The sequence below is a fragment of the Trachurus trachurus genome (assembly GCF_905171665.1).
Source record: "Trachurus trachurus genome assembly, chromosome: 7".
NCBI lineage: Eukaryota > Metazoa > Chordata > Actinopteri > Carangiformes > Carangidae > Trachurus > Trachurus trachurus.
Genome location: NC_139901.1, coordinates 761,324 through 905,502, shown reverse-complemented (window position 1 = coordinate 905,502; position 144,179 = coordinate 761,324). Strand labels below are relative to the sequence as shown.

The 144,179-nt window shown below is 43.7% G+C and overlaps 8 protein-coding genes across 9 annotated transcripts; 4 read left to right on the top strand and 4 right to left on the bottom strand.

Annotated features, from left to right (window-relative positions):
• Positions 1 to 8,653: 8,653 nt before the first annotated feature.
• On the bottom strand, positions 8,654 to 22,491 carry LOC310988891 (uncharacterized protein). The gene is made up of 13 exons (XM_083975695.1): positions 22,356 to 22,491; positions 20,329 to 20,434; positions 20,134 to 20,237; positions 19,762 to 20,040; positions 19,582 to 19,675; positions 19,339 to 19,406; positions 18,971 to 19,216; positions 18,844 to 18,879; positions 18,644 to 18,745; positions 18,500 to 18,562; positions 18,287 to 18,346; positions 17,970 to 18,156; positions 8,654 to 8,942 (listed from the first exon to the last, which is right to left on the bottom strand). The coding sequence occupies exons 2-13, from the start codon at positions 20,432 to 20,434 to the stop codon at positions 8,818 to 8,820; spliced, it is 1,470 nt and encodes a 489-aa protein (XP_083831821.1). The 5' UTR covers positions 22,356 to 22,491; the 3' UTR covers positions 8,654 to 8,817.
• A 28,357-nt stretch (positions 22,492 to 50,848) lies between these two features.
• On the bottom strand, positions 50,849 to 59,043 carry LOC310989123 (histone-lysine N-methyltransferase SUV39H1-like). Its single transcript, XM_083976033.1, has 6 exons — positions 59,014 to 59,043; positions 57,643 to 57,788; positions 55,881 to 56,540; positions 55,217 to 55,363; positions 54,827 to 54,956; positions 50,849 to 51,352 (listed from the first exon to the last, which is right to left on the bottom strand). The coding sequence occupies exons 1-6, from the start codon at positions 59,030 to 59,032 to the stop codon at positions 51,219 to 51,221; spliced, it is 1,236 nt and encodes a 411-aa protein (XP_083832159.1). The 5' UTR covers positions 59,033 to 59,043; the 3' UTR covers positions 50,849 to 51,218.
• A 1,968-nt stretch (positions 59,044 to 61,011) lies between these two features.
• On the bottom strand, positions 61,012 to 69,347 carry LOC310988599 (organic solute transporter subunit alpha; the record flags this gene model as incomplete). Its single annotated transcript, XM_083975258.1, has 7 exons — positions 61,012 to 61,607; positions 62,467 to 62,719; positions 63,818 to 63,929; positions 67,303 to 67,461; positions 67,561 to 67,634; positions 68,257 to 68,408; positions 69,275 to 69,347. The coding sequence occupies 7 exons, from the start codon at positions 69,345 to 69,347 to the stop codon at positions 61,177 to 61,179; spliced, it is 1,254 nt and encodes a 417-aa protein (XP_083831384.1). The 3' UTR covers positions 61,012 to 61,176.
• Positions 69,348 to 69,960: 613 nt separating this feature from the next.
• LOC310988212 (protein-serine O-palmitoleoyltransferase porcupine-like) lies at positions 69,961 to 89,559 on the bottom strand. Its single transcript, XM_083974727.1, has 13 exons — positions 89,331 to 89,559; positions 87,926 to 88,084; positions 87,604 to 87,796; positions 86,914 to 86,957; positions 86,599 to 86,780; positions 86,118 to 86,248; positions 82,419 to 82,544; positions 81,628 to 81,728; positions 78,967 to 79,043; positions 78,558 to 78,621; positions 77,099 to 77,184; positions 76,713 to 76,823; positions 69,961 to 70,519 (listed from the first exon to the last, which is right to left on the bottom strand). Exons 2-13 carry the CDS (start codon positions 88,059 to 88,061, stop codon positions 70,418 to 70,420), a joined length of 1,353 nt encoding a protein of 450 aa, XP_083830853.1. The 5' UTR covers positions 88,062 to 88,084; positions 89,331 to 89,559; the 3' UTR covers positions 69,961 to 70,417.
• Positions 89,560 to 91,137: 1,578 nt separating this feature from the next.
• On the top strand, positions 91,138 to 99,144 carry LOC310988817 (putative beta-lactamase-like 1; the record flags this gene model as incomplete). The annotated part of the gene is made up of 6 exons (XM_083975578.1): positions 91,138 to 91,268; positions 93,569 to 93,672; positions 93,764 to 93,921; positions 94,352 to 94,572; positions 97,534 to 97,639; positions 98,166 to 99,144. The coding sequence occupies exons 1-6, from the start codon at positions 91,163 to 91,165 to the stop codon at positions 99,142 to 99,144; spliced, it is 1,674 nt and encodes a 557-aa protein (XP_083831704.1). The 5' UTR covers positions 91,138 to 91,162.
• A 3,626-nt stretch (positions 99,145 to 102,770) lies between these two features.
• Positions 102,771 to 106,348, top strand: trappc6b (trafficking protein particle complex subunit 6B). 2 transcript variants are annotated; one of them, XM_083974998.1, is made up of 6 exons: positions 102,771 to 103,017; positions 103,109 to 103,176; positions 104,285 to 104,402; positions 105,172 to 105,226; positions 105,407 to 105,500; positions 105,929 to 106,348. In XM_083974998.1, exons 1-5 carry the CDS (start codon positions 102,937 to 102,939, stop codon positions 105,478 to 105,480), a joined length of 396 nt encoding a protein of 131 aa, XP_083831124.1. In that variant the 5' UTR covers positions 102,771 to 102,936; the 3' UTR covers positions 105,481 to 105,500; positions 105,929 to 106,348. The 2 variants fall into 2 exon arrangements, with proteins under 2 accessions (XP_083831124.1, XP_083831123.1); XM_083974997.1 differs by having other exon boundaries at positions 102,772 to 103,017; positions 105,172 to 105,255.
• A 13,393-nt stretch (positions 106,349 to 119,741) lies between these two features.
• foxp3b (forkhead box P3b) lies at positions 119,742 to 129,670 on the top strand (the record flags this gene model as incomplete). The annotated part of the gene is made up of 11 exons (XM_083975694.1): positions 119,742 to 119,754; positions 121,942 to 122,028; positions 122,267 to 122,441; positions 123,470 to 123,562; positions 124,935 to 125,022; positions 125,901 to 125,975; positions 126,090 to 126,243; positions 128,361 to 128,437; positions 128,736 to 128,837; positions 129,163 to 129,284; positions 129,450 to 129,670. The coding sequence occupies 11 exons, from the start codon at positions 119,742 to 119,744 to the stop codon at positions 129,505 to 129,507; spliced, it is 1,044 nt and encodes a 347-aa protein (XP_083831820.1). The 3' UTR covers positions 129,508 to 129,670.
• Positions 129,671 to 131,075: 1,405 nt separating this feature from the next.
• On the top strand, positions 131,076 to 141,237 carry plagx (pleiomorphic adenoma gene X). The gene is made up of 2 exons (XM_083976032.1): positions 131,076 to 131,199; positions 139,469 to 141,237. The coding sequence occupies exon 2, from the start codon at positions 139,889 to 139,891 to the stop codon at positions 141,179 to 141,181; it is 1,293 nt and encodes a 430-aa protein (XP_083832158.1). The 5' UTR covers positions 131,076 to 131,199; positions 139,469 to 139,888; the 3' UTR covers positions 141,182 to 141,237.
• Positions 141,238 to 144,179: the final 2,942 nt, after the last annotated feature.

Genomic DNA, 144,179 nt, shown 5'->3' with positions numbered 1-144,179 from the left:
TTATTAGGGCCCGAGCCTGTGACAACGTCCCAGGGAGGACCCTATTGTAATTCGACATGCACATTAGTCAACGTGCCAGCCGACGAGTAACAACAAGTAAGCAAGCAAGTAACCAAGTACTGCATAGACCTGGCGCAAAATATCCCAGATATTGTAATGTTTATTATTAGGGCCCGAGCCAGTGACAACGTCACAGGGAGGACCCTATTGTAATTCGACATGCACATTAGCCAACGTGCCAGCCGACGAGTAACAACAAGTAAGCAAGCAAGTAACCAAGTACTGCATAGACCTGGCGCAAAATATCCCAGATATTGTAATGTTTATTAGGGCCCGAGCCTGTGACAACGTCCCAGGGAGGACCCTATTGTAATTCGACATGCACATTAGTCAACGTGCCAGCCGACGAGTAACAACAAGTAAGCAAGCAAGTAACCAAGTACTGCATAGACCTGGCAGCGAAAACCCCAGATATTGTAGTGTTTCTTTTTATTATTATTATTATTATTATTATTATTATTATTCTTCCGACGATTCAATTGCCATTTTGACCCCTTTGCCAAGCCGAGAAACGAACGAAACTTTGTAGCCTCGTGGGGCTTCGCGAAAATTGACGTATGATGCCAGTGTCGCATTTGGGCGGGGCCAAATGGCTAAATAGCGCCCCCTACAATTTTCCCAAAAACCCATAGGGAAAAAAACGACGTTAACGAAAGCGGACCAAAATCGCCACACATGTTCATCAATGGAAGCTGAACGCAAAATCCTCCTATAGCGAAGCCCGAAACCCAACAGGAAGTCGGCCATTTTGCTTCAAAGTTTGTAAACGCAAAACGAACTCCTCCTAGGGGTTACGCCCGATCGGCTCCAAATTGGGAAGAGAACATCGTCAGACCTAGCTGAGCTTAACTTGTACTCCGCAGGTCTGTAGCTCAAAGGGGTTGGCCTCTGGCATGCCCCGAAGTTTGGCGACTGTTTCGGTGCTCGCCATGTAAATACGAACGGCTCTCATGCCCACATACTTGATCGTAGACGCTTCAAACTTGGTGAAAAAATCTATGGCGAGACCCTGAACGATCCGACATATTATTTGCCTACGTCGCTCATAGCGCCCCCCGGTGGTAACAGGAAACGTACAAAAATTCGTTAAAAATACGTAGTTGACCAAATCGACTTCGTTCCACTTCTAATACATGCAGACCCGGATGGTGAAGCTACATCATGAACGCTTTGACCCTACGAGCAACGGCGTCCGTGTGCCGCCGCGGCGAATGTGTATCTTCCCAATTTAAATTACGTTTGCCAATTACGCGCACATACTTCGTCGTAGCCACTTGAAATTCAAAGGACATGACGATGGCTCCTCCCTGAACGTTTTGATGTATCGACTTCCTGCCTGGCTCATAGCGCCCCCCGGTGGTAACAGGAAGTACGCAAAAATTCATCAAAAATCCATACTTCACCCGATCAACTTCATTCCACTTCTAATACATGCAGAAGCAGTTGCTGAAGCTACATTATGAACACTGTGAAGATACGACAAACGGCGTCCGTGTGCCGCCGCGGCGACTGACGATTTTTTATCGTACAATTACGTTTGCCTTTTTCGTGGCTTTAACGAAGTCGTGTCCTCACGAAATTTCATCCGCAGGTCAAGAATGGCGAGCTCTTTCAGCCGATAGAGTCGTTTCCCATGGGCGTGGCAAAATGCCTCTATAGCGCCCCCTTGAAGTTTTTCCGAAATTCTCCATAGACAAATTTCGCTTACTTTGCAGTACACATACGAAACTCGACACACACATGTATCATACCCAAACATACAAAAAATTGAATTGGAGCCACGACCTAAACCCAACAGGAAGTCGGCCATTTTGGTTAGCATTTCGTTGACGCAAAACGAACTCCTCCGAGGGAGTTCGCCCGATTCACTTCAAATTGGGTACAGAACATCTCCAGACCAAGCTGATTACGGCTTGTGCTCCGCAGGTCTGTAGGTCAAAGGGCGTGGCTGCTAGCGCACGGCCAAGTTGCCTAATTCAGCTAAAAAGGTTTAAATGCTATCGCGCCCACAGATTTGATCGCAGCGGCTTCAAACTTGGTGCACATGATGATGACGTGACCCTGAACGATCCGACATATTACTTTCATACGTCACTCATAGCGCCCCCCGGTGGTAACAGGAAATGACATATTTTGCATCGACATTGTCCGATTTGCTCAAAACTTCACATGTGTGATGAGGTAACGACCCCAAACGCAACGGCCCACATCCCGTTACTGCCCCCTGGTGGACGAACCGTAAACTTGCCGTAACTCCATCGTACATTGTCCGATTTGCTCGAAACTTCACATGTGTGATGAGGCAACGACCCCGAACGCAACGGCCCACATCCCGTTACTGCCCCCTGGTGGACGAACCGTAAACTTGCCGTAACTCCATCGTACATTGTCCGATTTGCTCGAAACTTCACGTGTTCGATGAGGGGACCGCCCTCGACGCAGCCGCCCACGTCCGGTGGCGCGCGGGGGTTTCGAAGAGTGATCCGGGGGAAGCGGGGACCGGGGGGTCGTGGGAGCGGGACGCCGAGTGGCGTGGAACGAGGGCCCGTCATAGCCGCTTGCGGCTTTAATTATTATTATTATTATTATTCCCCGCAAAGAATCGCAAAAACGACCCCTTTGCCATGCACGAAAACTCACCAAACTTTGTAGCCTCGTGGGGCTTCGCGAAAAATTTGATATTTTGGCAGCGTCGCATTTGGGCGGGGCCAAATGGCTAAATAGCGCCCCCTACAATTTTCCCAAAAACCCATAGGGAAAAAAATGACGTTAACGAAAGCGGACCAAAATCGCCACACATGTTCATCAATGCGAGATGAACACAAAATCCTCCTATAGCGAAGCCCGAAACCCAACAGGAAGTCGGCCATTTTGCTTCAAACTTTGTAAACGCAAAACGAACTCCTCCTAGGGATTACGCCCGATCGGCTCCAAATTGGGTTCAGAACATCGTCAGACCTAGCTGAGCTTAACTTGTACTCCGCAGGTCTGTAGCTCAAAGGGGTTGGCCTCTGGCGTACCCCGAAGTTTGGCGACTGTTTCGGTGCTCGCCATGTAAATACGAACGGCTCTCATGCCCACATACTTGATCGTAGACGCTTCAATCTTGGTGCAAAAATCTATGGAGAGACCCTGAACGATCCGACATATTATTTGCCTACGTCGCTCATAGCGCCCCCCGGTGGTAACGGGAAACGTACAAAAATTCGTTAAAAATACATAATTGACCAAATCGACTTCTTTCCACTTCTAATACATGCAGACCCGGATGGCGAAGCTACATCATGAACACTTTGACCCTACGAGCAACGGCGTCCGTGTGCCGCCGCGGCGAATGTGTATCTTCCCAATTTAAATTACGTTTGCCGTTCACGTGCACATACTTCGTCGTAGCCACTTGAAATTCAAAGGACATGACGATGGCTCCTCCCTGAACGTTTTGATATATCGACTTCCTGCCTGGCTCATAGCGCCCCCCGGTGGTAACAGGAAGTACGCAAAAATTCATTAAAAATCCATACTTCACCCGATCAACTTCATTCCACTTCTAATACATGCAGAACCAGTTTCTGAAGCTACACTATGAACGCTGTGAAGATACGACGAACGGCGTCCGTGTGCCGCCGCGGCGACTGACGATTTTTTTTCGTCCAATTACGTTTGCCTTTTTCGTGGCTTTAACGAAGTCGTGTCCTCACGAAATTTCATCCACAGGTCAAGAATGGCGAGCTCTTTCAGTGGATAGAGTCGTTTCCCATGGGCGTGGCTAAATGCCTCTATAGCGCCCCCTTGAAGTTTTTCCGAAATTCTCCATAGACAAATTTCGCTTACTTTGCCGTACACATACGAAACTCGACACACACCTGTATCATACCCAAACATACAAAAAATTGAATTGGAGCCACGCCCTAAACCCAACAGGAAGTCGGCCATTTTGGTTAGCATTTCTTTGACGCAAAACGAACTCCTCCAAGGGAGTTCGCCCGATTGACTTCAAATTGGGTAGAGAACATCTCCAGACCAAGCTGATTACGGCTTGTGCTCCGCAGGTCTGTAGGTCAAAGGGCGTGGCTGCTAGGGCACGGCCAAGTAGCCGAATTCAGCTAAGAAGGTTTAAATGCTATCACGCCCACAGATTTGATCGCAGCTGCTTCAAACTTGGTGCACATGATGAGGGCGTGACCCTGAACGATCCGACATATTACTTTCCTACGTCACTCATAGCGCCCCCCGGTGGTAACAGGAAGTGCGCTAAAATTCATTAAAAATACATAGTTGACCCCATCAACTTCATTCCACTTCTAAAACATGCCGAACAAGTTGGTGAAAGTATTTCATGAACGCTATGACACTACGGCTAATGGCCCCCTTGTGGAGGCGACAGGAATAGCGCTCCATCGTGAACTGCCACCTCCCACGGATTTTGCCCGATTGACTTCATATTCGCTACAGATCATCAGGAGACCAAGCTGGTCAAACACTATTAAAAGCTTTTCTCAACGTCAAACGTCGTGGCTGCTAGGGGGCGACAAAGTTGGTCAACTGCTCGTTTAGTCGCCATGCTATTACGTTTGCCTTCCACGCCCACATACTTGGTCGTAGACACTTCAAAATTTCAGTACATGATCAGAGGCCCGCCCTCTACGCCTCCATTTGATCGAACGCTAGCTCGCTCAAGACGCCCCCTTGTGGACACAGGAAATGTCGTGTTTTGCATCGACATTGTCCGATCAGCTCGAAACTTCACATGTGTGATGAGGTCACGACCCCAAACACAACGGCCCACATCCCGTTACCGCCCCCTGGTGGACGAACCGTAAACCTGCCGAAACTCCATCGTACGTTGTCCGATTTGCTCGAAACTTCACTTGTTCGACGATGGGACCGCCCTCGACGCAGCCGCCCACGTCCGGTTGCGCGCGGGGGTTTCGAAGAGCGGCCCGGGGGTAGCGGGGACGCCGAGTGGCGTGGAACGAGGGCCCGTCATAGCCGCTTGCGGCTTTAATTATTATTATTATTATTATTATTCTTATTCTTCTCCGCGTTTGAACGCGATTTCAACCCCTTTCCCAAGCCGAGAAACGGATGAAACTTTCGACGCAGGGGGGGAAGCCCGAAAATTGCGATTCAGTAGTGGTCTCGCATGTGGGCGTGGCCAAATGGCACCACAGCGCCCCCTAGACCGCGGATAGGGAATGAGGGTCCGCGACACCGATTTGTCCGAAACTTGGTAAACATATTCATCAACCCGAGATCTTCAAAAAATTTCATAAAATGACATACCCGAAAACCTACAGGAAGTCGGCCATTTTGCTTCAAAGTTGGTTTACGCAAAACGAACTCCTCCGAGGGGTTACACCCGATCGGCTCCAAATTGGGTCCAGAACATCGTCAGACCTAGCTGAGCTTAACTTGTACTCCGCAGGTCTGTAGCTCAAAGGGGTTGGCCTCTGGCGTGCCCCGAAGTTTGGCGACTGTTTCGGTGCTCGCCATGTAAATACGAAAGGCTCTCATGCCCACATACTTGATCGTAGACGCTTCAAACTTGGTACAAAAATCTATGGCGAGACCCTGAACGATCCGACATATTATTTGCCTACGTCGCTCATAGCGCCCCCCGGTGGTAACAGGAAACGTACAAAAATTCGTTAAAAATACGTAGTTGATCAAATCGACTTCGTTCCACTTCTAGTACATGCAGACCCGGATGGCGAAGCTACATCATGAACACTTTGACCCTACGAGCAACGGCGTCCGTGTGCCGCCGCGGCGAAAGTGTATCTTCCCAATTTAAATTACGTTTGCCTTTCACGCGCACATACTTCGTCGTAGCCACTTGAAATTCAAAGGACATGACGTTGGCTCCGCCCTGAACGTTTTGATGTATCGACTTCCTGCCTGGCTCATAGCGCCCCCTGGTGGTAACAGGAAGTACGCAAAAATTCATAAAAAATCCATACTTCACCCGATCAACTTCATTCCACTTCTAATACATGCAGAACCAGTTGCTGAAGCTACATTATGAACGCTGTGAAGATACGACGAACGGCGTCCATGTGCCGCCGCGGCGACTGACGATTTTTTAGCGTACAATTCCGTTTGCCTTTTTTGTGGCTTTAACGAAGTCGTGTCCTCACGAAATTTCATCCACAGGTCAAGAATGGCGAGCTCTTTCAGCGGATAGAGTCGTTTCCCATGGGCGTGGCTAAATGCCTCAATAGCGCCCCCTTGAGGTTTTTCCGAAATTCTCCATAGACAAATTTCGCTTACTTTGCCATACACATACGAAACTCGACACACACCTGTATCATACCAAAACATACGAAAAATTGAATTGGAGCCACGCCCTAAACCCAACAGGAAGTCGGCCATTTTGGTTAGCATTTCTTTGACGCAAAACGAACTCCTCCGAGGGAGTTCGCCCGATTCACTTCAAATTGGGTACAGAACATCTCCAGACCAAGCTGATTACGGCTTGTGCTCCGCAGGTGTGTAGGTCACAGGGCGTGGCTGCTAGCGCACGGCCAAGTTCCGCGATTCAGCTAAAAAGGTTTAAATGCTAACGCGCCCACAGATTTGATCGCAGCGGCTTCAAACTTGGTGCACATGATGATGACGTGACCCTGAACGATCCGACATATTACTTTCATACGTCACTCATAGCGCCCCCCGGTGGTAACAGGAAATGACATATTTTGCATCGACATTGTCCGATTTGCTCGAAACTTCACATGTGTGATGAGGTAACGACCCCGAACGCAACGGCACACATCCCGTTACTGCCCCCTGGTGGACGAATCGTAAACTTGCCGTAACTCCATCGTACATTGTCCGATTTGCTCGAAACTTCACGTGTTTGATGAGGCAACGACCCCGAACGCAACAGCCCACATCCCGTTACTGCCCCCTGGTGGACGAACCGTAAACTTGCCGTAACTCCATCGTACATTGTCCGATTTGCTCGAAACTTCACGTGTTTGATGAGGTAACGACCCTGAACGCAACGGCCCACATCCCATTACTGCGCCCTGGTGGACGAACCGTAAACTTGTTCTAACTCCATCGTACATTGTCCGATTTGCTCGGAACTTCACGTGTTTGATGAGGTAACGACCCTGAACACAACGGCCCACATCCCATTACTGCGCCCTGGTGGACGAACCGTAAACTTGTTGTAACTCCATCGTACATTGTCCGATTTGCTCGGAACTTCAAATGTGTGATGAGGTAACGACCCCAAACACAACGGCCCACATCCTGTTACTGCCCCCTTGTGGACGAACCGTAAACTTGCCGTAACTCCATCGTACGTTGTCTGATTTGCTCGAAACTTCACATGTGTAATGAGGTAACGACCCTGAACGCAACGGCCCACATGCCGTTACTGCCCCCTGGTGGACGAACAATCTATTGTCTTAACTCCTTCATGCATTCCCTGCTTTGGTCCAAACTTCATGCTACAAATAACATTACAGCTCTTTTTATTGGCTATTCCTATCATTTTTTCAGTGATATATTTCTTCTCAACAGACAAACATGCTGTAATCTTTGCCACGGTGTTTCACAAGATTTTATGGTGACTCCAGCTTTTGATCATCTATGATTTATGTGTAGTAATTCTTGGGACAGCATTTCAATTTTATTATAGTATTAGACCAGTCCATGCTTGCATTTGCTCCCTGTTACTCACACAGACTGGTCTGTCGCCTCCGCCTGCAGGCATAGCTGTTGAACATTTTAAGTGGATTTAGTGGATTTTCTTCCATAAAGGAGACATAAAAATATATTATAATTGATTTGATAATGGTTTATTTTAACCAGTTAGTCTTTACAAAAAATATGCTGATCTTCCTCTTTCCTCTCAAAAATAGAAGACCAACCACCCCTGACTCTTTGGACCAGCCTCCACTGTTTCATACATTGATTTGTTTGCATATTTGACAATTTCACTGTAACACTGGTGTTGTAGTGTGCAACTGGTGACTGTCAGTCCTTGCTAGGAAATATTAGTTGATTACACAACAATTTTTCGTATACCTCCAAGTGACAACTAAAGCATCTTATTGACTGCTTTTTTCATTACTCCCAGCAGGTTGTTCTCTTCTTTTCATTTGGCTTGGTTCTTCAAGTTTTCATGGTTTGCTGCAAACATTATGGATATTGTTTTACTAAATCTCATACTTATGTGTGGTGGTGTCTGTGTACACTACAGTTACTGTTGAATAATAGACTCATTAGAACCCAGTTGAGTAGATGCAGCTGTAGTTTATTATGTCAACAAAACATTAGTACATACAACACATGGCAAACTGAAAATAAAAACGCAAGAAGGTATTGTGTCTTTATAATTCAGTGTTTATTTTTGAACTATTAGACACTCAATTGTTCTAACTTTAACTAACAGTGGAGAGGAAAAACATCCTTTTAACAGGTAAAAACCTCCAGCATAACTAGTGTGTGAGAGAGAGAGAGAGAGAGAGAGAGAGAGAGAGAGAGAGAGAGAGAGAGAGAGAGAGAGAGAGAGAGAGAGAGAGAGAGAGAGAGAGACAGACAGACAGACAGACAGACAAAGCATATTTCATACAATCAACTATTATAATACATGTTCATATATTAGCATCACTATCAAAAATTCAAAACTACATTTTAATACATTCATAAACACTGTATTACACAGAATTACAGAACTCAAATACTACACATTACAATCATGATTCACAGTGTATTTACAGAGATTACATATAACAACTACAGAATTCAACACAACACAAACATATCCATATATACTACATTTGTACACCTAGAAAGAAAACACAATACAAAAGAGGGCTTGGCCTCTGCAGTCCATGTAGAAGATGCCTGAAGTAAATGGCTGGAACCACCTGGAACACAGAACATACAGAGGGCCAGCAAGGAAACACAAATTCATACACTGAACACAGATTAATACATGTTTAACATTTAATACATGTTCATATAATTCATAAGGCAATATATTTCAAAGGAGGTTAAATCGAAAGCAACTGGACTTAGTTATTTGTCTAGGAAAAAGACAAATAACTAAGTCCAGTTGCTTTCGATTTAACCTCCTTTGAAATACTATGACCTGGACAAATGAGAATATGCACCGGCCTAAGGCAATATATGTTTCTTACTTTAGCGTTATTATATTAAATTGATATATAATTACACATTTGAAATTACAATAACTAACAAATTCATATAAAATATATTACTATAGCTACATTACACATTTCATACTACATTACTCAACTAGGTCTTGCTGAAAGAACAGAGAATTCCTTCATGGTCACTAAAATAAATTGGCAACACTACTGCCTGTACATCATAAATTGATGTTTTGATGTACACATGGTCAATGAGTGTGCCTCTCTCTGTTGTCGGTTGTTTCACACGTTGCACAAAACCGTTCTCTGCCATAAAACGACAAACAGATGAAGATGGTGACACATCTTCAGATGAAGATGGGGAAATATTATCATTAAAGTCCCCTATAACGGCAATAGTTCTACTGAAGGAATCCAATTTCTTTAGCAACTTGCTGAGATTTGCTTTAAACAAAGGCATAGGATATAATGGCGGTCGATAAATCACAGCTATCACTATTTTCACATCATCACAGGCACAAACCAAACATTCCAGGTCCACGTCTGGTACCTGAAGTTCACACACTAAACTATTCCTACAGTACAGACCCACACCGCCATGTTGCTGCCCCTGGAAATCCACTCGCAGTGGATTACTGCTAGTGTACGACAGACTTCGGGGACGACTGTGGAAACCAAAACCATCTATCTGGACTGATTCTAGTAAAGAATGTGCAGACAGCCATGTTTCTGTCACAGCAATACAGTTAAGCTGCAAATGCTGAGTACATGATTCTAAATCTGCAACATGTCCAGATAAACCCTGCACATTCATCAAAAACACAGAGAAAGCATTTGACTCCATGTTAGGCCGGGCTATGTTGTCACTTAAAAACTTTGGCATGCTTCGAAGTGCATCCTTTATTTTGGCGTTGCAGAAAATGACCTTCTCTTTAAAATCTGTAATGATCAACCCATCGATAGTCCTAACACGACTCAAAGCTACATAAGCCTGTCCTGGAGCAAATATCCTCTCTAGAGAGACCACTGCCTTGTCGACAGTCAGTCCCTGTGTTTTGTGTGCAGTACACGCCCAGGCAAGTTTCAATGGAAATTGCCGGCGCATCCCACCTTTCCCAGTGGCTCTTTCCTCTTCAGGCTTGATGCCTGTTGAGCCAGCTACCACTGGTGGGGTATGTGCACTGTTCTTCCTCCTCTGGGCACCAACATTATCATCATCAAACTTGACAAAAACAACCTGAGGAAACCTACTGTCAGGCTGATGAACTATATCAGTGACTGTGCCACATACCCCATTCACAAGCCCATCATTGATATCCACATTTTTAATCAACATAACACGAGCACCTTCACCTAAGTTTAACACCTGATCCAAACATGTGTTGGATGCTCTGCTGTGATGACCGCTCATCAATTCCAACTTCCCGGTTTGTTTGCTGTTCTCAAAGTCCTGGGCATGTATCTCTTCCCACTCAGTACATACATGAACCAGCTGGGAATGATTGTGCAGGTCAACTTGGTTATTGGTTGCATATATATGCAAAGCTGAGCTCTCTTCACCTGTTACACGCTCTTTCAACATATCAACATCCTTGTCCTCCAATGGTGTCTCTTTAGGACGAGTTCTGAGCCTGTTCAACATATCTGCAAATGCTTTTTCCTTCTGCCTTACAACCGTTGTCAACTCCACAACCTTAAATAAACTGGACCAAAGGTTCACAGTCACATCATCATTATACAACGGTTTCCCTCTAACAGGAGGCAGCTGATAAAAGTCTCCAACAGCCAGCACACACACATTCCCAAACGGTGAAAAGTCACCTGTTTGTTTTATCTGCCTCAACCGTCCATGGATGTAAGCTAGAAGGTTGTGATCTACCATGGAAATCTCATCAATAATCACAATCTGCAGATCACCTAACTTAGCTCGCAATGAATTGAGCTTCTCTTCACCCAAAGGACTGTACGGCAAGCGCACATCCTTCCCAATGCTAAATGTGGTGTGTATCGTTGCTGCATTCAAATTGTATGCAGCAATGCCTGTTGGAGCACATAGTAACACACACGTGCTATCAGGATGACGGCTAACAGTAGACAAAAGTCTCCCTGCCTCATACTGAATAGCTCTGATTAAATGGCTCTTCCCTGTCCCAGCACCACCTGTAATAAACACATGAAGAGGCTCAGGCTTTTCCCCTCTGACCCTATCCAAGCACCACTGACGGACCTGATAAAATACAGACAACTGTGTCTCATTTAGTGATCGAATCAATGTCAAGCCCTCGCTTCTGCTCATGACATTCCTCTTCTCTAAATGAGAAACCTGTTGCCTGGTAACAGCTAAATCTGGAATGTTTTCAGGCGGGTCATCCCCTAGCTGTGGATTGTCCTGAAGTTCCTGCACGCACTCTAACCGTTCCAGCTCCGCCTCTGGACACAGCTCAGCCCAGGCATCCTCAAAAACACCCTGATCATCTAACTGTTTCTGAGCATTCTCTATCTTATCTGCTTCTATCTCAAACCTACGTCTATTTACATCAACAACTGACCTCACAGAATGCCTGGCCCCATCACTAAACCTGACATTACCATTCTCGTAAAAATCTTTAAAAGTTACATAGTTAGTGGGTTTAAGGTGGGAATCTGAACGATGTGGCAGGAACAACTGTAAGATGCTTTGGTGGAACAACTCTGGACTCTTGGTCTCAGAGAAGCGAGCATAGCGAACTACAGCTGGCTTTGTCCGAGTTCTCTTGGCTACAGAACCAAAATTCCCATTTAATTTAATTGCCCCTTTACATTTCTCATTTTTGGTGAGAACGCGATACTCAGACGCAAACAAAGCCAAACACATATCACTAAACACATCATCATTAGGCCTGTTCCTGTACCGATCATTTAAACTGGTCATCCACATGTCTTCGTCACTAAGATCAGATGATGACGCAGATGATGCCTTATGTTTTAACACACTTAAGGGCAAACTCATTCTAACTGTACTTTCCCCTGTGGGAATGAACATGACCTTTCTGGAGCACTCTTTAAGATGCATATTAGTAAGCCTGTAAACAGCCTCCTGGGCAGACACATCTCTATGGTGAAGGTAAACACTGCCTAAATTCTTAAGAGCATCTTTTGCACTACGATTACCTTCTTTAGAGGCCTCCCTATGTGCATTGCCCAACATTAATCCCATTTCCCGCTCCGCCTTGGAAATATAGGAAATAATGTATACTACACAAGCATACGCGTCTACTACATACTGGATATCTAAATTCGCGTTCCAACATTTTAACAAAGACTTGTTGTAGTGGTTAATCCACGTTTCATCAACCTGCCTTTTCAAAACCACCTGAGTGCGCCGTTCAAGCACTCTTACACATTCCTCAAACGCCTCCTGAGTAATATTCAAGGTCTGAAACAGCTGCTGCACACTATCAAAACTTCTGTTTTCATCTGACAAAGCCGTCTTAATGGATGTCAGAACCCTGTTGGCCCATTCTTTCTTTTTCTTTTTAAGTTCAGCTAAACGTGTAAGACATGGACACAGTCTACCAGGATGAGCTGGGTCTACAGGACAAGTGCACGGTGGCACTGTTTCATCGGGGCGCCGGCTAATAAATGTCCTAGTAGACACAGGCCTTGGGAAATTGAAACGACACACAGTGTTTTTCTTTTTACATGTCTTGGCATGTCGTTTCGAATGTCGCTGAACAGTAGTAACAATGTCCAGCAACTCCTCATCTGATGATGGGAGTTCACATGTTACATATTTGTCAATGAACTGAACTACCTCCTCATCAGTGTTTCTGTCTATCAGCGGAGCGTTCTCTATCCAGAATAGACAATGGACATGAGGAGAACCTCTCTGCTGAAACTCCACCCTGTAAAAGTAATCTATAATTTTACCAATCGGTTGAGATGGTGACATGAGCACGTTCCTGAGGAAACAATGCCATCTATAATCAAACATGCGAGCAGCTGTGACAGGATTGCGTCTCAACAAATCACACTTATCAGCCCACTCTAAATCTTCTACAGTGGCTGTTCGTCCTTCCTGCTTCAGAATAGTAGAGAGCAGATTGCCCCAACGCATATCTGCAGAACTAAATGAACAAAACCAGGTTGGAATGCCCAGCTGACGCACACAGGCCAGGAGGTCACGCTGGGCTCCCTGCCAGAAAGCTGGAGTGCCTCTAATAGGTCGAAGAAAACGATAACCATCATCATACTCCAGCATCTTCTTGAAATTCTCCTCATTATTCAGAATATCTGACACCTTATACGACCTCTCACCCCCTTTACTTTTACGTAATGCAATTGACACATTTGACACAACCTGTTCAACCTCTGACATATACTGAGCAAAAAATATGTATTCAAGATTATTTGCAAACCTACCATCTGCGTGTAAAATGCGATTATTAAAGTATCGTGACAAAGTCAACCGATACTGTCGATGCTCGTGGTAAGTGTTTCTGGCCGTTGGAAACAACACTGGGAAACACTTTGCTTCATTAGTAATATCAGAAAGCAGCTTCACAGGATTGTTGCCTTCTGCTGGTGCTACATTCAAAATATCATCAAAATATTGGTCAAGAACCTCCTGACCAATATCAACAGGCATGAGACAGGTGTCCTGAAACATGCCATGTGACTGTCTATCATGCAGAAGCTCCTCCTCCTCAGCTGCAGCAGCAGCAGCATTAGCATCAGGTCTGTCTACAGTCTGAGATGCTGCAGGAACGGTAGCATCAGCACTGTTTACAGTTTGTGATGCAGCAGGAACGTCACTATCACCACTGTTTACAGATTTTACTGCAGCAGGAACTTCAGCAGCATCACCACTGTTCACAGTTTGTGATGCAGCAGAAACTTGAGCAGCAGCATCACTGTTTACAGTTTCTGATGCAGAAGGAACTTCAGTTTCCTGTTCCTGACGAAACTCATTTAACCAGGCCTCATTAAACACAACATCTTTATAATAACTATTTGTCTGCTTTAAATATTGCAAGGCCTGTCTAATACGCAGAGTATCAACAAACTGATACTCATAGTGACCTTTATATGTCAACTTCCTCTTCAACTTTACTGCCAACAAAGACCCCTCCATATTGGAACGAGGCAACAGGTTACTGGTCTCTACAATGTTAGCAGGAACACAGGTCACTGGACCATGTACTCCATTTTGACCCCCTTTAGGCAAAGCTAACATCTTCATAAATGGAATATGAAGAGCAATTAAATGTTGCTCTAAACTATTCAAACATTCCAGCTCAGGAGGGACAGCCTGAACTGTTAAATTGTTACACCAACACTCAGCTGGCATCTCACCTCTGTTGATTTTATAGTGACAGCTGTAACAAATCCACAGTTTACCTCGCGCAGTGTCACACACCTGACAGGGTACCTCACAAAACTCATTACAATGATGCAAATAGTCCTCAGTTATGCATTTTGCTGCTATTGAGGCTACTGTCCCTGTTTTACTGTAATCATCCTTTTTACAAGTCAGAACCTGGTGTCTAAACAACAAGCGGAAACATACAGCACACGTAAACTCTGGGCCGTCACCTACATCCTCTAAAAACTGCTGCATAACAAAGTCAAACTGTCCCATGTTCTCTTTCTTAACCTGTCTTTTCGATCTAACACCTGCTGCAACACGCATTTTATGATCAGGATTTTCACGATACTTCCTGAGGCTTGCAGCCTTTACTTTGTCTTTGTGAATTTTATTTAGTCGATATGTAGTTCTACTCATTTTTCTTACTTTGCTTTTATGTACAAGATTATCCTTATATTTTTGAACACTTAATGATTTCACTCTTGATCTATGCACAAGATTATGTTGGTATTTCAAAACACTTAATGATTTCACTTTTGATCTATGCACAAGATTATGTTGGTATTTCAAAACACTTAATGATTTCACTTTTGATCTATGCACAAGATTATGTTGGTATTTCAAAACACTTAATGATTTCACTTTTGATCTATGCACAAGATTATGTTGGTATTTCAAAACACTTAATGATTTCACTCTTGATCTATGCTCAATGTTGTGTTTGTATTTTGAAATGCTGGATGCCTTCTTTTTTAATTTATGCACAATGTTTTCTTTGTATTTATGTAGAGACAACAACTTCATTTTTTCTCTGTGATCAATTTTTTCTTTATATTTCTTCACAATAAGAGCCCTCAACCTCATTTTATGGAAAGTACTGTATTTAGTCACACCCAAAAGCTTTTTACGTTCCTTAAACAACATGTTTTGTTGATACATTATTTTGCGCTGCATGCGATATTTCTTTTTGAAATAATTTGATGAAGTAGAGGTACCTGGATTAAAGACACCATCATCAGAAACCTCACTTTCAACTTTACTATGACATCTCAAGTTATAGCCAACAGAAACAGATGTGTTAACTTTACAGTAACCATAGCAACTCTGTGACTGAGGCTGCTGAGCACAGAGAACAGTTTCATAATGATTAGCATTAACATTATGTAAATACACAGCTTCATTTGACAACTTCCTATTTTGACAGGTATATTCAAGCCAGCGATCATTATAATAGGTGAAAACACTAACACCTAAATAATCAGCTGTGGCTTGAATCTCTAACTCAGTGGCCCAACTACCAACATAGCACATCCTTGACATCTTGATGTATTCTGATATTGAAGGATACTCGCTTCTCAGAAGACTCTGATATGCAACAGGATTGCTTTGTAACTGCTTCACAGCTGCATTTCTAAACTTCTTGTGATACTTCTGTGTACCACTAATGGCCTGGCTAATGGCCCTAAAGAAGCAGTTTCCATCACCCACAATCTTCTCTGTCATACAAGGAATTCCTAAAGAACCAACAGCAGAAGAGGTGGTATCTACTCTCTCTGATTCTATGTTAGTCTTCTTACACAAAGCAAAAGCAACATCCTTAGAAAGGGGACGGAATTCTAAGTTTTTACATGATACATCCCCAACAAACACAACATCTGAATTGACATCATTATCAAAACTCTTTGCTTTCTTGGAAGTGCCATGTCTCTGTGTGCATTTACGTTTTTCACGTTGGTTAGTGGCTGCACGGACCACTGGTGTGACAAGAGGGGTAACCTGTCCCTCTCCACATGTAACAGCTGTCTGTGTGCATTTACGTTTCTCGCGTTTGTTAGTGGCTGCACGGACCACTGGTGTCACAGTAACCTGATCCTCTACATATTCAACAGCTGCACCAGCACTCACTACTGGAATGACAGGCGCAGGACCAGGAGTGGTTACCTGTTCCTCTACACACTCAGCAGCACTCAAGGACACAGTTGAGGGTTTCACTTGAACACCACAGATCTCAAACTCCTTGGGAAATGTCTGACTACCTGCAAATTTGCTAAAGTGCTCAAACAGATGCTGTACACAACTAAAATAGACTACAACACTCTGTCCTTCACCATCAACCATCCCATACTCATCGCGAGCGTGGGAGTCAACCACAGCATACTCACCATCTTTACTACAAATGACAGCACATGTAGCCCCACCCATTGTAACCAAGCAGGGCTTGTCTTGGGTACACCTCTGACTGAGACCGTCAAACAGAGAGATGTGCTCAGGTGAAATACGCACACTTGGAGAGGAGGCCCCAAATCCATATACAGGTTTCACATCATACTCAAAATCAACAAAACCATACTGCTTAGGCAACTCTGTAACAGCAGGGAATCCAGATGGATGTGCGATCTGATTGCCTTCCCACATGGATGTGTACAGTTTATCACCTGCGAGCACTACCTCGTCCAGTGTGTCAGACTGCCACTCAAAGACGCTGTCTTTGGAGTGTCTCAATAAAGCAACCAAACCAATGGCCATACACTGACGACCGTGATATGCAAACTTACTCTGGTCGCCTTGATGGAAACTTCCACTAACAGAAGCGCGACCTTGGGACTGACTTGTAACAACTGGATCAATCGCTACTGAAACACTGCTGGTCTCTCCCTCAGACTGAGTGGGTACAACTGGTTCAATAACCACAGAAACATTGCTGCTCTCTCCCTCATCAACACACTGCTCCACAGAAATGCTCTGTCCCTCAACAACACACTCCTCCACACTGCCGCTCTCTCCCTCAGACTGAGTTGCCACAACTGGTTCAATAACCACAGAAACATTGCCGCTCCCTCCCTTATCACCACACTGCTCCACAGAGATGCTACTGACAGAAAAAAACTCTGTAAACAAAGACTGGCCCAGAGCAATGATGTGTTCCACCAGGTCATCAAAGGTGGTGTTGAAAATGACCCTAGATCTGCCTGGATAGGACCTCTTTCCCTCTTCGGAACGTGCCCCACAATCCACAACAACAAAGAAGTCCTTGTGCTGCATGACCAACACTGCTGCTGTGTTGAGCCCCAACACACACATGCCATCCCCTGACAACTGCTGCCTCAACTTCTCCTTCAACTCAATCACATCCCTGATGCTCCTATACTCTGGCTCCCCCAAATCCACGTTCCACTGATGACCACACACATCAAACTGCCTCCTCACCCCCCCCAGCCAAGTCCCCAAAGTTAACCCCTGTTTGCGAACAAAATCAAGATCATCGCCACGCCACGTACAAACCGGAGCGATGCTATGTTTAATTGCCGCGACAACACAGCATGACACGTAATCATGGACATCATATTCGTGTTTTGGAGAAAGATACTCTGTCCCTGATGCTGGAGACCCTCCCTTCATCAATGAACAACAAGGCACAGTGGGAATACTCTGACCTTTAGTAGCTTCTGGTGTGTCCCCTTCAGTTGCTCGCTGGGTTTCCCGGACCACCGTCGCATCCTGGGGAACAGGTTGGACAGGCTCAGGGCTGGGAGGGACAGCAGCAGGAAGGGCAGCGACACTGGGAGTAGGAGCGGTCCCTGGCACATCACAGGTCGACACAGGGTCGGGTGTCGCCTCCACCTGCAAAAGAAGAAACATGAAAACATTAATACCTGTGGAAGAGAGAGTCATGCTGGCTATAATAAAGATGGTGTTAAATTTGCCACAACAACAAACACAATTACAAAGACCATTCAATAACTCTACTTGCCTTCTGGTCCACGGCCTGGGCTTCAGGACGGACAGTCAACGTGGGAGTTGAGGTCACGACCTAGAAAGAATAAGAAAGGAAAGACATCCCATTAAATCTACATATTCAAGTAAATCTGATCCAGATTTTGCAGTTATACATCATTCACAATGACTTTCTGTCCATCACAATAATACATGAACACATCTCCTTCAGGATTTAAACACGACATACCTTCTTCCTAGCACGTCTGGGCTTCTTGGGGACAGGTCGAGTACGAGGTCCCACAGGCGGCGGCTAAAGTGACAGAAACATAGTGTCAAAACAGTGGACAAAAAGAATATCTGAACTATTAGAAGTTTCTTGTTCTATAAATACCTGCTCGCCCGTGGAAACAGCGTCCTCGGCCGAAGGACCAGCGTCGTCCGTGTCAGGCAACATCCCAGGCGGCAGCCAGAAAGGGTTCAGGGGAAGAAGACGCTGTATGAAAGACATAAAGATTTTTTGTCACACTTATCGTTTTGTTACGGAATAGAATGTCACTGTCAAGATCACAGTTAAATAAAATGACAACATACCACTCGAGGAACCCTCCTCTCCCGAGAGCAACAGTGCTACAACGACAAAACAGAAAAGACATTAGGATACAGAAAAACCTTCATTTCTCAGTTCATGACCATATGTAGACAAAGTTCGTCTTCTTACCTTCCTGCCTGGCACGGTCGTCCAGGCGTCCTCGTCCCTGGGAGGGGTGGGTGGAGGTGGGGCTGGGACCTCCTCCGGCGCGACCTCCCGACCGGTCCACGTGGGAATGGGCCTGGGCCTGGGGGACACCGGAAAAACGACGGGTGGCGGAGGTGGCGGAGGCGCGGGCCGCTCCAGGTGCTGCTTGGTGGCAGCCACCAGCGACTCCACGAGGATAGGCATCCCCGCGTTGTCACTGAGGTGCGTCTATGAAGAGGAACAAATAAAGATTACAATACAGTAATGTTGAACAAGATGACATTTACTGTCAATCATACTGTGTTGTCTAAATAAGCATTTCTGAGATTCAAAGTACAATTTTCACTTACACCATCGACAGCCCAGAGCTGCCGTTGCCTCGGTGGGAAGCGTTCCGCGTGGCAGTAGAACCGCAAACCTAAAGACAACAAAAACAAGGAAAACCCACGGATTACTGAAAAACTCAACGCACAGTCCACGGTCAACTTTCATAACACAAACAATAAAGGAGCATTGCCTCAATTATAGCTGAAATAGATACTTCTGATAAATCATAAGTGCCTAAACCCATGCATTGATATTTTCAAACATACGGTGCTGTCCTGCGATGCGCTGGAAGTTCTGTCTGTGGGACTCCTGGACAAACCCGTCCACAGACAGACGAGGGACATGGTCCACGACGAAAACCTACACAAAATGTCATAACGGTCAGTTACAAATCGATAGTCACAGTACATATAATTTCATGTTCAACAAATACATCAATGACCTACCTCTGCAGTCCGCCAGGCTTCCATGACAGCGCGCAGGTACCGGTCAAACGCTGCAGCTGCTCGGTCCGGGGTCTGGTTCAGGTTGTTGCTGGGGGCAAGAACACAAACAGCATCAGGGATGTGAGGACAAGTGTGGACAACATGATTTACCTCCATCCTGAGCAGGTCCGCGCACGCCCCCGGCACAGACAGGAAACCGAAGGTGTAGCCGTCCGCTTCCATTGGCACGAATCCATCCACGATGGGGCGTAGATGGGATGCCCCGACAAAAACAACAAGCTGGGAGAAAAGGAAAAAAACACGTCTTAAAGGATGTACACTCACAATGACACTTATTATCAGCATTCATCATGATTTCTGAATAGTACATACCTTCTTATCGGGGACTTTTGCAGGAATGGCCACCTTCAGCTGCTTCCCGGTGCGCGGAGAAAGGGGCCACTGCAGAGACTTCCGGCGCCAGCCAGTGCCGGGGACTGTTGATGAAAAAACGTACAACATTTCAGCTCATGCATACAGAAACATATACAGAGAATGGTTTAAGGAAATATATGGAAGAATACTTACTGGCACTGAAGGCGGGGAGGGCTGGCAGGAAAGTCGCATCCTGCCGCCGAGACTGCTGCCGGAACCTAGCAGCCTCGGCACGACGGTAGGCCTTGCCACGGGGCATCTAAAAGTATAAAGACCCAGTTATTACACATGTGTAGATTAAGACATGCATTTAGAAAGGATTTCACATTACCTCACACATAATAAAAATATTCTGATTTTTAACCAATAATTCACTGATGTTCCCTTTAAGCCCACCTGCTCCCATTAAACCCACTGGCTGTGTTTCAATGGAGAGTTTCTTCCTTTTGACTTTTGAACCATTTTCCTGCCTAAGTTTGACCTCACCTAATCAATCAGCTTCATAATTCAGATAATTAAATACCCAAATTTAAATATTAGTGATATTGCATGGGCCAATTCATTCATTTTATTAATTGTTTCTATTTAAGCTGTGGTTTTATGTTTAAAAAGTTATTTGTTTAGTTGTAAATACTGAAATTGATTCATTTATTATCCTTAAAATAGTATTGAACCAGGAAACTGTCTTTCTCTCAGTCATTGGGTCTTCAGAAATCTAGATAAAAACACTTTCAACCAGCTGGCTGGACCAGAAAATTTGGACAAATGTAAATGCCAATTGTATAATGTAGGATAGAGATACAGACAAAATGACAACAGATATTGAAAGCATAAGTACTGAAGAGTAATTTCCATTCTAATTTTTATTTTGTTCATGAATAGTTTTTTGGCTACATTGCAAAGAAGACATGTTGTAAGTTTAGCTTTTTCTGTGTTGACAACACATCAAATAGGCCGATCATGCCTATTTCAAATGCCATTTACAGGGCCAAGGAGAGGAGTGGAGACAAAATGAAAATAGCTATTGAGAGCTAAGAGATTACATATTTTAATAGAATAACTTTGGATTTTGAAGATTTTTAAATATATATATATATATGTAGAAAAATACTATGATTACACCACTTAGAATAAACAGAATTAAAAAACAGCTGTTCATTTAAGTTAATCCAAGCACAATGGAAAGAGGTCAGAGCCGACTTCAGCTGTGACGACACACAGTGCCAGACCTTAGAAAAAACCCCTCCTCCACTCGGCCCGTGGCATCCATTTTAAATGAGCTCAACAAAAGGTCAAAGTTGTGACTTCACTTTGACCTAAACTTTCCACAACAAACAATGTACCCCAATTAAAAGAAAACTATTACCTGTATATACAACACACACAAAGTGAGTTCAGGCTTCATACAGTCACACTAACACACATGGAAAATTCTAAACTCTATAAGCATAACAACAAACTAACTTCAGAGGCCAAAATGGCCACAAAATGACTGACTTAAAAGCAATCCTGAAATGCTGAAATGTTTGCTGGACAATACTGCTGTTAATTACAATAACAACAATAACTAATAAAACAATAACATGAATCACTTTAGATACATTCTATTACTGCACATGTACGGAATATTCCACAGTTTCACTCTTCAACAACAACAACAACAACAGCCACACGGCCTAGGTCACAATAGATCCAGGGAACCATAGCCAGACTAGCGTGCTACCAGCTCAAAGTTGACCACACAAAAACACATTGGCCTGGGCACTAGTACAATAACAATAAAGAGGATAAATATTCCACCGTTTCAATGCATAGCTCTCACCAAAACCTACTTCTCTGGTCCAGTCACAGAGCAATTACAGTTCTCAGCTTTCAGAAAAACACGAGCCTCTCTGCTAACTTCAACATGCTAACGGCTAACTACGCTACATGCTAATGCCCAGTTCGAAATGAACGTCTTACGTGCATTTCGAAATGATTTAATATTACCAGAAGCACACACACAACTCTAATCATGTTTATTGCTGGTCAAAGACAAACAGTTTCAACAACACACTACAGACTTGTTCATAAACAATAGCACTGCTGTAAGTTAACTCTACTGGTTGAGCAAGCCAACGGCTAACTATAGCTACAACATGATACTAAGATAATAAATCGAATACAAAACAAATACTTACGGTAATGACTGGTAGGTCACAAAGATGTACACAGAAGTCAACGCTGTGATGAGTGGGTTTGAAGATTTTCTCAGCAAAAAGCCGTGAAAAGACTGTTTCTCTCGTACTATTAAACTAGCGTGCTACCAGCTCAAAGTTGTATTAAAACAGACAGAGACACGGAGTTTGCATCGTAGTAGATAGGACTGGGCGTGAACTCACCGTAACCAATCACAGCGTGGTGGGAAGGCCCAGAAAGTCCGTCGAGCCCCGCCCCCGGTTACTGTTTTTATGTGTTTCAACCTGATGACAAAAAGCCATCATCGTTGCCGTGCTGTTCCGTGGCTTAATCGGTAGCGCGCTTGCCTTTCACGCAGTCAACCTGGGTTCGAATCCAAGTCAAAACCATAATATTTCTTTATTCATTTTATCATGATTATACACTGCTCCAAAAATAAACGTTAATACGTACGTAAATAGATGTTGTCAACTCTCTTTTTTTTTTTTTTTACAATCTATGTTCTCAACACACTACTATACATTTAATAACGAATTTAAACTGCAGTATTTCATTAATTGAGATGTAAGATGTGTTGTTTAAATGTTCCCTCTAACAACTCTTTTTTTCCTCTATATGGAAGAGAATCTGCTCTGTACAATTGCGCATGCATATGCTTTTATTTTGAAGGATGTTTTCCGGTGCCATGTCCAACCACCCTAGACCTTAGTAATAACTTTAGGGTTGTTTATAATACAGACACTAAATCTCAGATAACAGTTATCAGAGTTAGCGAGATGGAGTTCAATAATTGCTATAATATAAATATATAGGCCTATTCATTAGAGAATTTCATTTACATATATCCAAAATGTATTATTTACAAAACTTACATAATCCAAGGCACATCAAAATGTATTTTAGCAGCCATCTTTTCTATATAGTAGCATTAATGTCTATATTGATAAATAAAAATTACGTTTTAAAATGGTCATTGTAGACATTTTTTTAAAAAGTGGTTTTCTGAAATACTTTGAATATAGTGTGCTGTATCATGAATGAGTGTTGCACTACTAGAATAAATCTTGTGTTCCTAAACTCAGGATATTATGTCTTACTGTGTTTTTAATCTGCATGAAAGTGACCATGAATAAGACGAGTCATAAAGCCCCCGGTCACTGTTGTTATCTGTTTCAACCTGATGGCAAAAAGCCATCATCATTGCCGTGCTGTTCCGTGGCTTAATCGGTAGCGCGCTTGCCTTTCACGCAGTCAACCTGGGTTCGAATCCAAGTCAAAACCATAATATTTCTTTATTCATTTTATCATGATTATACACTGCTCCAAAAATAAACGTTAATACGTACGTAAATAAATGTTGTCAACTCTCTTTTTTTTTTTTACAATCTATGTTCTCCACACACTACTATACATTTAATAACGAATTTCAACTGCAGTATTTCATTAATTGAGATCTAAGATGTGTTGTTTAAATGTTCCCTTTATTTTATTGAGGAGTGTATATTTAATTTGCCACCTCTACTGATTTCTTCAGCTATATCTATTTCAAATCAAACAGTAGCCCAAGACATTTAATGTACGGAGGTGCTGACAGAATTTCACTGGATTTTCAACAACTCACACTGTGCCACGTGAAAATGAAGAACAGGTTCCAATGTTTCATAGCTCATTCAGTAGAGAACATGACTTTCACATGGAGATCCTCGGTTCAAGCCCAGGGGTTAGCATAAACATTTTTATCATCATTTTCTCATGATTATATGTTCTCAACTCTCTCTCCTTTTTTTTTTTACAGTCTATGTTCTCAACACACTACTATACATTTAATAACGAATTTAAACTGGAATATTGAGATCTAAAATGTGTTGTTTAAATGTTACCTTTATTTTATTGAGGAGTGTATATAAAACAGTAGTCCATGTGAATGTCTTTGGCCTGTCAATAATTTTCATTTTAATTTGCCACCTCTACTGATTTCCAAGGTGGTGACTTCACAGCGACCTAAGAGCCTGACATTAGTTTAGTTTAGTTTAGTTTGGTTTATTTCAGTCAATACATGTCATTAAAAGGAAAATAACAAACCAGAAAGAAAAAAGTAAATAAAGAAAAACATCATTCAGAATAAACATAAGTAAACGTAAAAAGAAAATTTGGACCGAAAAGGCATAGGCTGAAGAATAGCTTATTACGCCTATACTGTTACAACTCTGATTAATTAAAAAAAACAAAAAAAACATTTAAAATGTACAATTTGTTATTTATTAATAAAAGAAATAAGCAATCACAAAACAGTGAAAAGAGTGAAGCTGCTTGATTTGATTTCCCTTTCTCCTTCCTTTCCTTTCCCTTCCTTTCTCCTCTCCTTTCCCTTCTTCCTCCCCTACTTCCTTCCTCCTCAAAAGAAAAGGGGGAAAAAGAAGACAATCAAACATAAAGAAAACAGGACAAAAATAGCAGCAGCATAGCACGTGTCACCACTCATTACTCAAACTTATATGAATTGATCATCCTGTTTTCAAGTACTTTTTTGAATAAGATTATGGTATTACATGTTTTTAAGTCATTCTCCAATTTGTTCCATAAAGTAACAGCTGTTACCGTAATGCATTGTAATTTGTTGTTGGTTCTGGTTTTTAACTTTCTAAATATACATACCCCTTTGAGATTGTAATGGCTTTGTCTTAGATTAAAAATTTTCTGAATACAGTCAGGCAGCAAGTGGTTGTTAATTTTGTGAAGTTTTGAAATCCACCAGTTGTTTGAATTTGAGTTCATTACAATTAATAAATAATTGATTAGTGGCTATAGTCAACTTTGTTTATAAGTGGCATTGATTTTTGAGAGACATTGACACATTGAGAGTGAAGGTATGACTATCCCACCCAACTCCAGATTCAAGAAAGACAGAGTACACGATATTAATCTGCCACTACAACAAATTCAGTTCTGGATGAGGGACCATAGCATAATGGACCTGTAAAGACTGCTAAAACACCCTGGATGGCAACACCACCACAGGGGGAGAAGAGTCTGAGGCAGCGTGGAAGCGGGACGCCGAGTGGCGTGGAGCGAGGGCCCGTCATAGCCGCTTGCGGCTTTAATTAGGGCCCGAGCCAGTGACAACGTCACAGGGAGGACCCTATTGTAATTCGACATGCACATAAATCAACGTGCCAGCCGACGAGTAACAACAAGTAAGCAAGCAAGTAACCAAGTACTGCATAGACCTGGCAGCGAAAACACCAGATATTGTAATGTTTATTATTATTATTATTTTGGATCTCCGCGTTTGAACGCGATTTCGACCCCTTTGCCATGCTCGAAAACTCACCAAATTTTAAACGCAGAGGGGGAAGCCCGAAAATTGCGATTCAGTGGTGGTCTCGCATGTGGGCGTGGCCAAATGGCACCACAGCGCCCCCTAGACCGCGCATAGGGAATGAGGGTCTGCGACACCGATTTGTCCGAAACTTGGTAAACATATTCATCAACCCCAGATCTACAAAAAATCGCTTTACAGACATACCCGAAAACCAACAGGAAGTCGGCCATTTTGCTTCAAACTTTGTTTACGCAAAACGAACTCCTCCGAGGGGTTACGCCCGATCGGCTCCAAATTGGGTAGAGAACATCGTCAGACCTAGCTGAGCTTATCTTGTGCTCCGCAGGTCTGTAGCTCAAAGCGCTTGGCCTCTGGCATGCCTTGAAGTTTGGCGACTGTTTCGGTACTCGCCATATAAATACGAACGGCTCTCATGCCCACATACTTGATCGTAGACGCTTCAAACTTGGTGCAAAAATCTATGGAGAGACCCTGAACGATCCGACATATTATTTGCCTACGTCGCTCATAGCGCCCCCCGGTGGTAACAGGAAACGTACAAAAATTCGTTAAAAATACGTAGTTGACCAAATCGACTTCGTTCCACTTCTAGTACATGCAGACCCGGATGGTGAAGTTACATCATGAACGCTTTGACCCTACGAGCAACGGCGTCCGTGTGCCGCCGCGGCGAATGTGTATCTTCCCAATTTAAATTACGTTTGCCAAATACGCGCACATACTTCGTCGTAGCCACTTGAAATTCAAAGGACATGACGTTGGCTCCTTCCTGAACGTTTTGATGTATCGACTTCCTGCCTGGCTCATAGCGCCCCCCGGTGGTAACAGGAAGTACGCAAAAATTAATTAAAAATCCATACTTCACCCGATCAACTTCATTCCACTTCTAATACATGCAGAACCAGTTGGTGAAGCTACATTATGAACGCTGTGAAGATACGACGAACGGCGTCCGTGTGGCGCCGCGGCGACTGGCGATTTTTTATCGTACAATTACGTTTGTCTTTTTCGTGGCTTTAACGAAGTCGTGTCCTCACGAAATTTCATCCACAGGTCAAGAATGGCGAGCTCTTTCAGCGGATACAGTCGTTTCCCATGGGCGTGGCTAAATGCCTCAATAGCGCCCCCTTGAAGTTTTTCCGAAATTCTCCATAGACAAATTTCGCTTACTTTGTCGTACACATACGAAACACGACACACACCTGTATCATACCCAAACATACAAAAAATTGAATTGCAGCCACGCCCTAAACCCAACAGGAAGTCGGCCATTTTGGTTAGCATTTCTTTGACGCAAAACGAACTCGTCCGAGGGAGTTCGCCCGATTGACTTCAAATTGGGTAGAGAACATCTCCAGACCAAGCTGATTACGGCTTGTGCTCCGCAGGTGTGTAGCTCAAAGGGCGTGGCTGCTAGGGCACGGCCAAGTCCCACGAGTCAGCTAAAAAGGTTTAAATGCTAACACGCCCACAGATTTGATCGCAGCTACTTCAAACTTGGTGCACATGATGAGGGCGTGACCCTGAACGATCCGACATATTATTTTCCTACGTCACTCATAGCGCCCCCCGGTGGTAACAGGAAGTGCGCTAAAATTCATTAAAAATACATCGTTGACCCCATCAACTTCATTCCACTTCTAAAACATGCCGAACAAGTTGATGAAAGTATTTCATGAACGCTATGACGCTACGGCTAATGGCCCCCTTGTGGAGGCGACAGGAATAGCGCTCCATCGTGTACTGCCACCTCCCACGGATTTTGCCCGATTGACTTCATATTCGCTACAGATCATCAGGAGACCAAGCTGGTCAAACACTATTAAAAGCTTTTCTCTACGTCAAACGGCGTGGCTGCTAGGGGGCGACAAAGTTGGCCAACAGCTCGTTTAGTCGCCATGCTATTACGTTTGCCTTCCACGCCCACATACTTGATCGTAGTCACTTCAAAATTTCAGTACATGATCAGAGGCCCGCCCTCTACGCCTCCATTTGATCGTACGCTAGCTCGCTCAAGACGCCCCCTTGTGGACCCAGGAAATGTCGTGTTTTGCATCGACATTGTCCGATCAGCTCGAAACTTCACATGTGTGATGAGGTCACGACCCCGTACACAACGGCCCACATCCCGTTACCACCCCCTGGTGGACGAACCGTAAACCTGCCGTAACTCCATCGTACGTTGTCCGATTTGCTCGAAACTTCACGTGTTTGACGAGGGGACCGCCCTCGACGCTGCCGCCCACGTCCGGTTGCGCGCGGGGGTTTCGAAGAGCGGCCCGGGGGTAGCGGGGACGCCGAGTGGCGTGGGACGAGGGCCCGTCACAGCCGCTTGCGGCTTTAATTAGGGCCCGAGCCTGTGTCAACGACCCAGGGAGGTCCCTATTGTAATTCGACATGCACATTAGTCAACGTGCCAGCCGACGAGTAACAACAAGTAAGCAAGCAAGTAACCAAGTACTGCATAGACCTGGCAGCAAAAACCCCAGATATTGTAATGTTTATTATTATTATTATTATTCTCCCACTTCGGACGCCATTTCGACCCCTTTCCCAAGCCGAGAAACGGACGAGATTTTAGACGCACGTGGGACCTGTGGCAACTTAGCGTTGAGTGGTGGTTTCGCATGTGGGCGTGGCCAAATGGCAAAATAGCGCCCCCTACAAAGTTTTCAAAAACCCATAGGGAAAAAAATGACGTTAACGAAAGCGGACCAAAGTCGGCAGACATATTCATCAAGGCGAGATGAACAAAAAATCCTCTTATGGCGAAGCCCAAAACCCAACAGGAAGTCGGCCATTTTGCTTCAAAGTTGGTTTACGCAAAACGAACTCGTCCGAGGGGTTACGCCCGATCGGCTCCAAATTGGGTCCAGAACATCGTCAGACCTAGCTGAGCTTATCTTGTGCTCCGCAGGTCTGTAGCTCAAAGCGCTTGGCCTCTGGCGTGCCCCGAAGTTTGGCGACTGTTTCGGTGCTCGCCATGTCAATACGAAAGGCTCTCATGCCCACATACTTGATCGTAGACGCTTCAAACTTGGTGCAAAAATCTATGGCGAGACCCTGAACGATCCGACATATTATTTGCCTACGTCGCTCATAGCGCCCCCCGGTGGTAACAGGAAACGTACAAAAATTCGTTAAAAATACGTAGTTGACCAAATCGACTTTGTTCCACTTCTAGTACATGCAGACCCGGATGGTGAAGCTACATCATGAACGCTTTGACCCTACGAGCAACGGCGTCCGTGTGCCGCCGCGGCGAATGTGTATCTTCCCAATTTAAATTACGTTTGCCAAATACGCGCACATACTTCGTCGTAGCCTCTTGAAATTCAAAGGACATGACGTTGGCTCCTCCCTGAATGTTTTGATGTATCGACTTCCTGCCTGGCTCATAGCGCCCCCCGGTGGTAACAGGAAGTACGCAAAAATTCATTAAAAATCCATACTTCACCCCATCAACTTCATTCCACTTCTAATACATGCAGAACCAGTTGCTGAAGCTACATTATGAACGCTGTGAAGATACGACGAACGGCGTCCGTGTGCCGCCGCGGCGACTGGCGATTTTTTATCGTACAATTACGTTTGCCTTTTTCGTGGCTTTAACGAAGTCGTGTCCTCACGAAATTTCATCCACAGGTCAAGAATGGCGAGCTCTTTCAGCGGATAGAGTCGTTTCCCATGGGCGTGGCTAAATGCCTCAATAGCGCCCCCTTGAAGTTTTCCCGAAATTCTCCATAGACAAATTTCGCTTACTTTGTCGTACACATACGAAACTCGACACACACGTGTATCATACCCAAACATACAAAAAATTGAATTGGAGCCACGCCCTAAACCCAACAGGAAGTCGGCCATTTTGGTTAGCATTTTCTTGACGCAAAACGAACTCGTCCGAGGGAGTTCGCCCGATTGACTTCAAATTGGGTAGAGAACATCTCCAGACCAAGCTGATTACGGCTTGTGCTCCGCAGGTGTGTAGCTCAAAGGGCGTGGCTGCTAGGGCACGGCCAAGTCCCACGAGTCAGCTAAAAAGGTTTAAATGCTATCACGCCCACAGATTTGATCGCAGCTGCTTCAAACTTGGTGCACATGATGAGGGCGTGACCCTGAACGATCCGACATATTATTTTCCTACGTCACTCATAGCGCCCCCGGTGGTAACAGGAAGTGTGCTCAAATTCATTAAAAATACATCGTTGACCCCATCAACTTCATTCCACTTCTAAAACATGCCGAACAAGTTGGTGAAAGTATTTCATGAACGCTATGACGCTACGGCTAATGGCCCCCTTGTGGAGGCGACAGGAATAGCGCTCCATCGTGAACTGCCACCTCCCACGGATTTTGCCCGATTGACTTCATATTCGCTACAGATCATCAGGAGACCAAGCTGGTCAAACACTATTAAAAGCTTTTCTCTACGTCAAACGGCGTGGCTGCTAGGGGGCGACAAAGTTGGCCAACAGCTCGTTTAGTCGCCATGCTATTACGTTTGCCTTCCACGCCCACATACTTGGTCGTAGTCACTTCAAAATTTCAGTACATGATCAGAGGCCCGCCCTCTACGCCTCCATTTGATCGTACGCTAGCTCGCTCAAGACGCCCCTTGTGGACACAGGAAATGTCGTGTATTGCATCGACATTGTCCGATCAGCTCGAAACTTCACATGTGTGATGAGGTCACGACCCCAAACACAACGGCCCACATCCCGTTACCACCCCCTGGTGGACGAACCGTAAACCTGCCGTAACTCCATCGCACGTTGTCCGATTTGCTCAAAACTTCACGTGTTCGACGAGGGGACCGCCCTCGACGCAGCCGCCCACGTCCGGTTGAGCGCGGGGGTTTCGAAGAGCGGCCCGGGGGTAGCGGGGACGCCGAGTGGCGTGGAACGAGGGCCCGTCATAGCCGCTTGCGGCTTTAATTATTATTATTATTATTATTATTCCGCGACTTCGAACAGGATTTCGACCCCTTTCCCAAGCCGAGAAACGGATGAAATTTAACACGCAGGGGGGGAAGCCCAAAAATTGCCATTCTGTGGTGGTCTCACATGTGGGCGTGGCCAAATGGCACCATAGCGCCCCCTAGACCGCGCATAGGAAATGGCAGTCTGCGACACCGATTTGTCCGAAACTTGGTAAACCTATTCATCAACCCAAGATCTTCAAAAAATCTCATTACGGACATACCCGACAACCAACAGGAAGTTGGCCATTTTGCTTCAAAGTTGGTTTACGCAAAACGAACTCCTCCGAGGGGTTACGCCCGATCGGCTCCAAATTGGGTAGAGAACATCGTCAGACCTAGCTGAGCTTATCTTGTGCTCCGCAGGTCTGTAGCTCAAAGCGCTTGGCCTCTGGCGTGCCCCGAAGTTTGGCGACTGTTTCGGTGCTCGCCATGTAAATACGAACGGCTCTCATGCCCACATACTTGATCGTAGACGCTTCAAACTTGGTACTAAAATCTATAGCGAGACCCTGAACGATCCGACATATTATTTGCCTACGTCGCTCATAGCGCCCCCCGGTGGTAACGGGAAACGTACAAAAATTCGTTAAAAATACATAGTTGACCAAATCGACTTCGTTCCACTTCTAATACATGCAGACCCGGATGGTGAAGCTACATCATGAACACTTTGACCCTACGAGCAACGGCGTCTGTGTGCCGCCGCGGCGAATGTGTATCTTCCCAATTTAAATTACGTTTGCCGTTCACGCGCACATACTTCGTCGTAGCCACTCGAAATTCAAAGGACATGACGTTGGCTCCTCCCTGAACGTTTTGATATATCGACTTCCTGCCTGGCTCATAGCGCCCCCTGGTGGTAACAGGAAGTACGCAAAAATTCATTTAAAATCCATACTTCACCCGATCAACTTCATTCCACTTCTAATACATGCAGAACCAGTTGCTGAAGCTACATTATGAACGCTGTGAAGATACGACGAACGGCGTCCGTGTGCCGCCGCGGCGACTGACGATTTTTTATCGTACAATTACGTTTGCCTTTTTCGTGGCTTTAACGAAGTCGTGTCCTCACGAAATTTCATAAACAGGTCAAGAATGGCGAGCTCTTGTAGCAGATAGAGTCGTTTCCCATGGGCGTGGCTAAATGCCTCAATAGCGCCCCCTTGAAGTTTTTCCGAAATTCTCCATAGACAAATTTCGCTTACTTTGTCGTACACATACGAAACTCGACACACACGTGTATCATACCCAAACATACAAAAAATTGAATTGGAGCCACGCGCTAAACCCAACAGGAAGTCGGCCATTTTGGTTAGCATTTCTTTGACGCAAAACGAACTCGTCCGAGGGAGTTCGCCCGATTGGCTTCAAATTGGGTACAGAACATCTCCAGACCAAGCTGATTACGGCTTGTGCTCCGCAGGTGTGTAGCTCAAAGGGCGTGGCTGCTAGGGCACGGCCAAGTCCCACGAGTCAGCTAAAAAGGTTTAAATGCTATCACGCCCACAGATTTGATCGCAGCGGCTTCAAACTTGGTGCACATGATGAGGGCGTGACCCTGAACGATCCGACATATTATTTTCCTACGTCACTCATAGCGCCCCCCGGTGGTAACAGGAAGTGCGCTAAAATTCATTAAAAATACATCGTTGACCCCATCAACTTCATTCCACTTCTAAAACATGCCGAACAAGTTGGTGAAAGTATTTCATGAACGCTATGACGCTACGGCTAATGGCCCCCTTGTGGAGGCGACAGGAATAGCGCTCCATCGTGAACTGCCACCTCCCACGGATTTTGCCCGATTGACTTCATATTCGCTACAGATCATCAGGAGACCAAGCTGGTCAAACACTATTAAAAGCTTTTCTCTACGTCAAACGGCGTGGCTGCTAGGGGGCGACAAAGTTGGCCAACAGCTCGTTTAGTCGCCATGCTATTACGTTTGCCTTCCACGCCCACATACTTGATCGTAGTCACTTCAAAATTTCAGTACATGATCAGAGGCCCGCTCTCTACGCCTCCATTTGATCGTACGCTAGCTCGCTCAAGACGCCCCCTTGTGGACACAGGAAATGTCGTGTTTTGCATCGACATTGTCCGATCAGCTCGAAACTTCACATGTGTGATGAGGTCACGACCCCAAACACAACGGCCCACATCCCGTTACCGCCCCCTGGTAGACGAACCGTAAACCTGCTGTAACTCCATCGTACGTTGTCCGATTTGCTCGAAAATTCACGTGTTCGACGAGGGGACCGCCCTCGACGCAGCCGCCCACGTCCGGTTGCGCGCGGGGGTTTCGAAGAGCGGCCCGGGGGTAGCGGGGACGCCGAGTGGCGTGGAACGAGGGCCCGTCATAGCCGCTTGCGGCTTTAATTAGGGCCCGAGCCTGTGACAACGTCCCAGGGAGGACCCTATTGTAATTCGACATGCACATTAGTCAACGTGCCAGCCGACGAGTAACAACAAGTAAGCAAGCAAGTAATCAAGTACTCCACTGACCTGGCGCAAAATTCCCCGAAATGCAAATGTTTATTCTTATTATTATTATTATTATTATTCCCCGAGTTCGAACGCGATTTCGACCCCTTTCCCAAGCCGGGAAACGGAGGAAATTTAACACGCAGGGGGGGAAGCCCAAAAATTGCGATTCTGTGGTAGTCTCGCATGTGGGCGTGGCGAAATGGCACCACAGCGCCCCCTAGACCGCGCATAGGAAATGGCAGTCTGCGACACCGATTTGTCCGAAACTTGGTAAACATATTCATCAACCCAAGATCTTCAAAAAATCTCATTACGGACATACCCAACAACCAACAGGAAGTCGGCCATTTTGCTTCAAAGTTGGTTTACGCAAAACGAACTCCTCCGAGGGGTTATGCCCGATCGGCTCCAAATTGGGTAGAGAACATCGTCAGACCTAGCTGAGCTTATCTTGTACTCCGCAGGTCTGTAGCTCAAAGCGCTTGGCCTCTGGCGTGCCCCGAAGTTTGGCGACTGTTTCGGTGCTCGCCATGTAAATACGAAAGGCTCTCATGCCCACATACTTGATCGTAGACGCTTCAAACTTGGTGCAAAAATCTATGGCGAGACCCTGAACGATCCGACATATTATTTGCCTACGTCGCTCATAGCGCCCCCCGGTGGTAACAGGAAACGTACAAAAATTCGGTAAAAATACGTAGTTGACCAAATCGACTTCGTTCCACTTCTAATACATGCAGACCCGGATGGTGAAGCTACATCATCAACGCTTTGACCCTACGAGCAACAACGTCCGTGTGCCGCCGCGGCGAATGTGTATCTTCCCAATTTAAATTACGTTTGCCAATTACGCGCACATACTTCGTCGTAGCCACTTGAAATTCAAAGGACATGACGTTGGCTCCTCCCTGAACGTTTTGATGTATCGACTTCCTGCCTGGCTCATAGCGCCCCCCGGTGGTAACAGGAAGTACGCAAAAATTCATAAAAAATCCATACTTCACCCGATCAACTTCATTCCACTTCTAATACATGCAGAACCAGTTGCTAAAGCTACATTATGAACGCTGTGAAGATACGACGAACGGCGTCCGTGTGCCGCCGCGGCGACTGACGATTTTTTATCGTACAATTACGTTTGCCTTTTTCGTGGCTTTAACGAAGTCGTGGCCTCACGAAATTTCATCCACAGGTCAAGAATGGCGAACTCTTTCAGCGGATACAGTCGTTTCCCATGGGCGTGGCTAAATGCCTCAATAGCGCCCCCTTGAAGTTTTTCCGAAATTCTCCATAGACAAATTTCGCTTACTTTGTCGTACACATACAAAACTCGACACACACGTGTATCATACCCAAACATACAAAAAATTGAATTAGAGCCACGCCCTAAACCCAACAGGAAGTCGGCCATTTTGGTTAGCATTTCTTTGACGCAAAACGAACTCGTCCGAGGGAGTTCGCCCGATTGACTTCAAATTGGGTACAGAACATCTCCAGACCAAGCTGATTACGGCTTGTGCTCCGCAGGTGTGTAGCTCAAAGGGCGTGTCTGCTAGGGCACGGCCAAGTCCCACGAGTCAGCTAAAAAGGTTTAAATGCTAACACGCCCACAGATTTGATCGCAGCGGCTTCAAACTTGGTGCACATGATGAGGGCGTGACCCTGAACGATCCGACATATTATTTTCCTACGTCACTCATAGCGCCCCCCGGTGGTAACAGGAAGTGCGCTAAAATTCATTAAAAATACATCGTTGACCCCATCAACTTCATTCCACTTCTAAAACATGCCGAACAAGTTGGTGAAAGTATTTCATGAACGCTATGACGCTACGGCTAATGGCCCCCTTGTGGAGGCGACAGGAATAGCGCTCCATCGTGAACTGCCACCTCCCACGGATTTTGCCCGATTGACTTCATATTCGCTACAGATCATCAGGAGACCAAGCTGGTCAAACACTATTAAAAGCTTTTCTCTACATCAAACGGCGTGGCTGCTAGGGGGCGACAAATTTGGTCAACTGCTCGTTTAGTCGCCATGCTATTACGTTTGCCTTCCACGCCCACATACTTGATCGTAGTCACTTCAAAATTTCAGTACATGATCAGAGGCCCGCCCTCTACGCCTCCATTTGATCGTACGCTAGCTCGCTCAAGACGCCCCCTTGTGGACACAGGAAATGTCGTGTTTTGCATCAACATTGTCCGATCAGCTCGAAACTTCACATGTGTGGTGAGGTCACGACCCCGAACACAACGGCCCACATCCCGTTGCCGCCCCCTGGTGGACGAACCGTAAACCTGCCGTAACTCCATCGCACGTTATCCGATTTGCTCAAAACTTCACGTGTTCGACGAGGGGACCGCCCTCGACGCAGCCGCCCACGTCCGGTTGCGCGCGGGGGTTTCGAAGAGCGGCCCGGGGGTAGCGGGGACGCCGAGTGGCGTGGAACGAGGGCCCGTCATAGCCGCTTGCGGCTTTAATTAGGGCCCGAGCCTGTGACAACGTCCCAGGGAGGACCCTATTGTAATTCGACATGCACATTAGTCAACGTGCCAGCCGACGAGTAACAACAAGTAAGCAAGCAAGTAACCAAGTACTGCATAGACCTGGCAGCGAAAACCCCAGATATTGTAGTGTTTCTTTTTATTATTATTAGGGCCCGAGCCAGTGACAACGTCACAGGGAGGACCCTATTGTAATTCGACATGCACATGCGCCAACGTGCCAGCCGACGAGTAACAACAAGTAAGCAAGCAAGTAACCAAGTACTGCATAGACCTGGCGCAAAATATCCCAGATATTGTAATGTTTATTATTATTATTATTATTATTCTTATTCTTCTCCGCGTTTGAACGCGATTCCGACCCCTTTCCCAAGCCGAGAAACGGATGAAACTTTCGACGCAGGGGGGGAAGCCCGAAAATTGCGATTCAGTAGTGGTCTCGCATGTGGGCGTGGCCAAATGGCACCACAGCGCCCCCTAGACCGCGGATAGGGAATGAGGGTCCGCGACACCGATTTGTCCGAAACTTGGTAAACATATTCATCAACCCGAGATCTTCAAAAAATTTCATAAAATGACATACCCGAAAACCTACAGGAAGTCGGCCATTTTGCTTCAAAGTTGGTTTACGCAAAACGAACTCCTCCTAGGGGTTACGCCCGATAGGCTCCAAATTGGGTAGAGAACATCGTCAGACCTAGCTGAGCTTAACTTGTACTCCGCAGGTCTGTAGCTCAAAGGGGTTGGCCTCTGGCGTGCCCCGAAGTTTGGCGACTGTTTCGGTGCTCGCCATGTAAATACGAACGGCTCTCATGCCCACATACTTGATCGTAGACGCTTCAAACTTGGTGCAAAAATCTAGGGTGAGACCCTGAACGATCCGACATATTATTTGCCTACGTCGCTCATAGCGCCCCCCGGTGGTAACAGGAAACGTACAAAAATTCGTTAAAAATACGTAGTTGACCAAATCGACTTCGTTCCACTTCTAATACATGCAGACCCGGATGGTGAAGCTACATCATGAACGCTTTGACCCCACGAGCAACGGCGTCCGTGTGCCGCCGCGGCGAATGTGTATCTTCCCAATTTAAATTACGTTTGCCAAATACGCGCACATACTTCGTCGTGGCCACTTGAAATTCAAAGGACATGACGTTGGCTCCTCCCTGAACGTTTTGATGTATCGACTTCCTGCCTGGCTCATAGCGCCCCCCGGTGGTAACAGGAAGTACGCAAAAATACATTAAAAATCCATACTTCACCCGATCAACTTCATTCCACTTCTAATACATGCAGAACCAGTTGCTGAAGCTACATTATGAACGCTGTGAAGATACGACGAACGGCGTCCGTGTGCCGCCGCGGCGACTGGCGATTTTTTATCGTACAATTACGTTTGGCTTTTTCGTGGCTTTAACGAAGTCGTGTCCTCACGAAATTTCATCCACAGGTCAAGAATGGCAAGCTCTTTCAGCGGATAGAGTCGTTTCCCATGGGCGTGGCTAAATGCCTCAATAGCGCCACCTAGAATTTTTTCTGAAATTCTCCATAGACAAATTTCGCTTACTTTGACGTACACATACGAAACTCGACACACACGTGTATCATACCCAAACATACAAAAAATTGAATTGAAGCCACGCCCTAAACCCAACAGGAAGTCGGCCATTTTGGTTAGCATTTCTTTGACGCAAAACAAACTCCTCCGAGGGAGTTCGCCCGATTGACTTCAAATTGGGTCCAGAACATCTCCAGACTAAGCTGATTACGGCTTGTGCTCCGCAGGTGTGTAGGTCAAAGGGCGTGGCTGCTAGGGCACGGCCAAGTCCCACGAGTCAGCTAAAAATGTTTAAATGCTATCACGCCCACAGATTTGATCGCAGCTGCTTCAAACTTGGTGCACATGATGAGGGCGTGACCCTGAACGATCCGACATATTATTTTCCTACGTCACTCATAGCGCCCCCCGGTGGTAACAGGAAGTGCGCTAAAATTCATTAAAAATACATAGTTGACCCCATCAACTTCATTCCACTTCTGAAACATGCCGAACAAGTTGGTGAAGGTATTTCATGAACGCTATGAAGCTACGGCTAATGGCCCCCTTGTGGAGGCGACAGGAATAGCGCTCCATCGTGAACTGCCACCTCCCACAGATTTTGCCCGATTGACTTCATATTCGCTACAGATCATCAGGAGACCAAGCTGGTCAAACACTATTAAAAGGTTTTCTCTACGTCAAACGGCGTGGCTGCTAGGGGGCGACAAAGTTGGCCAACTGCTCGTTTAGTCGCCATGCTATTACGTTTGCCTTCCACGCCCACATACTTGATCGTAGTCACTTCAAAATTTAGGTGCGTGATCAGAGGCCAGCCCGCTACGCCTCCATTTTATCGTACAAAAGCTCGCTCAAGACGCCCCCTTGTGGACACAGGAAACGTCGTGTTTTGCATCAACATTGTCCGATCAGCTCGAAACTTCACATGTGTGATGAGGTCACCACCCCGAACACAACGGCCCACATCCCGTTACCGCCCCCTGGTGGACGAACCGTAAACCTGCCGTAACTCCATCGCACGTTGTCCGATTTGCTCGAAACTTCACGTGTTCGACGAGGGGACCGCCCTCGACGCAGCCGCCCACGTCCGGTTGCGCGCGGGGGTTTCGAAGAGCGGCCCGGGGGTAGCGGGGACGCCGAGTGGCGTGGAACGAGGGCCCGTCATAGCCGCTTGCGGCTTTAATTATTAGGGCCCGAGCCTGTGACAACGTCCCAGGGAGGACCCTATTGTAATTCGACATGCACATTAGTCAACGTGCCAGCCGACGAGTAACAACAAGTAAGCAAGCAAGTAACCAAGTACTGCATAGACCTGGCGCAAAATATCCCAGATATTGTAATGTTTATTATTATTATTATTATTATATTGGTTCCGCGAGTTTGAACGCGATTTCGACCCCTTTCCCTAGCCGAGAAACGGATGAAACTTTCGACGCAGGGGGGGAAGCCCGAAAATTGCGATTCAGTGGTGGTCTCGCATGTGGGCGTGGCCAAATGGCACCACAGCGCCCCCTAGACCGCGCATAGGGAATGAGGGTCTGCGACACCGATTTGTCCGAAACTTGGTAAACATATTCATCAACCCCAGATCTACAAAAAATCGCTTTACAGACATACCCGAAAACCAACAGGAAGTCGGCCATTTTGCTTCAAACTTTGTTTACGCAAAACGAACTCCTCCGAGGGGTTACGCCCGATCGGCTCCAAATTGGGTCCAGAACATCGTCAGACCTAGCTGAGCTTATCTTGTGCTCCGCAGGTCTGTAGCTCAAAGCGCTTGGCCTCTGGCGTGCCCCGAAGTTTGGCGACTGTTTCGGTGCTCGCCATGTAAATACGAACGGCTCTCATGCCCACATACTTGATCGTAGACGCTTCAAACTTGGTGCAAAAATCTATGGACAGACCCTGAACGATCCGACATATTATTTGCCTACGTCGCTCATAGCGCCCCCCGGTGGTAACAGGAAACGTACAAAAATTCGTTAAAAATACGTAGTTGACCAAATCGACTTCGTTCCACTTCTAGTACATGCAGACCCAGATGGTGAAGCTACATCATGAACGCTTTGACCCTACGAGCAACGGCGTCCGTGTGCCGCGGCGGCGAATGTGTATCTTCCCAATTTAAATTACGTTTGCCAAATACGCGCACATAATTCGTCGTAGCCACTTGAAATTCAAAGGACATGACGTTGGCTCCTCCTTGAACGTTTTGATGTATCGACTTCCTGCCTGGCTCATAGCGCCCCCCGGTGGTAACAGGAAGTACGCAAAAATTCTTTAAAAATCCATACTTCACCCGATCAACTTCATTCCACTTCTAATACATGCACAACCAGTTGCTGAAGCTACATTATGAACGCTGTGAAGCTACGATGAACGGCGTCCGTGTGCCGCCGCGGCGACTGACGATTTTTTATCGTACAATTACGTTTGCCTTTTTCGTGGCTTTAATGAAGTCGTGTCCTCACGAAATTTCATCCACAGGTCCAGAATGGCGAGCTCTTTCAGCGGATAGAGTCGTTTCCCATGGGCGTGGCTAAATGCCTCAATAGCGCCCCCTTGAAGTTTTCCCGAAATTCTCCATAGACAAATTTCGCTTACTTTGACGTACACATACGAAACTCGACACATACCTGTATCATACCCAAACATACAAAAAATTGAATTGGAGCCACGCCCTAAACCCAACAGGAAGTCGGCCATTTTGGTTAGCATTTCTTTGACGCAAAACGAACTCCTCCGAGGGAGTTCGCCCGATTCACTTCAAATTGGGTAGAGAACATCTCCAGACCAAGCTGATTACGGCTTGTGCTCCGCAGGTGTGTAGGTTAAAGGGCGTGGCTGCTAGGGCACGGCCAAGTTCCCGAATTCAGCTAAAAAGGTTTAAATGCTATCGCGCCCACAGATTTGATCGCAGCAACTTCAAAATTGCTGGATATGATAATGGCGTGACCCTGAACGATTTGACATATTAATTTAATTCGTCACTCATAGCGCCCCCTGGTGGTAACAGGAAATGCCATATTTTGCATCGACATTGTCCGATCAGCTCGAAACTTCACATGTGTGATGAGGTAACGACCCCGAACGCAACGGCCCACATCCCGTTACCGCCCCCTGGTGGACAAACCGTAAACTTGCCGTAACTCCATCGTACATTGTCCGATTTGCTCGAAACTTCACGTGTTCGACGAGGGGACCGCCCTCGACGCAGCCGCCCGCGTCCGGTGGCGCACGGGGGTTTCGAAGAGCGGCCCGGGGGTAGCGGGGACGCCGAGTGGCGTGGAACGAGGGCCCGTCATAGCCGCTTGCGGCTTTAATTATTATTATTATTATTATTATTCTTCCGAACATGTTTTCGCCGATAAGACCCCTTTGCCGAAGCGAGAAACGAACGGAATTTGGCATACGCGTTCAGTCTGGCCAAAAATTTGATAATTTGAACACCTTCAGTGTGTGCTCAGCGTAATGGCGCAACAGCGCCCCCTTGAAATTTTGAATTGATCAGCCCTTCCACACCGTTGTACCTACATGCTTGAAATTTGATGGGGTTATAGAACATGGGAAGACACACAAAAAAGCCTCTTAAAGCCACGCCCTAAACCCAACCGGAAGTCGGCCATTTTGGATTGAAATTTTGACGTTATTGGACGAACCCCTCCTACAGATTTCGTCCGATTGACTTCAAATTGGCTATGGACCATCGAGACGCCATGCTGATCTTATCTTGTGAACTACATGTCTGTAGGTCAAAGGGCGTGGCTGCTATGATGCGACACATTTTGGCGACTGTTCGTGTTCGGCGCCGTTTCACTTCGAACGGCTCTCACGCCGACATACTTGATCGTAGCCGCTTCAAACTTGGTGGACATGATGATGGGTCCTTCCTGAACAATTTGACGTATTAACTTCCCACGTTACTCATAGCGCCCCCCGGTGGTAACAGGAAGTAAACAGTAATTACGCTAACATGAATTAATCGTAGGTAGTTCACCCCAGCAACTTCGTTCCACTTCTGATACGTGTGAAACAAGTCGGTGAAGCTACATTACGAACGCTTTGAGGCTACGGCTAATGGCCCCCGTGTGGCGGCGGCAGGAATTGTCGTCCATCAGAAACGAACTCCTCCTAGGGGTTTCGCCCGATCGGCTTCATATTCGCTACACATCATCCTCAGACCGCCCTGATTACAGCTTGTGCTCTGCAGGTCGGTAGGTCAAAGGGCGTGGCCACTGTGGCCGCCGCCATTTCTGATGCCTCGCCATGCATACACGAGCTGCTCTATCTCCCACGTACTTCGTCCGAACTGCTTCAAAATTTATGTACGTGATCAGACACCCGCCCTCTACACCTCTATTGCCTCGTATGCAAGCTCGCTCAAGTCGCCCCCTTGTGGACACAGGAAATGACATATTTTGCATCAACATTGTCCGATTTGCTCGAAACTTCACATGTGTGATGAGGTAACGACCCCGAACGCAACGGCACACATCCCGTTACTGCCCCCTGGTGGACGAACCGTAAACTTGCCGTAACTCCATCGTACGTTGTCCGATTTGCTCGAAACTTCACGTATTTGATGAGGTAACGACCCTGAACACAACGGCCCACATCCCGTTACTGCCCCCTGGTGGACGAACCGTAAACTTGCCGTAACTCCATCGTACATTGTCCGATTTCCTCGAAACTTCACATGTGTGATGAGGTGACGCCCCCTAACGCAACAGCCCACATCCCGTTACTGCCCCCTGGTGGACGAACCGTAAACTTGCCGTAACTCCATCGTACATTGTCCAATTTGCTCGAAACTTCACGTGTTCGATGAGGGGACCGCCCTCGACGCAGCCGCCCACGTCCGGTGGCGCGCGGGGGTTTCGAAGAGCGCCCCGGGGGTAGCGGTGACCGGGGGGCGTGGGAGCGAGACGCCGAGTGGCGTGGGACGAGGGCCCGTCACAGCCGCTTGCGGCTTTAATTATTATTATTATTATTATTATTATTATTCTTCCGACGATTCAATTGCCATTTTGACCCCTTTGCCAAGCCGAGAAACGAACGAAACTTTGTAGCCTCGTGGGGCTTCGCGAAAATTGACGTATGATGCCAGTGTCGCATTTGGGCGGGGCCAAATGGCTAAATAGCGCCCCCTACAATTTTCCCAAAAACCCATAGGGAAAAAAACGACGTTAACGAAAGCGGACCAAAATCGCCACACATGTTCATCAATGGAAGCTGAACACAAAATCCTCCTATAGCGAAGCCCGAAACCCAACAGGAAGTCGGCCATTTTGCTTCAAAGTTTGTAAACGCAAAACGAACTCCTCCTAGGGGTTACGCCCGATCGGCTCCAAATTGGGAAGAGAACATCGTCAGACCTAGCTGAGCTTAACTTGTACTCCGCAGGTCTGTAGCTCAAAGGGGTTGGCCTCTGGCGTGCCAAGAAGTTTGGCGACTGTTTCGGTGCTCGCCATGTAAATACGAACGGCTCTCATGCCCACATACTTGATCGTAGACGCTTCAAACTTGGTGCAAAAATCTATGGAGAGACCCTGAACGATCCAACATATTATTTGCCTACGTCGCTCATAGCGCCCCCCGGTGGTAACAGGAAACGTACAAAAATTCGTTAAAAATACGTAGTTGACCAAATCGACTTCGTTCCACTTCTAATACATGCAGACCCGGATGGTGAAGCTACATTATGAACACTTTGACCCTACGAGCAACGGCGTCCGTGTGCCGCCGCGGCGAATGTGTATCTTCCCAATTTAAATTACGTTTGCCAAATACGCGCACATACTTCGCCGTAGCCACTTGAAATTCAAAGGACATGACGTTGGCTCCTCCCTGAACGTTTTGATGTATGGACTTCCTGCCTGGCTCATAGCGCCCCCCGGTGGTAACAGGAAGTACGCAAAAATTCATTAAAAATCCATACTACACCCGATCAACTTCATTCCACTTCTAATACATGCAGAACCAGTTGCTGAAGCTACATTATGAACGCTGTGAAGATACGACGAACGGCGTCCGTGTGCCGCCGCGGCGACTGACGATTTTTTATCGTACAATTACGTTTGCCTTTTTCGTGGCTTTAACGAAGTCGTGTCCTCACGAAATTTCATCCACAGGTCAAGAATGGCGAGCTCTTTCAGTGGATAGAGTCGTTTCCCATGGGCGTGGCAAAATGCCTCTATAGCGCCCCCTTGAAGTTTTTCCGAAATTCTCCATAGACAAATTTCACTTACTTTGTCATACACATACGAAACTCGACACACACGTGTATCATACGCAAACATACATAAAGTTGAATTGGAGCCACGCCCTAAACCCAACAGGAAGTCGGCCATTTTGGTTAGCATTTTTTTGACGTAAAACGAACTCCTCCGAGGGAGTTCACCCGATTCACTTCAAATTGGGTACAGAACATCTACAGACCAAGCTGATTACGGCTTGTGCTCCGCAGGTCTGTAGGTCAAAGAGCGTGGCTGCTAGCGCACGGCCAAGTTCCCGAATTCAGCTAAAAAGGTTTAAATGCTATCGCGCCCACAGATTTGATCGCAGCGGCTTCAAACTTGCTGGACATGATGATGACATGACCCTGAACGATTTGACATATTAATTCCATACGTCACTCATAGCGCCCCCCGGTGGTAACAGGAAATGCCATATTTTGCATCGACATTGTCCGATCAGCTCAAAACTTCACATGTGTGATGAGGTAACGACCCTGAACGCAACGGCCCACATCCCCTTACTGCCCCCTGGTGGACAAACCGTAAACTTGCCGTAACTCCATCTTACATTGTCCGATTTGCTCGAAACTTCACATGTGTGATGAGGCAACGACCCCAAACGCAACAGCCCACATCCCGGTACTGCCCCCTGGTGGACGAACCATAAACTTGCCGTAACTCCATCGTACATTGTCCGATTTGCTCGAAACTTCACGTGTTTGATGAGGGGACCGCCCTCGACGCAGCCGCCCACGTCCGGTGGCGCGCGGGGGTTTCGAAGAGCGACCCGGGGGAAGCGGGTACCAGGGGGCGTGGGAGCGGGACGCCGAGTGGCGTGGAACGAGGGCCCGTCATAGCCGCTTGCGGCTTTAATTATTATTATTATTCCGCGACTTTGAACCCCGATTTGACCCCTTTGCCAAGACGAGAAACGGACGAAATTTGGGACACACGTCGGGACCTGAAAAAATTTCGATCTGATACTATCGGCGTTTGTGGGCGGGGCAAATTGGCACAACAGCGCCCCCTAGAACTTTTGACCCCCGGCCATAGGGACCAAAATTTTTTTTCTCGCAGGCTGCCCAAACTTGGTACACATATGTATCATACCCAGACATGAAAAAAATTTGTTTCGTGCGAAGCCCAAAAACCAACAGGAAGTCGGCCATTTTGGTTAGCATTTATTTTACGCAAAACGAACTCCTCCTAGGGGTTACGCCCGATCGGCTCCAAATTGGGTAGAGAACATCGTCAGACCTAGCTGAGCTTAACTTGTACTCCGCAGGTCTGTAGCTCAAAGGGGTTGGCCTCTGGCGTGCCCCGAAGTTTGGCGACTGCTTCGGTGCTCGCCATGTAAATACGATTGGCTCTCATGCCCACATACTTGATCGTAGACGCTTCAAACTTGGTGCAAAAATCTATGGCGAGACCCTGAACGATCCGACATATTATTTGCCTACGTCGCTCATAGCGCCCCCCGGTGGTAACAGGAAACGTACAAAAAATCGTTAAAAATACGTAGTTCACCAAATCGACTTCGTTCCACTTCTAATACATGCAGACCCGGATGGTGAAGCTACATCATGAACGCTTTGACCCTACGAGCAACGGCGTCGGTGTGCCGCCGCGGCGAATGTGTATCTTCCCAATTTAAATTACGTTTGCCAAATACGCGCACATACTTCGTCGTAGCCACTTGAAATTCAAAGGACATGACGTTGGCTCCTCCCTGAACGTTTTGATGTATCGACTTCCTGCCTGGCTCATAGCGCCCCCCGGTGGTAACAGGAAGTACGCAAAAATTCATTAAAAATCCATACTTCACCCGATCAACTTCATTCCACTTCTAATACATGCAGAACCAGTTGCTGAAGCTACATTATGAACGCTGTGAAGATACGACGAACGGCGTCCGTGTGCCGCCGCGGCGACTGACGATTTTTTATCGTACAATTACGTTTGCCTTTTTCGTGGCTTTAACAAAGTCGTGTCCTCACGAAATTTCATCCACAGGTCAAGAATGGCGAGCTCTTTCAGCGGATAGAGTCGTTTCCCATGGGCGTGGCAAAATGCCTCAATAGCGCCCCCTTGAAGTTTTTCCGAAATTCTCCATAGACAAATTTCGCTTACTTTGTCGTACACATACGAAACTCGACACACACCTGTATCATACCCAAACATACAAAAAATTGAATTGGAGCCACGCCCTAAACCCAACAGGAAGTCGGCCATTTTGGTTAGCATTTCTTTGACGCAAAACGAACTCGTCCGAGGGAGTTCGCCCGATTGACTTCAAATTGGGTAGAGAACATCTCCAGACCAAGCTGATTACGGCTTGTGCTCCGCAGGTCTGTAGCTCAAAGGGCGTGGTTGCTAGGGCACGGCCAAGTCCCACGAGTCAGCTAAAAAGGTTTAAATGCTAATACGCCCACAGATTTGATCGCAGCTGCTTCAAACTTGGTGCACATGATGAGGGCGTGACCCTGAACGATCCGACATATTATTTTCCTACGTCACTCATAGCGCCCCCCGGTGGTAACAGGAAGTGCGCTAAAATTCATTAAAAATACATCGTTGACCCCATCAACTTCATTCCACTTCTAAAACATGCCGAACAAGTTGGTGAAAGTATTTCATGAACGCTATGACGCTACGGCTAATGGCCCCCTTGTGGAGGCGACAGGAATTGCGCTCCATCGTGAACTGCCACCTCCCACGGATTTTGCCCGATTGACTTCATATTCGCTACAGATCATCAGGAGACCAAGCTGGTCAAACACTATTAAAAGCTTTTCTCTACGTCAAACGTCGTGGCTGCTAGGGGGCGACAAAGTTGGTCAACTGCTCGTTTAGTCGCCATGCTATTACGTTTGCCTTCCACGCCCACATACTTGGTCGTAGTCACTTCAAAATTTCAGTACATGATCAGAGGCCCGCCCTCTACACCTCCATTTGATCGTACGCTAGCTCGCTCAAGACGCCCCCTTGTGGACACAGGAAATGTCGTGTTTTGCATCGACATTGTCCGATCAGCTCGAAACTTCACATGTGTGATGAGGTCACGACCCCAAACACAACGGCCCACATCCCGTTACCGCCCCCTGGTGGACGAACCGTAAACCTGCCGTAACTCCATCGTACGTTGTCCGATTTGCTCGAAACTTCACGTGTTCGACGAGGGGACCGCCCTCGACGCAGCCGCCCACGCCCGGTTGCGCGCGGGGGTTTCGAAGAGCGGCCCGGGGGTAGCGGGGACGCCGAGTGGCGTGGAACGAGGGCCCGTCATAGCCGCTTGCGGCTTTAATTATTATTATAATTATAATTATTGATTGGAGGATTTTCTTGTACATATTTAGGGATGATGGTCAGGTGAGAGCCCAGATATGACACTAAGTGTTTTATTGAAGAAATGGAGTCAAACTACAATAAAATGAATTATATACAAAACAGCTGACACAACACCTCTGATCTCAGTGACATCACAGTCTGAGGGTGTGGTGTAAACATCCACCTACTTCCTGCTTCAGCTGTGACCCACATCCAGTGTGTTAGATAAACTGTCTCAATCTGGTTGACATCACCAACTTTAAATTACAAAGAAATAAAATGTGGAATTAGTCTTTAATTATTATTTTTTGCCTTCTGTATAACGAGCCGGTCACAGCAGAGCTGACCTGTCTCAGCTGTCTCTGCTCCAAGCTGTGGACGAAGGTCTTTGTCTCTGCAGGTTTTAATGATGTTCTGAAGCTGAACAAGCTGCTGCAGATCCTCCGGTCTAATGCTGAGAGTCACCTAACTCAAGAAGCTCCCTCCTCGTTGGACTGCACAGCTTTACCTTCCTGTCAAAGACAGCCACCATTTAGAACGTGCAACAGTCCAATAAAGTTCAATCCTGAAGTTTGATTTGAAGGAAACGGGTCATTGAGGTGTTTGGTTGATCCACAGTGTGTCTTCAGATCACGGCCTTTAATTGATAATAGCAGTAAACATCCCTGAAGTCAGAGAGGGTCCAGGTGTGAAGGGTGTGAGAGGAGCTTCTGGTCAGGTCAGATGATCCTGTCTCTGTCTGCTCTGTGTTTCTTTTCAAACGTGGTCGAGCTGTTACGCATGCATCTGGCAGTTGATGACTTTTTTTTTTCTTGTGGGTTTTGTAATGAAAATAAGTTTCATGTAAAATGATCAGAAGATTATTATGATTGTGGCAGCATCTCCCAGAATTCCTGGCAGGTGTTGTATTCTGCTGCTGCTGATTTGTATTCTCCAGGTTGACAGCATGCAGAGCTGAATCCAGTTCACTTCATGCCCCCCCACCACCAACAGGTCTGTCTCCGTCACAGAGTAGCTCCATGATTTGACATAGTTACAGAAGTAAACATGAAGAACTGACATCTAAACGTTGTCCTCAAGTGTTACTTTTTAATTTACAATAACAATTCAAGTTCCTACAGGCCGTAAATGCGTCATATATACATTCTGCCACCACAGGTCTCAGTCAAAACAATAAAAAGAGCTTGGTGCAGTCATGAAGCAGAGTGGGATCATGGGAGTTGTAATCTAGTGGACCACATCCCAGGCACATCTTAATGAAAAATCTTCAAATTTGGCACCCACATTTCTTAGGACTCCAAGATGAAGTGATTACATTTTGGTGATCAAAGGTCAAAGGTCAAGGTCACGATGACCTCATAAAACATGATTCATAGTTTTAAAATACTCATTAGTTTTTATTTTTATTTAGTTTTTCAGTTTGCTTCTTTATTTCAGTTTAGTTTTAGTGAGTTAAACAAGTGATTAAACAGTTTTAGTTTTTATTTGTGAGGAATTGACTAGTTTTTTATTTAGTCTTAGTTTTAGTTTTTCAGGTTTTAGGAGAAAGCCTCTGTCAGACCTCTGAAGATCAACTTCAACATTTGTGGGATTTTTCCCTTTTAGTTGCATCCCATAATGTTCCCATCAGTCCTCATCAGGTTCCATTCTCTCTTATCTCCCTGTGGGTTGTACTCCAAATCGTCCTATATTGAGCTGTGGCATTTTCCTCCTGCAGCTTCAGACATCTCTAAGAAAACTACAACTAGGCTGATGTTATCTGACTCTACTTTACTTTAGGTTCAGTTAGTTTTACATTGTTCAATGTAGTTTTTATGTAGTTCTCGTTTTTGGAAAAATTGTTTATTTTAATTTCAGTTTACTAAGTAATTTTTTCACTGCTAGTTTTAATTTTAGTTGACTATAATAGCCGTGCTGCTGCCAACAGCCTGATGGTAGTGGGTTCAACAGTAGAGGGCTTTGTGAGCAGTAGAAAAGAGGCTTTACAGACAAACATGGAGCCTATCGAGAGGAGCAAAGGTTTTTCATTATGTAACCCGTTTCCATGCAGGAGCTGTTTGCGTAGATCTAGACTGAAGCCTCACATTAGCTTCAACTCAACTTTTAGAAAAGGGACAGTGTCATGTCTTAATAGTCTTTGACCTCACACACCAGTAAACCAGAACGTGTCCTTAAACCTCTTCTGTTGGTGTTTCCCATCACTGACTGGTTCCTGAAAGCACCGTCAAGCTGCCTCTGACCCCGACACCAACCATCTGGCCCGGTCACCCTTCAGTGATACAAGTTAACCACCTGTGTCTCTTCACCAAGTCCTGATCCTCCACAAATCCACTTAATTCAATGCAATCCCTGTCACACAAGGCGAGGTAGACACGGTCATGGTGAGATGTTTGGCTCTTCTGGAGAACATGTTGAACTGCTATGAGTTGTGACCCCTCCTGGCACTTCTTAAAAACATTTCAAATTAAAAGCCCTCCTCTGTTTCTTGACAGAGCTTTTATATTGTATTATAATGTGCTGCAGTATACGGTTTTGTGCAGATTTTCAGAATAACACTCAAACTGTCCAGCCATACACTGGGTGTTGACAGGGTTAGTTATACTAAGTGGAGTGGATCATTTTATCAGCTACATGCTAAGAGCTGAGCCTCAGTGTGTTGTAGACATCAATGTGTTACATTATGTCTTATACGGTTTGAAGGTGTTTCATTTCTCTGTGCTCATCTCAAACCTGAGGCCACCATCCAGACATATGAGCATACTTTATGACATAACTACTTTGAAAATCAATCATGATCCAATATGAATCTAACAAAGAGGGTAGAGAACAGGGTAAATACATATTATATCATTATCAACGGTTATTGTTAACAGCTGAGTTTTTTTTTTTAAATCAGAAGAGGGCTCTATATACATGGATGCAACTCTGGATCTCAATGTCCACTTAAGAAAAGTGAGGAAGAGAAATCCAAGACCAACTTGACACAGAATATACGTACAAGGTGGGAGATGACATATTGGCACCATCTAGTGGTGACACGTGTGCAAGGAATTTCTTGAAGCAACAACAATGAAGACATGAAAACACTGGCTCACTGTATAATCATTTATTTACACTGTGTTTGTTCTCCACCTAAAACACACAGATAAAAACAAGAAAGAACTGGACTAAAATGTTTAAATATACACATGTAAAATCATCAGCTACTTGACCGCAAAACAGACACAGTCACTGAAGAGACGAAGGCTGAATTAAAGGGTCGGCTCAACACAATACAGAAATCCAGGTGTAAAAATATATTCTGAAAACGGTCTCAACCTTCTTCCCCAACAGTACACACACACACACACACACGCACACAGAGCAGCAGTGTTGGCTCAGCTGATGGTCACTATATGCTACAGGCTGATTGGGAGCTGGAGGCAGCAACAATCACAGCTGTTAATGCATCAGGTGGGGTGGAGACAGGAGCAGAACATGGTCGCACATTCATAACAGTAGAAAACACCGACTTGGTCGTCAGGCAACACACACACATACACACACCTATATCAGCTAAGCATCATGAGCATGAAACACCGACAACAGGGCTCACAGTAAAAAAGAAACAAAAGGCATTAGAAATCATACAACTACTAAAAAACAAAAAGCTGAAAGACAATGAGTGAGTCCTGCGTAGAGAAGACAGCTGGACCAGATTGTGTGGTGATGTCAGGGGGAGATCAGTCTACAACCTGACGTACAGGAACAAAACCAGGACATGATGTCTGTTGGTCCACAGGAACTGGGACTATACAATTGGATGGACAAACAACAAAACACAACAGAGTGAGACAGACTGTCCTCCGTCCATCACTCCTCTACAGCAGCTGGACCAGAGCTGAGACAGGACATGGGTCTGTGAAGTGTGATGGAGGTTTGTTCTCTCAGATATCTACATATTTCATAGATTCCACATCTCAGCAGTTGGTGAGTTCAGTGTGCTCACTGGTGGAAATCATGGACAAAACTAAGAGCCATGCTTTAAGAAAGCAGTTCTCATTAACCAGCTGTTAAAAGGCCCAGGTACACACACCTGTCCTGTCCTTAACCTGTCACAAGACGTGCTGCACTCTGCGGGACGACTTGATCATCAGCCTCCGTCCTTTTGAAACCGGACAGAGAGATTTAAAATGATGGACATTCATTACAGAGACAACTCACTGATCCGTCCTCACATCAGTAGAAACCAGAGGCTCTGCTTTCTGTTCAAACTCAGGTATGAACCTGGACTCTTTGTGTGTTTTTTTTTGTCTTGTCTGTCATGGTCACACTTGATGGATTCATTAACAAAAAGAATATAATAATTCCTTTAAAAATCTGTACAAATTTCCACATCTTTTTCCAGAGTGATAGTGCTGCGTTCTTCAGCAGTTCATCATCAAAATAGATACTTTCTGCAAGAGTCTGAACCACACCGACACTCCACTCGGATCCTCTTCTTGGGAGAGCTGGGCAGCCCTGCTAGACTGAAACTGGAGTCCATTTTGGTGCTTTCTGTGTCGACTGGATCAACTGCAAACAAACAGATACCAAAATAAGGCAGTGTTTCCCATACGTTCATTTATTCGTGGTGGCCCGTCCCAAATCAATTACGTCCTCCACTAACAGATTTTTCGGCTTTTGGCTCGAGCAACGCAATATCGTTCTATTCATTGATCATAGCGCTCTTTCTCCGTCTCTCTCACACACACGCACACACCAAAATGAATGTGCAACTCGGTCTGTTGGTCCAGTCATATATTTTGTCATTGTACTTGTGGAGTTGTAGTAGAAAAGCAACTGGACTTCTTCTCTTCTTCCAGTTGCTTTTTTACTACAACTCCACAAGAATAAGATGACCAGGGGTCTCATTTATAACCGTTGCGTACGCACAAAACGGGGCCTGAAAGTGGCGTTCGTGACTTTCCACGCCAAGGTTGTGATCTATAAAAAACAAACTTGACGGAGAATGTGCGCAGCCCTAAGGGGTGTTCACACCAAACGCGATGCTGCATTGTCGCGCGTCGAGATTACATGTAAAGTCAATGCACAGACGCGATTAGATGCGAAATCGCGCCGGGCGACGCGATACGCGCGTCACACACGACGCGATGGACGCGATGCCGCGAAAATCGCGTCAACGCCCGAGTTGAAAATATTGAACTTTTGACGCGACATCGCGTGACGCCGTGACGCGACAGCCTATCAGCGTTGAGATTCTGACACAACAATACACTGCTACCGACTGCTACTCACCGGGGACAGATGGATAATACATCCATGATGGACAGGCACTCTGCAGCTGAAATGAAGAGCCTGTAACTTTAGTTGGTGTCCTGCCTGGAGATCCTGGCACCAACCTTAGCTAGCAAGTCCTCAAACTCAGCAACAGTCAGTCTGAAGTACCGTACAACGGCCGCGATACGAGCAGGGCTGAGCGGAGTTTTTTTTACCTGCTACACCAGGACCAGGACGTTAAGGATCAGCTTCACCTCGTCCATTGTCAAACCTACGGTAAAATGAGTGCACTTTCTGTGTCTCAACACATTTTTACTTCCGTCCTGTAGCTGGATTGACAGTAGAGGGGAGGGGAGGGGGGACGCGATGACGCGAATTTACACAAAACGGTCACGCGTCAAAACACGAGCGATAGCGCGACGGATTCTCATTTGTCGCGCGAAAAAATCGCGTTCATCGCGTTTGGTGTGAACACAGCTCTAAGCAAACTCTGAGCCATGCGTAGGCTACGCATGGTTTGGAGGAAAAGGGGAATTGGCGACAGACGGTGTGGTGGTGAACTGAAGTCAGACTCAGGAAATGTAGAGTGAGAAGAACGATTATGTTTTTATTATCGGCCGTCACACATTTAATTTCAACCCGTATGCCTTAGATCCATGTTGCCATGGTGATTTAATTCAACAGCGTTATTTTGCATTGGACTGATGTTTCAGAAACATCTTCTTAGAATCTAACTGGAAATTAAAAATCAAAATTCCTTCTCTATATTTAATCACCGCCATCTCTCCGTCATATTGTCCACTCCCAGAGCGCAGGAGGAGGAGAGGAATAAAGCATCCGGTCCTATCAGAGTCAATTAAATATCAAAGACTGGGAAAAACCAGTAATCACAATCGTTACGCTCTGTTTTCTTGTTATCAGTCCTACTTAATGCTGTTCATCACAAAAACCGAGAGAAAACCGGCATAAATAAAAGCGTCATGTTAATTCTTCAGAATATATTTCAGGATGGAAGATACCACTAACTGACTCAACAAATGTTATTGATCAGTCTAATTACTGTAAATATATAAATACAGCAGTGAGCCCCGTGCGTAATGCTGCACCACGGCACCGCTGGGGGAGAATAAGGAGGGAGAGGGTCTTCAGGGACCGACGACTGCCTGGCCCATGATGGTGACTGGTTCATAACTTGTTTCAGATTCACTAGAACTGTTGTCATTGTTGTAACCATGTGCCGAACCGGGTCCAGCATGTGAGAGGGCAGCGCACCAAAACAACATTGTGTGCGCTCTGAGCCGCTGACGCCGTTAACAGCTGCAGCAACATGTTGCACAACACCGACAGAACAAGAGCACGTCAGGCTCATTTATATGCAGATGGCATTCATGTGGTGGTTTGCATTGACCATCTAGGGTTAAAACAGGGCGTGTACAGGGCGGAACGTGAAGCTGATTCAGCTGCGCACACTTGTAGGAACTCTGTGATTTATTAAGGGAAGTGTGCGTACGCAGGGTTTTATAAGTCTGAATATTTTTTGGCGCACGCAAAACTTGGCTTTTGGGCGTACGTACACTTTTAGTAACGATCCTACGTACAGTTTTATAAATGAGACCCCTGGATGACTGAGAACCTTCACGGACATATTTGTCATTGTAGTTTTCTTGAAATCTCGTCTCGTGAGCCGAGTGTATCGTCACACCCCTACCGATGACGTATGTAGAGCGACAGAACTCCGCTCGTTAAACGTTGCTCTTTTTCAAAATAAACTTGCGGTCTGAACTACTTCAAACACTGTCTAACGCTGCATCTGCCGCCATGTTGGATCGACAAGCTATCAACAAAGTCATAGTCTTGTTGCCCCCTCCCCAGTTCTGCGATTGGCTTCCTTGTTGAGGGAAAAATTGGGTCCATGGTTTCCAGGCTGACTTGTAGTGAGGCAGCACGGGTCTACCCAGGCTAGGTGCCACCCGCAATAACGCAAAAAGAACAGCAGTTCACAAAGTATCGTGCATGATTTCATCTTGTACTACTACTAAGTCTGCCAACGGGACCTGATGCATCTTGTCAATGTGACATTCCACTAAATGGCCCCAGTTTATTATTTACTTATCCATGCATTTACTTGTTTAATCGTTTTTGGTTTTCTCTCCTTATTTATTAACTTTTTTTTTTCCTCCCATTCGCACAGCTTCATTCTTTCATTTTATTAATCAATTTATCTTTCTATTCTTATTTATTTACTCACGTCCAATTCCACTTAAGCATCCATCCTCCGCTCCCTCTTCCCTTCTTTCATCCTTTATCCCGGCTGTCCCTATTTCTTCCTTCTTACCTTCAGAATTAATGCTGTCATTAGTACTATTATGAGTTAGGTTATGTTTGCTATCACAACTGTTATCCCTACTACCCTTTATATCGTGTTTGTTATTTGCGACCTATGTCACCGCCGTGATTCTTTAATTTCTTTCCTTATCTTTGCCATTACCATCACCACACTACACTGCACTCGAACTACATACGCACATCTTGTGTATCCATTGCTGTATGTCCATTATGTTGTCTGTCTTGTGTTTCACAATAAAAATAAATAAATAAAAAAAGGAAGTCTGCCTCCGACCTCCCTCTGATGTGAGGGCTAGTTTTAAGGGCTGAAAAGCGTTGCCCCTCGCTCTTAAGACAATTGGAACACCCTACCCTATACATGAGAACGTACAAAACCGAGTGCTAGGGCCAAAATGGAGTGGGTAAAGTGGGACAGGGTCTTACTTTGCATCTTGTAGTCGAAGGTGAGCTCCTCTCCTGCACGAATAGCCCGCGTTGAAAACAGAGCGATTCTCGGGAGCCTCTCATCAATGTTGTCAATGAACACGTTGAAGACCTGGAGGTTGGGGTTACACTGCAGAGACAACACAATACCAGTCAGCAGCTTTTCAAAAACACTTCAGCTTTACATCTGGTCAGGGCCCTACTCAACCCTGCACCACTTGTCTCTACCACCACCAGTGCATTAATACCACTGCTTATATGATCTATATCTGTACTGAATATGATTTCAAATGATTTCAGCATCATAGCGACACGTGGCCTGCAGCCTGTGGTCCCCAGCCCAGCTGTCTGCACAAGGCTGTGTGTTGTGTACAGTTTGAGGACACTCACACTGTGGTTGACAAAGTGGGAGATGTTGCCGAGGTGAGCAGCATCCACCGTGTACACGTCCTCCACGTAGTCCAGGTCAAACAGGTATGTGGAGCCCTGCCGGTCATATATGTGACCCCTCCTCTCTGCTTCATCTGTTGTGATGATCTGGAGGGAACAGACAGAAACTGATTGGAACGGCTGCTGTGATGTAACAGGTTATCTTCACAGAAATAACCACTCTGTGTTCACACCGTCAGTGAGATGGTTTCTATACCTGCTCTGTCATCAGACAGACAGTTGACTGTACCTGTGGTTGTGATGCTGTGCTTCACTGCAGGCAACTCCGAAACTTAGAACCAAAGCCATGAAATATCATCTTTTATGTCACCATTATACAGTTTTATGACAGTTTTATGGCAAGTGAGTCATGAGCAAAATTCATCATCTTGAGTTTCACCATATTTTCAATTGCAGCTAAAATGTGTCATCTCAAGTGACTGCTGTGCTGAAGCGGTGCATCACCTAGTTTCAGTGGTATTCTTCCTACGTTTCACAATCACAGATGTAAAAACTATAAATGCTACTTTTGTTGTTCTGTTACTAAATGAGTAAAAGTGGTTTGAACAGAGACAAAGCTGCTTTAAACAGACCAATGATGCTGAAGGCTGGGAGCAGCTCTTACCTCTCCTACATACTCCATGACAAATGTGTTCTTCTTGATATGCTGCAGGGCGCGGACCCCCCACCCCCGGCCGTTCTCTGTCTTGAAGATGCACAGGTCGAACTGGATGCCCTTCTGCACCACTCTGTTGGGACAATCAGGGCCACAGCTGCATCGGGAGTTGCACTCATAAATGGGCTTTCCTGCCCGGATGCGCAACCGTCCCCTGTCGTTGTAGGCCATGCGGTGCAGAGAGGCCCCGGGACAGCAGCCGTTGACCGGCTCCTCCAAACAGTTCTTACACTCACAGCCCACTGCCATCTCATCTAGTATTATGCCCTGACCCACTTTGTAGTTGTTGATGTAGGTGAAGTTTTTTGGGGGGCCCTCAAAGTCCACGTCATTGACAACAAAAATGCGACCTGGGTGGTTGCGGGTGTGATTCAGATGGGCCTCCCAGCGCTGCAGGCTCTGACGGACTTTGGCCTTCTGGACCAGGACTGAGGTCACCTCCTTGTCCAGCCTTTTGGGGATGCAGCGTCTCTTGTAGCGCCTGAGCTCTTTATCGAGGTCCTGGTGGAACTGCTTCATCACTTTGGGGCATTTGAGGTTCCTCTTGGGTTCCCAGGTGTTGTCGGACTCGGGGAACCCTTTCCACTTCACCAAGTAGAATTCCTCTTCCTGAAACGTAGAAATACAATTAGAGACTGTTCCCCCCCCCGGCATCATTCACACTGTCAACACAGAGCACGCTAAATGTTTCATGTATGATTTATGTCTGTATTAACGAAGCCATTGTTTTTCATAACCTGTGCTGACTGAACTGATCTTCCTCCCCCTGTCTCACCGTCTTAAACCTCAGAAGAAAAAGTCTCCACCCTAAGGCACTGTCAACCTGCAGCGTGACAGGACTACAGGGGTCTTTAGACTTGATCAGAACATGGTTTAGAAAATTCTATATCATCATATTGTATTCAACATGTCATTTTTTCAGTGAAACATGACAGAAATCCAGTGTCATCATAAATCCCACAACAGCTGCTTATAAGCAGAAATGTTTAAGGGCCTAATACTACAATATATACAGTATGGACAATTGTCTCAGAAGATATTGACTTTATCAATGCCAAACTGTAACAAAAAACAAAGTTTTTAATGAGGTAATACATTCTGTTTATCTAAGGCAAGGTAATTTTTACCAATAATACAGCATCATAACAACAAACCCTCACATCCACACTTTGAAAACCCCATATCTATATCCTGCATCTGTAAAGTAGATTATATATGATAAAGTAACATTGTCAAATTGTCCAACCATAATGTGGTGTGCAGACCCCGACACTGTGCAGCAGCATCGACCATTTAACACCAGCTTTGGAGTTGTGGTTGTAGAATAGAAAGGAAATGTTTCAAGCTGAATGTGATTGATAAAGAGGAAACTGCATGCAAGCTAGTTTTTTTTGCATAGGCACATAAACCTATGGTGTAGATCTCACTGTTGGCCCAGGAACTTTAGATGTGATGTTTTGCAAACTATGAAGGAAAACTATAGAGAACAGAAGCATTAAAAAGAGCTAGAAGAAGGAAGACAGTGGAGCGGTTACAGCCCCAGTTTCATTTCAATCAGCTGCTACATTTATATCATCATCTTCAACTGATTCAAAGTTTCAACACACTAACATCTAAGTCTTCATCAGAATAAGAAAAGCCTCTGGTCAGAGTAAAAGTGGCTTCAAATACTTCTGCTATGAATGAGCAGAGCAGTCACATGATACCTTACCTTTTTCTTCTTGTAGTCACAGAGGAACTCCACCTCGTAGTCATTGACGTTGGCTCTGTTCACTCCGAGGGCTTTACAGTGAAGCTTCTCTCTGCGACACAGGGCTTCCAGCTCCTCCCAGGACATCTTACAGGCCACGCTGCAATCTGACACAGCAACTCCCTTTAACTGACTTGGGATCAAGAGCATTGAGGCTACAGCAACAAGCTCCACTTCAGAGACAATCGATTTACACAGACTAAAGATGCACAGAAATCTATCTTTGACAGGCACTACACCCTAGATTCAGAAGACATATAACCCAGTAAAACCGTTTTTTTCTGATAAGGCTGCCTCCTATCACCACACACAGCAGTGGAGGATGATAGGGAGCCAGCAAATTACCAGCACATAACGGTTGTGCAAATCCACAGAAAAACAATTAGCTTTCTTGACTCAATTAAAAACAGCTGACTGAGAAGTTTCACCACATAAATATCTCTCACAGAGACAGAAGGAATGAAAACTGAGGAGATACTGGTGCACTGAGTCATTCACTTTGTCTTTATTCTGCAGGTCTGTCTGTGATCCAGGACTCAGACATGCCACAAGTAAAACCAATGATAAACAATTATTGTTACTGTTGCTTTTAGACCTCATTAGCATATCACTGGCAATTTGTGCTATTATTACTTATAACATCATCGTTATGACCAGTATAATATACCTCTATTCCTGGTCATTGTCCCACCCCCACCAGTACACACACACACACACACCCTGAGCCTAGTTCAGTTGGAGGTGTCTATGTGAGTTTTCCCCTCGACCGCTATTCATTGTTCACTCCTGGTTTCTGTCTACTAAGCAGCAGCTGGCTCTTAATGATGCCTAGGTGACATATTTTTGTTGTTTGAAACTATATAATTTAAAGTGAATCGAGACTAAAGTAACTGATTAAAAACACACACACACAGCCATTTAAACGCTCCGCGGCGCTGCATGGCGGACAGAGCTAGTCGGATATACTTTTTCCCGCTAAAGCACCACAACCTACCGCTCAGTACAAACTCCAGAAGAACAACATTTAACTCCGCTATTTCTGCATCCTACAGCAAACTATACACTTCACAGCTTGAAATGCAGTCACAAAGACACATAGGGAGAGTTTGGTCGTTAAAGAGCCGCGGTTAAACTGCGCCAGGAGCTAACGATAACTTTGGACAACTGACTTAGCTTCACCATGATACGCAACGCACCGCTGGCTTAACGCGGTGTGAACTGCACGACGGGAAAAAGTACAAAGTTGGTGTTTCTAAAGTGACTGCATCGGGACTAAACCAAAAAACGACAGTTAATAAACACATTATGTCATATATAGTTCTCATGAGTTACCTTTCAAATATTCCGCCATGTTTCTGCACAGCCGCGAAAATACTGGACAAGACACTGATGGGAGGAGCCTGCAGCAGAACACACTGAGACGGCTGCTGATTGGATGAGTGTCACTTATCTCCTCTCTGATTGGCTTAGAGGTCTCCAGGGTCGACCGGAAGACAAAGGGTGCCGTACGTATATCTATGCGTAGAGACGACGAAGCTGGCCCCATTCCCGTAGAAGTTACGCAGATCTTGACGTTGGTACGTGCGTCTGTGTTTTTGTCAGCGACGGACCGAGGATGTTAGCCTGTCACAGACACAATTGATTCTTCAATGACTTCATGAGACACTAAGCAACGCTAGTTTTGTTTTATCCACGCACTGTCGGGTTCAACATTGTACTGGCACCATAGACTGTACTGACACCCTGTATTATATGCTCATAAGCAAATTTTGAATCTAGGGATTATTATGGGTGTTATTTATTATAGCTTACTATATAATGAATAATATAATGAAGTTAATTTCTTATGAAGCTTTGTAACAAAACAACTTTACTTCATTTGATTAATAAGGTATTTCTAATTCCTTTAAAATGTTGTGGAAAGTACAGACAAAATAAAACTTTACATAGATTTCAATGAATTTATCACTGAAATGATAAAAGTGGCAAAGGTGGAGTCATTTATTCCTTATCTTTCCCTCAGCGATCGACCAAATTCAAACTCATAGTGAAGTTGTTCTTTTTTGTTTCTGTTGTCAGCCCAACATGTGACGTGAGGGTCATGTGATGGCTGCGGTCAGCAGGTGAAGGTGACTAATACTACATTTTCTCCATTCACACAAGTTCTGACAGGTGAAGCCAGATAATGTAAAACATGAAATACTAATTCTTCCATTATCTGTCCTGAGACCAGTCCAGTTTCACTGACACATGATGCTGGGCTTGATAATTGCCCTGAATTTGAAATGTTGTGCAAAAATTTCAGTAGCTCAGATTTTATCTTACACCAAACACTACACACAATATTTTATATTAATGTGCTTTAATCTCCTTTACATTTTGTAGTTGCTCTTTTATGTTGAAGGGTATGAGGGGGGAGAAACAGTTGTTGGATGTTATAAATGTCTTATGTCAGATTTTATGTTGATAGTGGATGTGTAAATTTCCCTCAGGATCAATAAAGTATCTATCAATCATGTATCTCTGAGATGAGATAGGAAAAGAAAATTAAAGTCTGTGTGTATGTGTGTGTGTTTTACAGATGCTTCAAAGTCTTGGCTCAAAATGACTGTTCCCCTGTCTGAGAAAAGACCACATGTGGTTTATATGAGCGATATCACTGCACCAAAATGCTAAGAATCGGGAGATGTCCTTTTGATGTTCTTGCAAGAATCTGGATCATGTCTGGAGATTTTGTGATATGACATCCTACCGTGCTGTGATTAGAGGCAGATTTCATCATCATGGGGGTCACAGTGTGAATCATCTGTACAACTACAACTGCACAGTGATACATACTGTCCCTTTCTGTTAAAAACAGAGTTGTGGGGCGGTGTTTAGTTCAGTTGGTAGAGCACCCGCCCCATGTGTTGAGGCTATAGTCCTCACTGCAGACGGCCCCGGTTCGAATCCCCCCCCTCCCTCTGCCTCCCATTTCCTGTCTCTCTCAACTCTCCTGTCCATTAAAGGCAAAAAGCCCCCAAAAATATACTTAAAAAAAAAAAACAGAGTTGTCATTTATCTGCTCTGTGTGTGTAAAAGCAGACCAGCGCTGAAGATGCAGTTAAGTGATGGAACCTGAGGGCTTGTATCAGCTGAAAGGATTTCATACAGTTTATTTCACAATCTGAAACAACTAGTGTTAAAACAACTGCAAAATGATAAACATTATTCTGCAGCGGCCTTTGGAAAGTGTGAGCCTACTGGAGGAACCAACCACCAACCAGGCTCAGTCCTCACCACAGCAGCCTCAGGTTCAGATCCAGTCGGGGCCCTTTGCTGCATGTCTCTCTCACTCTCTACTATCTACACTTCACAGTGTGTAAGTGTGTGAAGTGATTATCACCACGGCTCCTCGGGGCCACACACAGAACCAAACGAGCTAGAACCAGCAGTGAGGATGCTGGTCTTGCTTTACCAGGTTTGGTAAATATCTACAACATCCTCTGAGGTTGGTCAAACCACAGTGACGTCTTTACAGCCCTGGTAGTTGATATCAGCTCTGACAGTGATGTGAGTTGGCTCTACACCCGGGTCCTCTGCAGACCTGGACTCGGCTGGATCTGCTTTCCCTGGCTGCTGACCTCTGGCCTGGGGGAAAGGGAAGCCATCCAGAGGAGCGTGCTCTATCCTGCACAGACTGTCCTCGCTGTCGCTGTAGCTCAGATTGGAGGCGCCAACAGGTTGGCAGCCGGGCCAAGTGTCCTCTGAGAGCTTCTGATGCTCAGGCTGAACACTGTCTGTCTGAACGCCTTTTTCTATCCGCCACACGCCAACAAACTCCTCCTCCACCTCCTCCACCACGCTCGGCTCCACCTTACGGAAAGTGTGGCGGGCGTAGAGGCCGATGCAGAACATCTCCACGATCACACAGTAGTGGTAGATCACTGCGGTTGGACAGATAAAACAGAGGACATATTAATACAGGACTGGCTGAGTGACTGAAGAAACCTCCACAGCACCTGATGAATGCATAACTTGCTGAAGCTTCAGTTTGATGAGCTCCTGTTTCATTTCCTTCCCCGAATAAAAGGCAGATGTCAAATGTCTGTGTCACTGAATGCCTGTTTCTACAGGGGTCCACATGAGCTGTGTGTATTTTAATGGAGGTGTGTGAATTTGCTATGGTTACTCTGTGTATCCATACTTATGTACATATATGTGAATTCTTTAAAGGGATAGTTCAACATTTTGGCAAATTGGCCTATTGCCATAATCCCTATAGTCATAGCGGTAGGTTTGTTACCTTTACCTCCATCTCGTAACGTTGCGTTATTATCTCATAGCGTGGTGAATGTGCAGGTCACAACTTGTCCACCAGAGCGTTGTGGAGTTGTTGGATTGTGTATTTGATGAGTTTGATGACGGAAACCAAGAAATCCCATGAGTCTCCGTGGCGTAGCTCTGAGCAGCTCACGGCTCTGCTCCACTGATCTAAAAACAGCTTGCACCGACAATTAAAGGTAACAAACCTACTATACTAAACTATAGGGATTTGCCAATTTGCCAAAATGTTGAACTATCCCTTGAACGATCTTTCGTTAAAAGTCACTAAGTGGTTTCTTTTAAACCCTTTCTTTTCATAGTTATGTAGATTTGCTGATTACTTGTGTGTTATTATTCTCAATTTGCACTGCAATTGACTGGGAGGAAAAAGATATGATTCTGTAACACTAACTTGTCACACCTGCAGAATGTTGAATAAAATTTGGTTATAAAAAAAAAAGTCAAGATGCTTTGACTTACACTGGGACCTTGCCAGGGTGGAGAAGGGTGGTGTACAGGGGATCACCTCCAGAGCACCCATAGTCTCCAGGATGCCGCTCTGCAGGCCGCACAGCACCAACACCATGATGATGCAGATGAACTTGGCTCTCAGGCCGTAGCCGGGCAGAGCTCTTTTAGTGGCTTTGTAAAACAGGAGGTGGCCGTAGAAAGACACAAAGGTGGACACACATATGATGCCGTTCACGTACAGGTTGGGGTTGATGGGGTCTCCCTGGAGAACAACAAGAGAGTCTTATCCAAGGATGCCCAAGATGTGTGTCTTTGACGCTTTATGAGAGACGGAGCAGGGACCCCCTACTATATATCAAATTGTGTATTATATTAAACTGGGCTGAGTGCCACGTAACATACAGTACCTTGCAATCAACACTAAGCTGTTCAAATACAGGTTCATATATTCTTGTTTCTATGTCTGTCAACTGCATGATAATCATGTATAGAAGCTATTCAGATTAACATTTTTACTTCTAACATAAATGTGGAAACAGAAATAAATGAAGACCTCTGTTCTCGGGTCTTTAGTTGTTGTTGTCTTGGAAACAAATCATTGTGACTAGTCAATAATTCTGAAAAAAAACCAGCTGGTTGTAGTTTTATTCTCACTGTTTGGTTACTTCTGAGAGTGCTTTAAATAATTAAAGGGATAGTTCAACATTTTGAAGAGACGTGAGCTGCTCAGCGAACACAATGGAGGCTCATGGCTCACGTTTCCCTCATCAAACTAAATACACAATCCAACAACTCCAAAACGCTCTGGTGGACAAGTTGTGACCTGCACATTCACCACGCTATGAGATAATAATGTATAATTATGTAACATTACGACACATGAAGCAAATACTCAGAACTACTTTCGCTTTTGAAGTCACTCTGCTGAGCAGCTGTGTCTGGAATGTAGTTCTGGCTACGCATTTGCCTCGAAAACAACTCTGTCTCATAATGTTACATTATTATTTCATAGTGTGTCATGAGTTTGATGAGAGAAAGGCGAGTGCAGAGCTCACGTCTGCCCCGCCCATCTAAAAACAGCTTGCACCGACAATTAAAGGTAATGAACCTACAGCTAAGACTATAGGGATTATGGCAATAGGAGAATTTCACAAAATGTTGAACTATCCCTTTAAACATAAAGGTTACAAACTATGAACTAACTAACTGACTAACTGCTGAGTTTAGCACAGGAAGTTAACACACTGTCAGGGGCTGAGTAATGAGTAATGCATTGAGATAAATGAAACCACAGATCTGAACACATGCTGAGCCTCAGTGGGAGAATGAGCTCAGGCTGAGGTCTGAGTAAATGACTCACGTCACCGTAGGCGTAGCGCTCGTCTGTCCAGAGGACCAGAGTGACGAAGAACAGGATGCTGCGGACCACAGAGAGCTGCAGCACAGCCGCCATCATCCAGCCACGGCTGCTGCTGCAGGGGGGGGGGGGGGCATTCAAACGTGTCAGTTGTGCACAACACATGTAGACAATGTTATCAGATTAAACCTGAAATACACAAATTAACCTTTTAACACTGAATTGAATTGAAAGTCTTTATTGTCCGCTGCCGTGGAAATTCATCGTTGGGCTCATACAAGATAAAAGAGACATAGTAGTCACAGATATTCACAATAAAATACACAAAGACACACAAGACGTAAGACACTTTCTTATCCAGTTCTCTACATGCAGGTGGATAATGCCAATGCAAAATCTCTCACTCATCGTCACTGCATTCTCGATGATTTAGCTGGCTGGACATCACTGAATATTGGTGGACAGCAGCACTGGTACAGTACATATTCATCTACAAAACTTTGTTGCTACCATCTGCAATGCTTTTGGATGTACACTGGGCCAGGACAGATATTGGCCAAACATCATTCTCCTACCATGCACCATGGTGTTCGAATAATTCACAAAAAGTTAATTTGTACCTATGAGTGATTTCACGTGTATTATAAAGAATGCAGTGAGGGAAGAGTGTCATTGTTTTTTCTGGTGTGAACTATGTGTGAGTTTTTGTTTTATTGTCTATTGTATATCTTGTATGTACGAAGGAGTATTAGGGCCAACCAAAAAAAAAAAAAAAAAGCCAGCCCAAAAAAAAAAAATCGGGGAAAAGGGGGAAAAAGCAGGCAAAAAAAAAAAATCGGCCCAAGAAAAAAAAAAAATTAGCCAAAAAGAAAAAAAATCCGGCACAAAAAAAAAAAAGCCAGGCGAAAAAAAAAAATCCAGCACCAAAAAAAAAAAAAAAACCAGGCGAAAAAAAAAAAAAAATGCAAAGGCTTGACCACGTACCACAACAAAGCGACAAGCGACTGACTGCTCTATGACAGCAGCAGAGTGACAGACAGGCTGCCAAACTCTGCAGCGCCATAAAAGTGAACAATAAAGCCGATTAACTTTGACTCAATGCCGGAGTATGACAATGAAAACAAGAAAACTTAAGCGGTAGGCCAGAATCGACCAACCCCTGCTGCTAACGTACAGCAATCAGCAATGCATGTTCTTCATTGCTGTCCCCCATATCTATGGCTGCCCCCCACACAAACACACACACACAATCATTTATAAGTTACATAGAGACGTTACATGAGCTAACGTTTAGCGTGACTAAACGTGAACTGGAGACACCTCCGTGACTAGACCACCGCGATCCAGGTCTCTGCCTCCTCCTGTAGTATTTACAAATACAAATAGGCCTACTATACAGGATATATAGGCCTATCTCCTCTCCTCCTCTCCTGTAGTATTTACAAATACTAGGTACTACAAGAGCCTGTCTGTCACTCTGCTGCTGTCATAGAGCAGTCAGTCGCTTGTCGCTTTGTTGTGGTACGTGGTCAAGCCTCTGCATTTTTTTTTTTTTTTGCCTGTTTTTTTTTTTGTGCTGGATTTTTTTTTTCGCCTGTTTTTTTTTTTTTTTTTTGGTGATCGATTTTTTTTTTTTCTTTTTGGCTGATTTTTTTTTTTTCTTGTGCCGTTTTTTTTTTTTGCCTGCTTTTACCCCCTTTTCCCCGATTTTTTTTTTTTGGCTGGCTTTTTTTTTTTTTTTTGGTTGGCCCTAATACTCCTTCGTATGTATGGGCTGATTTGACATGGCTGCTACCTCGGCCAGGTCTCTCTTGTAAAAGTGTGGGTGAAATAGTCACCACTCTCACAGCGAGGATCATCAAGTCAATATCTCTTTATTCAAGCAGCGCACAGGATCTCATACATACAAGGTTGTGGGAGAGGAGCTCCCCGAACAAAGAGGTCTCTCAGTATTTAAACACAGTGCCTGAGACATGGCACCTTGCCTAGCAACAGCCACATTCTCTCACGTTACAGGAAGGATGTTTTCAAAACTTTGTTGTATCAAAGCAGGTGGCATACCTCCACTATCTCAAGGCCCTTCTACATAAAACTGGACTAAGCTTTCTCACACAACTTCTCTGCAAAACATATTTGCATCAAAAAGGTATTTCTGATCTCAATGGGATTTCCTGGTTAAATAAAAGGTAAATAAATAAATAATAACCTAACAGAGACAGGTTGGACAAGCTGCACACATGCGCAGTGTGTCAGCTGGAATTAGAGGCCAATCCCAGCTTCACCTGTACAGGTCACCAGCCTATCACATGACCGACCCATAAAAACAAACTCAATCTCAAATCCACTCACAGGGCGATTTAGAGTCTTTAACGGGATAGTTCACCCAAAATTCAAATTTCACTCATTATCTACACCCTCATGTGGACTAAGGGCTGGGAGAAGTTTCAGAGTCATCCGTGGCTTCTCTGAGTTCCAGCGGGGCTCCGTGCAGCACTGCATGTCCATATGACGGTTGCGAACGGAGCTCAATTTTCTTCGTCCAAAAAGACACACCAAGAAACATCCAAATACCTCCATGCTGCTCGTCTGTAATGTCCCTCTTGTATTGAAGCCCCGACAATGAGAAAATGTTTTAAATAAGTCTATCTTTTAAGCTTGTTTGTAGCGGAAGCTTCCAGTGTTGCTCTGCCGGAATCTCGCATGATTTGCGGAGCCGTGAACTGGGTGTCAGTGCAAATCGCGCGAGATTTGCACAGTCACAGGCAAAGCAGTGAACTGAGACACTGGGAGCTTCCGCTACAAACAAGCTTAAAATATATACTTATTTAATTTTTTTCGGAACAATTTCTCATGTTGGGGCTTCAATACAAGAGGGACATTACAGACGAGCACTATGGAGGTATTTGGATGTTTTTTGGTGTGTCTTTTTGGACAAAGAAAAGTGAGCTCCGTTCTCAACCGTCATATGGACATGCAGTGCTGCACGGAGCCCCGCTGGAACTCAGAGAAGCCACAGAGGAATCTGAAAATTCTCCCAGCCCTTAGTCCACATGACGGTGAGTAGATAATGAGTGAAATTTGAATTTTGGGTGAACTATCCCTTTAAAGAGATCCCTATAGTCATAGCAGTAGGTTCGTTACCTTTAATTTTCGGTGCAAGCTGTATTTAGATCGGCGGAGCAGAGCCGCGAGCTGCTCAGAGCTACGCTACAGAGGCTCATGGGATTTCTTGGTTTCCCTCATCAAACTCATCAGATACACAATCCAACAACTCCAAAATGCTCTGGTGGACAAGTTGTGACCTGCACATTCACCACGCTATGAGATAATAATGGAACGCTATGAGACAGCTGTTTTCGCACATCTCATCAAGTCTGCCGATGCAATACCAGTGGGAGCAGTATCCCAGACTGTCTCAGCAGAGACAGTGTAGTTTGTGAGTCAGGTGTTTGTGCAGCAGCAGCATGTACAGGTACAGTAGTACGTACCTGGTGATGGACACCATAGGGAGACAGCAGCAGCAGCAGCAGCAGGGGAAGGGGTCTGGAGACACCTGCTGTCCTGACAGAGCAGCCACCATACGAGCTTTACCTCCAAAGAAGTCTGTGATCAACGCCATGAACTTCAGCAAAGTGACAGAGTGATACCTGCACACACACACACATACACACACACACAGACACACATTCAGACAATGCGTAGGACCAGTGCAGATATGACTACAGTGTCTGGGTCCAGTAACTCACAGTGAAGCGATGAAGTTACACAGCGAGGAGGAGCGGGGCACGTACAGCGCTATCAGGGAGGTCAGGGCGAACACCTGAGTCACAAACAACATTCAAACACTGAGACACAGAGCACACATCACACTGGACCCAAGATACGTTCAAGAGCAGGATCTGTGTGTGTGTTACAGAGGCAAGGCAAGGCAACTTTATTTATATAGCACATGTCATACCAAGGGGCAACTCAATGTGCTTTACATAAAGACAAAACATTTAAAGCAGAAGTAAGCGGAATGTTTGTGTTAATATAAGTCTTCCGACAGCAATCACTTCTATAGAGTGTTTGGTCTGAAACACGGGTCTGTCAGTCACTCTGCTCTGCTGTAAGCCGAGGAGAAAACTTTCCTTGTATCCTACAACCTTTATCCAATGAGGAGAGAGAACGGCATGAAGGGGCGGTCCTCTCTGTGTGAATGTGGTGACGTAGGGACGAGGGCGGGGACTGCTAACTCCATCGGCTGACAGGAAGTTAGCCAAAACGACCGGATCGCTTACTTCTGCTTTAACAGTAAGAAATGGAAACATAACAGAAAAAACTGCATGAAAAAGCATGAAAACATAAAAAAAATTTAAAACTAAAACCCAGAATAGTAAAAATGATAAACATTAAACATACAATTGAAAGCAAGAAAAAAAGAATAAAGAGAGGGCTGTTACCGGGTACATTCCTAAAATCCACAGGTAGAGCCGTTTGCGTCTGGACGAGGGGACGTGACGCAGGAAGAAGCCCACCTCCTCCAGAAACACGGCCAGCATGACCACAGCCAGGCCGGCGGGGATGAGGAAGAGCCACAGATCATCTTTAATAGCTGAGGGAAGACCATGGAATGACTTTCATCATGTCTGAACACTGTCACAGTGTGATTGGACGGTTTCCCGTGGGTTCAGTCTGAGCTGATGCGGCTACAGTAAATCGTGTTCAGTAGATTTAAGGACACAGAACAGAACAGCTGGATGTTCCTGCTGTTTATGTGCCCCTGACTTTGCTCTTTTAAGAATTATGATGAAATCTAAGACTTTTCACATAATGAATGGAATTCAAAGTGCTTTACAACAAAACATCACTGTGCAAAAAAATAAGAAAATGAAATTAGACCATAGAGAGACAGTAGATCACCCATTCTCAAACTCAAGAGCTACAGATTTAAAGTGACAAATGTAAGAAATGTATTGCAACTACTACTACTGCCAAATGAGATCCCAGCAGGATATTCTATAGTTAGCTAGAATTTTTAAAAAGCCACTGGAGGCTGGATGGTGAATTTCTTGCGTGATGTTTGTATTCAATAGCTAGGCAACAGAGGATTGGTGACAGAAGAACAAAGAGCATCTACAATGATCTGATCTATTCAAATTCAATCCATCTTAATGGGAACAGCTGTATTTTGACAACATTTCTGAAGTGATAAAAAAGCTGTGTGAATGAAATGGAAACCAGAGTCTAAAATAAACCCAGGCATCAGCATGTTTCCAGTTCTTTCTGAGATGTCAGACAACTGATGAAGACCGAGTATGACCAGTTGTTTTTGTTTCAGGGAGATCATTCCACACTGTACTGATCATCTCTTTGTGGGCTTTGTCCAAAATATGTTTGTGTTGGTTTATTATTTATTGTGACAAAGACAGAGTTGGAGCTCAGCATTGAGCCTCTGAGGGAGCAGAGACCTTCACTCACCACTGAAGATTTGGGAGGACAGAGGGATCTCAGGCTTGATCCAGCTGCAGTTGGCTCCTCCTCCAGCTCTCATGGTAACGCTGCCCTGCTCTCCGTCCACCTGTCCAACACACAAGACGGAGACACCTCAGGCAGTCGGACGGAAAGGCTTCACGTTGGCCAACATCTGGATGAACGAACCCCGTGGCGTCCCTGGATCAGGCTCGCGGCGTTGGAGACGATCCTCGCAGACTTCGGTCCTGCTGTTTCCGTGTTGGGTGGAAAAACAGACACATTAATGATTGACCAGACACAGGTGAGAGGACAGGTGGGGTCCAAGTCCATCCACCAGGCCACAGATCCTTCATGTTACCAGATCCACCACATGTTGGACACTTTGCTCACGTTCCTCTGAGACCAGAGAAATAGTCTGTTTGTGTTGTTCACCAATTTCCTGCTCCATGCTTTGCACTCTTTGCTTTTGCACTCTCTATGAGAAAAGATTAGAATTATACACACACATTATAGGGTTCATTATGAATGTCAAAAATATTCAGTTGTTATTTTGAGACATGTTTATTGAGGTAGGTCATGAAACAAGAAAAAAAATATTATTGTGATGTGTGCAGCCTGGTCACGCTGTCACTTTGCTGATTATCTCAGGTTATGAGCCTGTTTACATCTAATAGAAAACACACACACACACACACACACACACACACACACACACACACACACACACACACACACACACACACACACACACACACACACACACACACACAGGTTCAGTTGTAACAGAAGAATCAATGTCGATACTTGAAACTGATAAAATGCTTTTGGACGTGCAACATGACAGCAGCAGTTCACATCTGTCCACACAGCTGGCTACAGGCTGAGTATAGCAGGAGGTTGAAAAAGTTGAGTAACACATTTAAATGCAGCTCAGGTCAACATGTCCTGGAATGATCCGTCGCTGCACAGGGCTCGTACAGTACCGATGTCCACTCATCTCCTCCTGAACCGATCACGGCTCTGATCGGGTCTATTGATCCCACAGGTCCTTCTGTCCTTCAGCAGAGCAGGTCCTCTTCCTTCAGTCCCATCAGGTCCACTGACACAAACCCACTGCGTCCACACCACGTCCTCCGTGTCTGCTCCGCCTCACTGGATCAGACAGTAGAAGAGCCAGCAGCCCAACACGAGCCAGTGGCTGGCCCAGCCCAGGTCCGACCACCTCTGGATGGTGTGGATGGCTGCGTAGCCCTGCAAACAGGAGAATCATTCACACACCTGGATCAAACAACTGACCAAGGTTAGAATAGTTTTGACTTCTTTTTCTCTAATTCAGTTAGTTTTAATTAGTTTTTAGAGTGGGTTTGCTAGTTTTAGTTAGTTTTAATTTTTTTTCTCCAAACGCTTAGTTTTTATTAGTTTTAGTGTTAGTTTTTTCATACTTTGGGTTATTTGTTAGTTGATTCAAAAAGATCAGAGCAAGTATTGTGTAATAAAACTCAAAATATACCATTTAACAAATGTGTTCAGTTACTGCAGTTTTTTGACATAGGTACCAGTGCAGTAATAGGCCTACAGTAGCCTACCTCGCATGTTGTATTGTATTTGACATAAAGTAGCATAAAGTGAACACAGCAAATGTTTTGGACATTTAAAGTGCACTTTTATCTGGCAGTGCACAGAGCCAGACAGCTGATAATATACTTCTCCACCTCAGCTTGATGCTGATGTGCTTAGCTTTTCTATGTTAACATTACAATGCCTTCTGTCCATAACAACTGGTTCAGGATGAGGCATTTGTATTAGAATAAAATTAAAAATAGGTGGAATAATATAAAATCTCACTCACTCACACACTGCCTCTGTCTTTCCTGTTCGAGCGTGTGTGTGTGTGTGTCTGTGGGGGGGGGGGGGGGGGGGTTCTCTCTCTCACACTCGCACGCACGCACACACAGTCTTTCTGCTCTCTGAGTGGGCAGCTTGTCTGTTCTTCTGAGCTCCCAGATGTTCACGGATCTGTATGGGCTGCTACATTTCAGTTCTCAACGGGCCTGTCAGGTCGACCTAATCGGTCACGCGGGCTTGGACCGAGTCTGGCCACGTCTGGTCCGGGCTTCAGCACGCGTCGGAACGCGTCTGGTTTAATCAATATGAGGATAAACATCGCACGCGATTTCAACCATAGAGTTCTGGAAGCATAACTTACCGATCCCGAGTGTCTTTCTAGGGACGTTTGGTCACGGGAAGTGGCAGACCGTGAGGTGCCGTGTGGTGCCAGCTCACGTACAGTTGCTGGAGTGAAATAGCTTGAATCGATTTCATATCAATCCGAAACTGACAAAGACGAAAACGAAGGGAATTTTATCTATAATTTCAGTACGTTTTAGTTAGTTTTGTAAATACACAATACAGTTTCAGTTATCGTTTTTTCATTTGTTTATAGTTTTTATTTATTTCAGTTAACGAAAATGTTTTTTCAATTCTAGTTTTCGTCATTTCGTTCGTTTTCGTTAACGATAATAACATTGCAACTGACAGCACTCACATCCATCAGTTCGCTGTGTCGCGTGTCGGTCTTTGTGTAACACATGACACAGAGACGTGAGTTGATGTTGTTTTAGCAGCAGCATCTGCAGGTGTGTGTGTGATTTTGTGTCTGGGAGAATCTGTGCTCGACAACCTGAAAGTAAAGTGTTGCTATGATGGGAGATAGTATAGTATTACTGTACTCCCCATGTGTTATTCTGCTGGACATTTGTGTTGAATTATGTCATATTAAGTACATGAATGTTTGAGTTATGGTCAAAAACATGCTGCGTGAGGTCAGTGTCATGTGTGTGAGGAGTCAGAGAGACGTGCACCCTGGTCCACAGCCGTCCTTACACTGCAGGCCTTGATGTCCAATTTCAATTTGTTACCTATATCTGATTTGTTTGACTGTCTATTGACATGTTGTATCAGAAGTCTGATATCTGCATTCACACCTGCTTTGCCTGCGTCAAACAACCCGCTGAAGAGGAGATAAAATAGTGTTTTTTGTTTTTTTTTTACGTCACATCACGTTATAATTCCATAATAATTCTAGACGAAGGTGAGTCTGGTGCTCAGAGTGTATATCCAACACGTCACTGTTTACAAAGTGAACATCTAGTCTGTCTAAATAAAGTTAGTGAAGTGGCTGTGTGGAGCGGAGCTGTGGTGAGATGAGCAGTGACAGTGAATCTGTGCCAGAGGTAGGGCTGGGCGATATATCGATATAAAAAATATATCGATATATTTTTTAATGGGATATGGATTTTGACCATATCGCATATATCGATATAGTTCAAATTTGCGCTGTGATCCTTGCTCCATTCAGGCTGCTGATCTGGAGCTCCCTGCACTGCTCGCCGCGCTCCGCTCCGTCCCTCCTCTAACTATTTTATTCATGCTTCAGACCGCTGCTTCACCAGCTGACCGAGAGGAACGCACGAGTCCACGTCGATCTCGTTGCCGTTAACGAGCCGAGCCGCGGCTCTAGAGGCTCAGTCAGCTGCTGTAGCACGGCTGTTAGCTGTTATTAGCCGTTAGCACGTCGTCCCCTGCAGCAGCGTCAGAGCTCCAGACCTCTGTGAGCCGCGGTGCTTTCACCAGATACAGCTCGTAAAAAGGTTTGTGGTCCAAACCGTGGGTCCGTGAGTGTCACGTGACGTTTCCATGACGACTGACCGGAAAAGACGTGGGGCACGTCACGTGACTCCAGGTTAAAAAAAAAAATCTCTGAGAAATAACAGAGACACAAGGCAGTTGTTGTTTTTTAGTTTTTAGTGCAGACAATTGATAGTTTTTTTTTATTTCAAGAGTGCCTTTCTATAAGACTCTGCTATAGCTGGTGTTTATGTTACAGAAATGTCTTAAATTATACATGATAATGACAATATTTTCAAATTTCCAGCCAACTTTTAACATTGATCTTAGAAGAGGCCTTATGGAATCACGCCTTCTAAAATCCATTACTCCATTACTTTGATTTCAAAAAAGGTACTCTTGTCAGGCAGTATTTATGTTTATATTTTGTTATTTGAGCAACTGAACATTTATTCATGAACCAGATGAAGAAACCTGTTTATTATTTATTCATTAGGGCCCGAGCGGCGACTGCAAGTCGCCCAGCGAAAGCCCTATTGTTATTGCTCTGTTTATTATTATTCTTTCATTCTTTTTCTCTCAAAAGGATCGCATTTTTGGAGGCTTCAACATGCCCCAAAACGCGTAAATTTTGGCATGCACATCAGGACTGGCGAAAAATTTGATATTTTAAAGTCGTTGGAAATGGGCGTGGCCAAATGGCTAAATAGCGCCCCCTAGAAAATTTCAAAACATCAGCCCCGCCTTTGTGTGTCACCTAGACGCATGAAATTTGGTGGGCTTATAGAACATGGCAAGACGCACAAAAAAGCCTCTTATGTCATGGTGAAATCACAACAGGAAGTCGGCCATTTTGATTTGAATTTTTGACCTGTTTGATCTATCTCCTCCTAGGGATTTTGTCCGATTGACTTCAAATTGGCTGGAGACCACCGAGATGCCACTCTGATCAAAAGTTGTGCTCCGCAGGTCTCTACGTCAAAGGGCGTGGCTTCTGGGGCCTTGAGGATTTTGGCGACTTTTCGTTTGCTCGCCATTTCACCTTCGAACAGCTCTCATGCCCACATACTTTATCTGATCAGCTTCAAACTTGCTAGACATGATGACGGCTCCGCCCTGAACGTCCCGATATATTAATTTCCTACGTCACTCATAGCGCCCCCCGGTGGTAACAGGAAGTGGCCAGGTTTTACCTTAACGTGTACAGATGGCACATAGTTCACCCCATCAACTTCATTCCACTTCTAAAACATGCAGACTAAGGTGGTGAAGCTACATCATGAACGCTGTGAAGCTACGAGTAATGGCGACCGTGTGGCGACGTGGCGACCATTCCTCGCCATGTAAATACGTTTGGCTTTTTGATGGCTTTATTGAACTCGTATCAACATGAAAATTGGTACACAGGTCCAGGGTCACGACCTCAAAGTCTCCATATGCTCATAGGCGATCTCACTCATGTTGCCCCCTAGTGGAAACAGGAAGTGCCATATTTTACATCAACATTGTCCGATTTCCACGAAACTTCTCATGTGTGATGAGGGACTGACCCTGAACACACCCGCACGCATCCCATTACTGCCCCCTTGTGGATGAACCATTAACTGCTCATAACTCCGTCATACTTTGTCCGATTCACTCCAAACTTCACATGAGTGATGAGGGGCCGCCCCTGAACGCACCCGCCCACAACTGCTTAGCGCCACCTGGTGGACGAACAAAACATTGCAGCCCCGGCATGCCTCAGGCCCCACGGTCGCATGGGTGAGCGAGGGCCCGTCATCGCCGCTTGCGGCTTTAATTTGATTTTGCAACTGTTCAGTGAAATAGCCGGTTTCAATAAAACTACCTGTGACTTGTCATATTTGGCTTTAATTTTGACTGAACATTTGCTCTCACTTTGCGGAAAAATATCGGGATATATATCGTATATCGATATTCAGACAAAATATATCGGGATATGACTTTTGGTCCATATCGCCCAGCCCTAGCCAGAGGATCAGATCCTCTTGGACACGTGTGTGTACAGTCAGTGTTTGTTTTTCTAATTCTAATCATTTCAGTTTTTGCCAGTAGACAAATGTGAAATCTGGTGCTTGTCTTGTGTGCTCTCTTTCACACTAGTGAGGAAAAAATCACAGGTCTACAGAGGTTCAGCGAAACATGTGGGCATGGGAATTAATATTATTATTGATGACGTACAACACGCATTGCCAGGACAGATCCCATCTGTCTGTTTAGACTACAGATATCTGATTTGTGTCAGATTTTCCACATGATGGGGGCCTGAATCCGATTCCATGTTAATTTTTTTCCCGTTTACACGTTCATGTTACAGATCTGGGGCCGTATTCACAAAGCCTTTTATCTTACCGCTAGGAGTGCTCCTAACTCGCACTAAAAGTTTTTACGTAGGAGTTTTTTCTTAAAAGCTATTCACAAAGCCGCTGAGACCTACTCTTACTAAGGATAAATCACTAAGAGCAAAGTAAGAGTGACGCCCCTGGTGACGCCCCGTTGCTATGGATTACGTCAATTCTCGTGCACGAATTCGAGGCGCTGAACACGGTGATTGGTTGTTGAGTGCCGGCGCCAGTCCGTCACCGTCACTACTCCTGTTTTATAGCGAAAATGTTATAGATGACCCAAAAAAAAAAAAAAAAAAGAACACCGACAAAAAGGCACTTTGGGCATCAATGGGCAAAGGGGCAGGTGCTCCAGCACCCCCCTCTGCAGCAATTCGCAGTCCTCCATACATTTGCCTGGTTGCAGCCATTTGCGATTCTTTGTGAATAGGTCTTACTGAGTTAGGAGTCCTCACCAGGACTTTTAAGCTCTCCCAGACTTAGGAGCTACTTTTAGGCATAAAATACTTTGTGAATTACTCTTATTTTAAAAAACTAGGAGTCCTAAATTTAAGACTGACACGCCCACTTTTTTTAGGAGTTGCTCCTAAATTCGGCCCTTAGGAGCTACTTTTAACCTTAAGATTCTTTGTGAATACGGCCCCAGATCTGTGCCACTAGAGAGGAAAATAATCGGAATTGGGCCACTTGGGCAACCATGTAGTCTAAAGACAGCCTTTAGCCCTATTCGCACGGGTTAGTATTACCTGGGGACGTCTGGTGATTTGTAAATTCCCCCCCACGTCTGTGTTTCTTGCGGTGCATTCGCACGGGATAAGTGAAATCTGTATTTTACTCAAATTTACTGACATGGCTCCGATATGACGTCAAAGCTGTGCAGCTGTGCGAAGCAAATGTAAATAAAATGTCAAAGCAGCAACGTGACTTCGCAACAGTGCAGTTGTCGCAATAACGGGCCGTCATGACATTTGTAGTAAAAAGCCGCATGTCAACATCCTCTGAAATTTCGCTCTTTTTATGTATCTGTTTCTTCAAATGGGTCTCCAGTACCGAGACGAGACTGTAGTTGCACCTAAAATGGTGTCAAAAATGCCGCTCATAATTTCCACCGCAGCCTCCATGTTTCAACCCGTACAGTCTGGTTTCAACTGGGGGAGAAGTAGAAAAAGGCGCGCAATAAAAACAAAAAATGCCCCTCAATTACTGAGATGCAGATTCGCACGGGACTAGTTTTACCACGGGACGTCGGTCTTTGGTGAAATATAGTAGGTCATCTGCGAGGGAATTTTTACTTTACAAATGACTGACATGGCGCATTCGCACGGGATCACAGACGTCCTCCGCAATTATTACAAATTACCAGAGGTCCCCAGGTAAAACTAATCCCGTGCGAATAGGGCTTCAGTGTCAGAGACACTTTTGGCCTTTCTTTTGGTTTGCATAGCTCTTACCTCTTCTACTTCCTGTTCATCCACTCCAGGGTCAAACATGGAGCCCAGGTAGGTGAGGTGGAAGATGGCCAGGACACTGAAGACCAGGTTGATCACCAGTACCCACCAGTCCTAAAGAGAACAACACAAAGAACAAGTCAAGTCGAACAGCCACAGGAACAGCTCCCTAACTCAGAGTGGAACAGAAATATCCCTCTTTCCTCAGTTTGGAGAGTTCATCAAGTCCAGGGTTAAACACATGTGGCCCAGTGACTATGACCTATTCACTGGTATCAGTATACAGGCCATAATACTGTACAACAGCAGGTGGCCAGTGTAAACATGCTGTTTTTTCATACTCAGCTGCATTAGCTCCAGATACGTTCAGACATTATATAATAAGATACCTTCTTGTGCCTGTGGCTGCAGCCAGAGTTACAAGGTCGTGACATGATACAGCAGCTGAAGATGGAGGCAAGTCTCTTCCTCAGAACTGAGGAGGAAAGACACAAAACAACAACATGGGAGTTTTCCTCAGTCACTTTGATGCAGTTCACACATCAGAAACACACAGAGGCCTTGAGGGTTCAACACACTGCAACACGCAGAGACACAGATGCACCATAAATGAAGTGATGGACTGTGTCCAGTGCTTCTTGACTTGAGAAGTGATGGAGATTATCACCTGTTCTAGAAATGATTGCAGGTGTGTAGCTACAGTTAGCTTAGCATTCGTCTATAGCCAGGCCCCCATAGAAACCCTTCAATTGTGCTGTTTTTGTAGCGTGTTTGTGTATTTGCAGGTTTTCTTGTGTTGCAGTGTGTTGAGCTCTCAGGGCCACCGTAGGAAACATCATCCTCACAACTCTTAATGCATTTCTAGGAACATTAACTCTGTAACTCATGCAAAAGCATCAAAACCCTGTTCACATGTGTTGAAAAACACTGCGTCACATAATAATTAAACCTTTTCACTTCAAATGCTCAGAAACATCAATGTACCACAGTTACCATAGTAACATTTTGAGAAGGATGACTACAGTATAGTCTGTTACAATGTTGCTTATTATTAGTGTTTTCTGTTTACATTTACGGTAAACCCCCTTCCCTTAAAGGAGAATTCCGGCCATTTTTAACCCCTAAATCGTTGTCCTGATGGTCACCCAGTGTTGGTTGGAGCAAAAAACGCCACTAAAATTGATGCAGGCAAACCAGAGTTACACCATGGCTACCCGGCGCTAGGGATAGCCACAACGCTAATCTATGGGGGCAATTCTCTCAACCACAACAAACACTCAGAAAACAATCAAATATCTATGGTACATGACTGGAATCCTTATGACACACCACTGAACTCATATAGTGTACAGTATAAACAGCATAATTTTTGTGTTTTAAACTAAACGGTTGGAGATATTTTGGACATTACCACTGCACTGCAAATAAACGGTGGAGCAGTGCAGTGGTGATGTCCAAAATATCTCCACCTGGTTTTGGCTAACTTCCTGTCAGCAGATGGAGTTAGCAGTCCCCGCCCTCGTCCCTACGTCACCACATTCACGCGCATCCCTTGGCTGCACACACAGAGAGGACCGCCCCTTTATGCCGTTCTCTCTCCTCATTGGATAAAGGTTGTAGGATACAAGGAAAGTTTTCTCCTCGGCTTACAGCAGAGCAGAGTGACTGACAGACCCGTGTTTCAGACCAAACACTCTATAGAAGTGATTGCTGTCGGAAGATAGAACTATTTAAGACTTATATTAACACAAACATTCCGCTTGCTTCTGCTTTAAGTCCCTATTGGTACATGAGTGTGAAGCTCCACAGTAAAATACTTTCATGTAGAAGCAGAAAGGTTGTTCATACCATGTTCAACGTATGTGATGAATCCCAGAGACAGCAGAACAGCCCCCAGGTGAAAGCTCAGACCCTGAACAAAACAAACAGCACATTTAGTTCAACTAGGGAGGCATTTGTTTTTACTGATGTGATGATAATGACCTGCAGTGTTTCCCTCAATGTTTACAAAAGACATGTCAACCAGTGATTTAGCTGCTCCTCTCATGTTCATCCTGACAATTATGTGTCAATAAACAAGAATGACACCTGTAACCATAGACAACAACAATCAATGTGTCCACAGTAAAATGAACGAGAACTGTAATGTGTTACTATCTTACTGTTGAATACAACTCACAAACACCCAAAGACTGAACTGTGACTGAATGTAAAATGTGGATTTATTGTGTGAACAGAGGAGTGTGATGTCACTGACGTGCAGTAAGGCGCTGGCTGTGTACGTGACCAGGATGGCTGCAAACGTCCCCAGTTTCATGGCATTTTTAAACACATCTGTAAACACAGTAAACATATAAAACACATGTGTCTCATCAAACAGTGAGGTCAGACCTTAAAGGGATGGTTCGACATTTTGGCAAATTGGCCCATTGCCATAATCCCTATAGTCATAACAGTAGGTTTGTTACCTTTATTTGTCGGTGCAAGCTGTTTTTAGAACGGTGGAGCAGAGCCGTGAGCTGCTCAAAGTTACGCTACGGAGGCTCATGGGATTTCTTGGTTTCCCTCATCAAACTCATCAAATACACAATCCAACAACTCCACAACGCTCTGGTGGACAAGTTGTGACCTGCACATTCACCACACTATGAAATAATAATGGAACGTTATGAGACAGAGTTGTTTTAGAGATAAATGCAGAGACTGCTTGGTGAAAAACTGCTCCACATCATCTATAGGGATTATAGCAATGGGCCAATTTGCCAAAATGTTGAACTATCCCTTTAAACTACATGTTGCCATGCAGCCAAGCAGGGCTGAACCTAATTATCATTAACAGGTACTGTAACATGCTGAAAAGATTATCCTAACTGTACATAATCACTGCTCAAAATGTCCCACTCAACAGTGACACAGTCCAGTCATTAAAACCTGACAACTAGAAGCTTTATGTTCTATCGTCTGTGTAGCCAAAAACACGAGGCATCACCTTCTGTGGACGACAGACAGTTGTCCTAGAGACGTCTCGTGTAGAATAGATGTTTCCAGTGTTTCAGAATCCATTATTCTAAAAAGGTAAATGTTCAGTGTCTCAGCTTTGTTCATCACACTTGCAAATTATCGATTAATTCATTAATCGATAGTTGATAGACCTTATCGATCGATGACTGATTAACTGATAAGCGGTGATTTTCCTGAGAACCTAAATTTAAAGGGAAAATTTAAGCTGAACATTCCTTATACAGGACTTTACACTAGCATTTGTTAGTTGATTTTTAGAGCACAGCACAATGAAAAATGTTTATGTAACACTTTATTTAACCTTTAAATAACGTTGAGGGTCCAATGTGACCCATTTTTATATTTAGGAACAGTAATAACACCCTAAACATTTTTCCTCTGACTTTAAGTTTAGTTTAGTTTAAAGGGATAGTTCACCTAAAATTCAAATTTCACTCATTATCTACTCCCCCTCATGTGGACTAAGGGCTGGGAGAAGTTTGTCCTCCGTGGCTTCTCTGAGTTCCAGCGGGGCTCCGTGCAGCACTGCATGTCCATATGACGGTTGCGAACGGAGCTCACTTTTCTTCGTCCAGAAAGACACAACAAAAAACATCCAAATACCTCCATGCTGCTCGTCTGTAATGTCCCTCTTGTATTGAAGCCCCGACATGAGAAATTGTTCCGAAAAAAATTAAATAAGTACATGTTTTAAGCTTGTTTGTAGCGGAAGCTCCCAGTGTTGCTCTGCCAGAATCTCGCGCGATTTGCGGAGCCGTGAACTGGGTGTCAATGCAAATCGCAGGAGATTTGGACGGACCAGGAAGAGCAGTGCTGGGAGCTTCCGCTACAAACAAGCTTAAAACATAGACTTATTTAATTTGTTTTGGAACAATTTCTCATGTTGGGGCTTCAATAGAAGAGGGACATTACAGACGAGCACTATGGAGGTATTTGGATGGTTTTTGGTGTGTCTTTCTGGACAAAGAAAAGTGAGCTCCGTTCTCAACCGTCATATGGACATGCAGTGCTGCACGGAGCCCCGCTGGAACTCAGAGAAGACCCGGAGGACTCTGAAACTTCTCCCAGCCCTTAGTCCACATGAGGGTGAGTAGATAATGAGTGAAATTTGAATTTTGGGTGAACTATCCCTTTAAGTTTATTCATGGCCACATTAGGTGAAATTATTAACTTTACCGATATCCATCTGATGATCTGACTGCTGCGAGCGCTCTACTTCTTTCGGTGGTGACTGTATATAAAAGTAAAATATATAGGCTATAGTCTAATATATGATGAGCTCCTGACGCTCGGCTCAACAGCTGAGCAGCGTATTCCCTCAGCTGAACATCTGTAGTTGGAGACGCTCAGAGAGAAAGTCAACAAAACAGCAGCAGATCAGCTGATCTCTCCCTCCGTACAAACGCTCCGTTCTGATCCAGCTCCACTGGACTTTCAAAGTAAAGGTGATGCAGCTGTAAATGAGTTAAATAGTGAAACAGCGGCGCTTTTATAGCCGATTTTATGATTAAACTCTGAACATAACCTGGTCGGGACCAGGCATCGGGTGGATTTGAGCTGCGTTCAGGCTAACTCCTCAGGCAGTGATCAGTGTCGGCGGCTTTTTAACTCATTACTCACTGGTCGGCGGCGTTTTAGGGATGGTACAGAGTCCCGTAGGCTATAGCTACAACTAGGTAACAGTGTTGTTGTCTCTTTACACCTCCTCTGTCCCTTGTGTGATCAGTGCGCTGCACACATTTACACAGAGATCCGTTACATTATGTCGGCTTTGCTTGTTTACATTTCACAGAAAAACTCCCATTGAAAAGGATCGATTAATTGCAATTCATTTCATTTAATCTATTAAATTCTTATCGACAATTAATCGATAGTCGAATAGTCTAATCACACTCACAGGTTTTGAGCCATTGGGACATGGGGATGTTCCAGGACGTCACCACCTGCACCATGGAGCGAGGCATCTCCACACTTAGAGGCTTCACCACACTCATATCCCTGCGCACACACACACACACACGCATCATGAATTAGTGTGACAGCTGGCTGATGATTGGTTAACTTTGTTTTGACAAAGGGAGCCAATTAAACACCTGACCCATCGTGTTTTTCAAATGACCTTCACTGTGGGCAGTATATAACTACGGTGGCACCTGGGAGCTCAAAAAACTTTGTGTTTCAGGAGACTGTGATGGACTGTGTGGTGCTCTTTTGTTCAGTGCTTCTTGACTTTGGGAGTTGTGAAGAAGGCCACCTGTTAGTGGTGTCTGACAAAGAGCTTTGTCTGTTTTATTAGAACAACAATATTGCATGATTAAAAATATTAATGCAAATATATACCGTTAACTAAACTTAGCCAGATCTGTCACTTCTCTAGTGAGTTTTTGCAGAGGGCGCTGTCAAATCCATGCAGTCATTTTCTGCATTTGTGTTTCTGAATGTGTTTTGAGCTCTCAGGGCCACCGTACACAACTCCTGAACCTCCATCATTTTACATGTTTTTTCTTCTTTTACACTCAATGTTCTCTTCAGTTCTGTGTGGTCTCGTCTGTTTGTCTTAAATCAAAGAAAAGAATCACAGCCTGAAACAAAATCTAAATTTGTCATTTGCCCAGAGTTGTGCTTACACCTGCATACATGTGTTGTTCTCATCGTCATCACAGGTGTACAACAACAGTCTGAACGTACCACCTGATGTGTTCCTTCTCCTCGGTGAAGCCGGCTCCAGCCAGCATGCTGGTGCCTTCGCTCAGGTGACCCACAAAGTAGTTACTGAAGTGGAAGGACACTGCGTTCTCATAGGCACGCAGCCACCTGCACAACACAGCACATCAAGGACACACACGTGATGACACCGTCTGCTTCAACACAAGTCCTCAGTGGTGTTGTACTCAGGCCTCCTAAGAAGTAACTATTAGCATGTAAAGCACATTGTAACTGTGTTAAAATTGATAGTTATCATTATAACTATTAAAAACATTAGTTAAAAGGGACAAGGAGGAGTTTTGGAAAAGCGAAGTGTTTTCACACTACATTTATGAGCCTCCGCGCACCATGAAATTCTTTGACCGGCGCAAGACAGACTCATGTTTTCATTCATCAAGAATTAAAGTCAGAGGTTGGAAGACGATCAGATTCTGTCGTAGTTCCGACCATAAACGGCGATTCGGCGGCGTTATTCTCATGACTCGCCACGAAACCGAAAGTAAAGAAACGCTGGTCGGCTCGACCAGCATTTCCACCACCACTAATAATAACAAAATAATGATAGAGACAAAACGATATATTTATCGAAAATGGACCCATTAACAAGTGGTAACGTAGATTCATCCACATTAACGTGAGACTTTTTTTTATAACCAAATAGAAACTCCTTGTTGTCCCTTTAAGCACTATTCCTAAGTAAATATTGTTAGTACTTAATTCCTAAACACAGTTGTAAATGTTTAACTATGGATTAATGAGCTCATCTATAATGTGTTAAATTTAGGGCCGGGACTTTAACGCGTTAATTACGATTAATTAATTACACAAAAATTAACGCGTTAAAAAAAATTAACGCATTTTATTCGCACTTATTAAAAAAAATTTGAATTTTTTTTTTTCTGACGTGTGTCTACGTGCGGTGCGCCCGCACGCGAGAGAGGCGGCAGTTTGAGAGGCTGACTGGCAGAGATGAGAGCTGGTGAAACGCTAGCATGGTTATTTAAAACACCATCTCTGATCTCTGCCTGCACATAGATACACAGACACGGGCGCACGCTAAATGCGCTATATAGCGCTAATTGCTCAGCTGCAGCGCTATATCTATGACCTGTCACTGTCACAGGTGCATCTCATCTCATTATGATAGGACTTCATTCACCCTCAGAGCTGTCTGTCTTCAGACTGTCCTGACCTGTCCCTGAACATCACACAGGGACAACATGGAGCTGCCTGAGTGATTGGTTACTGAGTTTTATTGATGTTTACATCAGGCTGAGTTCAACAAATCAGTTTATGCTACTGTGATTTAAGTAGCCTAGTTAAATACTACAGTAATCATCATAGTGTATTGGAAGGAAAGACCATTTAATCTGTATGTATCAAATATCGATTAATGAATTAAGTCTGTTGGTCTTGGTTAAGTACCACCTTGAATGCTTAAGCTTATGTATTCAGTCATTCAATGGTATACTAAAATCCATGTGAAAAAAAATGCTTCTCACTGTTCTCAGGTCAAATATTTATATGCGATTAAAATGCGATTAATTAATTACAAAGCCTCTAATTAATTCGATTAATTTTTTTAATCGAGTCCCGGCCCTAGTTAAATTAGTTAATAAATTACGAATTCATCATTTATAAATCAAGTATCATATCACTGACAAACCAGTTATTCAGGAGATGTCAGTGGTTCATTGGATCATTGATAAAATGTCAGTAAATGATTTACAAACTATTAGGCTATGCACTTTTACATACAATGACTTAGCCCTGCACTAATGGTCAGTGAATGTGTTTATATATGTTTTATTATTGATGATCTTATTAATCCTGAGATAAACAATTGTAACTGTGTTGATTACAGAGTGATTATTTCAGTGTAGGAGGAATCTTTATAAATAATGACCCATGTATTTAAGAATGCTTTACTAATGCTTAACAGTGTAGTCACTACAGTGTTCGTGTCATTATTTCATCTGCTCTTTAATGATAAAGCCCTGCCATCAGCAACAGAAAAGAACTGACAGAATACAAAACCACTGGTATGGTCCTTTCAGTTCCACACTAGGTCACAACATGATACCTGTACCATCTCCATGACAACAAGAAAACCAGGAGATGTGTTCAGAGAGTTGTATCTGAGTTGCACATGGTGGATTATTGTAGCATTGTTATCACTGATGCTGTAGTAGTGTCTGTTGTTCAGATATTAACCGTCTCCTGTACTGGTCTCAATGTAAACAGGAGGAAGCTGCTACATCTAACTCAGAAAACCAGCCTTACCTTTGTCAAATGTGTCTTGGAAGCAGTAAGAGAAAGACAGACAGTCTGATCGCAAACCAGTGGACTGTGACAAGGTGTTGTCCTGTACAGGCAAGACTTGTTAAAGGAGAATTCTGGTCATTTTTGACCCCTAAATCGTTGTCCTGAGTGTTGGGGGGAGCAAAAAACGTCACTAAAATTGATGCGGGCAGTTGGAGAGGGTGTGGAGTGGTTGGCGACCACTCACACATATTTTGGGATTGCCCAGTGATGCTTCCTTTTTGGAAGGGGGTAAAGAACGAGATAGATAAAGTTCTGGGAATTAATATACCATTTATCCCAAGTCAGTTTCTTTTCGATCTAACTCCTGAAGGCATGTACACTAGAGACCAAAAGCACTTGTTACATATACTCTTGATGACTGCTAGGAAAATGGTGACAATAAAATGGATGAATCCACAGCCACCTACAGTGGCACAGTGGAAACAGAAGCTGAGGGAGGTGTATGGAATGGAGGCTTTAACTGCTAAATTACAATTAAGGTCTGATGTTTTTGTGAGGAGGTGGCTACCTATAGCAAGATACCTCTCTAACTGAGGGGAACCCCACAGTATGCTGGAATGTCTGTCCACTTATTTATTTATTTATTTATTTATTTATTTATTTATTTATGTATTTATTATTTTTCATTCATGTGTATTATTAAGCTTTCTGGGCCCAAAAGGTTTTTTTTTTTGTTTTTTTTTTTCTTGTCTTTAGCACTGTCATACATAATTTGTGATGTTGTCAAGGAATGTTTGTGTTTCTCTTTAATAAAAATAAAGTAAAAAAAAAAAAAAAAATTGATGCGGGCAAACCGGAGTTACACCATGGCTAGACGGAGCTAGGGATAGCCACAATGCTAAAGTATGGGGGCAATTCTTTCAACCACAACAAACATTTAAAAAACAATCAAACATCTATGGTACATGACTGGAATCCTTATGACACCACTGAACTCAAACTGTACAGTTATACTGAGTTTAAACAGTATAAACTTTGTGTTTCTGCATGTAATCACTCACCTCAGACAGCTGTTTCAGAGTTAGGCTACTTGAGGCGAGTGGCTACATGCAAAAACACAAAGTTTATACTGTTTATATGAGTTCAGTGGTGTGTCATAAGGATTCCAGTTATGTACCATAGATGTTGATTGTTTTTTGAGTGTTTGTTGTGGTTGAAAATACTTTACCATACTTTAGCGATGTCTCTTTCCCTAGTGCAGTCTAGCCATGGTGTAACTCCGGTTTGCCTGCATCAATTTTAGTCGCGTTTTTTGCTCCCCCCAACACTGGCTGACCATCGGGATTTAGGGGTCAAAAATGACCGGAATTCTCCTTTAAGTTGCAGGATGCAGATTTAAATCAAACTTTGACTTACTTGTCTGTGACTGTGTTTCCATAGATGGGGATGAACAGCGGGAAGAGGTAAGGGGCGATGCAGGTGGAGACCAGCAGGCAGAGCTGACTCTTCAGGAGACTGATGGAGGAGTTCCACAGCCAAGACCAGGTCTGATGAACAAACCAACTCAGTAGGCAAGGCAAGGCAAGGCAAGGCAATTTTATTTGTATAGCCCGTTTTTACCAACAGTTTGTCTCAAAGGCTTCACATGACATCATAACAACATCCTCTGTCCTTAGACCCTCACATCCACTGAGGAAAAACTCCATGGAAACCCTTTTAACAGGGAAAACCCGGAGAAAGCTCAGGGTGAGCAACAGAGGAGGGATCCCTCACCCAGGACGGACAGACGTGACAAAGATGTTGTTACAGACAAGAAAACTGTTTACAACAGAGAATGTGATACAACTGGGGCACAACACGGGAAGGACAGGTGGAGCTATGAATATCAAGAACTCACCAGTTTCCTGCCTTCAGTGGCGTTCTTATAGCTGGAGAAGCTGATCCAAGGACCAAACACAACCGTACCCACAAAGAGAACGTAGCCCAGGAACTCAGCTGGGGAGGGCAGGCCTCCCACTGCTGCTCTGTCCAGGTCAAAGGCCAGAGAGATGGCCTTCATGGCCACCACCATCTGAGAGCCTGACACACACACACAATAAATAAAAAAGAAATAATGCTTTCCCAAGCACCTTATCATATCTGCAACCTGAACTGTAAAATCAGGGAGAGGACCTAACACAAATAAAGAAAACTAGTATGATGGAATATTTACCTCTTATTTTATGCCAGGTCACCATGTCAATTAAATGTAACTCTCTGAAATGAAGAGGTATGTAGATGATGTTACAAGACTTAAACTCTACACCAGAAACTACAAGGATTGCTTCATTACTTACTGAGGAAACAGTGAAACTACTCAAAGGATTGTAAACTAACAGTCATTCAACAACGTTCAAGAAAATCAGATGGTATGTTGGTCCGGATTTCTGTGGCTGTGTCACTGTGATGAAAGTAGGGATGACATTTTTCACCATCTAACATTATGGTACGCACGACAGATGGAGTATGTAATTAGGGCCGCAACAACTAATCGATTAATCAAACAATAATCAATTATTAAATTAATCGTCAACTATTTTGATAATCTAATAATCATTTGAGTAGTTTTTTAAAGAAAAAAAGTCCAAATTCTCTGATTCCAGCTTCTTAAATGTGAATATTTCTGGTTTCTTTGTTCCTTTATGACAATAAACTGAGTCTCTCTTTGGTTTGTGGACAAAACAAGACATTTGAGGACGTCATCTGGTGGTTTGAGAAACACTGATTGATATTTTTCAACAATTTTTAACATTTTATTGACCAAACAACTAATCGATTAATCGTTTAAATAATCGACAGACTAATCGATAATTAAAATAATCCTTAGTTGCAGCCCTCTATATGTAATATGTGTTTTTTTTACCCAACAAGCAGGTAGACGAGGATGATGGCCGAGAGGAAGAGGCCTTTGGTGTTGGAGTGGCGACTGAGCAGCAGAACCAGGTAACAGACAGCGCTGAGCAGCAGCACCCACAACATGTGCAACTCAAAGAACAGGTAGAGGCTGTACATCCCAGTCAACATCGACACCACATGCTTCAGGGTGGACACGCCTCCTGGGGAAAACAAGCAGGACAAAAATTTAAGTGTGGTCTCAAGTCCAACAGCTTTACTGCATTAATCTGGTTGATAGTGGGTCAACATCCAAATGTTCCAGTTCAGACGAGGCTTTCTGTCCAGCTCACCCAGTCTGAAGCAGAGTCTGCAGACCAGGCAGAGCAGCAGCAGCCTCCACACCTGCTGGACACCCTGCTGGACCGTGATGAGACCACAGCTCTCGGCCAGCTGTTGCCAAACCATCAACCTGCTGGACATGTCCATCCTGCAGCTGGATTGTACCACACCTTTCATCAATAAGGACATGAAACAAGAGTTAGACAGGCAGATCTATGAATGCACCTGAAGGGCCTCTGCTTCATGGAAACACTGATTTACATATCAGCCTATGTCACAACATTGTGTAGCCTACTGATCTTTAGATAATACCAGTATAACCTACTGATTATTAAAGCAGAAGTAAGCGATCCGGTCGTTTTGGCTAACTTCTTGTCAACCGATGGAGTTAGCAGCCCCCGCCCTCGTCATGGATCTATTGGTCCTCGTCCCTACATCACCACATTCACGCGCGTCCCTTGGCTGCAGACATGCCGTTCTCTCTCCTCATTGGATAAAGGTTGTACTAGGATACAAGGAAGTATACAAGAAGTTTTCTCCTGGGCTTACAGCAGAGCAGAGTGACTGACAGACCCGTGTTTCAGACCAAACACTCTATAGAAGTGATTGCTGTCGGAAGATACAACTATTTAAGACTTATATTAACAAAAACATTCCGCTTACTTCTGCTTTAATAAGCTGGTCATCTATGACTTGATTTTACTGAAATGAGAAAAACCATCAACAAAGAACCTGGAGCTGAACATGAATCAACGTGTCAACCATCCGCACACTAGATAACGGCGTTACTTTTTTCAGTAACGAGTAATCAAATAAGTTAACGTTACGGTTTCCCCTTATATTGCCGTTACCGTTAGCCTACGGACAATAAAATGCACCACTGCTTGACTGAAGAAGTCCCGTCACAAAATAATACACCCGTTAAAGTGTAACCTACATTCTACACACGTTTTTTCAGTCCATCAAGTCGGAAAACAGACATCAACAACTGGAACGAGTTGGTTAGTTCCAGATAAACGGAAGGTTATGTCTTTATGTGTGTGGTAACTTAGGCTTTAGGGGTTTGGGGGGCGGGTCCAAGTACATTTTAACATTGTTTTATTGTTTTAAGTGACGCAATAGTTACTTTTCCTGGTAATTACTTACTTTTATAATGTAGTAATTCAGTTACCAACCCCGTTACTGTTTGTAGGTAAGTAACTAGTAACTATAACTAATTACCTTTTTAAAAAAGTAACGTGCCCAACACTGCTCCCAACATGCTGCTGTGGGACCTCCCACCTGGCTACAACAGTAAACCAACAGACAACTTTAAGCTAGCTCTGACTGCACCGTCACACTGGCGCGAGCTGCTCGAGCTGCAGCAGTTTCAAGCCAGAGAAGAGAAGAGAAGTGGCTCGGGCTCGCTAACTTTACCGTTCACTTCTTGAAGTGAGATGTGGCGGTGCCTGTCCTGTCGGTTCTGGTTCAGCCGCTGTCTCAACCCAGCCGAGCCGAGCCGAGCCGAGCCGAGCCCTTTAGCTAGTTAGCACAAGGCTAGCCTGGTGCTGTGGAGTGCCAGCAGGCAGCAGGTCCAGACGGGACAGACAGAGACCTCAGCGCCTGCAAAGTTAACAATGGAGCAGGCATCAAACAGCTTCTTCTACCCCTGTCTCTGTGTCTGATCCCCCCCCTTCTTTTCTCCCCTTCTTCTTCGCTTTCCCCTTTATGACATAGGTATTGCAACCACACGGAGCACTGTCGCCCCCCTCTGTTCCACCTTCCTTGGTTTTGTTTTAGGAAAATAAGATTATGTTTCAAAATATTATTACCAGGAATAGTTGAAAAAAAAAAAAAGGTTGTTAATCCACACCCTTCTTCTTCTTGTAGGTAGGCTTGGTCAACCAGTCTATGCGGTCAACAGACAGATACCATCAAACATCCCATCATTTGGTTTTCCATTTGGTTGGTACAGTAGTCTACCAGGGAGAGACTTTCCTCTGTTCATGTGGCAGCTCCTCACCACAGTCAGAGTCTGGATCTGAGTCCTTCACTGTGATTCAGTACAAAGAGCACAGCCACCTGGATGGTCCTGCTGCCTCCTGGCCGGTGAGTAAAGTGATGGGGGAAAAAGTTGGAGGGTGGTCACAGGTGTCTCTCACTAATGTATCTATGCCATATTGTCATGAACATACGAGCATTAAGAAAATAAAGATAGCCTACTTTTTTGACATGCAAATATGGCCAGTAGGCCTAGGTGAAAAGCAGACTGTTTACACCTAGATATGGATACACAGGGGTTGGTCAATAGATTTTGCTCACATTTGTCAGGAACTTTATTAAAAAGTGGTGCATGTGGACATCTAGTTCATACGGTGGTTGTGTTGTGACATTTGCAGCGCGTTTTTCTTAATGTGTTATGTTGTGGAGTTTGCAGCACGTTTTTCCTTAATGTGTTGTGTTGTGACATTTGCAGCACGTTTTTCCTTAATGTGTTGTGTTGTGACATTTGCAGCTCGTTTTTCGTGTTGTGTTGAGTTTGCAGCGTCCTGGCCCCTCACGGCCACCGTAAGTTCATGACACAGAGTCTGTCATTCAAAATGCAGGCTACTTGTCTGCAGGCCACCATCAGACCTGTGTTCACTCATATCTGCTAAATCTTCATTCATTTCCAGGATACTTAACCCTGTGCTGAGAGGCATTTGGCAGCAGATGAGCGATGCGTGCAGAGAATTAACCCCCAGTGGATGTGAGATGATTTGATTGCTGAGGATGAGTGCTCAGGTTTCCACTCGGCAGTCCTCCTTACATTTGGCGCTACGGCTGAATCTCCCAGCAGATTATGATGTCACAGTGGCAGAGTGGGAATAGAAACAGCCCTTCATCTGGAGCCAGGGATCACAGTCAGGATTAAGTGCATGTGGGTGGTGGTCTGTGGCCAGTGAATGCTCAGGAGCAGTGGGGCTGAGCTCACACCGTCCTTTCTATTGACAACGCTGTAGTGGATTTACACTGTGTGAAGATGACACAAAGATGATGGAAGAACTCTAAGACTGTTTATTTCCTCCTTTGGTAAGATACATTATCTGTATTTTATTCATCTTGTTTCCAAACTATTACTATTACATGTCAAATCTACAGAAAACATAATTATGTGATGTGTGCCTGTAGCCTATATGTATATGTATATTAAGAAACAGTAGCCTAATTCTTTGACTCTGACTTTATTTCTAGACTGTGTCTGGGACTCATAACAGCCTTACAGCAACATGAAGGTGAAATGGACCATGCTGGGCATGGTTGTCTTCTTTCTGCTGTCAGTGGTCATGACCTGCTGTTTCTTATGGCAGTATCGGATGCCAAAGCTGAAGACAGGTAAAGTTTATCCAGCTGCTACAGATTTACACCCTCAGGCTTTTAAAAACATATAGTAGCCTATGACTTTCAAGTGTTGAAGTTTGTGAGCTGTTCTTAGCGTCTTGGCTGTAATTGCTCGTTTGTAGAAACTCTTGCAGGATTACATAGAGCTGGAAATAGTGACAGCAGGATTAGCTGCTCTGTTAAAGCAGACTTTAACTCCCGCTGAGAGACAGGAGGAGGAGGCAGGGTGTAGCGGAGCAGTGGTGCTCTGTATGTGACAGAAATGTGGAATTAAGGCTGTACTGTCTGTCTGTGTCAAACACACTGTACCTGAAGGAGGCAAGAGTTCAGAGTTATTTACCCCGTGCCACGGGGAACATTAAAGCAGGCCAACATAGGACAGGACTTCAGTCCAAATTAATTCAAAACTGTGCAATATTGTTTTGATATAATACTGTATATTGTATTAATAATATCATAATAATGTGGGCACTATCAACACAGTTCGACAGGCAAGGCAAGACAAGGCAATTTTATTTGTATAGCCCGTTTTTACAAACAGTTTATCTCAAAGGGCTTTACATGGCATCATAACAACATCCTCTGTCCTTAGACCCTCACATCCACTGAGGAAAAACTCCATGGAAAACCCTTTACAGCCATCTATTATACATCATGGCTGTGATGTGAGGGGCATCAGTGGCAGCGGTCTATGGAGTCTGTTGCATGTGGTTCTTGCTGGAGGGATCAGATTCATGTTAGTAAGACTTGGGTGACATGAAAGCAGGATGGACAGATTTGTCTCTTGCTTGTAGTGTTAATGTCATTGCAAAAGAGCCTCGTGTCCTCTGTGTTCTCAAGTTCATTGTGACATTTGTCATTTGCAAAACAAGAACGTGGAAGTGGAACATATTCTTGCTACACATGAATTAGCCTTTGGTACATGAGTGATGTAGCAGGAAAAATAACAAAAGGATCCACACACCATTGAGCTCCCATTTAAAGGGACAATGAGGAGTTTTGGAAAAGCGAAGTGTTTTCACACTACATTTATGAGCCTCCGCGCACCGTGAAATTCTTTGACTGGCGCAAGACAGACTCATGTTTTCATTCATTAAGAATTAAAGTCAGAGGTTGGAAGACGATCACATACCGTCGTAGTTCCCACCATAAACGGTGATTCGGCGGCGTTATTCTCATGACTCGCCACGAAACTGAAAGTAAAGAAACGCTGGTCGGCTCGCCCAGCATTTCCACCACCACTAATAATAACAAAATAACGATAGAGACAAAACGATATATTTATCGAAAAAGGACCCATTAACAAGTGGTAACGTAGATTCATCCACATTAACGTGAGACTTTTTTATAACCAAATAGAAACTCCTCGTTGTCCCTTTAAGACATTTATTAATCTGTGTGTAACGTTTCAAGACTACAGGCTCTTCTTCCTCAGACTTTACAATGGTTGTTGAAAAGGAGCCAGTTGAGGTGGTCTGGACCAGGGTTATAGTTATCTAAGACTAAAACTAAAACTAGCAGTGTAAAAAAACGAGAACTAAATAAAAACTACATTGAACAATGTAAAACTAACTGAACCTAAAGTAAAGTAGAGTCAGATAACATCAGCTTAGTTGTAGTTTTCTTAGAGATGTCTGAAGCTGCAGGAGGAAAACGCTACAGCTCAATATAGGACGACTTGGAGTACAACCCACAGGGAGATAAGAGAGAATGGAACCTGATGAGGACTGATGGGAACATTATGGGATGCAACTAAAAGGGAAAAATCCCATGTGGAAGTTGATCTTCAGAGGTCTGACAGAGACTTTCTCCTAAAACCTGAAAAACTAAAACTAAGACTAAATAAAAACTAGTCAATTCCTCACAAATAAAAACTAAAACTGTTTAATCACTTGTTTAACTCACTAAAACTAAACTGAAATAAAGAAGCAAACTGAAAAACTAAATAATAAACACTACTGAAAATGTTAAAACTATAATAACCTTGGTGTGGTCTTTTGGGTGCCTGGGAGAGGAGCCAGAACCCACAGGAGGGATAACGTATCCTGCATGGATGGAGTTTAAAGTTCTTAAACGAGTATAAAATGGGAAAGGGAGTAAATAGGGGAAATCCTCAAAACAGTCTCCAAGCCATCTGTTTCCTTCTGCTTCCAGTTTGTGTTAGGCTAACTGCAACAGCTCTAGGAATGAGTGCATCTCTGTGTGGGAAAGTTATCCAGGGTCCACTAGGAGCAGCCACAGCCATTTTTAATACTGTGCATCAACCTTGACGAGCCTTTTCTCCTTCTCCACAGAAGAGGTTGTAAAAAGAGCAACAGTAGAAGAAATGTGCCCTCTCTTCCCGGAGCCTGTGCCCCTCAAGCATCCTATAATATCCCTGAGGTTGGCCCTAGAGAAGGTGAATCTCTCTCAACATTAAATTCATGTTACCGGGTTTTATCATGAAGATAGTCTTGGTATAGTCATACTTTCACTGTTCCTCCTTACAGACGGATATACTCCTGAGATCGAGCATTCACAAAACGAGGCTGCCAGCCATATCTGCCATTGTGGTTTTAAATGACTCTGTTCTGTGGAATGGAAACTTTGGCAAGAAGAACATGAGTGACTCCTCTTCCTCTGTACCTAATGAGTACACAGTGTACAGGTGAGAGCAGATGTCATATGTAAGTTTAGAAGAGATCAACATTAAATATGACAGACATGACAAAAGGGAAGTGGTGATTTGTTTAAAAGCTAAATACTTAGGTATTAATATTATCCAGTCCTAAAAGCCGCTCAGCCAGTCCATAATATTAGCAGCTCCATCTGAATAATAATCATTACCACACATGAAGTAATGCAGTAATTCATCTGCTGGATATTGCAGGCTTACAATTAGAATCAGGGGTCATGTTTAGGATTAGACCCTCACTGTGCAAGCATCATATAGGACCTGTAATCAATGAGCCTCAACCACTCACTGAATGAAGTGCTTAATGTGTAAGGGGATAGTGTATATTATTAAACCACTATACATTTATCTAATAAGCTGGAATAAGCATGTGTTGTATTTACTGTAATCACTGTGATTGCAGAATTGCAAGTCTCTCTAAAATCTTCCCCACACTGATGCTGTACAAGCTGTGGGAGGACGGCCTGGTAGACTCTCTGGACGACCCTCTAGAGAAATATACAGACAACTTCACCATCAAGAACCCACTGGGGAAAAGTGGGGGGGCAGCTTCCTCATCAGCGAGGACCCTCAGTGATGGCAACCCGGGGCTCAGTCTGCGCAGGATGGCCAGCCAGCTCTCAGGTAATTGGTCTTCTTTGGTTCATCTTTGTCTGCATCAATCACCAGCATTGTCTGTGATTTATCCAACGGTGCTGGTGCTCTCACAGTCTACCGGTTACAGCTTGGCAGTTAAGTGCCTGTTTATACAGCACAGGGTGGAGGACCCAAAGGCCCACAGCTGGAGTAAAGAGACAAGGGGGGAAAAAAGGGACTGGGCTAAAGGCAGTCCAAGCCAACAAGACTAGAAAGCAGGTCTAAAGACAGGGTACAGGTACTTGGTCAGGTGACAGGCACAGGGTCAGGATAAAGGGCACAAGTACTTGTTCGTGGTATGTTGTCAGGATACGAAACAGAGGGAATATCCGCACACTGGATTAAAGCTCCTATTTATTGGATACTTTGTAACAGTTGTAAATGTTCCTTTAAGAACATAAACGTAACAGCGCCAGGACGTCACTGAGCGTCGCACCCCGTTGTTTTGGTCAGTTGAGAAGAAGGCTACACGATGAGTGGACGCCATTAGCTTACTGGGCTCTTGATTCTCAACTCAGCTAACAGTGAGTAAAGTGAGGCCACTTCTTTGTCATGTATGATAGTATAAGGTGTTTGGCTCAATAAAAGGGCAACAGTGAAGTCCCAAGCAAAGCATTTTTGTGGACATTACTTTTTTCCTGCTCACACCACTGACTCTCACTCACGAACTGTTACAACTTGCTTGCAACGTTTGGACCAGATGTGGTCTTCCTCAGACAGGTGGCAGGCATACAGGCTGAAGGCCTGATGACATCACACCTCTGTCATTAGTTGGATGGGCTTCATGTGGCCCTATATGGGCAATTACAGTACAGTAAATGTTACACAACACAATACACAATATACACAGACACACAGGTCAAGTGTTTATAAAAACATGAGATTATAGTCGATAAACAACAATACAACAAAATGCATAAAGTCTAAAGAACACTATTTGGAGATTTAGATACCAAATACCATTTCACAAGAAGGGCCTAATGTCTAAGTCCTCATCAAGGCCACTGGGTGACATGGTAGGCTGTTGAGGGAGTAGATCCAGTAGGTCTCCCTTTGAAGGAGTTTTCTTTCAGTGTCACCACCTCTACGCTGGTTCTGGATCCTCTCTACTCCTCGGTACGGCAGTGCGCTGACACTGTGGCCTGCCTGCGCTCATCACCTGATCTGATCTTGCTTCTGTGCTCACTGATCCTGGTACGTAATTCCCTGGATGTTTTTCCAATGTAAGCAAGGCCACATAGACGCCGGATCATATAAACCACATGTGTGGTACTGCATGTGATGGCTCCCTGAATAAAGATGTTGCGACCTGTATAAATCTCCAAATAGTGTTCTTTAGATTTGATTAGATTCTTTGCATTTTGTTATATTGTTGTTTATCGACTATAATCTCATGTTTTTGTTTATATCTTTTAAAAACTTGACCTGTGTGTCTGTGTATTGTGTATTGTGTTGTGTAACATTTACTTTCTGACCTCTGTGCATAGGAAGTGTCTTATAATTGCCCATATAGGGCCACCTCGAAGCCCATCCAACTAATGACAGAGGTGTGATGTCATCAGGCCTTCAGCCTATATATATATACTGTATGCCTGCCACCTGTCCTGCCATTTCTCTAGTTGCCTGAGGAAGACCACATCTGGTCCAAACGTTGCAAGCAAGTATCCAATAAATGGGAGCTTTAATCCAGTGTGTGGATATTCCCTCTTTTTCTTTTCAATAATCCCATGACTATCCGGCACCTGGCCTAAAATAGGCACTGGATGTGCACACAACTGCCATGTTTTACATTGTCAGGATACAGCATATTCTAAACCTAAATCTCAAATGTACTTAGATCTGTATTTCAACCACATGTCACTTATTCAGCCTTCACATACAGATAAATAGTGGGTAAAGATGGGTGGAAGAAATAATGGATATCTCTTCAATTCATGTTCATAACAAACCTGTTGTGGTGTGGCTGTGGTGGTTTGACTTCCCAACCTGGGCTCACCTTAACAGAGCAGCGCTATAATTACACTGAGCTGTGTCCAAAGATAGAGGTAATCAGCTCAGTGCTCTAAGATGAACAGAGGGGGAAGCCCTCCTACAGACTGGGGGAAAGTTCTCACTTGATCAGGGTCATCAAAGTCTCAAATGTGGACTTTCCCAACTCATATTCTGTAAAAGAACATTGAGAAAGCACAAATGAGTTCAGACCTAGAGCAAAAAAAGTCACCAACAACACCAAGGTAGTTTCATTTGGAATGGCTGGGAGATTTGGCAAGGACTGGATAAAGGTCCTGCTTGACCAGAGTTTAGAGCAGGGATGAAAAAGGGGTTTACATGGGAGTCATGGTGTAGCTAGAAGCCAGGTATCAAATCAAACTTCAAATTATACTAATCAAAGGGCCACTGTTGCACCATGGGTTGTGGTGTACGCGGATGGGAAAAACATAATGTCCAGACAGATGTCCAATTTCAACTAAATTTGTGGTTTATTTAAAGCGAGCAAACAAAGAACAAAGAAAATTCCTGTGCCTCTCCCGCTTCGGTAAAAAACCATTTGCCCAGCCAGGTGCATGCTGGTCCTTTACCGACAGCCTATATAACTTCAGGTGCCCCCCTACCGTGCCCAAATGAAACAAAACACAAATGATAAACAAGAAACACCTAAAGTAAACAAATAATAAACTAGAATACTAATAGAAATCTAATCATAATGAAATCAAATAAATTGATTAAGAATAACCAAAACTAAATACTCACTAAACAAAATACTAAACTAAACAGCACTAAATACTACAAATAAATAAATAGCTCCAACAAAGTGTTTGATATATATTTTTTGTGATGTCACTATTCTGGTGATCTGTACACTGTGCCACCTTGATGGACATGTTGGGTGGCGGGGTCTCATGCAGGGGTCGATATGGACATCAGTTTTACTCACTAATATTTTTACAGGGTTACCCAGAAGATTAAGGTCAACTGATCTCCTCTGGAGCGGAGACACACAGACCGCCCTGCGTCTGTTACAGGATGATGTCCTTGTGGCAAATCCCGGCACCAAGTAAGACTCTGTTTCCTTCCTGGGTTGTTCTATTTTTGTACCCGATGACTGTAGACAACCTGTGTTGATCCACAGAAGAGGGATGCTTTTGGTATTTTGTATTAGGGCTGGGACGATATGCTTTTCTCCCGATTCGATTCTTCTACGGTTTTTTGGATGGCGATTCGATTTAAATTGCGATTCTACGATATTGCCGATTCTCTCGATTTTTAGTCTGCATTTTTAACATTTATCTGCACACAAATACTGTAGGAGCCTATAAATGAACATACTCCATTATAAAGTGAACTTAAACCCTTTTCAAAACCTGTACTCTCTGTATGTAAAAAAGGCTAACAAATGCACATTGCACAATATTTATACAAAATTTTTTTTTTTAATTATCTTTAAAAAAAAAAAAAAATCAATTTAAAAATCGACAAAAAAGATATTGCGATATTTACGTGAATCGATTTTTTCTCCCACCCCTATTTTGTAACCAGGCAACTTGCTAACATCTTTGATGGTACTGTCTCTTTCTCCTCAGATGTCATTACAGCAATGTTGCGTTTTCCCTACTGGCCAACGTCTTAGCTCAGAAGGTGGCTGGCTCAGACTTTGAGAGCTGGGTGTCAGGCAACGTTCTGGAGCGGCTCAGCATGGAGGACACGGGTTTCAACATCACTCCGGCCGTTCAGAGGCAAATGGCTGTTGGCGTGTACAGCAACGGCCAGCCGGCTCCACTCTACAACCTGGGCTGGTACCGACCTGCAGGGCAGATGTATTCCACAGCAGCCGACATGGCCAAGCTCATGATGGCTCTGCTGGGCGCGTATGGTGGGACCCTGCTCCGCCAGGACACCCTGAACACCATGCTGACCCCGGTGTCGCGATGCCACAGCAGCTACTTCGCCAACTCCACCGGCACGCCGTGGGAAGTCAACGAGCAGTTGGGCTACGATGTGGTCAGGAAGGACGGTGACCTGGACGGTTACGCGGCCACCCTCTCCCTAGTGCCGCGGCTCAAACTGGGACTGGTGGTCCTGATGGCAGGGGTGCGGCCTGCAGACCAGGACCTGGTGAGGCAGGCCTACAGCTACCTCATCCCTGCGGTGGAGAACGCTTACAGGTATGCTCAAAGAACTCTCAGACCACCGCCTGACCCGGCTGCATACATTGGTTTTTTTACATATAGGAACATGACTTTCTATGAGATTAAGGTGGGCTCAGATGGAGTTCTGCTCATGCAGCAGTTTGGACCACAGGTGGACACTGCCGTGCCGTCCAAGTACCGAACTATTCGGCTGGACTTCCTGCAGGACAGGGTATTCAGGGTAGTGTTTGAGAGCCCGTACCCTTGCAAGCTCAAAGTTAACAGCGCCTCAGTCTCCCTTGAGACACAGGACAGACAACTCTTCAATTTTTACCCCTTCAATGAGAAAGGTGTCTCACCAGGGTTTGATTCCCCAGGACTCAACACCTACAAGGTGACAAGGATAGCTGGTAGACCATACTTTACTACATAATGACAGGAACACAGGGATTCAGCTCAGTGTTAAAGGGAACTGAACCAAACACTGCTCAGTCATGTCATACTCTCCTGTAAAGTTTCTGTGATTAATCTGAACTTGTATTCTAATACGATATTCTTCTCCTCATACCAATTTTACCCATTTTCTCGACTGACACACTGCTGTATAAGGTTCGATTAAAGGACAATGTGGCAGTATTCCACTTCTATCTATAAGTGCCTTCATTGTGACCTAGAAAAAGGAAAAACACTGTTGATTTAAATGTAAAGTGATGGTTACTTTTTTCAAGATCTAAATCCACTAGTGGAGCATGTAAACAGTGACAAGTTACAAGTGAATGAGCTAAATAAAACTCATATTGTATCTTACATGTCCTTTAAGTCTTTATTGGGTGGGGTGCTGAGTGGCGTAGTGGATTGAGCAGGCTGTTGTCCTCACTGTGGTTGGCCCCCGTTTGAATCCTGCATTGGGTGGCCCTTTACTGCATATCATTCCCCCTCTGTCTGCCTCCCTATTTCCTGTCTCTCTCTACTATGCTATCAATTAAAAGGCAAAAAATATACTTTTTATTTATTTATTTATTTATTGGGTGTTGATTACCAATTAAGTTGAAATAAGTTTTCTACGCATTTCTAACAGCTGCCCCCAGTGTGGCTTTGAAAATATCCAGTGAACACTCATACAATACAAACAAGCAAGAATCATTGGTCAGTGTAATATAAGTTGCTGCCAGCTGTAAGGTGTCTGGATGTGAATCTATGAGGATGACTCAGAAGTGAACACATAATATGTTTGGAGCAAGTCCACACGTAACATCCTGAACCAGCAACGTCCGTCCATCCATCCGTCCATCCATCCATCCATCCATCCATCCGTCCATCCATCCGTCCATCCGTCCATCCATCCATCAGTCCATCCATCAGTCCATCCATCCATCCATCCATCCATCCATCCATCCATCCATCCATCCATCCATCCATCCATCCATCCATCCATCCATCCAAATCAAATCAAAATCAATTTATTTATAAAGAACATTTAAAAACAACCAAAGTTGACCAAAGTGCTGTACAGTTCAGTGAACACAAAATTACAAAGTGCTGTACAAAATAGCCATGGCTGGGACAGCCAGAATGAAAAATGACACACACTTGAGACCATCAGGGACATTTAAAGGCCTGGGAAAACATCCATCCATCCATCCATCCATCCATCCATCCATCCATCCATCCATCAGCTATAGGCTATTGCATGCTTATACTGGGTTGCTGAAACCAGTCCCAGCTAACGTTGGTCAAGTTCAGTGTACACCCTGGACCCCTCTTGGTGCAAGCACTAAGCAAAGTAAACCCTCTCCCTAGCTACAACACGCATGCAGGAAGGGCATCAAGGTTTGGTGGAAACAGCTAATCTAAACCTATTCACTCCACCTTCAACTAATGCACAGTTAAGCCTCAGAGTGAGCTAACTTCCCTGCTAGCTCCCCCCTAAAACAGCATGCTCCGCCTGACAGAAGCACAGATGGTTTTGTGGAAATGACAGGAAACATTTCAGAATAAATGAAATGCTGACATTGATCTCTTTATCAGCAGAGGTTCAAATTAGGGGGTAATTCCTATGTTCCCACAGCCCTATGTTCCCTCAGCCCTATGTTCCCACATTTCTAACTTTTGTTGTTACTGAAAATTAGGCCCTATGTTCCCACAGCCCTTTGGTCCCACCATTGGTTGGGTTTAGGCAATGAAGAAAGGAGTTGGTTAAGTTTAGTAAAAAGACCAGGTAGAGGCTAGACAGGCCAGATAGATTAGGCTGTGGGAACATAGGCATGCTCCCCTAATTTGAATGAGTGTTCCAATCATTTAGAAAGAATTCAAATGAAGGGATTGATTAAAGATAATGTCCTCACAAATATGACATTTCTATAGCCTAGGTAAAATAACGAGATTAGCCCAATACTAAGCTAATAATTTATTTATTAGTCTCAAAGATCATAGATAGATAGATAGATAGATAGATAGATAGATAGATAGATAGATAGATAGATAGATAGATAGATAGATAGATAGATAGATAGATAGATAGATAGATAGATAGATAGATGTAGCTATTTTAAACACCTTCTCTTCACCTGTTTCAGTACCTTTCAAACAGAGACTGCAGATCTATCTATCTATCTATCTATCTATCTATCTATCTATCTATCTATCTATCTATCTATCTATCTATCTATCTATCTATCTATCTATCTATCTATCTATCTATCTATCTATCTATCTATCTATCTAGTCTGGACCTGGGACTCCTCCCCATCCCCAAAACTACCACTGATCAAACTCAAATGAGTTCAAATATGGCAAGTTTAATTTTTTTGTTTTGTTTTTTAGACTTTATATATTCAATGGTCTCCTTTCAATCAGTAGTATGTAGCTAACGACAGCTCTACAAGGAGTTTTCATGAGAGCCGATAGAGTAGGCCCCAGTGTGTGTATGTTTTTGTTGCAATACACAACACAACCCTGAAGCATGACAAACTCATCATCAACACTGCCCATTTGTTGTATATACATGTTTATTACATTTGATATTGCTATTTCATTATGTATAGGTTGTTCTTTTTATTCTTTGTGTTGTTATTGCCACTGTGTGTAATGCTGATGCATTGATGATCTATCTATCTATCTATCTATCTATCTATCTATCTATCTATCTATCTATCTATCTATCTATCTATCTATCTATCTATCTATCTATCTATCTAGTAAGTAAGTAGGCAGTTTGTTGTCCTCACAAAGTAGGCCTAAATGAAATAAATGTCTGTTTAATTCTCGTAATGGTTTGTTTTAAATGTGTAACTTTCTGTCTTGTGAAGCACAGAATCAAAATGTATCAATGATCATAAAAGTGGAGATGTAGCTATAAGTTTTTTTTTTTTTTTCAAAACTTTATTTAAAAGTTCCAATCACAGTCTGAACATTGACCGTGGACAAACAGTCAGGCATCAAGGAAGTAAATAAACAAATACAGTATGAGACATAAAGTGGATGAAGTGCATAAGTCATTACATAGGTAACATAAATATAATAAAATAAATGAAATTAAATAAAAGGAAGAAAGAAAATGGCAGGACATATTACATTTCTCCAAATATTTCTTCAATTATGTTAACAGTGTGTGTATACATTTTTTATTATCAATTCTTTTAATACATTCAAGGTAGTTCTTGAAATCAATTTCAAAAACAGGAAAGAAAGGTCGACCTTTTGAAAATTTGGTTTTATGTATGTGGAATTTTGCAATTAGAATAATCAGATTAATTAAGTGTTGCATTTTCCTATCTAGTATAACAGTATATCTTTGGCATTCAAATTAATTGGTATGTTGGAATGTGATGTGATGTAAGCTTCAAATTTTTTTCCAAAAAATCTGGGAAAAATTACATTCAAAGAAAAGGTGCCTAATCGTTTCCACTTCGGCATTACAAAATACACAAGATGTAGCTATAAGTTCAGTAGCAGTGTGACTGCAGTGTGACCTCCTCACCAGCTGGTGGCGCCACAGGCTCTCTGTGCGCCGCTAAACAACAACAATAACAACAACACGGAAGCGACGGGAGACTGTAGTGTGTGTTGTGTGTTGTGTGTGTTGGTTGTGTGTTGTGTGTTGGTTGTGTGTTGTGCTCCAGCTGCTGTCAGCGGTGTGTGTCCGTGTATCGGCCGTCAGCTGCTGTGATGGTGTCGGCCCCGCTGTGAGGAAGGAGCCGCTGCTGTCAGAGGAACAGGAACAACAATGGCGGACGAAGCGCTTTTCCACTTTATCCATAACGAACTGATACAGTACATCAGCAAGTCGTGTGAGAGCGGAGAGACGGTGAGGAAGCTCAGCTGTCCTATCACCTCTACTACAGTCTGTGGTGCTCGCTGCTTCTGTTTGTTCACTAGTTGTTCTGTCGTTCATTCAGGACAATGGAAGAAATATCACCAAACTGGAGAACATGGGATTCAGAGTCGGTCAGGGACTCATAGAGAGGTAAGAGACACACACACACACACACACACACACACACACACACACACACACACACACACACACACACACACACACACACACACACACACACACACACACACACACAAAAAACTATGGCTGACATGCAGACATTGTATTATAATTATATGGAAAGCACTTTGATTGACTTTGTTATGAAAAGTGCTATATAACTAAAGTTTATTATTATTATTATAATATTATTATTGTGTAGCTCGACACAAAACCAGGGAAAGCTTTGTTTTGTTGTTTTATTTGTTTGGATCCCCATTAGAGCACCGCTAGTGGTCCACATTTCAAACCAGTACATTTAAACATAGGACAATCTCAACACGAAAAAGACAAGTCAACAAAAACTTACATTAAATCTGCACAATCAGATTGTCATCTACATCCATTCCTATCAGTTTTAATTTCTAACATTTAAAGGGTTTAATTCGTTTCATGTGCACAGTCAAACTAACAAAAAAAAAGTCATATTTCTATATAGGCTATCTATAGAGCTCCAATGTCGTCTAAAACCAGGTAGATGAGTAGAACAGGATTACTTATGCAATCACATTCTGCCACCGCTGAAAAGTCTGTGTCACTGGATGATATTTTCCTTCATCACCATGAACACACACACACACACACACACACACACACACACACACACACACACACACACACACACACACACACACACACACACTGTCTTTCATTCAGTTGCACACACACACTTCAGTGCAGAGCATTGTTTTTCCTTTGCTCATCAAGTGTGTTGTACTGGGGGGCCACTGGGTAGCTATTTAAACATTTCACTTTCTGATAATCAAGACTTAAAGGAACTTCATGTGCTGCATGATCCGTCAGTTACAGGCTTTAGAATCATCCAAACGTTTCACCCCCATATGTGTTGGTTGTGAGTCAAGTTAGTGTAGATTATGGGTTATCATTTTCTCAGGACTGACTCAGTCTGCCTGTATGTCTCTGTATCTCCGTCTGCTGCACCAGTGTCACCTGTTGTCTGACTGTCACATGACTTTGAATCAAATACGATCTCAACGGATTAAGGATATAAAGCTTCTGGGCTTTTCTCTTTCTCCAGACTGACCAAAAACACTGCACGGTTCAAAGATGAGCTGGACATCATGAAGTTCATCTGTAAGGACTGCTGGACCTGTGTGTTCAAGAAACAGATAGACAACCTCCGAACCAACCACCAGGTAACACTGATATGATTGTTAAGAGAATGCTCAAATCAATTATTTAGTTTAAAGGGATAGTAGCATTTTTTTTAAAGTGGGGTTGTATGATCTACAAATAGCCCCTAAGTACTTTAATTGCAGTAGAAGACTCTCTGCACTCCTCCCGTTAGCAACACCAGCCCATAGCCCTGCCCAGAGATTTACAACATACATTGTTGTGAACAGACCCAAAGAAACGGCCTATTTTCGTGGCCTAAAAGAGGTTTTACCTGAAAAAAATACACAGTTCCATTGTTCGCTATAATATAATTTTTTCCAGCCCTTCAAAGTGCAGGAAAAACACAGTTTTTATTTGGACCTAACCAACTCACGTATCCCTCCGCCCAGGGTTAGCGCCCGCCGATCAGCAGTTGGTTAGGTCCAAATAAAAACTGCGTTTTTCCTGCACTTTGAGGGTCTGGAAAAAATTATATTATAACAAACAATGGAACTGTGTATTTTTTTCCCCAGGTAAAACCTCTTTTAGGCCGTGAAAATAGGCCGTTTCTTTGGGTCTGTTCACAACATTGTATGTTGTAAATCTCTGGGCAGGGCTATGGGCTGGCGTTGCTAACGGGAGGAGTGCAGAGAGTCTTCTACTGCAATTAAAGTACTTAGGGGCTATTTGTAGATCATACAACCCCACTTTAAAAAAAAATGCTACTATCCCTTTAACCTGTGTATTCCAGTTATTACCTTTGTGTAGTCTGCTGTCAGCAGCTGTTCTGATGTGTGTTGTGTGTTTCAGGGCATCTATGTTCTCCAGGATAACAAGTTCAGACTACTGAGTCAGCTGTCAGCTGGTAAACAGTACCTAGGACATGCCCCCAAGGTGCTCCGCCTTGATGCATACATCTGACTGTGTGTCCCAACCGGGTCCATGACTCATCTGTGTGGCCTGAAAACACTTCCATTGTGTTTTGTGTATTTGCAGCACATGTGTTGTGAAATGAAGGACTCTGTGTCTCTCCGTCTGTCTGCAGTATCTGGCCTTCACCTGTGGTCTGGTGAGAGGAGCTCTGGCCAACCTGGGAGTGAAAAGCATTGTGACTGCTGAGGTGTCCGTCATGCCTGCATGTAAGATGTATCACTTGTCCATCATTCAGAGACAAAATGTCCACTCTACTCAAGTCTTCGTCTAGAACAAATCATTCCACTAAAAGTGCTACCTTGCATCCAACAGAGCATTTGAAACAGTCAGTTTCAGTCTTTTTGAAGGGTCCACTCCCATCCCACTTGGGTGGAAGTTTGCTGATAAGTTTCAGTGTTTTACATCACCACATGTTATTTGGCACTCTGCAGTGGAGGAATGTATTTAGATGGATGGATGGTTATGTTTTTAAAATGTGGGGGTGAACCTGGAATGATGATCCTGATCTGCCCTGTTATTAAGTTGAAGTGTGTAAATTATGATTAGAAAACATGGAAAAGACATTTTGAAAATATAACTTACCTAAGTGTGGACTAATGCATATTTTCCTAATGTTGTGCCCTTGTGTTTCCAGGTAAATTCCAGGTCATGATCCAGAAAATGTAGCAGCCAGCCCAGCACAGTCCACTATCTCTGTGTTTTGTCTTAAATGCAAGTTAAACCCATGTTCAGCACTAAAGTTACTTCTCTACACTTTGAAGATGACAGGAATGATCGACAAGTTTGTGTAGACTTGAACACTTTTACTCACTTTACAATGCCATAATGATTATTTCTGAGAATGATTATAATGTTATTTCTTTTATATTAATGTACATGTCTCTAAATAACTGTATGTGTGAATGTGAATTGCCATTATGGAAGTGCTTTGATGCCCCCTGGTGGTACAAGAGGAAACTTCAAGCAAACCGTTTGAATTGATGCACAGTAATAGAAGGTGTTGAACCAATTAAAAATATCTTTGATATTGATACTTATCAAAATAAAATATTGATATCTATCAGTAATTGTGTTATGATTTGTCATTCAAATACTTTTTTTAAACACACAAAATACGTTAAGCTGTCCCTTTTTTTGGCCCATTTTTGTTTACCATTACCATTTGTTTTACCTATAGTGAACTTAATTAGTTAATTTTCAGTTCATGTTTGTTGTGGCTGTATTGACAAAAATCATTACTTAAAGGTGTACAGAAAAGAAAATTGAATTTAAGTCCACTCTGGATCATAAAATTAGTGTAATAACTCATCTTTTAGACGATGTAGGCCAAACTTTGCGCAAAATTCTATTTTTGAGTAAATCCAGGATGAAAGTGTGTATTTTTTTTCCCGCATTGGATAATGCAGGCGCACGGATTATACGTCAGCCTGTACACGATTCATCAGCCACTGATATTGGATCCGTAATCCGTCATTCAAACGTCTGAGACACGCACACACACACCGAGCTCGGTCTCGCCCCAAGCTTTGAATATCCCGCCCGCTCGATAATGACCAATCAAATTCGTTTTCCTTACTCGGGTAAACTAATGTTGCAGCTCGTGACAAACAGGACAAGCGGCCATTTCTGTACACCTTTAACAAAGAGCTTTTTTCTCTGATCTGGAAACCAGTTTTATGGATGTTTATTGGCAACAGTTGCCAGGGTTGTGTGTAGGTCTGACTGAATCACAACGAGTTTCAGATGTTTTTTTTTATAAAATGTGAGTTTTGAATATTGATATTAGACCACATGCCATTCATCTGATAAGTGGTAGAGATCAGTTAGAGTGTGTGGGCTGACGGAGTCATCGCACGAGAAAAAATTCAAGCACATCCTTGCGGCTGGATCTCATCATCAGCCTTTTTGCTCTGGCAACTCTTCGAATAAAAGGCCTGTCTAACATCTGGCTCATTAGACCTGCAATGGAAATACTTTAACTGTTAGATTGTTTTGGTTTTTCAGCACGTACAGGACAGACTTAAAAAAAAAAAAACTCTTGAAGGCAAATGTCACGTCTCAACAGTTAAGTCTCTTGTCTTTTTCCCCTTATGTTTCCATCTGTGTTTCCTGTTATAATTTGAGACTCACCTCTTGTGTCGTTCCAGGTCCCTGTAGGCTACTTCCTGCCCTTCTGTGTGACTACCTGAGCCCACTCTGATGTCTTCAACCTGTGTCCCATTGTCTCCCAGGGTATTTATTAGTTTGAGTTTTCCCTTCACCCGTGCCAGTTCCTCTAGTTCAGCCGTTGTCAGCGTTGTAGCCTTTTGCTACGTGCAAATTTAACCTATTTCTGATCAAGACTCTCTGTCTCTGTTCAGCCATCACAGCAAACTCCCTGGCTAGGACAGAAACTTCAGAGCTGCAGCTGTTTTGCTCAGTCAAGTAAACCACAGTGTGCTCCGACAAAGACTCTGTGAACTCTGTGAAATTCAAACTCTCACAGCCTGGCGAACTCCTTCACTTTACAGGCCATGACACCACTTACAGGAGTATCAAAGCAGCATCGCCTCCTCATGCCAACTCCAATTCCTACGTTTTTGCAGGAATAAAAATTGGAGCACATTAACCTTGATGATATTCTGTCAGTTGTTACGGTGGCACTCTTCCCCCAACAATTTTCAAACATCCTTTGGCCAGTCTAAAGGGGCTGTACAAGTAGATCTTGTGTAACCACTTGTTAACAACAACCTCTCATCAAGAGATTTAAAAGCTTAAAGAAATTATGACTGACGACTTGTGTGTTGTTATTTGCCATAACCACACAAGCCATTAAAAACCCAGCGACATAAGGACAAGGACAACAAGAACTCATGCAAATACAATTAGGCTTATAAATTATAGTTCACGGTCGTCACACATTTTTTGGTAAATATAATAAATGTTTCGGTAAAGTAGCCTGCGCTAAAGTAGGATTTAGTTGTCATGGTTACATGAATATGTTGAGGGCTGTGGAATAGATAGATAGTCAAGAGAAGTGATGAGGTTTTTGACCAGAATCTCAGTGTGAGGCAGGAAACAAACAGTGATTAGCTTTGTGATGGACATGCATGATCTGATATCACCAAGTAATTAACAGCCCAGGAGCTGTTCTAACCAACCGGTTAGGGTTAGAGTTAGAGTTAGGGTTAGGGTTAGCATTAGGGTTTAGGGTTAGAGTTAGGGTTAGTCCTGGGCTGTTGATTACTTGGTGATATCAGATCGTGTTGATGGACATATGCCTTGTCAGTGTATCCATTCAATACAACCTGGACAGTAATTGAACTGGATATGTTAGCTAGCGAAAGTCGCTAAATCAGCTGTAGGAACTTATTCATGTGAAAAGTAATTAGTAGTAGGCTATGATTTGTTGTCATCAAAGATGTACTGTAGATGTCTATTGTCATATGTTGCAAGAGAAGACATATGGCTCCTCAAAAGTGTCATACTGAAACTGTATTGAGTATAATGTTAGGGGAACACATAGGTATACCTCTATGAAAGCCTCTACATGTCTTCTTTTTGTCTGCTAGGTTTTAAACTATACCAGATTTTCAGCCAAACACCAGACATACAAAACAACGACAACAACAAAAATATCCACAGTACAGTACAACGATCGTCTGAGGTCTGAAAACACGGCTGCCTAATAAGGTTAATAATAAAAGCAGCACTTTCAAGAGGAAATTGAGATTTAAAGTCCTCAGGCTTCCGCTGTGCCTCAGTGGCATTCTGCTAGGTGAGATGACCTTTGACAACACAGAAAATAACCTCAGAATGAGCTGTTTACACCTGTCAGAATGTCATACAGCATGTTACTGGGCTTTCCCCCCCGCTCAATGCTTCCTTCTGTAGCCTATGGGTGTACCATTTGAGGTTGTTGATACTGAGAACTGACTGAGATGGTGAGTTTACACAGAACAATCATTGTGACATCAGGAAATAATATTTCCGAGGAGAGTCAGACAATTAATAATGAGACATATATATTACTGAAAAGCATCTGATCTAAAACTAATAGTTTCATAAAGGCTTAAACCTGGGGTTTTACTGACGTTCCAATTGTAGATATCACATGGAAAGTTTTTTGAGTGGTTTGTGGAGCCTCATTTCAGGACAGTATTTGTTAATTTCTACATAATTTCTGAGACCATGGTGCCTTCACTGTAAAGCTAAAGAAAACGATGTATTTCTAAAACGTCCTACATTTGATCAGCTCTCACTGATCTACAGACCTGAGTACCACAGGACAAAATAGATACATGAACACATAGAGACAGGAGAGGGAATTGCATACACTTTATTTCTATCCTATGAATACAGTATTGTAGCAGTGGTGCAGCAATAGCAATCAATGGTGTAATAATTTAACACTAACCCTTAAAGTATCATCTACATGTGAGATGATGTATTTGTGCATTATATCTTGATCCACTATTTTATTTTTAGAACTGTTCTTTTGGTATTTATGATTGTAATCTGTATGTACTTTATAGTACAAGATGGAATTCCATCTTACCATAGAAAGTAGAACCACCACTGTAGTTTTCAGTCAGAGTAAAGATGTTATAAGATGATGAACTGATGCCTCCTCCAGCCGCTGCTGTCTAATACCATACATGGTAATGAGTGTGATATCTCCTGTATAGACATGCAGACTAATGTAAGTGTAAACTGCATACAGTTGTTTTAAGGTGGGGACTATCTGTATTCAAGCAAAGACATGATGTGTGATTTCAGAATGATTTTCCTGCTCCAGAGAGAAACCTGCTATTCATGATACAGGGAAACTGTTTTCTGTTTTTTGTGTCACATGAGGTTTAACGCAAAGTCCTAGATGTTAAAAAGATGAAACAACTCAGGTTTCACAATCTTTATGTGAAGAGATGACAGGGCGATGTCAGATAAAACCATTGGTTCATTTAGTTTCATCATTATTCAGTACAAGTCTAAGGGTTTGTCATAGAGATACCACAAGCCCAGACATGAGGTGGAGCAGAGAACAAGACTGTATCATCTGCATAGAAACGGATAATGGAGAATGGATTCTCAGAGTTTCAGGTCGGAGTGTTTTCTGGTGGTTTCTTCCCCTGCCGGACCTACAGTGTTTTTAGCAATGGTTTTTTGTAATTTGGAAGCTCAGGAGTTACGTCATGAATACCATGCCACCTTATCATTTATAGAGTGGTGGTGAAGTCCGCCCTTCCGTTTCCGGTACATGGGTCCTCAAAAGTGAAAAATTATCACTGAGATTCAATGGGTAGATAAAAAATATTTTCTGGTCCCGTTTGAATTGTGCCATGGATTTCACATGTTTGTGATATTGAAAGATAATTTTTCACGCAAAGAAAACGACAATTTAGCGCAAAGGTTTTGTGTGAACCCACTTTGTGAACTACAACTCTTCACTGCTCTCTACGCGAATTATATAGGCTACGCCACCGCCTGCACTGGAACTCTGCAACAGACATGGAGATCTTTCTGCTCCACTTCACCGCCTTTTTCCAAGGGTAGGATAAGAGCATGTGGAGAGTTGAATCACTGTGAATGGAGAAGGAAGGGAGGGAACGGGTGTCACATACGTCACATAACATGTTGTCTTTCTCAACAGCATTTAACTGAACAATGGCACAATAAACGATCAAACTCTTGACATGAAAAAATATAATTTAAGCCTATAAACAACATATCTAAGGCATAACGACTGGGGGATCAGAAAAAATTATTATTTTCTCTCCATTGAACACCATTCATTTTTTACGCTCCGAAAGGTCCTATGGGGGTGCAGCGGAAGGGGCGGGACTTCGCCACTACTATTGGCATTGTTCAACTCAAACAGTTCAGAACACATCAAAGCAGATGATTCCAAAGACAGGTGAGAAAGAAAAAGCAGTTACCGGTTGTGAATTATATTTTATAGTTCATGTGGCCAACAGATAACAAAGAATATAGATCCATGAAGACCTAGTCTATAAGTACAGTGGGAACATGCTCCACAGGAAATAGCTACCTAGCTCTCCTGGAGCCCTTACCTATATTCCAACACCATGTTTTGTGTTAAAATAAACACTGTGTTTAACTACATTGTTTAATCAGCTAGTTAGGCTCCAGATATAAATGATTAGAGTACAAGGAGTCCAGGGTGCATGGCCCAAAGCCCCACACAACCTACAACAAAATACAGAAGACGAAAAAAAAACAGTGGGCTAATAAAAGAAAATGTAATTTGACTGGGAAAGTCCCGTCACCAACTGCTGTGATCCAGCAGTAAAAACAGTTCCTGCATTTACATGTCACTGGTGTGAAATACAAAAACCGCAAACAAAACTGTGAATAATGAGAATAGATGATGATTGATTTATTGGTCAGTAATACTAATAATAATCTTCAGCAAAATAACTTGGTGGGCCTTGTGGGTTGTGAGGCTAAAATGTAGATGTGGTCTGACAGACAAAGAGAAAGCATTAGATAATCTGATGACTGTGTAAAACAGCCATGTCCCCACAGTCAGGCTGTGGCTGAGACATTTGACACACAGATGAGGAGGAGTGCAGGGAGGATGGTTTCTACCAGAGGCAGGTCTGTGGTGACTGTTCAGGTCCATAATTCAGTGACGCTTTTCATCTCATACACATCCGTTGGAATTAACATAAAGAGGAAGATGAAAATGTCTGTTTTCTTTGAAATTCAGAATTCAGGACTCTGACTAGACTCTGACCTCTAATGAAACACATGCAGGGCTGAATCAGCTGAGTCAGCCCTCGCATCCCGCACCTCAGAGAAGGAAGGAGTGAATCATGGCATTGCAACAATATGATTTTCACTCTGAATCACGCAAAGTGAGAGGGCACACATCATTTACAGTATATATGCAAGTCTCCCATGTCAGCAAGAACTGCACAGAAGTGTTGCCTCGTTCTTGTGTGCTCAGGGATCAGAAAGTAGAGTAGTCGTCTGAGCTGTTCTCACACTGTAGATATTCACACGAGAACAGGGCTCGGCTAGGGAAGCTGCCGTCTCCGAGCTGCACGTGCAGACATGATGCACAGTTTCCAGCATCCACGTCGCTGCTGTTTGACAACAGATCAAAACAATTGAGCATCTAAAGATTTCAAAGTCAATGAATGACTGAACCCTGACACCATCACCTTCTGTCTGCCTCAAGTCCTCTCCAGTTTCTATGTGAACAACAAAGAATTCAGCTGGAGATGAATGAAGACCAAGATGAGTCTGTGCCGCAATTGAGAAATTGTGAAAAAGGCCTCGGTAAAATCAGCAGTTTGATTCATTCATTCATTCATTCATTCCCGGGACAACCTCACAAAGACACACCAGACAACACAAAGACTCACAACAAAAGACGGACAGTGTCCTCATGCTGGACAGATTCATTTATACCAGGAGAGCACCCACGTCCTGGAAAACTGTCCTGCCTCAAACATCATTCACAAGGTTATGAAGTGTGTTATGTACAAGTATACATGCTCAATAGACTTCACAATTACAATAAATGCAAAAAAAAAAAAAAAAAAAAAAAAACACACACAAAAAAAATTCAAATCGTACATTAAACTGCAAAGCTTGCTCCCTCTATCACATATTTCTTGGTCCATTTTACAAATATTTGGTCTTACTTATATCTTTTTAAATGACTTTATTATATTATATTATATTATATTATATTATATTATATTATATTATATTATATTATATTATATTATTGCAATTGTGAATAATTCTTATAGAAATTATAATAATATATCTTCACCTTAAAATTGAATGATTTGTGTTACGATACTTTCGGTCGCATTGAAGACCAGAAGTCACACTCACATACACATACACATACACATACACATACACATACACATACACATATAGCTCACTCACTCAGTTACCCTTCTTGGAGCTGTATGATATCAGTATCATACATGGAGGCTCATTAAAAAACTAAATTCTCAGTTTCCATTGTGTATAATCTGTGTGCGTGTGTGTGTGACTCTGTGGACGGTCAAGTTGACTGACTGCAATGGTCTGAGATGGAAGTGAAGCAGATATGTCCTCCTGTGCTGTTCTGTGATGAGTCTGTGTAGAACCTGAACGTAACGTTGTGTAACGTGTGTGACTGTTGGTGAAGCAACAGAAGGAGAGGGCAGGGAAATGACCATGAATCATTCAGAAGAAGAGAAATGCATCTTTTACATTAAATGTGTTCTTTACATTCATGTTTAAAAGAAAAATCAAAGCTATGTAAAAAAAGACAACCCCTGAAGGTCATTCTACAGCTCAGAGGAACTTGTTTGTCCTTTTTGTACTTTCCAACATTTATTGACACGTGTGTCGCAGTGTGTTTGGAAAGTGCTTTTGTTCACTTTCTTGTTGTGTTGAGATTTGCTGAGCGCACAGGCTTCAGCTTTGCTGCGTCTCGTGCTGCTGCTGCTGCTGCTGCTGCTGCTGCATATAAATAGTGAGTGTGTAAGTCACAGCTCTGATGTCCTCCTCCTCTTAAGCTGCCGTCAGGTGAGTGGACACCTTTACTCTACATTTATCACTAACCTACAATTAAGAATACTCTGAAACAGAGATGATAAAACATTTTGACATTTACAGTTGAATTTTTTATTTTTTATTTCTTTCAAATAACTGAAATCAAAATAAAAGCATGAATGTAAACTTTCTGACATGGAGCCAGATTTTATTGTGAATTACAGCAACTACATTCCTTTTTTTCCTGTGTGATTTCAGTCTAAATAGCAGAATCATGCAGTCTTCTTTAGACTGTGATCTGAACTCATACTTAAAACTCATACTCAAAAACCATATTTCCTGTGGAATAGCTAACTCCCCTGAATCGCTGAAGAAGCCGAGAGAAGGAAGACGGAGGCAGGCAGCGCGTTCTGCACGGTGGCAGGTGACACGGTAAGAATGAGATTCACTGTTTTTACACCAGAACTTTGGATGCCTATACCTGGGATCTGGAGGTGATGGAGATGGTCTCAGAGCACATGGTGGAGCCTGAGGATGGCTGTAGGCCTGCAGCGTACGGTCAGAGAGGCTGGAGACTGTGAGTGTGGTCTGTGTGCAGTTGACATACTATACGTACCACTGTCTTAGATCATTACCATCTAGAAATGCACAGTGACAATGTGAAACGCTTCGAGAGTAAATGACAAAACTTATCTGGTTGAAGAAACCAAAACTGATGATGTTTGACACCTAAAGCATCAGAGACCTCTTAACACACATCGTAGCAGAGACAGTTATGTAAAGTTATGTTGGGTTGAGTTTCTGGATCAATTCAGTATAGAGAATAGATACTGCAAACATTTTGAAGATAAATATGATGATAGTTTTCAGCTTCTTTATAAATCTAATCATCTGTCAAAGCGTGTTTTATGAAACAGGATGTTTGTGTTTAACATATTTAAAACCTCTGTCACGTTGCGTTCAATGTCAGCTGTAGTTTACAGTGTTTTAACCCTCTGACCTCTGACCTCTGGCCCAGCACCATCTGCAAAGATAATGTCTGACGGAGTAGTGCAAATATAGACCATATAATATTCATACAAGGTGTAGGTTTTTGACCTACCTTGCATGTTTGGTCCTGATGGATTGTTGAATAATTGTGGATCAGGCCTCAAAATATAGACTGGTCCTAGTGGTGGACTGGTTCTGTTGTAAAGGTCACAACCCACATATGAACAGGTGGATGGACTTTATGTTGGCTTCTCTTTTATATCCAGTCCTACATCCTACATACTGCATTACCTGTACAGTATCCGCACCTGCACATCTATATATACATCTATATACAGCCGACTTTCACTCAATTCATGTAGACGTTGAAATGGTAACAACATGGTGTGATTGTAATATATCCTCAAAAATCAAGAGTATGCAACACGAGGAGTTAGTTTACTAATCAACATATTTTATTAATATTTAAAAAACGAATCTGCAAGCAATTTGTTGACTAAGACTGTATATACTGGGTACTATATATATATATTACACACACACACACACACACACACACACACACACACACACACACACACACACACACACACACACACACACACACACACACACACACACACACACACACACACACACACACACACACACACACAGACAGACTGGTGTAATATAAGAGGTTTGGTGAATTTAAGTGTGTTTCACTGAAGGGAAAATGTCAGTTTCCATTCTGAGGGAACACACACACATACACACACACTTCCATTTAAAAAGATGACTCATATGTCCCACATTTTAGTAAAATATAGCTCTGGTGTTGATGTGTGTGTGTGTGTGTGTGTGTTGGCAGGGGGCAGGATATAAGTCACATATATCGTGAGGTTTTTAGTCAAGTGCGTTAGGTAGTGTGTGTTGTCGAAGATGCAGTCAGGACAGGACAGTGTTTTCCTGCGTCTGACATCAAATTCAAATTCAAAACAACTTTATTAATCCCACAGGGGGCAATTCATTTTGAGCAGCAGGTTGCCTACATGGCCCACAATAAATAGACAATAAATACATAATCAGTACAACACACATCGGACAACAACAACACGAAGCTTGAAATGGGTATAGTATAAAAAAAATAAAAAATAAAATAGAGAAAACCTATGAGGAATTTAAGAGTCTGAGTGCAGAGGGGACGAATGATTTAGAGAAGCGGTTGGTTTTACACATAGGAAGGGCAGAACGGCCCTGAAGGCAACAGAGAGAATTCACCTGCGAGGACCTGGCTCGGCTCGGGGGCTAAGATGCTCTCTGCTTTTCTGAGGATTTGCTGGTTGCAGTAGGAACTTAAATCTCTTAGTTTTACTCCGGTAATCTTAGAGCAGGACTTGACGATGCTAGTCAGGCTGTTTCTGTCCTTGACTGAGAGACAGTGAAACCAACAAATGAACGAAAAACACATACGGCTCTCAATAAATGATTGATAAAAACGACAGAGATGAATTCTCTGTTGTCCTCGCTTCACTATAAAATCTGTGTTCACATCAAATTTGAGGTGGTCGTCAAAAAAGGTCCCCAAATATTTATATGATGAAACAATTTCAACTTTTTTGTTATGTATGATGCACTCAGTGGGAATTTCCTTGTTGCGTCTAAAATCAATAATCAATTCTTTGGTTTTGGATACATTTAAATCCAAAAAGTTACAGTCGCACCAGGAGATAAAGTCGATAACATCGTAGGAAGCTTCAGCCATGTTGTCAGCAGAAATCAGGAAGTGGGACTGTAGAGGAGAAGATCAGTCCAAACACCTCAACAGTCTCCTCGGCAACCAAGAATCACACTCTTTTTGTGGTATATTATTAGTATTATTCATCTCCTGTTTGAAACCACACGTTTTATGTCATCTAGATAAGGAATGTGAGTCAGTCCCAGCCCTGAGTGGAGAGCTGAACATTTTCATTTCTGGTTGTCCTGCTGCCGTTTGGAGCAACTCAACTGCTTTTCACACATCAGCACACCTACTACTACATACCTACTGCTCTGAGAGGTCCTTCACTCCTTCTTTCCTTCTTTTCCATGACTTAGTGAAAAGGTTCCCAGCGTTACACTGTAGAGAATAGCACTCTGCTGTTTATCATCCCCTGGTCTGCAGCTGGTGATGTGGTTCTTCTGCTCCGGTGGAGGCTGCAGACTGCTGTCTCCAGCTGCAGTTAGTCAACATTTCACTGATTTCACTTTCACACCAGAAACTTTCAAACACAGTTATTAAAGGGACAACGAGGAGTTTTGGAAAAGCGAAGCGTTTTCACACTACATTTATGAGCCTCCGCGCACCGTAAAATTCTTCGCCCGGCGCAAGACAGACTCATGTTTTCATTCATCAAGAATTAAAGTCAGAGGTTGGAAGACGATCACATACCGTCAGAGTTCCCACCATAAACGGCGATTCGGCTTCGTTATTCTCATGACTCGCCACGAAACCGAAAGTAAAGAAACGCTGGTCGGCTCGCCCAGCATTTCCACCATTAATTAAAATAACAAAATAATGATAGAGACAAAACCATATATTTATCGAAAATGGGCCCATTAACAAGTGAAGGTAGCGTAGATTCATCCACATTAACGTGAGACTTTTTTTATAACCAAATAGAAACTCCTTGTTGTCCCTTTAAATGGTTTATGTTGAAATTCTGTTGCACCAAACTAGTTCAAAAGTAAGGCAGATCAAATTTCAACCTCTCTTTAAACTCAGTTCAGTTAGTTCTAGTTTACGTTAACCCAAGATTAAATTGAACTCTTTTGCACCAAACCGTTGTAGGGTTCTTGTGGAGTTTTAGTAAAAAAGCAACTGGACTTCTTCTCTAGGGTTAACAACCAGCTGAGGAGGCTGAACTTTTCCAACGGCTGCATTCTTGAGACGGATCAGCCCAAATCAAGTTCCTCAGAAAAAGTTGAGAGACAGACTCAAACCACTTCTTGTGTTTTATGATGAAGATGAATTTTCTAAATCGAGATGGTGTTTCAGAAGGAAAGTGTTTTTGGAGCTGAACAGGAGGACCTGGCCATGACAGAAAAGCAGCTGTTACACCAACAACATCCCAGTACTTTCAGTTCAGCCAACGTTTTTTTCTGTCAGCTATAACGGTGTAATGTTTTCTTTCACAAAACAGCTGTAAACAGTTAATATCACGTTTGATAAACTCAGGTCTTCCTTCCGATGAAATATATTTTAAATTCAGTTTAAATAAGTAAACTTGTATTCTAAAAACCAAAAAAACCAAACAGTTTTACTAAACTCCGATGAGAACTGATTTGAAACCTTGTTGGTGAAATCCAGCCTTTAATTATTTAGTTCTACATATAACACCATTTAATGATGCAACCTGTGTGATTCATCCGATCACACGAGCTGTTTCAGTTACTATGTCATACTTTGTTCCGTTGTCTGACAGCAGAAAACATGTTCATGAGAAAAGTAAATTGTGAATTCAGCTGTACTGAAATGCTGTCTATGTGAGAACAGAGAGGAGAGCAGAGAAGAGACAAAGAGCTGACACCAGGCAGGATGCAAATCTCTACAAGCGCTGACTTTCCATCAGCGCTACATGAAACTCAATGTGAAAAATGTTCATGTTGTAGGCTACTCTAAATGCAGCATATTATTATTAATGATCACCATTGTCGCCATAACAACCAGCTCAATAGCATTTGACTGCTGCTGTTCCATGTCTCTCTTTCTTCTGTTTCCTTCCTTTTCCTCCCCAGCGCAGCCTGAGGCGCGCAGGAGACACTCAGGTTGTCCACGGCGACGGCGTCCTCCCTGTTAAAAGGGACAGTGCTGTCTTTTGTGGTGATTCTCCTTGACAGAATAATAACATTATTAATGAGTCTGAAAACATGACTAAATCTTGTTACTGTAAGGTGGTAATTAACACAAACACTGATATAGGTCTACAGAAATAAAAACATGTACATACATAAATACATATATACACAAATACATAAATAAATAAACAAACAAGCAAATAAAGCCTAAAATGTATAAATAAACAAATTACCAAATAAACACATGAATAAATACATAGTAAAATCCATTTTAGAAATAAATAAATAAAATAAATGTTCAAATTCCTGAATGAGTAAATTAAAAAACTAAACAAACAGAAATAGTTAGTGATTCTTTTGGCATTTGATTGGTTGATATGATAGACTCTATTATAACAGACCATAATACACTACAATGTATGATTATACTTGACATACATGCAATGACATACTACCACAACGCACTGTGATACACTACTCCATACTGAAGTACTCCAACACGGTCCATTGTTTAACCACTGATGGGCACTGTGTGCGTGTGTGTGTGTGTGTGTGTGTGTGTGAAGAAATTCAGTTATACTCAATAATGACGCACAAATGCAGATTTGGTACTTGGCCTGCAGACCTGCACCTCCGTGAAAAGTGTGTGTGTGTGTGTGTGTGTGTGTGTGTGTGTGTGTGTGTGTGTGTGTGTGTGTGTGTGTGTGTGTGTGTGTGTGTGTGTGTGTGAAAATGCAATGCAACAACAATTTCTCTTTCTGTTTGAAATGTTAACCCCTGAACACTTCATTGGATGATTTTACATCAAAGATCTGAAAAGTCTCCTACACTCAGAGTATCAGTGTGTTGTGAGATATGGAAGTATGTAAATAATAAACCCACACATGATAGTAGTTCCAGTATGAGGCATCTGCTACTTTCCACACTGTAATGTGGCTGATAATCCAAACATGAAACATTCTCTACACCATCTGTGGCCGACGGATGTTGACTCACAGAAACATCGACCAGATATCGACCATCGCATCAGATTATTTGATAGTTCCGGGTTGTGACTGAAGCTCTCCTGAGTGTGTGTGAGCACACACACACAGAGGCTTCTTCCAGGAGAGACTAAGTGAAGGAGGAAAGCCAGAATGAGAGATGACGGTGAGAAGCCACAAACAAGTCGTGTGCTCTCACTTTCCACTGAATTCCGGTTTCTGTGGGTGTGCAACTGCAGAACACATTTGGTATTGGCTTTCTGGTTTATTGTCTAGATGCACACTTCCCTACAGCTTTAAAGAAATCTCTGATGTAACTGCGAGATAGCAGAAAGAAAGGGCACTGCTCTCAGACTTCACTCCTCACCTTATTTACATGATGATTACAATCACCATCGTCTGCTTCACACAGACATGTGCCATTTCACCAGCTTTTAATCTCTGATCAAGATAAAGGTGAAGGCTTTAGAGATGTAGGACAGATATCATGACCTGAGATGATTTCAGACCAGGATCAAATGAAATGACTGAATTGATCAGTTAACAAAAATGCAGAATGAAGTAGGCTATTTATTTAATTTGCTCAACAAATTTGAATATTAGAATATGGAATGCTTTAATTCATGAATATATTCTTCACCCTCCAATCAGCAGCCAACACTTATGTAATGAGTATTTTCAAAAATATTGATATGGGAATTTTCATGTGAAAAACCTTGTGATTTCAAAATACAGATATAAACGTGTGGATCATTTTCAAAATATAAATGTAAAATCCAAATATGTTCTCCATTAGAATGCACTGGAGCTGAACAGACTGCTACTAGCCTACTCCAGTATCTGATCTGGAAACTCCATTCAGGCATCTTTGGCAAACACATGTCACAGCGCTGCACAAAAGTAGAGCAAGTGTCTGTGTCTGTGTGTGTGTGTGGTTTGTTTAGTGTCAGTGCACCTGCTGTAAACAACCACAGCCTCTCTGTCAGAAGGTACAGGTTGGGGATGTGTGTTATTGTGAGATAACCACACAGCTTGGTGTTGTGTTGTAAGTGCGTCATGTGGAAGGCTGCTCCCTGTCCCCGCAGGAGGCAGCAATGTGTCCTACAATATCAACACACTTCAGACAGTCAACAAAGAATCAGGGTGAAACTTGTGTTCTTGAATGAAGTGTGAACAAACTAATAACACAAATGACCTACTGCTCTGTGCACACAAATTGAATAATATTTCCTTTTTCATTAAAGGGATAGTATCTTTTTTTTAAAGTGGGGTTGTATGATCTACAAATAGCCCCTAAGTACTTTAATTGCAGTAGAAGACTCTCTGCACTCCTCCCGTTAGCAACGCCAGCCCATAGCCCTGCCCAGAGATTTACAACATACAGTGTTGTGAACAGACCCAAAGAAACGGCCTATTTTCGCGGCCTAAAAGAGGTTTTACCTGAAAAAAAAAAACACAGTTCCATTGTTCGCTATAATATACTTTTTTCCAGCCCCTCAAAGTGCAGGAAAAACACAGTTTTTATTTGGACCTAACCAACTCACGTATCCCTCCGCCCAGGGTTAGCGCCCGCCGATCAGCAGTTGGTTAAGTCCAAATAAAAACAGTGTTTTTCCTGCACTTTGAAGGGCTGGAAAAAATTATATTGTAGCGAACAACGGAACTGTGTATTTTTTTTTCAGGTAAAACCTCTTTTAGGCCACGCACGAAAATAGGCCGTTTCTTTGGGTCTGTTCACAACAATGTATGTTGTAAATCTCTGGGCAGGGCTATGGGCTGGTGTTGCTAACGGGAGGAGTGTAGAGAGTCTTCTACTGCAATTAAAGTACTTAGGGGCTATTTGTAGATCATACAACCCCACTTTAAAAAAATGATACTATCCCTTTAATTGTATCACTTATTAAAAAGAAAAAGAAAAAAGAAGCAGGTTTATAGGATCTGTTGTTCAAAGGCTTACCGTAGCAAAAACCCATGAGCAAGGAATCCGCAGTCAGACTGATGTGCATTGCTATAGGCTATGTGGTAACTACATATGTAGAGTGACAGCAGCCTGAAACAACTGTGTGTGTGTGTGTGTGTGTGTGTGTGTGTGTGTGTGTGTGTGTGTGTGTGTGTGTGTGTGTGTGTGTGTGTGTGTGTGTGTGTGTGTGTGTGTGTGTGTGTGTGGGTACAAAAAAAAAATAGGAGAGGCACAAAATGAAAGAAACACATGGACAGGATAACAGTCCAATGAATGAAACACAAATGAAAAAGAAAAAGAAGAGCATGAACACTGTGAAATGTTCTTGCATGAGGCCCAGTGACTTCATTTTAATTTGACACATTGTCCACAACACTGTTCTTTCCCTCCCAGTGTGGGACAGCATGGAAGACGTAAGGCAGAAACAACAGAGACCGTCGGTGCTGTGTCAAGTCTCCCAGACAGCTTCCAGACACCATGGTAACTATGCACACACACACACACACAAGGTCATGATAGTCACTTTAAGCTGGAAGGTTTCATCCTGCAGTTTTGTGGTCTGTGTAAACATCTTTACAGACACTTGTACTTGCTTTGATGTCTGATAGTATTTCTGTTTCTTGTCTTTTCTACTTGTTTGTGCAGTTGAGCATCAGCAGATTTTGTTGCATTTATTTCCAACAGGTTCAAAGAACACTAATACTCTCTCTCTGTCTAGTGTATGCAGAAAGCGGTGCAACAGTCTCCAGTTGCAAGGAGGAGGCAGACACCGGTCATCGCTCCCAGTCCTCTCTGCCACAGATGAGCTCCTCTCTCATGCAAAGCCTTCACCTGCTGCCTGTGAGGAGAGACGGTCCAAAGCAGAGCTCCATCGAGGCCAGGCTTCATGATGGGTGACTGTCACATTGATCAGTTATGCACATTATTAGGATTGGCTGTAATCTAACTGCAGTGTATCTGCATATTGGATTAAAGAATCCAGTTGGTTTATGTAAACTGAATGGTTGTGGATCAGGGGATTGGTGGACCAGGTGGAGGGATCATGGGAGTTTTATGACCACCAAGGCTGTGGGATTTGATTTGATTTGATTTTGGTTTATTTAGCACATAGTCAATTACAATATCCATAGAATAAGTAAAACACATACACACATCAAGGTGTTATGAAGGTTAAAACAAAACATTCAGTTCTTGATCACACAACATACATTTCACAGCCTTTTTAAAAACTGATTGAGAAAGTTGAAGAAAGTGAGGAGGAAGTGAATTCCATATCTTGGAACCTCTGTAGGAAATCTTCAATTGGGATGAAACAGTTCTCGACTGCGGGGGCCGAAGCTGATATGCTTTACGGGTTGAAAAATTATGAAATTGTTTATTTGCAGAAAATAAATTATGAAAAAAGGGGGGAAGTGTTTTGTTTAAAGAACCATGTACAAACTGAGCAATCTGGAGGTAATTAATCTGATAAATATCAAGGCTACCACATTTTTGAAACAAAAAGGAAACCAATAATTCCAATGTTTTTTGCAATTTTAGATGTAATTTAATGAGATATGAGATATATATTCCAAGATAGGTTTTCATCAATCAACACGCCAAGAAAACGAGTTGATTTAACATTAGTAATTGAAACATTATCAATCAGCACTCTTATGTTCTCAGTGTGTTTCTTATAATCATGTACAGATCATGTACAGAATGTCACGGTGCACCAGAGATACAAATGGTGGTGGCCGAGGTGGATTCATTTGGTTCTGTGGCACCAGAGTGGTGGAGAAGCTGGTTCAGGCTCAGCGCTGTCTGTGCTGTCTGTGCTGTCTGTACTGTCTGTGCTGTCTGTGCTGTCTGTGCTGTCTGTACTGTCTGTGCATGCACCGACCGCATGTTTGAATGTACTTTCTCTTTCTGTCCCGTTCAGGATCCCTGATGGGACCAGTGCTCTGTTCATGAGCGGCCTCTGCCGCTGGCCCGGCTGTGATGCAGTGACTAAAGATTTCCCCAGCTTCTTAAAGTAAGTCAACAGTAGTTACTGAAACTACTTAATCAGCTTTTGCCAAAGTACTGCAGCACAGACAACTGATCAACCACTCATCTTGAGATCAATGGTGATGTGACAATATCACAGAAGTTTCATAACAATTGTTATTAACCTTTGTGAGAGAATAATTGAAGGTTTTCTTTCTAAGCCAGAGTCAAATGAGAGCACCACAGTACTGGTACTAGTGGTGGAAAGTCACAAAATACATTTCACAGTACAGCCAAGTAATGTACCTCAGTACAGTTCTGAGGTATATTACTTGAGTATTTCCAATTTGTCTTTTGACATCCTTAACATATTATTTTGTCTCTTTTTATGACAAATAAATCTGACTCAGGTGTGAATATAGTGTGACAATATGTCTTCAAACCTCAGACCTCTATGGTAAAGAAAATCCCTCATCAATCTACGCTCACTTGAAGTGAATATTAAAAAGTATTAAATGAATTCTTACATTGGTATCATCCGGACAATTTATTATGACTTTCAAACTGTAGCTGATTGGACCTCACGTGGAAAGACAAAGACACACACCTGTTTATGTGAGGTCTGACAGCTGACAGTGCAGATCAGCTGCAAAAAACATTTCTGCTGCACTGAAGGTTGATGGACCTGGACTAACTGAGTGGACAGGAGGAAAGGTCAAAAACCCAATGATGGCATGAGATGGAGGAAAATCCCTCAACAGCCATCAGCACAGCGCTCCACAGACCAAGCCTTTTAGAAAGGAGTGAGAGATTCATTAGAATGATTCCAGCGTAAAAATGCAACTCAACACAAAAAGACTGAAAGAACTGTTGACTCATTTTTAAACTTGAAACTCTTGTGCGGCATATTGAAACATGAGGTAATGATTATGGGAAATGAACAACAATTAATAATCTATAATGGAATCATAATAAGGTTTAATAAAGTGGAAATTGGTTGAGATGGAAACACATTTCTATGGTTGGCTTCAGAAGAAGCAGTGTGCGGGATTCTCCTGTTTTCAAAGATTGAAGTGACAGTCACCTACACACCTGCAACAGGAGACCGATGGATGTGCCAATATTCTGTTAGTAAACATGGTCTCAGAAAAAAAAGATTTGTATGCTGCCAAATAAATGACAAAAAAACAAAAACGTCAAAGCACTAAAATGATTTGGAATACACTCAGCTCCTTAACTGTATTATTAGGATCAGTCAGTCAGTTATTCTTCTAAAAATCCTCAGCAGGAACCATTATGTCAGAGAGGACCTGTTCCACATGGCAGAGACCTGGTCAGGGTCAGGTGGAAGTCCAGGTCCTGGATACAGCACCAGGTGTGTCCCTGCTTGTCTCACCTTGTCCTGTTTTGTCTTGCAGGCATCTCCACTCTGAACACAGCCATGGAGACAGGAGCATTGCTCAGTGGAGGGTGCAGCAGGACATTGTTCAGTGCATGGAGAGTCAGGTGGGCATTCAACTGGAAGGTTTTCAGTCACTGTGACTGAGCCTGTGGAAAAGTCATGTTAGTGTGAGGAAGTGAAGTTCTTCTGATATCAGACTGATCAAATAGATCAGTAAAATAATCAGATTAGACCAAAGACATGGCGGTGGTGGACGCTGCAGGACGGAGAGATATAACAGATCCTTACCTACAAACAACAGGCTTTTAATTCTTCTGCTAGTGAACTGCAGGCAAATGCATTTACCTTTGGGGATTAAAGCAGAAGTAAACGGAATATTTGTGTTAATATGTCTTAAATAGTTATATCTTCCGACAGCAATCACTTATACAGTATAGAGTGTTTGGTCTGAAACACGGGTCTGTCAGTCACTCTGCTCTGCTGTAAGCCGAGGAGAAAACTTTTATTTTATTTCCTTGTATCCTACAAGCTTTATCCAATGAGGAGAGAGAACGGCATAAAGGGGCGGTCCTCTCTGTGTGTGCAGCCAAGGGATGCGCGTGAATGTGGTGACGTAGGGACGAGGACCAATAGATCCATGACGAGGGCGGGGGCTGCTAACTCCATCGGCTGACAAGAAGTCAGAAATACGACCGGATGGCTTACTTCTGCTTTAATAAAGTCATTCTTATCTTTTTATCTTATCTTATTTTATCCATAATTATACAATTGTGCCTTTGATCCTCTAAACCTGCAACTCCATGTAACACAGACCACATCTGAACGTCCTCCTCTCCACCAGAGGTCACAGCAGCATGAATGCATGATTGATCTGTGGTTACCACTGACTATTAATAACTGTAGGTGAGGACTAACAAACCCTCTGTGGGTCTGGAGTCCTGACGTCACAATATGTACTGTAAGCTCTTGTCTCTTTTTTCAGCTCATCCTGGAAAAACAGAAACTGATTGCGATGCAGCTTCACCTCCACTTGTCTGAACACAAACACACTGATCTGGTATGTCCCTCGGTGTCTGCTTGATCATATCATTTAGTAGCTTGAAGAATTGTGATTTAAATAAATAAATAAATAAAAGAGCTTGTTAATGACGATGTCCATCACTGTGTGCAGAAGGTTGCTACACAGTCTCCGTACAGCCTCCCTCTGTTCCTGCCACAGCCCCAGGTGTCGGACGGGGACAGAGTGCAGCAGTGGTGCATTAAACACATGGAGGAGTTGTCCCAGCATGGCTACACAGCCCCCACGTCTGTCAACCTTCTGCCAGGTAACACTTAGCCTACAATCAAGGAATGGTCAAATCAAAATCAATCATCTTTTTTTTGGGGGGGGGGGGGGGGGGGGTTCTGTGATAGTGGCCCCACACCTTTTGTTAGGTTTGATTTGTCTGCTGTAGTCAGTGGTGGACAGTAACAGAGTAAATTTACTTGAGTACTGTACATATCCAGAGGATTTGTACTTTACTTTAGTATTAGATTTCTTTGGTACTTATTACTCTTACACTTGAATACATTTCCAAGACAAATATTTTTACTTTTACTCGAGTTAATTTCTAGGAAGGCTGAAAATGACTCGTTACTTTCAGGTCTGCTCTTTTTTTTTTTTCTAAAATACTGTTGAACACAAGTTCTCCACTGGGATCTACGTAAAAGCGGAAATACGTCATCCCTCCCCATGAGGATACCGCCACGTAACCACGCTCTCAACTGCGTTTGTCAACTCAAAGCTATACTGCGAGTTGAGGAAATGACAATTGCTGTCCTCTTATGATCCCATTCATTTTATTTGTTTTTATGGGTGTTTCTGCAACTTTATATAACATTGTGGTTCTAAAAGCAGCACATCAGGGGGTTTCAAAGAGTTCATTCTCAGAAACAAGAGTTAAAAGCTCCTTAAATTCATTTAGAAAAAATTATAGTAATTCATTGATGTGAAAAATAAGAAATTTACTCTTACTCTTACTTAAAGCAGAAGTAAGCGATCTGGTCGTTTTGGCTAATGCTGCGTTCCAGGCAGGCTTTTGAAACCGTAAGTTACAGCTTCAAGTCACGACTTACGACTTTGTAGCGTTCCAGGCAACCCACAACTCACGTTTCTCCGTCCTGTTGCCTGTGAAAGTCACTATAACGGCCACTCGTAACTTCCGACCCGTGAACTCGTACCAGATCGAACTGGTACGACTTCACAGGTCGGAAATACACGAGTTACGGGCTGCCCTGAACGCACCATAACTTCTTGTCAGCCGACGGAGTTAGCAGCCCCCGCCCTCATCATGGATCTATTGGTCCTCGTCCCTACGTCACCACATTCACGCGCATGCCTTGGCTGCACACACAGCCCTTCATGCCGTTCTCTCTCCTCATTGGATAAAAACTGTAGGATACAAGAAAAGTTTTCTCTTCGGCTCAGAGCAGAGCAGAGTAACTGACAGACCCGTGTTTCGGTCCAAACACTCTATGTAAGTGATTCCCGTCGGAAGATAGAACTATTTAAGACTTATATTAACACAAAAATATCGCTTACTTCTGCTTTAAAGTAAATTTAAAAGCATGTACTTTTGGATACTTACTGTAAGTACCTTTAAAAGCAAGTACTTTTTTACTCTTACTGGAGTAACATGTGGACTGAGCTACTTTTACTTGTAACAGAGTAAATTTTGACCAGTATTTGTACTCTTACTCAAGTACTGGGGTGGAGTACTCTGTCCATCTCTGGCTGTAGTGGATACGTTCAGGTAGGCTACTGCAGAGGGAGGAGGCTCAGCTACATGCAGATGTTCTGGAGGATTTCAGAGCCGGTGACAGATCATCTGACTGCAACTGAACGTGTCCAAGACTAAAAACATGATGATAGATTGTAGGTGCAAACCCCCCTGCTCCTCAGATCACTACTATCAACGGACAGGCAGCTGCCTGGGGGGGTTGAAACCCACAAATATCTGCGTTGTTGAATTCCATGCTGTGTAAAAAAGGCCAGCAGCGCCCTGCCTGCCCTGATAATTCTACAGTATGTAGATACAATAAGACTCTGATGTGTACATTTTAATCCCACATCGAGTCCTTGTGACATTCAGGTCAGTGAAAAAATAAGTGCTCTGCAAAGCAGCCTATCTGACCTTACAACAGACACAAACTCCACATTGTATTCACTAATTCATTGTTACCTCTGTTGACAAGGCGCTGCTTTCCTTTAGTCCTCAGTTCATTTTCTGTTTGTCTGTCCACAGCTGCTACACTCAGTGTCTTATCCTAGTTATTTGCTTTGTATTTTTTCTTTAGTTGTTTCTTATGACTTGTTATTGCCCATTGTAATAGAGATGTAATCTAAAAACTGCACTGATATTTGACCACATGTGTTGGATGACATATTATCATTGTTTTGTAGATTTGGTGCCCAGCCTCGAGTGTTATAAATACAACAACATCAGGCCTCCGTACACCTACGCATACCTGATCAGATGGGTGAGTGTCATGCAGAGGTGTTCACTCATCGCTGTCTTCTTTATGATTGTTGTGGGTTGAGATTTAGTTGTTATTATAATTAGTCACATTGTGCTCTTTAGCTTTACTGTGTGTATATTTGTGTAATTGAGTGTGTAGGTTTACATTGGGAAGTTATGTTATACACATTACTGTCATTACTGGATTACCACAGGTTGTCAACTTTGCAGCAGTGGTTGGTTTGTCAGTCTGTGACCTAATGTGAATGTGTGTGCATGCATTTTTTGTGTGTCTGATCTGTTGTGTTGACTTGTTGCAGTCTATTCTGGAGTCTCCAGACAAACAGCGCACTCTGAATGAGATTTACAACTGGTTTACCACAATGTTCTTCTACTTCAGACACAACACTGCCACCTGGAAGGTATGACTTCTGTCTTACACACACTGGAGCCTTATGACTCTACTGTGTGGACACTGCACAAATTAGCCTCTGGCACATTTTTTACAACGGTTCACACAATATATTAAGTTCAACAGAACATAGAGAAAAAGATCCTGTGGAGTGGACCAACAACTGACCAATCACAGCTTTGTAGATGAGATTAAGAATGAGGTTGTAATCATACTTTAGCCTATAAATAGTTAGGTAGTTATAAGATGTCCATATACGATATACTTTACAGGTCAGAGAAAAAGGTCATTAGAGTAACTCCCATGTGACAACAGAGCTTCCCTCTCCTACCCAGAATGCAGTGCGTCACAACCTCAGCCTACACAAGTGCTTTGTACGAGTGGAGGGAGGAAAGGGAGCTGTGTGGACGGTGGATGAAACCGAGTACCAGAGGAGGAAAGGACAGAAGTATCACAGGTACAAACATCCTCACAACACAACACACACACACACACACACACACACACACAAACCTGTTCAGGTAGATGTGTGTGCTGAGAGGGTTTGAATGGAGATTATCATCACTTTCTTCAGTCAAAGGGAGAAGGGGAGGAGGAAGTATAACTGTGTGTTTGTTTTCAGGGACTGTCCTGTCAAATGGCTCACATCCTATTCTCATCACTGTCCGGAGGATCACTGAACACATGGAGTCATCATGGAGAACTGAGAACGTTTGTTGACTTGTCTGTCTTTATTCTGTATTGTTCCCAAATGGCTTGTTAAACCTGCTTGTGTTTGTTACATAAAGGTATTTTGTTTACATACCTGAGTTTTAATTCAAACTAAGTGTAAAATAAATGAAGGCAACATTTCTGAACTGGTGGAGCTCTTTAGTAAGTGGGTAAAAGGTCTCACAGAAACCCACTGTCTACTGAACAGAGAACATCCTCCTACACTGTATCTCTTTTTTTAGATCTATGATCTTTACTTTCATATAAACAAAACCATTTTCCTTTACCACACAAAATCAAATGTCTTTCAGAGTTTCACAGAAAAGCTTAATAACCGTCATGAGAGAGCTTCTCTTGACAGTTTGTTTAGGAATATTCTGTTGTACAGATTAAATAAAAAAAAAAACAGTATAATAGATCCGTGAGATAAAAAAAACAAAACAATGGTTACCAGATTACTCCTCTGTTATCCTGTTCATTCCTCTTTCTTCAGTATATAATTTGACCATTTTATTATTTTTTAGATAAGATCAGGAGTCTTAATATAATCTTTAAATTCTATTATTAATCCGATTAAAAATGTGCATGACTTACTATTATTTTCTTTTACTTTATGTGTATGAAATTCATTCTGCAAGATCAGCAGATTTACTTTTACTGGTTATTATAGCTAAAATAATTAGTCAGTTAAACCCAATTATTGTATCAAGGATGCGTGATTCATTTTTACAAAATGCATTTGCATTTGTTTTAGTGTCTTGAGATTTGCAGAATTACAGACTTGTTGGATATTGTGTAAAATTGTTATAGCCTACTCTGGTAATACAACATTTATGAGGCAATAGCTTTGCTTTCTGTTAACCTATAAAGTAATAATGTTCTGATACAGCTTTTCCTCTGGGGGTAATTTTGCTTCTTTCATAATGTATTCTGTATATGTTTGTTGTTGTATTTAGTAATCATAATGTCTATATCATTTATCATCAGTTCTATTCCCAGTGCCAATGACTTTTATACAATTATAAAAAAATAAATAGTAAAAAGTATTGTACACAGCTTTTGTTACACAGCATTTTTTTTTTTATACTTTTGATTTCTAATAGCCTTTAAGTCAGAAAATTGGAATATGACTATGGAAAAAGACCGAAATGAAAACATAAAAATGGGAGTATGCTACCGGTATGTCAGTTTCAGTGGCTCAGTTGTTTTTCGAAGAGATTATTAAATTTCAACATAGCTATAACTCGAGAGTGCGGGCACGTTTTGGCAAATCCACATTCATCAATGTAAAACTTTGTGCTGAACATTAAGAAACCAAAAGTGAAGTGTTCCTATGGAAGCTCCCAGCTACTCCAGTCAGACACTGGCCAGGACAAACCTACAGAGACCTCGACACAGTTTACGGGGTTGTAAACATCTTCAGAGCAGATGGCCCACGGTGTCAGAGTTACTACAGAGCGGGCACGGCGCGCTCCCGACACTGCTGCTGGAGTTCCTCTGAGCCCGGGGTGTGACGTCACTCTCCCAGAATGCATGGCTTCCAGCGCGGCGCCCAGTCGTCCAGGCCCGCACTCCAGTAAACATCTTTAAAAATTCTGCCCAAAATGTCGATGTGGAGACGGAATGGAGGCCGGACGAAGAGCGGGACCGATGCACAGTCGGTAGGTAGCCTGAAGTCGGTGTGTTCCGGCCCGGCCCGGAGTTTAACCCCGCTCGGGGGAAACACAGGAGGAGTTAGCTCCCGTAACACAAACTCCGACATAACTTAGTGAACCGCTCATCTTTTGTTTTTTAACTAGCACGCTGGCTCCACTAACTGTTTAACTCCGACCACCGACACTCTAACGCCGCTCGGCCGCTTTCCCCCGTGTAATACCGGCCTAATACACACCATACTTCAGCCTCTAAACCCGGTTTCACCTCCGCTGCCGAATTTAGTGGAGGCAGCAAAGCTAGCAGTATGTAGCCCCGGTGTGGTGGTGGTGGTGGTGGTGACCCTGTCCCAGTCCCACCAGTTTCCACCAGTTTAGACGTCGTCACCTCGGCTGAGTTTCCACAGCCTGCTGCGACTTTCTCCCGCTTCTTCTCCTCTAAACACGCTTTCCCTCTTCACTTCACTTAAAGTTCAGAGTTCCTGATGGAGAAAGTGAGTGGGTTAAAGCTTAATGGCAGACCCATGCTGGGGACCCACAAGATGGCACTACCACATCCATCCACCTCGCGCTGGAGTCACCATGTAGGTCTCTGCTGCTGCCTCTCTGCTTTAATGGCATGGAAAGATCCAGAGGTTGTGGATGTGTTTTAGCCCTCAGTAAAAATGACTCCACAGTAGTAGAGCAGCCATCTAGAAAAAAAACTTTCACATAATTGTTGTGAATGTAAAATTGTGTCAATTACAGCAGCTTATGGACAGTGAATTTCCCCTGGGGGTTAAAGTATTTCTATGTTTATCTATATCTACAGCTGTGGACAGAATTTATATATGGGCAAGTGCTGCAATTTTTTTTGGATAGAGGTAAAATATGTCACAACATTGTTGTGTATTTTCAGCACCACAAGTATTGCTACAGAGCGGCACGGGGCAACAAGTCATATTTTCAACACATAAAGGGACATGTTTGTTGTACAAGACCCAACAAACATCACATCATCTTCATCATATCATATTTTTATATTTTTTAAGAGAAAAAATGTACATGTAGGCCAGCAGAGGGAGCCGAGCTGGCAGGTTTAATGTATTTGAATGCCTTACTAACAAATAGTATGTGTTTATTGCAGCCTGAGCCACACAGCTCCAATGTTTACAAAAACTTCTGAACTCATCAGTGATATGTATATGTCACATGTATCTTAATTACGGGTGTAACGGTACACAAAAGTCACGGTTCGGTATGTACCTCGGTTCGGGGGTCACGGTTCGGTACGGGTTCGGTACAACAGACACTAATTGAATGGAGCCTAAAACTAAAATCTGTCTTGTGTTATAAACGTTTAAAAATAAAATAGAATATAAAATGAAATAAATAAAGTGCATTAGGAGTGTTATAATGCCATTCATTAACTCATTGGCTGCCAGCCATTTTCAGAGCAGAGAGCCCCATACTGCCAACCGTTTTAGAGCATTTTGACCGATCTTATAAGACCCACAGAATATTGTGTTCTATGACTATGTAAACACCGAAACTACCAAGAGAAAGAGTAGAATCTCTTTGTTCAATACGAAAAAAAAGTTTGTTTCTACCTTTTTTCTGTTCTTTAGTAAACAGCAGTAGAACATAGGCTTGTTTCGCCAAAAACACCAGTTTTTGACCAAAACACTGAGAAAACGAGCTTTTTGTGGAAAGAAACGTGTCAAGCAGAACAGTGACTTTGACGTTCATATTTTTTGCTTTAGTGACACCTCACACATCTGAACAGTGTTCTCTTCTATAAAACAACAAAAACAACACTGAGAAAGGACTTTTAATAATAATTTATTTACAAATATCAGTAAAAATGCATGAACTTTTTTGTACGTTTGTAGCTGTCACATGACCTCTGCCCCATGGTCGACCACTGCTCGATCCACAACCTGTAAATTATAGAAATATATAGAATTACCATAAAAATACATCTCTTATAGCTGTAGTCAGTGTGATGTGGAGTTTTTTTTTTTTTTTTACCTTTCCGCCGGCGGATCAAAGCGATCCGCCCTTCTCTAAGCAGTAAAAGTTAGCTCGCTAGCAAGTTAGTTTATTTATTTTTTTTTTTTTACAATTGGTGTATTATATTATTACCTTCATGTCTTTCTGGAGCGTGGGGACGAGTCTCTGCTGCTCCTGGTTGATCGGGACGGAACCGCTCATCTGACAAATCCGGGTCACATCCACCGAACCGTCAGTTGAGCTCATAGCGGGGCTGTGGTGACGCACCGTCAGCTGCTGACTCTCTCACTGGCCGCTCGGCCCGGCTGGATCACTGGTGTCCGGTGTTGGTCGTCGGTGTCTTTTTCAATGATCTCCGTCGTTTTCTCACGATCGCGACCCTCTTCCTCTCCGAACTACCGCGACACATACGGTACACAGAGGCTGTCTTTACACTGCAGGCCTTGATGCCCAATTCCGATTTGTTGCCTATATCCGATTTTTTTGACTGTCTATTTACATGTTCTATCAGAAGTGACCCACATCTGATCATCTGCATTTACACCTGCTGTGCTTGCATGAAACAACCCGCCGGAAATAAACTAGTGATTTCAGGAGATTGTCACGTAATAATATAATAATATTTTTAAACAAAGGTGAGTCTGGTGTTCAGAGTTTATATCCAACACGTCGCTTGCAAAGTGAACGTTACAAAATAACGTAGTGGCTGCGTGGAGCGGAGCTGCTGTGAGATGAGCAGCTGACAGTGACGGTGACGTTGTGCCACCGTTTGATCCTCCGTCGCTCACGTAGCCTCACAAATTTGTATATTGTTTTTCCTCTCTTGATTTCTTATCGGCTCGGTTCAGTTTTTGCTGGTAGGAAAACGTGAAATCTGGTGTTTATCTCGCGCGCTCTCTTTTTTCACACTCCCTCGCTTGCCCTCGTATCGATCCGCATAGAAATTAATATTTTACTGTAGGCCTATATGAAAGCAAGAACTAGTGGGGGGGGGCAGACGCGCGGACACCACAAACATTTTACACTGTTACACCTGTGACAGTGATTACAACTAGTCCCGGTCAGCCCCACATGTCAATCACGGGCTACAGAGGTTCAGCGAGACGCGTGAGCACGTGAATTAATATTATCATTGATGACGTATGACACGCATTGCCAGGAAAGATCCGATCTGTCTGTTTAGACTGCAGACGTATTGGCAGATATCCGATTTGTATCTGATTTATTTCCACATATGACGGGGGCCTGAATCTGATCTGACAATATCCGATTCAACGCGCATTTGTCCCGTTTACACATTCATGTTACAGATCCGATCTGAGCCACTTGAGAGGAAAAAAATCGGAATTGGGCCACTTGACCCCTGCAGTGTAAAGACAGCCAGAATGTGCTGACGTGCGGAACACATAGGCTCCGTGCATACGTTTCTTTAGCATATCTCTTGTCATCTCGCTTCTTCTTCTCATAATCAATGCTGATCTATCATCCAAAGAGGGCACTACTGCCACCTACAGGGCAGCTACACGTCTTTACACTAGTTTACAAGCCTGATATTGATGGACAAGCTCCGCCAGACCGTCCTCCACCCCCTCCCGTTTGAAATAGTCGTCAATGGCAGTGAACGGTTGTAATTAGATTGACGACTATAGTCGTCAATGGCAGCCAATGAGTTAATTCTACAGGGAAAAAAAAACTTGTACTTGACAATTGGCAACTATTATAAAAAAAAAACAAGAAACTAACATCAATGTTGGTTTACACAGTTAATATAGACTAGATGCCAGTTACTTTGGTGATGTTTCTGGGCCTGTCTGTGTTCATGTCAAGAGGCTTAAAAGCAGTGGGATAAGTTGTTGGAGACCACTTGTCTTTTTCCTCGCAACAGTGATTGACATGTCGGGGTGAACATGCGCTAACGTGTTTGATGCGTTTCTAGCGAAACATTGTCGACGGACTTTGTCTGGTCGACCAGTTGCGAGCTGCTTTACACAGTCTATGGTCGCGAGCCGTCCCCATTGTGTTTGATTGAGAAGCCACACGGTGACATAAATGAAGCAGGCAGCTCCTCTAACTTCACTCTCTCATCACTTCTCTCCTTTGTCTGTTATGACGGTTGTCATGACTAGGGATGGGCATTTCGACTAATTTACTAATCGTGTAACCGAAGCTGGTACTAATCGGGTAATCGAGTACTGTAATAAAAAATAAAATGACGTCATGTCTGACGGACAGAGCGCAGCCGGTGCATAAATGCGCTCTGTCCGTCAGACAGTCCGCATTACTGACACACAGCGTCGTCACACACAATGTCAGGTGGATAATAAGAGTAGAGACTGGAGTTTAGATGCACATACGAGGCAGATGTGCATCTTTATGCCGGGGAATAAATGCGCTGCATGCGCTCTGAGCGCTGAGTGCAGCGCTGAGTGCAGCGCATTTATGCCGCGGCTGCCACGGAGGAGAAACCTTTTTTTTTCTTTTCTTTTTTAAATCATTAGCGGTGCTTATTTATTAGTCCACACTACACATGTTGGTGCCTTCGGTCCTCTCTGCCTCGCATCGTTTCAGGAAATAACAGGGAAGGTTTCAGAGTGTTTGTAAAGTGAAAGTATATTTTCTACCAGACTTGAGACCTGTCGTCTCCCTCCCGACGGCGTACGTCGCCGAGGGAGGGAGGGAGAATTATTGTAAAAGGTTTGAAAGTCCGAGGCTCGATCCAAAAACGCTTTTACACAGCAGAAAATCACGTTGCTTGATCCGAAACTGTTTAACACTACAAAAAGCCGAACCAGGGCATGATAATGTAGTCTGATCCGACACTAGATTGCGCTCTGACGTGCCGTTTTTTTTAATCCTCGGGTACCCGAGTAATAAATTCATAACCGAGTAGCAGATTGCTACTCGAGTACCCGGGTAACCGTGCACATCCCTAGTCATGACGGCAGCTTTGAGGCTCATTACCGCCACCTAGATTGGAGTGAGGACTTTTTTTTTTTTAGATATTCACTCAGACGTATTCATCGTGTGACTGTGTGCACCGAACCGCGACCACGAATACATATACCGTTACACTCCTAATCTTAAAGGGATAGTAGCATTTTTTTAAAAGTCGGGTTGTATAATCTACAAATAGCCCCTAAGTACTTTAATTGCAGTAGAAGACTCTCTACACTCCTCCCGTTAGCAACGCCAGCCCATAGCCCTGCCCAGAGATTTACAACATACATTGTTGTGAATGGACCCAAAGAAACGGCCTATTTTCGTGGCCTAAAAGAGGTTTTACCTGGAAAAAAAATACACAGTTCCATTGTTCATGTTCACTATAATATATTTTTTTCCAGCCCTTCAAAGTGCAGGAAAAACACTTCCCAACAAATTCATTTTTATCTCCACTTTGAATAATGTTTAGTGAAAACACAAAACCAGCTATTAAGAAAAAAAGAAATGAAAGTAGCTAGGCTATATGTGAGGTGTAAGAGGGTAGTGAGAGTCAAACTAATACAATATTGGGTTTTAAGCCGGTGCATATTCTCATTTGCCCAGGTCATAGTATTTCAAAGGAGGTTAAACCGAAAGCAACTGGACTTAGTTATTTGTCTAGGAAGACGTTTCACCTCTCATCCAAGAGGCTTCATCAGTTCATGTACGCAACTGACCAGGCTGGGACTGGTCCAACTATCTGGTGGGGAGACTCACTATTTAACCTCTTGTGTGGGCGTTCACAAGGGTGATGATGTCACTGGTTCCCTTTTGTGCTCCAAGTGCCAACGACAGTCGTTTAAATGACTGCCTTTGATGGAATATATTGGGTTTTAATCTAAACATTGAATTTATCAAGTAAAAGAAAATGAAATGAAAGATAGGATACTTTTCCTACCTTTTATTTCATTTGATTTAACTCCATGTAAGATGTGGATTAGAAATCATATACACAGTTAGTAATCACCAGAGGTTCATGTACACCTTCCAGCAGCAGTGGACCATACAACTCACATCAGTGTGTCCACCTCAGAGCAGTTTCCTGATGGCTGAGACTGAGACAAGTTAGTGTGTGAATGGACAGAGCAGCCTGGAATACTGACACTGTTTTACCTTGAATGTTCAACTTGAATGTTCAACTCGACAAAAGACAAGTGGCTTAGTGGCTGCATATGTGCACAGTGAATGTGTTTTAAATTCATGGTTGAATCACTAAACTTTTCTTATTGTATGTAGTATTTCAGAGTGCAATTATAGAATAGTATGCATATATTCTAAGTATTAAAGGGATAGTTCAACATTTTGGCAAATTGGCCCATTGTCATAATCCCTATAGTCATAGCAGTAGGTTCGTTACCTTTATTTGTTGGTGCAAGCTGTTTTTAGAACGGCGGAGCAGAGCCGTGAGCTGCTCAGAGCTACGCTACGGAGGCTAGTGGGATTTCTTGGTTTCCCTCATCAAACTCATCAATAGGGTTGGGTCCGACCGCCGCGCTGACCGCCGAGTACGACCGCCAGTAAAACAGTAAAGTTATGCCTGCACAGACCACCCACAAACCGCGGCGTTAAGCAGGCCGACACATATTGATTTTCAATTTTTTGCCGGCGTGTAACATCTTATTTCCTCGCAGAGCTGCGCGCAGCGCACCTATTCACTCAGCCCCTCCTTTACCTGCTCTCTCTCTGTCACACACACATTGACAGCGGACCTGTCTGTGAACTCTCCCTCCTCTCCTACACACTGAAGCCCGTTTAAAACAGAGATCCCGTTATATTTCCTACCCCTCATTACGCTGGCGTTGCTTGTTTACATGGGGCTCTCCCTCACAGAGACATCCAGTCGGCTCCGTGACGACCTCCTCCGCTGCCGGTTTAACGGCGGAGCAACGATGCTCCGCATTCCGTGTTCTGTTCGTATGTTATACAGAACGGCTGGTGGAATCATTTTGCACCAGAATAAAAGGAGCATGTGTCAAAACATGAGCATCCGCAAGAGAAAGGATTGTTGTTGGTGCAGAGAAGAGCCTGGCTGAAGTGATCCACAGTTGGGGGAAAAAAAAAAAAAAAAAATGATGGCTTGTTATTTGACACAAACTGTAGCCTAAAAATATTAAATATTTACCAAATATTTTGTTATTGTGAAGTGATTCAAATGAATGTAATATTCATTTGATATAATGTAGGCTATACCTTCATACCAGCACCACAAATAGAGTCTAATTCTGTGGGAAAAATAACTCAGGTTCTCCCTCATTTTAGACCATGCAGACTTTTTTAACCCCCATTTTTAAAAGAATCGGAATCGAGAATCGAAACGTGGAATCGGAATAGGAATCGGAATCGTTCAATTTCAAACGATACCCAACCCTACTCATCAAATACACAATCCAACAACTCCACAACGCTCTGGTGGACAAGTTGTGAGCTGCACATTCACCACGCTATGAGATAATAACACAACGTTACCAGACAGAGTTGTTTTCGAGGTAAATTCATGCAAAACTGCTGATGCGTGTTGAGTTCAGGGACAGTTTTTCAGCAAGCAGTCTCTGTCTAAAACAACTCTGTCTTGCGACGTTCCATTATTATCTCATAGCGTGGTGAATGTGCAGGTCACAACTTGTCCACCAGAGTGTTGTGGAGTTGTTGGATTGTGTATTTGATGAGTTTGATGAGGGAAACCAAGAAATCCCATTAGCCTCCGTAGCGTAGCTCTGAGCAGCTCGCGGCTGTGCTTGGCGGTTCTAAAAATAGGTTGCACCGACAATTAAAAGTAACAAAACTACTGCTATGACTATAGCGATTATGGCAATGGGGCAATTTGCCAAAATGTTGAACTATCCCTTTAATTTGTAAATGTTTTTTTTTTCTCATCAATTCCAACTTCAACTGTGGCGTGGAACATCCAAGTTTTCCTTGCAAATTTGGAACTGCCAGAGCAGCAGGATTTAGACATCAAAACCCCCAAACCTGAATGCATACATTTATAACTATAAATGTATATAGCCTGATTTGTAAGGAAACTCCATCCCCAACATTTTTAATTGGTTTAACCTTTAACATGGTTGTACAAACATTTAGAATAGAAAATGACAGTGTCCTTCCTCTGCAGCTCCCTCACAGTCTCTCCTCAGGGTAACTTCCTGGCTGTAATGTGTTTCATGTATAAACTGCTGTTTACATCAGATCTGGTATTAATAAGAATACCAATAAGTGAGGTAGATCTTCTTTTTTGAAACTCAGCTCATGATCACAGTCTCAAGTCACAGATGATGTGCACAAAGTGACGGTGTTTTCTGCCCTACAGGTCTGTGGAGATGCTGAACTGCTGCTGTGAATCAGGGTAGCTGACGACTCTAACTGACCGTGAGCCGACACAAGATTTCTCCTCAGGAAGCACACACATCCAGTCAGAGCTCCCAAAGCTCCTTATCACCGCGGCCCTTGTGGGGTTGCTATGGCACCTGCTGTCACAGATACCAAGTGCTGGACCCAGGCTTGCCCCAGCAAGGCAGGACAGACCACTAGTGATCGCCACAAGAAATCATCAAACGGTCAACAAACAGCACTTAGCATCAGTTGTAGTACTCTGAGTTAACAAAAAGAGGTCTGTAGGCTGGTGGTGAGCTCTCTGGAGAATACTCATGAGTCTGGTCTGTGTCTGCTCAGGCTCTCAGCCAGAGTCCCTGTGCAGCAGCAGAGCCAGCACTGTCCCCCCTGTAATACAATGTTCCACCAGCAGGACCATCTGAAGAGCCCCCAGCAGGACAGCCACCCGGCCGCCAGGCAGCTCTTCCTCTGCCAGGAGTGTGGGAAGCAGTACAACACCCAGCTGGGTTACCGCCGCCACCTCGTGGCAGCCCACAGCAACGCAGCGGGCCTGGCCTGCCCAGAGGGGGCGTCGTCCCTGCTGGAGCACCTGGGGGGCCACACCGACCGGCCCCCGCCGCTAGAGGGCAACACCACCGCTGCCGTGCCGGTGAGAGAAAGGAAGTACTCGTGTGAGCGGTGCGACCGCCGCTTCTACACGCGTAAAGACGTGCGCCGCCACGCCGTGGTGCACACCGGCCGCCGAGACTTCCTGTGCCCGCGCTGCGCACAGCGCTTCGGCCGCAGAGACCACCTGACCCGCCACCTGAAGAAGAGTCACGCCCAGGAGTCGGGGTTGATGCCGGCCTGTGCTCCCACCACTCCTGTTGCTACGCCGACCCCCGCCCCACAGTGCCCAGTGAAAGAAGAGCCGAGCCCCGTGACCTCCGACATGGCCTCCGTCTCCAAGGAGCCCATGGAGACGTTCTCCAGGGACATGTACAACTCTTACCCCATGGCCAGTCCTGTCCCCGGGATGGGCCACCCTCATGGCCTCATGCAGGGCTCCTTGTCCTCCAGCATGACTGTGGGTCGCCACATGCCCCCCCAGTCCTCCCACCACCACCACCTGCAGCCCCCTCCAGCAGCGGCGCAGCAGCAGTCCTACAGCAACATGGCCAGGTACCAGCACGGATCTACCTCATATCCTCGCGCCGACGTGGACAGCTTCCTGCTGGACCTGCAGAGTGCCCCCCCGCCTCACTTGAGCGCAGTCAACTCCTCTACCTCTACTTCGGCCTCCCCCCAGAGGGAGGTGCTGGGTGAAGGCGTAGGCTCCGGCGGCGAGCCCCACCTGCTCTGCCGGAGTCCCGCCGTCCCCTCGGCCGAGCTGTCCTGCTCCACCAACATGGACCTGGGCCCTCTGCTGGGCTTCCTGCCCTTCAGCCTCCCGCCTTACAGCCCCCACATGGGGATGGGAGGGTTAGTGATGAGCTACCCCCCCTCCACCACTACCACTTCCTCTCCTTCTTCCTCCACTGGGCTGTCCTCCCAGGCCCCCGGGCCCTTCTCCTTCTTCCAGCCCCCCCAGGTCCACGTGCCCCAGGGCTCGGCAGCCCACAACCACAGCCAACTACCTCAGGCCTACAGCAGTCCTGCTATGAGCACTTCCAGCTCCCTACCTCACTACTACCAGGCTTTTCAGCAGTGAGCAGCTCTGTCCCACAAACATTAATTTCTCATTATAAGGGTAAAACTTCTTCATTGTAAAAGAGATGTGTAACATTAGCCTGTCAGTGCTTTTGATGCTAATATAAGTAGTTTTTGTTTAACACAACAAATCACCTCATCAGTATTACCTCATTATTTTAAAAGGAAACTTGAACATTTGAGTAAATGTAGATGGTCTCACTACAACCAAAACAGAGAACCTGTTTCCAACAGTGGATGCACTTAACACACACAGGTGCTGACAGTCATCCAGTTTAAGGTTTTCATGGAAAATGCAACTGTGTTAGCTCCCTGTTGTATGAGTTCTGTACTATGTTTAAGACAAGCATGTCCAAGCGATTCCATGAAGGGCTGGGGTGGCTGCAGGTTTTAGTTTACCAAGCAGCAGCACACCAGACTTGACTCATTTAACCAACTGATCTTCAGACAGCTGATTGGTCAAACTGTGTGCTCTTGGTTGGTTGGAACAAAAACCAGCCAGCACACGGCCCTTTGTGGAATGGTTTGGACATGCCTGGTTTAAGGAAAGGTCAACCCCCTTACCAAAGCTGACTGAGCATAAACAGCAGATAGAAGCAGCTGTAAGGTGTACTCAGTCACAGTTAGTAAGTATATGCTAAAGAAGATTGAAAATCCAACTCTGTCAAGTGTGATGTTTGGTGCTTAAAGCACTAAAACATGCAGCAAATAGCCTCCCAGGCATCTAGCAACAGAATCAGCTGATGTGTCCCAGCGCATTAGCAGGTGGAAATATGAAACAACCAATGTAAAGTTATCCTTCATTCAGATTTAGGTCTGTTACCGTGTGTAGGTGCAGTCAGGAACAGTTACAGTAACTGTAATGTGAGACTGCTCTGAGAATACTGTAAACCTATATATGTAATCTATTATTAGTGAACTGAACAACTAGTTAATCCAAACATCAGATTGTTCCAGTCTCATGGTTCTGATGGTTCTGTACTGGAAATGTGACAGACAACTTCCTGTTGAGGTCACTTTACCATGGTAACACGAATGCTAATGCTACATAGCAACGTTTGTCTTTTTTTTTTTGCTATATAATGTAGCATCAGTAGATTAGAAAGCACTTAAGTTTAATTTTCAGCAGAGTAGGTCATTAAAGGTCAAAGTAAGTCGGAGGCAGAAAGCTGCTGCTGTTTTTATTTAATGTTCTGATCTTCTTGGCTGGAGCATTTAACTCAGTAGGAACTGTTCAGACACACAAGTGTTGCTGAGACGATTTGTCCTTGAACTCCATACACTGTATTTACTGTATTATTGAAAATAGTTCTGTTTTGGAGAAGTAACACAGATCATCTATTACTTACAACTGCCAACCAGTGGGTCAATCAGTTTGAAATTCCCAGTGGCTTCTAACCCCCTCCCCCCTGCGATGCTCTCAGCATCCTGGTGTGTCTAGATCCTCTCTGCCTGAGGGGGGCGTCAGAGAGTAGTTCAGCATTTGTATGGATCTGCTGAGTTAAAAGGTCAAACAAAGAACTCTGAAATATGTAGTTGTGTGGTTTCACACACTCTGTGCCAACCATGTCACCGGCCTTAGGGCTGCTGCCTGTCCCTTTGAATATACATGAAACACTTTCACCCCCCCCCCCCCCCCCCCCCCGACCTCATAGAGAGTAGCTGTGAGTAGCAGCCACGTCACAGAGCCCTTACTCAGGTGTTCATAACATTTGTTATGGGAATAATGATGAACTTACCTGGTTATAGGTAAATCTTTTTAGTAAGTAGAAAGTACACCAGCTGAGTGACTGACTGTCCTCAGAGACCCCCCCCCCCCCCCACAGAGATCTATGCAGAGAAAAGTGTTATGGGTAACCATAGAGCATGTCAACAAAGTGAGTAGGTGCTTGTATTCCTGTCAGGACGCTTTGTCCCATGTGCATGTTGGATGACTAGCAGCCAGCCTCCAGTGGGACAGTCCTGGACCAGGGCTGGACAAATACCTGAGATGAAAAACTCTGGTTGTGCTGCATGTGACTGAGGTTTCCATCTAAACCTGCTCTCACTGCCGTCACCATTACTGGCCGCTCACACCTCCTGTCATAGTGAAGAACATAGAAGCACTTTGCAAAACGTTATATAATTAAGCTGACATTGTGTGGCCCATATGTTCCACAGTGGAAGGTGGCAGCCATGGTCACATGACATGACCTGGGTGACTAGGGACAGCGTTGTAGTTGAGGCTTGAGGGAATGTGAGCAGGTGTAGCTGTGATCCTGCCTGCTTCCTGATGGAGTAGAATGGAGCATTATTTCTACCAAGGCCTTCCAGAGCACTTGTACCGGTTTCCTACCTTTTTACTGCTGTGTCCACAGCTGGAAGGGAAGTTCTACTGTACATGGGACTGAAAGTTCACTGCCCCTCTGTCCCGGTTCAGGAGACCAGCAGCTGATTTGCTGCGTTTCAAGGTTCCTTTAATGGAGTGGTGCTGCAGCATGGCGAGAAAACCAGCAGCCCTTGAATAAAATACGCTGCTCTCCTGAAGCTGGTCACATTTAACGGAGGTGTAGGAGCCTCCAGCTGGATACTGTGATGTGATGTTAGATATTTAGAATGAGAGCTGGTCAGGTGATTTGCTCTCTCCTGCCTTAATTCCACATACAGCATGTTGAAGGACGTCTCTCACTAGATTGTAACAAGCCTCAAAGTGTTGCACCAATGTCTTAAAATGCTACTGTCGTGCCTCTCTAAGAGTGTCCAATCTCGATCTGGGTTCAAGCACTTATGACATTTTTTAAAAGGATGAATTTGATCTGTACCTCAGAGACATGCAGAACTGTGGGTTTCTGTGATTTCTATTTGCTTCTAGTTATTTTGGCTCTTAATTGTGCCATTACATTTAAACTATAAAGGTAGATTTTGCGAATCTAAACTCTTTATCTAGTGGCAGACATTGACATGATAATTCAGTAAAACTTTCTACCTCTACCTGTTCATATATCTTTCTGCAAAAATCA

Excerpts from the sequence above, each read along its gene's own strand:
- LOC310988891 (XM_083975695.1), bottom strand. The coding sequence starts at position 20,434 with ATGCCCCGTGGCAAGGCCTACCGTCGTGCCGAGGCTGCTAGGTTCCGG. Across the intron at positions 20,238-20,328 it reads CCTCCCCGCCTTCAGTGCCA|TCCCCGGCACTGGCTGGCGC; the intron begins GTAAGTATTCTT and ends TTTCATCAACAG. Across the intron at positions 18,347-18,499 it reads CCAGACGTGCTAGGAAGAAG|GTCGTGACCTCAACTCCCAC; the intron begins GTATGTCGTGTT and ends TATTCTTTCTAG.
- LOC310989123 (XM_083976033.1), bottom strand. Across the intron at positions 54,957-55,216 it reads CCCACTTTGTCAACCACAGT|TGTAACCCCAACCTCCAGGT; the intron begins GTGAGTGTCCTC and ends TTGTCTCTGCAG. Across the intron at positions 51,353-54,826 it reads CTTCGACTACAAGATGCAAA|TTGATCCAGTCGACACAGAA; the intron begins GTAAGACCCTGT and ends GTTTGTTTGCAG.
- LOC310988212 (XM_083974727.1), bottom strand. The coding sequence starts at position 88,061 with ATGGACATGTCCAGCAGGTTGATGGTTTGGCAACAGCTGGCCGAGAGC. Across the intron at positions 86,781-86,913 it reads GACCTGGCATAAAATAAGAG|GCTCTCAGATGGTGGTGGCC; the intron begins GTAAATATTCCA and ends TGTGTGTGTCAG. Across the intron at positions 76,824-77,098 it reads GCAGCCACAGGCACAAGAAG|GACTGGTGGGTACTGGTGAT; the intron begins GTATCTTATTAT and ends TGTTCTCTTTAG.
- trappc6b (XM_083974997.1), top strand. The coding sequence starts at position 102,937 with ATGGCGGACGAAGCGCTTTTCCACTTTATCCATAACGAACTGATACAG. Across the intron at positions 103,177-104,284 it reads GGTCAGGGACTCATAGAGAG|ACTGACCAAAAACACTGCAC; the intron begins GTAAGAGACACA and ends CTCTTTCTCCAG. Across the intron at positions 104,403-105,171 it reads ACCTCCGAACCAACCACCAG|GGCATCTATGTTCTCCAGGA; the intron begins GTAACACTGATA and ends TGTGTGTTTCAG.
- plagx (XM_083976032.1), top strand. The coding sequence starts at position 139,889 with ATGTTCCACCAGCAGGACCATCTGAAGAGCCCCCAGCAGGACAGCCAC.